We start from the raw sequence: 144,179 nt of genomic DNA, 5'->3' as shown, positions 1-144,179 counted from the left end.
AATTGATTATCAAAAGAATTAATATGATCAGCAACTCTATCCAGTAGGATTCTCTCCATAACTTTAGAGAGGATGCTGGCTATGGCTATCTAACTATATAAATGGCGAGCAACTTCCGCACCCTCGGTGGTGACACCCCACAGCTCTGTTATCGGATAAACAACGCACCGCCAGACCACATGTCGCCTACTGACTCGCCACGGCGGCCGCACTGAATTTACGCCTCGCGTAGGGGACATCTCACTGTTCACTACACCTTTTCCACCGCGCAACATAATTAATTCTACTCACCAAATGTCGGACAAAACGGAAGGGGAGGCAGCTTCGTACCGTTTACCGTGCGCACGACCTCATCACCACAACACCAGGCAGCCGCTGCGGGGGTTTTTTCCTTTTTTTCCAAACTTTTTTTTTGGTCACCATTTTCTCCAGGCACCATTTCTGGTGTAACGTCGGGTGTTTCTTTTCACCAGCCAATCACCTTTCACGTTGCCACGTCCGTTGCCACGTCGCGCTGACGTACGCTAAACAAGCGCTGCCGTGCGCACAATGCAAACGAGCCCAAAGGCGCGCAAAAATAAGCCGACCATTGCTTACACACAAAGTCAGACCTGGCAACGCAGCCTACGCCAATCATGTGTGAGAGATCTACAAGCTATGGGGCAGAGACGCCACCGTATCTTAGCAACAACTACAGCGCTCACTCTCATTGGTCGTGTCACGCTAAGAGCAGTCTCCAGACAATGGCATCGCAGACAGCTTGCTGTTACTGCTGTAGCCATCACAGGCAGTTGCAGCACGACGGACAGGGCGCTGTGATAGCTGCCATGTCGCTAACGCTAACCTGGTTGTCATGCCTGCAGCGGCTGTGCAATGACTTTGTCAACAATGCACGTTCGTGTGGTGAATGTCTATATTGCTGCTCAGTTCGTCCATTGTAGATGGTGTATGTTTGTGTGTGTCTTCTGGAGAACTATGTAGCCCCCCCCCCCCCCCCAAATACACGTACTCACAACAACACCAGGCGGCCGCCATCTTGCAGAAAGGGCTGCCATTCGCCAGCTTTCAGAAAAACAAGCAACCACCTTCATATTTTTTTTTTTTTTTTTTTTTTTTTTTCTTTTGGAAATTTTCATCCCACGATTTCCGCGCGGACCACCAGGGGGTCCGCGGACCCCCTGGTGGTCCGCGAAACATACAAAATATAATTTCTTCTACTTATTTTTCATCATTTTGTAACTTTTACTTTACACTTTCTTACAATTTTTTTTCTTTTTCCCTTTTTGCACATGTTACTTACACAATTTGTCTACCCCCATATACACACGCCCACGCGGGCCCCGTGCGCGTACATGCCTCTAACAGCCATAATCCCCATCTATACTGCCCACTCTGTGCTGCAGCTACACGGATACAGACACAGGGACACGGAGGGACCAACAAAGCAAAGCCCCGTGCGCGGCTGGGGTTGAGGGGGGCGTAGCCCCCCGAAACTCTAGTGGGTCTATAATTACCCAGGCTACTAACCTTACCTGCTTTGTCCTTAACAATTGGGACGAGCAATACTGAAAGCATTGAGTCAGGTAGAATGCCATGTATCATAAAACCAGTAAAACTCATAGATAAAAGAGGAGCTAGCCTTAGACCATAGTCAAGTATAAGTGCAAGATTACTGTAAGTGGCAGTAATGTGTACAGTGAGGGGTGAAGCGAGGGGTTAACAAGAACACCTCACAGGAGGGACCTGAAGCTGAGGTTCAGGGAGGTTGTTCAGCCATGTCCGTTACAGATACTGGTGTTACAGTGGGTCTCTCTCTCTCCCTCTCTCTCTCTCTCTCTCTCTCTCTGAGTCCACACCAGCTGTCCTTCCTATTCTCCGCACTATCCTGTGTTTGCCGATAGGCTCCTCAGCAGCTGTGCGTGGGACGGTGAATGACACCTGTCAGAGTTACACATGGGGGTCCCCAGCAGCTCTGCAAACAACCACACAACAGATGGATGGACCCAGCTGGAATACATGGGCTGGGTGTTTTATATGTACTGTATAGCCTATGTGTTTCATCCTGAGTCCTACACCTACATCAATCTCACAGTTTTTTTCTTTATGTATGGGGATGCAGGATTGGTACATGATAAAACATGTTTCTGGTCTATGAAGATAGATTATTGAACAGAATGAGCGACATCATTTCTCTTTGTCTATTTGCAATCTGGGAACCCATGGGCGGAAAAAAAGAGAGAGAAAATCCTTTGAATTTGCCTCTGGGTATAGTAATTGTCATATCTGTGGAGGTGGTGTTTTTTCTTGACCACAATTAAGTCTATTTTTAGATAGCATTGAGACAGATGCTAGGTTTGATGTCTACCTCGTTTCTACGTTTTCTAGGCACTACATTGTTCTCTTTCCACTCGGTTCACTTGGTTATGTGAGCATTTACCCTGTTGTTTGTTGACTAGGGTTCATGCTTACTCTGCTTACTGCAATCTTGCACTTGCAGCATAAGTTGCTCTGGATGAGAGTGCTAAATGCCTAATTCTCAATTGTTCATGTTTATATTCTCTTCCACGGCTCCATTAAGGCATCTACTTTGGGCTTCTTCTGAGTTGTAACTATTACTGTAAACATGATATATGGAGCCTTTGTTGTGATCTCATCTCGATGCTGGCCACCTCTCCTGTTGTTCAGCATTCTCATGTGAGTGATGCAGAATCATTGCAGCGCGTGTAAAGCCCTATTACAATGCCATTATCCCATTAAAAAGCCACTGAACTGGACTTGCACACTGCAAATGAAAGGGAAACATTAAAGCCCCCATGAATAGACGTGACACTATTTTAAGTGACTATGTGACAGCCAAAAGAAGGAAAAAGAAGACACATTCTGCATAAATAATAAGCAGGGGGATGAAGAAAACCTGCAAATAATGAGTCTATTGAATTTGTGTGGAATAATGAATCCGCTGAACTGGAGTGGAGTGGAGTGGAGTGGTTGGGGTGGGTGCTCTATCATTTGTTGTCAGGACAAAAGACCAGCCAAATCGTACGAGGGAGATCTATTGAAAAAGGTGAGATTACCACAAGGGGTGGATTCAAATTCTTGCTGCAAGGAAATGAGAGCCTGCACATTCAATGCTGAGTGTCCGTGCAAGGCAATCCAAATATGGACAAAATTGAAAGCTAGCGAGTGGCCAGTCGAATGAATATCGCATGGGAGAGATAACTTAGGCAAAGAAAGAATTGTTTTATGTGCGTAAAGCCTGTTGGATTTGTGAGGAACTAATCAAGTGTTGTGTTTGAATGAAATCTAATATACATAACTTTAATCAAAAATAAATCCCCTTTCATTAAAAGTCAATGGGATATTCTTACATAGAATAGTGGGACTTCTCATCAGAGCTCTGCATTGGTATAGCACACTGATGGCAAAAAAAAACTCCAAAAACTTTGTGTCCAAAATGTCAGCAATTCTGGAGTATTTTTAAGATGCACTGTGTAGCATTGTGCAGCTTGTCGCCAGTTAAAATTGAAAAGCTGTGTTCACAAGTAACACAAGTAATCCACAGGGATGGGCACATTGTAGACCTAATTGGGCTATTTTGTTGTCAACAAAAGCTAGGCTGGCGGAGGAGATATTGAAATCGGCACTGTCTATCTGTGTGTTTCTAACTGTCGGTCCACAGCTAATGTCGCAAACTACTGTGCGTCATATTTCTTGTACATGCAGGCAAAGGAACTCAATTCTCACACATTTTTTAAATCAGTCAAGTTGAACTATGTAATCTGACAAATGTATAATTGCAGAGTAATCATTCCTCCAGACTACGGAATAAAAAAAGTTGCAGACAACTTTTCCAACTCTTCGATACACAGCAGCTACACACACACACACACACACACACACACACACACACACACACACACACACACACACACACACACACACACACACACACACACACACACACACACACACACACACACACACACACACACACACACACACACACACACAGATAGGAGAGAGGGATAGAGTGCAAGCGTGAGAGACTCACTCGCAAGAAACTCATTACGCCACCAAACCACAACTATTGAGACATTTCCACTGTAGCAGCACATTTTCTCTGTGTAACAAAGGACAAAGTTTTCATTGCGTCACAACTTGGCCCACTGCATCCAAGATTTCCAAGCTTGCCGAATTAATCATCTGACATAATGTATTTAACCATTTAACCCCTATTTTATACTTACGTCATGACAATGGCTAAAATAGCCCATCTACAAGCTCACAACACATCATATTGCGACGCGTTGAGAGATTGTAGATCTGTTATTTTTGTAACTTTTTGAAGAGATACATTTTTCCATTAATGCCCAAAATAGGGACTTCATGTTGAAAGTGGTTAATGGCACATGTAGACCTGGGGTCTTCAACAGGGGCTCCGGGACCCCTAGGGGGTCCTCAGAGATACAGCAGGGGGGCCGCCAAATCTTAAGGGTGATAGGGACTTTATTTTTTTATTTTTACATGAACCACTTGAACCCTCGCATCCCTATTCTGGGGGGAACATTAGCTGAAAATAGCCGATCTACAAGCTGGTGCGTTGTGAGCTTGTAGATCAGCTATTTTCGGCGAAGAGGTTTGGTGTACAGGGAAAAAAGAGCAGACCATGTAGCCAAAGGTCAAGTTGACAAAGTATTGAGGGTTTATAAATGACTGAAAACCCACATTTGACATGAATCAAATGTAGTGGGGGGGGGGGGGGGTCCCTGCTTCATTCCTCTCTCAGCTAAGGTCCTTGGCCTGAAAAACGTTGGAAAACCCCTGATGTAGACTATTCCACAGACACCACATCAAAGCAGGTTGTTGGATGTGTTGGAGGGTTCTTGGTACAGGCGCTGCACACAAACATGAACCTATTTTCACACGTGCATGGACATTTGATTGGTTTTTGGAGGGAAAGCCAGCAGGCTTTGCATGCAGCAAACAATCCTTTCCTTGCCATTAATTCTCTCCCTCACCACAATTTGGCATTGGACCAGAACGGCGGCCCCATATTAAGAGTATTGTGAGAATGAGGCACTATTGAAATATACCATCATTTCCATTCAGCCTGATCTTTTGTTGTTCTGGAGACTCAGCTGGCGAAATGAGCAGTGCATGATGTGTGTGAGAGAATCAGCTGAAGCACCACCGTCTGCATTAAGCCCTTCAATCTGGGAACGCATCTGTGTCATTTTAAGATTTCTTTGGCTTTTCAAAAATAGCAGATATACAAGCTATGAGCTTGTAGATCTTGAAAATGTGTGCACATTTTTGAATATATATATATTTTAAGCGAACATTTGTAGTCAAATCTTTGCTTCATGGAACAAAACATTTTGAGATGGGGGTCCGCAGCCAAATCCATATCTAAAAATGTTTTCTAAATCCTAACAGTATGTTGCTATGCCAGTGGCTCAAACTTTTCCATGTCAAGGACCCCCAAAATTATATGTATTTGGCCGCGGACCTCCATTTCAAAATATGTTGTTCCAGGGACCCCCCAGAAGCACAGATCAGAGTTAAAAATGTTCACTTTAAAACCTATATTATATATATTCAAAGACTTGCACACATTTCCCACGATTAAAAAAAAGATAGCAGATCTACAAGCTCATAGCGCGGCACTCAGTGCCGTTCTATGGCCATGTATATCTGCTAATTTTTGAATAGCCAAAGAAATCTTAAAATGACACAGATGCGTTCCCGGTCTCAATGGATTAAGTAAATCAGTGGTTCTCCACCTTTTCCGGATCAGGGCTGCTAAGTTAAGCGGTCAGATGGGTGGGCAGCATGCATCTGACAGCATGTTTATTTTAATGATCAATCTATCGATTGTGTTTTGGCTTGGATCAATGGAAGTTCCTATTTATCGGTGTCACATTTAAAACACATTTTTCAAGGTTTGAAAAAAATACCATGTAATTTATTTACATTTTTTTTAGTTTTTTTTTTATATTAATGTTATATTAGCATTAAAATCTTAGTGTTTGCCAATTATTTGGGGGCCCACTTGCAATAGGTTGCAAAGGTTGGGAATAGCTGTAAATATTTCCCCAATTCAGTCTCTGTCAAATGATTCTATCAGAAAGTAATGAGATAGATTGGCAGTGCAATGAAGTTTTACGATACGACATACGATGCAATATTACTAGAAATAGAAAATGAATCCAAGGAGGCACTCTTCAAAAGGTTATAAACCTTAATAAAACGGCTGGCAATGGCAAACAATACCCTGTTGAAGGCCACTTGAGGCCGAACCGTGCTGGCATGTTTTTTTACCCGTTCAATTATGAACTAGCCATTGTATTAAAGTTTAACCTTGTGCCTTGGACTCATTTGCTTTTGATAACGGAAGGTTTTTTTCTTTGGACCAATGAGCACCTTTGTCTTCGCCAGACTTGAACGCCATAGCCCTCCCTTTTTCTAATTTATGTGCAAATGTACTTTTTGCTAATGCCCCAACAAAACCCAAAAGGGTACACATGTATTATTTATTTATTATATGCAGCTATGAGTGCCCTTAGTAAATATTATGGTAATATCCAATTCTTTGATATCAGCATCTATCGGATCTGTGCACCAGTCTTTTTTTTTGTTGGTATTGCGTCTGAGGAGCTTTATTTTATAAGCTCAGTGGTAAGCCTGTCTCAAGGAGCGCTGGTGATTCCACAGAGAGCCCCACAGATGGCCTGCTCCTCCCCATCTCTGTGAAGCCGGGACAAACACGAGTGGCTAATGAAAATTAATGGCCAGGTCCCCTCGGCATGATTGCCAAAGCTTCTCTCATCAATACTTCTAAATAAAGGATCCACACCTCCCAGTGGGCTACGCTAGTGTGCTGCCACACACACACACACACACACACACACACACACACACACACACACACACACACACACACACACACACACACACACACACACACATATATACTGCGGCAGAGAAGGAGTTTAATGGACTACCTTTGCATGGCGCCTAACTATCTTTAAACATTATCAGGTCAAGGACGTGACCGTGACCAAAATATAGAGATGATTGGTCACATCATACCCAGCTGGGTTTAAGGATCTGATATCATTGGGAATTTAGCATTTCACTGTTTACATTACAACCCACTCCAGCTTTTTATCAGGTTATATTTTAGTGTCTAGAATTATTTTTTACAAATGTTTTTAACTCACGTCGAAATCCTTAGTATTTTCCAAACGTGCCCTTATGTGCCAAAACCGGTCGACGAATACAAACTGGCCTTATAGATCCACTGAGCATTAGCGTTGAGTCTTTTGCAGAACACTTACACCTAACATTGAACAAAAGTCTGGTAACAAAGAAACCCACTGTCACTTCTGACATCTAAAACTTAATTTATACTCCATAGTATGACATGTCACTTACACACAAGATCAGTTCCTGTCAGCAAGCGACAACGTTGTGCGATGGAGTACAAATTAATCTTTTACTTTATAGCTGAAAAACGAAGTGGATGTTTCCCGGAGCACTTTCTGTTTCCGTGGCATAAATTAGCACCAAGTATCCGTCCACATGGCTTTGGACGGAATCACAATCTAAATGCAAATGGAACATTATTTGCAGAGCCCATCATACCTCTGTCCTTGGGCACTGAGTTGAACATAATAGGTTGAATGGTGTTATTAGGCTTTTGGAATGAGATTATGATGAGCCAAAATGTGTAAACTGCATTACAACTATAACTCCTGTGTCCACCACTTAAATACCGTCTGGGTGTGAGTGATCCTCCCTGGCATGTGATTCCGACATGCAGGCCAAGGCGCACATTGTGAGACTATACTTGTTTGATCTGACACATAGGAGCTGGAGGATGCAAGTGCTACCATGCGAGTCCAGTGTTTCTGAAAACTGACCGAGCATTTGTGTGTTGGATAAGCAAATAGAGTACAGAAGTCCTGACGTCACTCGTTCATCCCCTGGGTCGCGGAAGTAACTTCTCTATGGATCCAGTTTAAAACCCTGGTGCTAGCCTATAGGGCAGTGAAAGGAACAGCTCCTTCTTACCTCCAGGCTATGGTCAAGGCTTACACTCCTGCCCGACCACTTTGGTCTGCCGCCTCGGGGCGACTGATTGCCTCGTTGCTCAAGGGTCCTTCTGGCCGATCTACACGGTCACAGCTTTTTTTCTGTTCTGGCCCCACAGTGGTGGAATGAACTCCCCACTGATGTCAGGACAGCAGAGTCTCTGCCCATCTTTCGCCGCAGGCTGAAAACCCACCTCTTCAGGAAACACTACCCTTCCTCTTTGCCTGGCCTACTTGTTGTCAAATAGTTGTACGAGCTCTTGTCGTTTATTCAATACACTTATTTGTTTTAGCTCTTGCTCATTTGATTTTCCTATTTTGTCTCTGTTTATGAAAGTAGGTAGCTGATATATTGCACTTTTACCTTAGCGCTAGGTATACTCTTAGTTGCTTGTTTTAGAAGAGAATGCACTTAATACTTCTGGTTATTAGTAGTTTCGTTCCCTACCTATGTTGAATGTACTTATTGTATGTCGCTTTGGATAATTGACTGTAATGTAATGTAATATGGAGAATAACATTGGGTCATCGTAGAATTGTCTCATTAAGAATTGTGGTCCAAAAATAAACAAACTGTGATAGTTTGTTTTCTGCGATATTGTCAGGGAGGTGGCTCTGTATCATTTATGATAGTCAGTCACTCATATTTGATTGTCTGTTTCTGGTGAAAATGTAACTAATTTGGCGGAAGTAACATTAGCGTTTTCTCACCGTCAGTTTATGCTTCATATCCATAAGAGTCAAACCGCCGGGATCATTTGTTTATTTTTGGAACACAGTTCTTATTTGACGCGAAATTAAACATGTCTATGGGAATTCAGAATGGGGGGGAAAACACCACCCAGGTAGGATGCGTAAATTACGTCAGACTTCGGTGCTCTATAGACATGGTACGACTGCACCAAAGCTCACAAGTCACAATTACACTGTGACGCGCCAACATGTTCAAAGGAGTCTTGATTTGTCTTGCATTTCATTCATTTATGAATAGTGAGATTCACATTTTCCCTATCACATTGAAATGAACTTACCAGGTAACCCAGTGTTGACTTTATAGCTGAGCATGTAACTCAAATGAGTGAAAGTGGTTAATAAACGCTTGAGATATCAGACAGACGGGGGAGAAAAACTATGATTAAGCACACTTTTTCTCAGTACTTTACAACTGGAAATCAGGATCTCTCAAAAATATAATTTTAATGGCAATGCCCCTGTGTGGCAAATGACAGTTATCTTGACAGAGATTAATTAATTATGAAGCAATAAAGCACTTGTGAGAAGTTCTGGGAGATCATTTCTACTAAATTTTTCAAGAGGAGCTGCATGAATTACTTATCATCATTCATTGTAACCCAAAGATGTATTCATGACAGTTTACACTCATTAGCTTAATATTCCATGCTATTGTAGTATAAAGGTGTTAAAGCTGATGCTCAGGAATCTGTGCAGATGTCTATTTTTACACCCGCTCTTGCAATTCATTCAGTCAAATTGTGTATTATCTGTCAATGTGTCTTGTTATTTGTTTCCTTTTTTCTTTCTCTATTCTCTATTCTTCTTTTGAAACTGCAAAGCGCTGGGACTGGGGGATTTTTACACCTGTACACTTGTGATTTACCAATTTATAGTTCTTTATCTATCACTCGCTCCATATCTCGCTTACGGGAACAACGCCCCTCCCTTGTACTTTAATTCCATTTGATTGTGTCTGCAAGTTTTTCTGTTGAGACGAACGGTAGCCTTTTAAGCTCAGGTCAACAAAGTTAGATCCACAGTCGAAGCAAGAAATATCACACCTCCCTGGTGAGTTGGTGACAAAGGGATAAGTCGATGATCAAAAATGTTGTTTAACACAACAACAGAATGTGGATGTGGAGGAAATGTGTCTGGGAGATAACCCAGGAGTGCCTGGTAAGATGAAAGCAGGGTCTACCCTGGGAAATGCCTCGCAGCAGAATTTGTAGACGTCCAGGGGAATTGGAAAAGCCGCTTTGCAGGAGCTGCTGAGGTCAGGAAACGTTGGGTATTAATGTTGGATGAAAGAAACAGACCTCCTGCCAGCGAGAGGAGCTAGGGTCTGTGCTGAGGATGGGCTATAGGTAATAGGTAGGACTTGGCATCTGAGATGTAAACACTTCAAGCCACTTCCAGGAAGTCGTGTCAGTGAATTTGGAAGTTTTTCACCAGCCAGCGACAAGTTGTGTTATTATATCTTTGTACCTGAGATGTGCATACACATGCAGCTTCCTAACAAGCAGCTAATGCAAGAGGATGGTTTCGTCCATATATGGGGCCTCCAGGGGCCACATGCGAAAATCTGCATTGTTCTTTTGTGTCTGACATCAGTGCATGTTTGTGACGTCCACTGTTGACGTATAGCAGGGGTAGGCAACCATAGGCACGGGTGCCAACATTGGCACAGGGAGGATAATAACTGGCACGCTGGCATAAGTGTGAGAGAGAGGAATTCTTTTAAAATAATAAAATGTTGTCAATTAAATGAAGTCCACTCATATCTGTATGCAGACTACATCCTGCACATAAATCTACATTCATTCAAACTGAGCTCTGACTGGGAAGGGAGTCTAGGAGATAAGTGGGTTATTGCTCCGTCTGAGTCTAATGATCATTACATCCCGATGTGAAAGAGTATATTTCAAAAGCAGAAGAAATATCATAAAGGTTGTTACGTATATGGACGTCATGTTGATATGGCACACTGACTATCAAGAAAATAAAAACATGGCGCTTCATGTCAAAAAGGTTGCAGACTCCTGTCTCCATATACGAGCACTTTACATTGCTAGGGCTGGAAGCCATCAAATAAAACAAGATTTCAGTCCATTGAAGGAATTAATTGAATTTAAGGGTTAAGGATATGTAGACTATCTGCAGTGTAATAAATAAATGATGGTATTTACACTCGGATCCATACTCAGCCCTGCACCAATCAAAGTTATTGGATTGGTTTAAAGATGGGGACTCAGGGGAGTTTAAGAATTCAGAATCTCAATAAAAGACACCGGTGTCTACATGACAAGAAAGAGACAGAGGAGAAAGTGGTACAGTCAGCTGGGGCATTAAGGCCACCGTGGCCTCAGGGCATGACTCCTTTTGAGCCAAACTGAGGGGCAACGACGGCCATGGCCTTCGTGGCCTCCCTGAAATGCCCTGGTTGTGTCTCTACTAATTAGCAAAAAGCAAAGGTGGATTTCACTGTTTGGCCCTGGGTGATGATCACACAAGTAATCATGTGCCTGAAAATGTTGCCCACCCCTGGTTTAAGTGGCTAGGCAGACGAAACCACCATGTGACATAGTGCAACCCTTGAGCAAGACACTGACGCCCGATTCAGACTTCATCTCATGACGGTGTCACGCGTGGGAAACAGACGACCCACAAGCTCACAACATGGCACGGATGGGACGCGTTGTGAGCTTGTACGTCTGCTATTTTCGGCGTGCAACACCGTCGTGCGACAGAGCGTAAATTAGGCATGAGCCTCGAACATGCTCGCTCTATGTAAGTTGTACGAAATGCAAATGTTAAGCAGAGCTCTTATGAGCTTAGAAACTTAGGAGCATGTCTCTTACCAATTAAAACTTTCTTTTGAGACTCTTTGAGAAAAGTTAAATTACCTTTCAAAGTCAATTTGATACTTTAAGCTCTATTGACTTCTACATTATTGTGATTCCAAGTTGAACTCCTGGAAACAGCAGCGTATCTAAGGAAGAGTATCATTATTATTCTGTTAATATGGAGTAAATTGATTTCTGGTATTTTGATGTATTAATCAACATCATAGACAAAAGGCTAATATACTTTAAATGTGGTGTGCTTCTTAAGAAAATGTAAATGAAGCTTCCAATGTTCATGTTGATATCATCTAGCCAAAGATTGTTCGTAAACACACAGCGTGTAGAATCATTTTCACGAGCTTCACAACTCATTAGATTGTTACATAGAAAGGAGTCTTTTGATCATTTCTTTCTGATTGTTTATCTACAAAGTGTCGTTAATTCTATTCAGATTGAAAGCCAGAGGGCACATTACTAAGGATCCTCGTTAATCAATCTAGGCAGAGAAAATAAAGTGGAATTCTTTGGATGACCTAGTTTTTGAAAGCTTGACTTGAAAAATATCTTCTCTGATTACTGCTCCACTGCCTTCAAGAACAACTTTGGAGTCAATTGCATATCGTCGTTGTCGGGTGGAAACCTTGCATGTCCAAAACCGTTCCTTTTGTTATTATTATTTTAACCCATTCAATCCGGGAACACATCTGTGTCATTTTTAAATTTGAGCTATAACCATTATTTTATACTTTGGCTATTAAAAAATAGCAGATCTACAAGCTCATAGCGCGGCACCGAGTGCCACGCTACAAGCTTGTAGATCTTATATTTTTGAAAAATCTTGAAAATTTGGGCAAATCTTTTAGTGTTATATTTTTTTAAGCTAACATTTTGAACTCAAATCTTTGCTTCTGGAGGTCCCTGGAACAAAATATTTAAAATGTATTCAAAGATTTGCACCGATTTTCCAAGATTTTTCAAAAAATAGCAGATATATAGCGCGGCACCAAGTGCCGCGCTATATATCTGCTATTTATGAATAGCCAAAGAAATATTAAAATTACACAGATGCGTTCCCGGTCTTAATGGGTTAAAACATTTGAAAATAGTGAAAATAGTCCATCTACAAGCTCGCAACGCGTCGCATTGCAACTCGTTGTGAGCTTGTAGATCTGCTATTTTCACTACTTTAGTGTGACACTCTTGTGCGCAAGTATGGCATCAATTTACAGAAAAAACATAAAAAGTTGAAATATGGAGATAGGCCTACGAGGTTCCTGCCTGATGGCAACGATATGTATGTCGATTCAGAAGTGATTCATTGAAATCATGACACCCCCAAAACATGTCAAACACAGACCATACAGTAATTTATGCTGCTCTGTGACTGTGAACGAAAGCAGTTTGTATGATTTCATGCATTTTCAACCAGCTTTGCTTTTATGTGATTTATCCTGGCATTGCTAATGACGGTGGTTTCATAACTGGAAGCATTTGTTGCTTCTGTCCAGAGGTGGAAAGTAAGTACTTTTACTCAAGTACTGTACTTAAAGTGGCACTATGTAACTTGTCTTCCTTCTCTTCTATTGAGACATTTAGATACTGTATCTAGGTGAGACATTACCTTTGATGCAATCCTGTTTCTGGTTTGACATGAAGGTCAAGATTAAATGTATACCCTGAGCAAACAGGCAGGCTCTATTAGCTGAAACATCTCAGCACTTGGCAGGGGCCCGGGACCGGGTTCAAACCGGGCGTAGAAGAGGAAAGGTACATAGTGCAGCTTTAAGTAATAGTAAGTATAAGTATTACCAATACTTGTTCAATACTTTACACGTCTAATGCGCTACATCTCAGAGGCAAATATACTTTTTACTCCACTATTATTTGAAAACTTTAGTTACAAGTTACTTTGCAGGTTAAAATTAGTATTACGATTAACCACACATTGGGTGCCAAAAACGTATATATACGTTTTTTCAAAAAGTCGAGTGCCAAAACCGTATATATACGTTTTTTGAAAAAAACAGCACCAGGAGATATCATTTTCCGAAGATTTAGACTCCAATCCACTTCCTGGTTAACTTAAGACTTCAAAAGCCTGTATCTCGGCTCCTCAAAAATGGTTAAAAATCCTGGCACTCAGTGTACTCTGTTTTAAAAAAAACACCTGGCACCCAATGTGTTAGACTCTAACACATTGGGTGCCAGGTTTTTTTTTTTTTTTTAGACCTATTTTATACTTCGGCCATTTTTGAAAAGTTTACAAATTAAAAAAAATAATAATAATTGGATGGTCTGCATAGTGAGTACTTTTACCTTTAGTAAAAGTACAAAGTATATTTTGATGCCAATACTTTTGTACTTTTACTCAAGTAATTGTTTTAAATACAGGCCTTTTACTCAACTAACAGTAGTGTAGTAGAGTATATACATTGTGGTATTGCTACTTTAACTTAAGTAAAAACATTTAATCATCTTCCACCACTGCTTCTGTCAGAATTCTGTCATAATTCTCTGTTATTCATAAGTGTTTTTAATACACTGAGGCAGGCCTGCGTTCCACTGTCTGAACTTGGGGGTAATCAATCTAAAATGTGCCTGGTTTATGCAGCACTTTACTCTTAATTAGCCTCCACTCATGAAACTTGACAGGGGCTGGTAAATGCTTCACGGCTACAAAATGTTTATGGTGATCATTAAACTATACTGAGAAGAGGATGGCATTAACAAGCTTTCAGAAGTCATAGTCAAACCAGGCCACGAGAATGACGAAAGTCTCATTTGCGCATGTGAAGCATGATTTATACTTCACTGTACAATGGTGTTGGGCACCAATAAGTGCGAATCTACAAGCTCACGACACGTTGCATCCGAGATATGTTGTGAGCTTCTAGATCTGCTATTGACGGTGTGCAACACCGTTGTATGACGAAGCATTAATTGGGCCCTTTTTTCTAATTGCAATTATCCAAATAGTACATTTCATGTTGCAGACTTTGTAGCTAGGCTGTTCATTATAAAGAGGATGAAAATAATTCATAGGTCAGGTGCTGTGTGTTCCTTCTGTTCCTTTGCACTACGAGGAATCAGCCACTTCATTAGTGTGTTTAGCTGGGGGGAAATTGTGTCTTCAAACTACATTTTAATGCCACGAGTAGCAAATTGAAAGACTCTATGAAACATACACCATTTTACAGCTGTATTTTACAGAGTACAACAGTGTTCCTTTATCCTAATCAAATGTTCAAGCTATAGGCTATGACTTCTTAAATTTGTTTTCAGTTTAATTCATTTTCAGTATTGTGCCTTTCTAAAGGTTTGCGTTCTCATTCTCATATTGGCGTACTATGCATGAGGATAAGAATCCAGCATCAAAACAAAATACATGCCGTAGATATACAGAACCTTCATTCTGGATGATTATTTTACAGACACTCTCCCCTGATAAACTGCATAGCCTACATAACCAGCGCAGTGCAAGTTTCCGTCTTCAAAATGTTGGTTTTGTCTCCTGGTAAGACTTTAAATTCCTTCACCACGTTCCTATCCCCACTGGAGCATCAAAGTACAAACGATTTTCTCGCTGGGAGGCATTTGAACAAAGATAACTATTCACAATCTCTATTTCAAATGTCTGGAGCACTTGCTGGATAAGTTATGAGAGAGGGGAGATTTTTGAGGAATGGAAAGAAGCCTGCAAGCGATCATCTATTGATTAAGGTGAAGCCTAGTGTCCCTATTCTGGGCATGTCATAATAGGCAAACATTCGGCGAAAATTTCAGATCTAAAAGCTGAAAATGCATCGACTAACAGATTTAGTGTAGAGGGAAAAAAGGAGGGGGCCAAGTATAGACTCCTGGGGGACCCCTGTCAACATTCTTTTTTCTTTTCTTGTATTATCCTTGTTTAATTGTTTTGTTCTGATATATTGTTGCAGATGCATTTCAAACCAACATTTCACTGCACATACTTGAACGATTGTGTGACAAATAAACCCTCTTGAATCTTGATGGCTACCAACAACCGTATAAACTCTGTTAAAGGAAAAAATTATCTTGCTGCAAGATTTTGGCTACTTGAATACTGAGGTACAGAAATGCAAGCCTCTCCTGGCGAGATTGCCATTTAGCGCAAAGATCTCTCTTACGGGTAGGTTAAAATACTGTTAACATATTAAACGATAAAGCTACCAGTGCCAAAGATCTCTCTTACGGGTAGGTTAAAATACTGTTAACATATTAAACGATAAAGCTACCAGTGCCAAAGATCTCTCTTACGGGTAGGTTAAAATACTGTTAACATATTAAACGATAAAGCTACCAGTGCCAATAAGTGTGTGACAAAGTGAATTACAAAATTTGAGTAAGAACATGAATCAATAAAAACAAATAATAAACTACTCAAGCTGAGTCCAATAGCATAACTATCTTGACCACGCACCGTCCATGTTTGCAGCTTTTTTGAGGGTTTGGACATTTAAACCCGCCACATACAGTGCTTGCTAACTCTAATGCCATTGTGACACGGCAAAGCGAGCCCACCGTTTCTCTCTCCTGGTTGGCCCCCAGTGACGGTGAGAACAGGTCCTTTGATTTGGATCCAATACGTCCCTACAGATTTCTGCTGGATAGAGGGAAGAAAGCCAGAGAATGAAAGCCGAGAGAGACGTTTGAGCACAGTGTTCTTTGTTAGTCACTGTATGAGTGGGTGGCGAAGAACAGGAGATGTAAAAGCAGTTACAGAAGGATTTCTCCGGGGGATTGCTCCAACGTTCCAATAACAGTGAGATACATTGACAGCGGAGTAGAGGAGTAGTTTTGGTCAAATAACAACATGACATTGAAGAAAACAATGGTATTTTAAGGAGAGGGGATTATAGATGTGTTATTGTAGCAAGACTTAAATTCCCATGAGGCATAATGTCTACAAGAACCCACACAGGGATATACAGTAGGACACAGCTGCATTACGTATATACAGTAGGCTATTCAAAAGAATCCAATTTTATGTTGAGGTCTTCCACTCTGGTCTTCCACTCTGATCACTATACAAAACTGCTTCTCAAGAAAGAACAATGCTGGTGTAACTAAGAGACTTGCTGGAAAATATTGTTCCATATTCATAGATTATTAACCTACGATCCTGGTCGTATCCTGGCTATTTCACGATGTTGCGTGCTGCAACTTTCAATGATTCTATCAATTTCTTTTTCGATTAACTGAATAATCAAGAAGCACAGGTTTTGTTTTTTTTACCACTTGAACCCCGGAACACTATCCTGGGGGGAGCATTAGCGAAAAGAATTGCCTGGAATCCAGACTGATTCGCTACGTTCTGCATTTTCTTTTTCTCACTTCACTTCGAAGTGAAAAAAATGAACAAACGCTGAACGAGCGGATTCTAGGCTCGCCAGAAATAGCAGATCTAGCAACTTACAACAACATTTTTGTTGAAGAGATTTGGTGTAGAGTAGACGGAAAAACATGATCCATGTACATAGCCAACTTCGGTCCAGTTTACTAACGTTGCGTTTTAACAGCGGGCGATCAGGATAGTATTTTCCGGAAGTGCATTATATGTCTATGAGAGCCGGCAACTACTGGCGATAGGGCGAGGTGGGCGGGGGGGCGATGAAAGATGGATTTTCTTTATCTTTTGGACGATGTCGCCCGGCGATCGCCCGAGAGTCGCCCACTGTTAAAACGTACTGTAAGTCTAGACTAGAGGGTTCATCTCCACCAGGCAGACAGGTTTGGAGGCAGAGGTACTGTCTGTCTGTCTGTCTGTCTGTCTGTCTGTCTGTCTGTCTAGTCTAGCTGTGTGAGCTAATCTCAGACACCACTGGACCGATCTGCGTCAAACTTTGTAATAGGCAAAGGAAGAACCTCCTCCCCAATTATTTTTCAAATCGTCCTCATGGTGCCGCTATAATGCTTTATCTTTTGGCTTATAACTCTTGAATCTCCCCATATAGGCCAGCCCATTTACGGCTAACCAGATTTTCCACTATTTAGCGTTTTCATCAAAACATGTTGTTTGCTACAGTACTACTACAGATTTTAGTGTAAAACTCAGTACATCAGTACACATCATCTCTGGACTCAATTGGCGTCGATTACCAATATTTGCGGGGGAGTCCCGTTTCTGTATAAGCTCACAGTACTTTTCGATGTTGTGAGCTTGTAGATCTGCTATTCTGCTATTTTTGAAAATCGATTATTTTATTAAAATCAATGCAGTTAAATCAATTAGCTTGACTCACTTTTTGCACCCCTATTGTGCACATAGCAGCGTGAGCTGTGATTGTTCTACTTCTGTGGGGATATAGAAACATATGGTACATACAATACATACTCACCCTGTTCTAGATGGCTTTGCCTTCTGCCAAGCCCATAAGAAAAAAGAAAAAAAATATGAGATAGATCATTACTCTTAACTTGTATCACTGTTATCACTCGGAGTAAGGAACCTATCATAGCCATGTGCGGTGGAAGATTAAATGGGGCATTGCTCTTTCTAGCACACTCATATAAATGCCAGGCCATATAATTATGATTAGGAGGAAGAATCTCCCTAAAATGTTAATTGAATTAGAAATTTGGATATAATTCTGAATGGTGCGTGATGAAATGTGTGATGATTTAGGCCCGTGTGTACTATAAGGAGAGCACATGGTGAATTTAATTTGATCAAACGCATGGGGACATTAAGTAGATAGTCCCGTTGAGCAGCTTCTTCGTTGATTCCTTGCATTTGCACATTTTCTAATGAAATTAAGACTAAGAGCAGTGACATGAGAAGTTGTTCGAACTGGAAGCATAAAGCCAAATTATGCTTTTATGACTTTCTGCTCTGATGCTCACAATGTTCTGTTCATTAAGTATAGGGGCCTCTGGCTGAGTGGGAGCCTACTACGAGAGAAAGGGAGTTTTGAATTAAGTAGCTATCATGCATAATATAACGTCTCTGTATATAAACATTGAATCTACCACGTTGCAATACATCATTAGCCAATCCTGGCCTATACCTGGAATCCGACTGTATGTTTAATCTTGACTTTAATGAATGTGTAAACTTCCAGTCACGTCCGCCACATAATTGACCACTGACTCACGTGCACGCTTGATCTTTTCCCTGATTGCTTCATTATGTGAATGATCGCGTGGCTAAATAAGAATTTATTATGGTAGGCCGATGTTAGAGAGCGTTCACAGTCAAGGCAGATTAGATCAGTTGTTTACTCACCAACACCATAAAAACAGCATCTGCTGCCTCGTAATGATTCATATTTTCATTATGGCTAGTTGCTGACATTGTACCCTGAAATCAGCCTTACAATGAGGAACCAACACGGTTTGCTGTTTGAAAACCTACATTATTCAATCACGTATCCTATATCATAACATAACTACATGTCTGATATGTTTTACAAACCAAGCCGCATGAACCGCTGAGAATTCAGTGAGTTTTGATTATTTTAATTGTGGAGAGACCTCCTGCTTCAGTAGACATACATGTACCTGCACGTACATGAGGCATAAATGCATTAGCATTAGGAGGCACGGCTTTCCTCAAAAAATATGGCGGCCGCGATGACGCATCGCTCCAATGAACAGCAGCGGCCAATGTGGTAACCTATCTATGGGCAGGCCAGTATAGGGTACAACAGCCATGGCAATTGCTGTGGGAGGAATTAATTGGCATAACCACTAAATTAGAATACATTAAGATGGTAACACAATTAACGTGTACAGTACATTCCACCCACTCGGCACTGAATGTCTTGTCAAAATAGAATTGGTTCTCCCTCCCACAGAGCTATCACATCCCTATTACAACACACTTGCATGGCAACAGGTGTGACGTGTCTTTAAGGCTCTTCAAAAGATCCTGTCCCTCCGCTTTTCTTCGTTGAAGGTGACTCACAGATTCTGCTGTGTGTCCTCTGAGGATTGCTGTTGAAGCTCAAGACCTACTAGCTCTGTAATCGCTCAAGATAGATTCAATTTTTCTTTCTTTTTTTGCCGATGGGTTCCCAGATTGCTAGCTCTGTAAAAAGTGGGGATTTGGTGTCTCACATATCAAATAGCGGCAGGCAGCCAAGTTCCTCATTCAAGAGACACATCACATCTCCAGCGTATTAACTACTCACACCTGTCCTCCGTTGCCAATTAGACCTACTTTCCTTCTTTCCCCTTAGCCGAGACTTTCCTCTCACTTGTTACTCATTAGCTCTCCTTGCAATCATCATTCTGTCTTCACTACTTATATTAGGCAGTACTGATTTCACTTCATTAGTGTAGGTCTATATAGCCCTCCCCACTGAGCCATAGTCGGCTATTAGACCTCCGTCTAAAATCAGGTTATAATTGGTCTAACAGTGAAAGTTTTTTAGCGGTCTAGGCTTAGCCTAGACGTTGATTATCTATTTTTTAAGCGTCTGTATATAGACGTCTATATTATAGACGTCATTTCAACGTCTATAATATAGACGGTCTATAAATAGACGCTTAAAAAACAGATAATCAACGTCTAGGCTAAGCCTAGACCGCTAAAAAACTTTCACTGTTAGACCAAGTATAACCCCGTTTTAGCCTAGCCCTTAGACGTATTTTAGACGTCTAATAGCCCGACAAATGCTCAGTGGGTCCCCTCATGCATCTGTCGTTTTTTCTATTCGCTGACTTTTGTTGCTGAACTATTTTTACTGTGACTACTCTTTGGCTTGGAGATATTGTACCTTTGTCTGGATTTAAAATAATAGCTGTTTTGCCTGCTTACAGCAGCTTGCTATGTACGTATCCTGAGTATTGCATTGCAGTTCATTTTCATCACCTGTAGCTGAGATAACATCATTTCTCCCTGCAAGTTGTTGGAGTTTAAGACTTTGCTAGCTGAAACTTGGGATTACAACTTCAGCTGTCACAAGAGCACTATTCATAGAAACATTGAATAGTAATAAATGAGTGTGTGTCAATCTGTCTGTCCTCCAGCTGTCATTCACTGATTACTGATGATCTGTAAAAGTTATCAATGCTTGGTCTCAAATGGCAAAGTGTGTGTGTGTGTGTGTGTGTGTGTGTGTGTGTGTGTGTGTGTGTGTGTGTGTGTGTGTGTGTGTGTGTGTGTGTGTGTGCGTGTGTGTGTGTGTACTTTTTCACTAACTGCTTTATTAACTGTCCAAGATCACTGGACTAGCACAATGTAAATTGAGTTTTAGGGTGGATTCTCCCTTTCAGATAGAGAATACTTGTCTGGCCCTGACAGCATCACACTGGATCCTGAATATATTGCAGACCTATGTTATCACATGGAATCTCCCTAACAATTCATCCCATAGTGCCCTGATTGCAGGTTAGGAAGCTGTTTATAAAGCCATTGAATCATGAATCATGCATGACAGTATCACTATCACCTATTGGCAAAGGTATTGCAGTTGCTATGGCTGATAGGCTCTAGCAGTGAGGAAAATGTTCAGCAACGATTTTTTTGCTACTCATAAAATGTGGGTGGATATGGAGTATTGCTTTTTTATTTCCAGATTTAATGAAAGACAATTTTTATAATAAGAGCCTCTCATAAATACACAGCCGGTCATACATGCTATTGAAACAAATATTAGGACAATATTGAAAAGCAGCAATTCCAGTGGAGCTTCTGAAAATGAACAAAGAATTACAACGGTATAAAAAAAGTTAGACTACTTTTACTTTAACCGCTTACAGTAAGCCTATTTTATACTTCATCGTACGATGGTGTCATGTGGTGAAAATAGACGATTTACAAGTTCCCGACGCGGCACAGTTTGTAGATGTGCTATTAAAAATGTTTAGGACAGTTTGGATTTTTTTTTGGGGGGGGGGGGGGGCTTTTTATGCTTTTATTATAGGACAGTAGGCTGACAGGAAATGGGGAGAGAGAGATGTGGAGTAACACGCAGCAAAGGCCGTCGGAATCGGGACTGGAAACCTGCGACGTGCTGTCAGGCAACATTGTAGCCTAGGTGTCCGGACCGCTACGCCAGCGGTCCGGGCCATTTTGGAACATTTAAAATATAATGACATTCCCAGAATAGGGACGCCAGGTTGAATAGTTAAACACTGCCTATATCATCATGGCCGTGAAACAACCAGATTTCAATTAAAGGGAAGGGTTTTTATTCTCATGGGACCAAAAACAAACCACTGGTTGCCTAGAGGGCCCTGACACTCCATTTCATTATCTGTCTCCACCATGCATCATGGATTTTCTTTTACATGTGCCTAGCAGCCATTTTGCATTCAATTCACTCAATGCTCTGCCTATAGACGTGTTCAAAGGAAATCAATCTAACAGAATGATGTGGACTCAGGTGTAAATTGACACATTGAGTGAAACGTTTACGCTTGGTGCTCTAAGTTCTTAGATAGATTCCTTCCTTTGAGGAAATACCTTTTCGATTAGTTTGTCTGACAAAAGCATGCTTTCGCCTTTTGTGGCTTTGCAATGTTTTAGTGACATTTTATTACGGTTTGAATCTCTTTGGGTCATTGATCATTTAGATCAGTGGTTCTCAAACTTTTTCATGCCAAGGACCCCTAAATTGATATACATTTGGCCGCGGACCCCCAGCGGAAAATGTTGTGCCACTCCCAGAAGCAAAGATTTGAGTTAAAAATGTTCGCTTTAAAAAATATATATGTTCAAAGATTTGCACACATTTTCAAGATTTTTCAAAAATAGCAAATCTACAAGCTCATAGCGCGGCACTCGGTGCCGCGCTATGAGCTTGTATATCTGCTATTTTTGAATAGCCAAAGTATAAATGGTCATAATTATTCTGATGCTATATTTACACATTTTGCTGGGTACCCCCTGGAACCCCCTCAAGTACCCCTGGCGGTCCCCGGACCCCACTTTGAGAACCAATGATTTAGATGGTGAAATTGACCGTTTCCTCAGGTTTATTAAAAATGTAGTTGTGGCAAATTTACCGAAACCAAGTGTCATCTTCGGGGCATAAGAAAGACATGTGTTACTGTATGTCAAATCCTAAATGGTAAATCGCACAGCTCAAAGATAAATTGAACTGCAAATCTGGTGGTGCATGGATGCTTTATAATAATGCAAGATTGTTAAAACATGAACACAGGTGACATTTCCCTCCATGAGCTGGAAGCGAGATGCCATGAGAATTCAGTAAGAAGCAGACTCTATAATCCTCTTTGTAGATCCATGAGGTATGATCCGTGACAATGGACACATTTCTGCGATAGATTTTTAACCACTTAAACCGGACCCTACAGTACTTAGTTGACTGGGGTCCCACAATCTCTACACTAGGTCCGCTCCTTTTTTTCCCTCTACACCAGTGCTTCTCAACCTTTTTAGTTTCAAGGGCCCCCATAACTCTGAGAGTGTACACATGGAATCAAATGGACAGCTACGGGTCCATTTGGTTCCATTTGTACACTCTCTGAGTTACAGACCCGTAAGGGTCCTTTTGGAACCCCCTCAAGGAACTCTGAGGGTCCCTTGAACAACTGCTCTAAACCAAATCCGTAAGCCAAAAATAGGCCATCTACAAGCTCATCGCAAGTCGCAACACGTGAGCTTGCAGATCGGCTATTTTTGCCAAATTTTCGCCCCCCCCCCCAGAAAAGGGGACGCTGGGGTTTCATGTGATTAAAATGATCACTAATTATCTAGGCTAGCTCTGATTTCTAAGAGGTGGTGTCTCAGTTGTCTTTGTTCATGCGGCTACACCGGGAGCACAATGGCTTTGTGCAAAATGTGCCTCTCAAAACCGCGAATGTGTTGGATCGACTAATTCACACAGCGTTTGGTGCCAGAGTGACTGTGGGTCCTTTAAGGAGGGAGCCAAGTTGGCATTGAATCACAGCAGATGATTGGACTGTGGCGGTTCAGAGATAATGGGATTGGCCAAGGTACCCCATGTGCCTGTCTGAGATTGGTTACTTTAGGCCGTGGGGAAACGGTAAAGAGGTCATGCCACACTTTGCCTGTTTTCTGGAAGTAACTCAATGCCTAATGCATGTGTTTATTGTACAAGATGCTACCCGGCCGGCCCGGTACACACACACACACACACACAGACACACACACACACACACACACACACACACACACACACACACACACACACACACACACACACACACACACACACACATATAATTACAGCATGCTGATTATGCTACAAGTTCAAGAGGTCAGCTACAGAGCACAACAGGAGTTGCAATTAAATATCAAATGAATTCATCTTCTGCCATATAGGAATAGGAAAATGTAATAGGTATTGTAGTGGCTATGGCTGATAGAGTAGTACGCTCTAGCAGTAAGTAAAACATTCAGCCATGAATTTGTTGCTGTTCATAAAATGTGTCCATGGAAACATGCTTTTTTTTGCGGTCCAGATTTATTAAAAGCCTGGTTTTTAATAAGAGCCTCTCTTAAATACACAGTCAGTCATATATAATATTGAAACAAACACTAGTACAATATTGAAAAGCAGCAGTGGAGCCTCTGCAAGTATAACAGTGAATGAAAAAATAAATAAGTGTTAGATTAATCTTTACTTTTTCCACTTATGCCCCATTTTATAATTCATCTTACGATGGTGTTGTGCGGTGAAAATAATGACCTACTTACTTAGATCTGTTATTTTCGAAACATTTTGACAGATACTTTTTGAGTTGCTGTGAAATTCCTAATGTTTTCATCCTCTGCCATAAGAATAGGCACCCTGAAAGAGATGAATAGCCTTTCAACTTGAAGTGGCTCCGTTTAAAAAATGACACCTCTGCTTCAGTCAAAATACGGTTTGAGAAATATGCCATCAAATCCTCATGTAATTCACACTTACATACCTCCCATCAGTCATTTTACTGAGAAATTAGATTTTCTGTTCTTCCAAGCGTGCATAAATAATGATAATGACCTGGAGTTCTGATGAGGAACCGTCTCTGCGTTTCGGTGGTGAAAGTGCCCTTGAAAATAACAAGGATTCCTGGAAATGGCTTTCATGAAACAATCTGTGTTTAATTTTAATACCCAGGTTAAAGCATAACAGGCTCATTGTACATTTTGTAGCTTTTAAATTGGATGTGGGTGTCATTTGTCTGATTAATCCATTTCAGTTTTACGGCTGCAAAAAAAAAGGACTTAAAGCTGCAATCCGTAGTATACGTTTTTATGTGCTCTCCTGCCGTAGGGATGTACAGTAGGTGGCCAGTGACTTTGACCCGTTTCACTTTCAAAACCTTTGCATCATGCATGTCACACAAACAGAATGCGGCACACAACACCAATGGTTTTGATAATGTGGATTGTGGAAGTTAAATGGTGGGTGGATAGGACTCTATATGAACAAACTTGTTATAACAAAACGCATCGCATTCTGTTTGTGTGACATGCATGATGCAAAGGTTTTGAAAGCGAAACTGGTCAAAGTCACTAGCCACCTACTGTAATTGCAACTGTAACACCGGGGGTTCGAACCTGGGTGGGCCTCCCACATGGGGGAGACCAAACAGCTACCACTCAAACTAGAGGGAATCCCTGCTTGTCTTGGCCTGGCGAGATATTGGGCTTATGAGCTTCAGACAGGGTTACTTGCCATCCAGTAGGTTGTCCTACCCACTGTTGGGACTAACGCTTTACAAAGTAAGGTGTTACTGTTAAGTTAATACTACAAGTAACATAACTAATTACTCTTTCCAATTTGATAATGCCCTTACAACCCTCTGGCGTCTGGCATTTTGCTTTAAAATACAAAGTGACAATCCTTTTTTTGCACCAGTGCCATAGGCGACTCCAGTGTATTAAAGGTACTGAAATTTAAATGGCAGCGTTACTCGTTAAATAGCCGACAACTTCAGAGGATTAAAGGTTAATTCTACTCTCACACTAGCCCCGTCCGTGACCTCCCACTCCGCTTGATTCTGCTGCGGGACCCGGTCCCGTCACCGCGTTGTCGTTAAAATAGTGCTGAGGGGCGACAGGCTCCTCAAAAATGTAACGGTAGTCCTACAGATGTCTATAGGTTCCGACCTTCTGGAAAAAAAGTTATAGATGCATTGAAACAACATTTAAAATTCCTGATCGGGAACGCGCATGCGCCTTTAACATGGAGGTTCGTTCCTGATCAGGAACGTGAATCCATGTTGAGCAATCAGCTCCAGTCTAAAAAGACAGATTTTAAGGTACATTGTTGTTGAAGACATGCTTCCTTCCTATATGTACTAGTGAGCTACAATAGATGATATAATGAGTAAGAGTAACTAAGTTACTTTTTGAAAGCAGTCATTTGGAACAATAACTAGTTTAATTTAAAGTAACTAGCCCAACACTGGTCCTACCCGACACCAGAGATTAAATCTCTCAATGGAAGAGTAGGGAGTGTACATCCAACCACTGCTGATGTGCTAGTTATATTGTATTAACATACTGTCTACAATACACATTGCTTAAAATAACATTTCATTCATTCAAATAAGTTCCGGATTGCAGCTTTAAACATCAAATCAAGTCCATATAAAGGGTCTAACATCAATTTACAATTTAGGCATTTAGCAGACACTCTTAGTCCAGAGCGATTTACAGTAAGCAAGGACAACACAAGGTAATACATCAAATGCATAAAAATAGTCTACTAATAAACTAATACATAAGTAAACCAAGAACCTATCATCAGTCTAACCGTAGAATATCCCCCCCAAAAAATCAATAACATAAGGAGTGTGTCTACATTCCCCTGAAACCAACTCCTTCAACTTCAACCCCAGTTCACTTAACAGTTCCATCACAACAACAGTTCATGAAGTGCACAGAGACAGGCTTTGTGCAACACTCTGCAGTATGACCCCAGAGTGACACTTCTTCAATGTACACCCAAGCATAAAAATCCACATGGCTGGCTCCCGATGCCCGTTAAAGTGCCTTATAGTGTCTACACTGTAGCCATGCATTGCTGCGAGTCTCTTTTGACCGTGAAATATTTGTCAAGGTATTCAGGAAACCGTCCTCTCCCGTTGCGGAGATGAGCACCGCGGCCAATCCATCATGTGTCGTCAGCTGTCAGGCTTAGGGAAAAACAATTAAAGGTTCCCCACCACAGGTCGAGCTGCACCAATAGTCAATGAAGCAACCTCTGTATGCAGGTCTAGGAACAATAGATTCATTACAAAATGCCATGGTAGGTGGTGGGGAGTGTGGAGTGTGGAAGACAATTAAACGACCTGCGGTATTATGAGGTTGAGGACTCAAGGGGATAAAAAGACAAAAGGAGGGCAACTAGGGGATAAAAAGACAAAAGGGCATACAGTAAATATATACATATATATATACAGTATATATAGACACATATAGACATATATAGACATCGACTTGGCCAAATGCCAAGACGTTTTATATATATATATATATATATATAATGACATATAATGACATATAATGACATATGTGTATGGGGTACACCAAAATGTGGCTATGTAATATAATATACAGTATATACCCACTGCACACTAAAACGAGCTGCGAGAAAGTGCTGACATCCTCGTGTGAGTTAGGTCGTTTGCCAGGCCAAAAGGGAGTGTCTCCCACTATCACTAATTCAGGCTCTAACTCTGGCAGCCATTAGGCTGAGAACCCAGCTGCCACGATTCGCCGCTCTCTCTCTTAAGCAAACATAACGGGCATATGGGCCACGGCTAGGGCCAAGGCTTGGACAGCATTAGCCCAGACCAACAACAGACATGTACACAGACATAAACATGTCCATGTTTGCACAACACACATACCCAGACGGACCCCCAGATCCTATAAAAGCTTAAGTCTTGGCATTTGGCCAAGTCGATGTCAATTTACAGCTTCTGATGCTGCAGTCATGCTTGTGTATGAAAATGAATCTTTATAATAGGGCATACGATGAATCACTTAGCGTGAATCACATGGCTCTTCTATTAATGTTGTTTCTCAAGCAGTGCCTGCCTACAATGCAATCAAGAAAAGAGAGGGGTATTGAATTATGCTGCATATTGTTCACTAACAACACTTGGCATGCCATTGATTCCAGCCAATAGTCCTTAGCCCCTGGGCACTGGGATGTGGCTCATTGATGAGGCACTTTATCAAGGAAAAAAGGTCAATTGAAGTGATTGATACCCTCTTTTATGAGTGGTAATACAGAGAGCTTTACATGTGCTTTTTTGTATGATGAATCAGACTGACATTTGCTACGATTGAACCATAAAAAGCAAATGTGAGAGTGTGTGAGTATGAGTAATAACATCCTTATTTTTGTGTGTGAATGTTATGCCACTATAAAACATTCCTTTCTATCTTTGTGTTGGCGGTGGGGGGCCCTTAGGGGTCAATGCAATAGAGCGCTATCCGTTTGCAGTGTGAGGAGACTGGCTCCACTGCCCCCAGGTACCCTGGGAATGGATTATTTGTTGAAACATTGATTCACAAAGTGTAGTGCTTAGACAATGTGCCATTTAAATGATCTTGTTCTTTGACAAATACATTTAGAGATTTTTCTCACTGATAGAAATATATTGAAGGCAAGCAGTAGAGCGACCAAAGATGAGTGGGTAGCGAGGCCGTCTTGGAATTGGGAGGTAGGCTGTTCGACCCCCCAGTATACATGTTGAAGTGTCCCTTAGCAAGACACATAATACCTGACCGCTCCCTCTCCGTGTGCTCATCAAATCCATCTGAGCAGCCACCTGCTGGGTGAAGCTGTAAAAGCTTTAAACACTTTAACCCTAGCAGCCCTATTCTGGGCATGTTGGAAACTTTCAGTGACAATAGCAGATTTACAATCGGACAGCGCGTTGCGTTGCGGATCAGCTGTTTTCGGCCAAGAGTTTTGGTTTCGAGGGAAAAAATCAGGGGACCAAGTATAGATCCCTGGGGGACTTCGGTCAACAAAGTATGTATAGGATTTAAGTGATTAATTTCTGGCAACTTCTGTAAGCAGAGTGTGAGTCTCCAGGGCGGGAATGGAGACGTTTGATGAATCGTAGAGTGTGCCGATAAACGGAAAAGCAGGAAATGTATGGATGTACTATATTCATTACAGCATGTCATTAACAGTTGAGAAAATATACTATTACAGGCCATGGGCATGAGAAATTTCAAATCAACAGTGGAGCCAACATCCAAAAGAAAAAAAAGAATCATTAATCTATGCCCTTTAATTGAAATTCACCTCGTGACAAGATGAGACCCATGTTTCTTCACTCCCAGGCCGCGAACTGGCCATTTCATTTCATTTCCTCTACATATTTCTAATTTCCTCCTGTGCTTACAGTAGCAAACTCACTGCTCAAGATGATACAGAAGGATTCATGCATAGCTAATGTGCAACCGTAAATTACATTAATTGTCTTAAGCCCTGACATATCAGCACAATTATACCTGTCTCAGCAGCTCAGGCAAATGTATTATTGATCAAAACGCTCGCTCTTCAAATGATATCCTACCTCGCCCGCAGCGGGAAAATGAAAGGAACAGAGTGGGATGTACTGGGGGAGAAAACACATTTATTTTCCCTGGTCTGCTTGGCACTGACAAGCTTCCTACTGTGCCCTCATCTCCTCTCTAGTTTGTCACTTAGTTCGGTTTAGCAGTCTGAAAAGATACACGACTCGCTGCCAACTTCTTGTCACCGTTAACAAGACCCATCCTTCCCAGGAAATTGCTGGCTTTGCAATAAAATGAGTCTGACATCATTACTATTTAGACAAGTGCACTTGATGACGACTAAAGCTAGTTTCCTGTGTCAATAAATAATGATTAGTCATCAGTCGTAGTTTATACAGTCCTTTAATTAAGTTGTACTCATGATCTCTCCTAACCACTAAATGAAGATGAAGCTCTACAGTATGTGTGTATGAACTTGATGACTTCCTCTTTTAGGGAGTCAAGAAATTAAAGTATGTCTATGCATTAATAAAAAAGGGTGTGAATGCAAACCAGACAGTCTGGGTCTAACCAATTGGCACTTAAGGTTGCAATGTTACCTTTAGTCACCCTTTCTCAGTCCGTGTTGGGCCATTTGCCTCTAAGTAATGTAATTTATCTCTGGGTTTTAAAGTGCTATTGAACATAAAGCAGAGGCAAGTGGTGCAAGCAATAACATGAATAATCCATTGGCAGTTCCTGTCAGAATGAGGCTTCAATCACCATCAGTGCCTGGTTCACTCCAGGGGAGTGAACCAGGCACCGATAACAACAGCGTTCTTTACTCCGGAAAAAAGTTGTTGTAAGAAACTCTTTAGCTAGGGGTTGTGCGCTCGGAGGTGTTCAGATGATCTAGCTTCTGTCTGCAAATGTATAATCGCACCATGGGAGAAATGAATTGACCCCTGGCATTTTTTGTCTGCAAAGCAAACCACATTATACCGTACACTTGTGTATACCCCTAGGAGGCTCTTTGGTTAGTGGGAGGGGAAAAGTATACTCATTACACCCTGGCCTGAATCACGGAGGTCCCTACAATGAAAGAATATGAGCCATAGCTAATTTATAACCCTTCCTAATAGCCCGTGGCATTTCACCCCACCACAGAGGAGCAACACACGCCCTAAGGTTTTGGCATTATCAAAGGAGGGCTCTCCTTATTCCGTTGTGCCTTTTGGCAAGCACAGCCCATGAAATAAAACACTGCATCCCAAACCATGTTATTAGAAAGTTTGCTCATTAGATTATAATGAGAGAGAACCATATAGTAACCATTATTCAAATCCATTGGAATAATGTTCTCACCCTGAGGCTGTACTTCTCACTATGAAGCAAAAATGTTGCTCAATACTGTACAGTACATTAGCATTTTGTTGGAATGCCGTAGTATTGCCATCATAGTAGAACTTAAGAAGTAACAATGTACAATGCTTTTCTTACTCAGACTGCAGTGCCAATCGGTCCCTACACAGGAGAAGTGTTGAAATGTGATATTTCTAACAGCTTCCTGGCATAGAGAACCTACATGCAATTCAGTACTTCCGATTCGAATGGCACTTCCAGGCATGTCTTTCAATCTTCTCGTGAGGTGAAGCCCCCGGTGGCTACTAGCCCTGACATGCCAGCTCCTTTTTTGGCCATGTCTATCAGCAGTCTTCACACACATTGACTAATTTGACTTCTTAAGCCGGATTTTATACTTGGTCGTGTGACAGTGTATAAATTAAGCATCGTTTTTAAGTAGCTGATCTGGCATCGCTTTGTGTAAAGCACTTGAGCAACAAGTGAAGCACAGTGCCTGCAATTATCTATATTGTTGCTGTAGATCCATATTTCACCTTTTTATATATTTTTCCATACATGAAGGCCCTATTTTATACTTCATCGTATGACGGCGTCACACTATAGTAGCGTTAAAAGCTACTATAGTGTATATATTTATTTGTTGTTTTTGAAATAATTTCACCTATAACAAGCCCAAAATAGGGTCGCTATAGTTTGAAATGGTTGTCTATCTGGGATTTTTTATAAATATTTAAACAGTGAAATGTATTAACAAGAACTTAACAAGATCTTAGATAATCACATTACTAATACGATTTATTTTATTTTTTTTACTAATTATTGGATCCATTGGAAGATTCTTTTTTCCATTTAAAGGTAAAGGTTTCGGATATACAAGGTTTCCGGTTTCCACATCATCTTACCAACACTACCTATGACCAAACTAACTAATTTACGAACTTAAGAATGTACTGTAAATAACTCCATAACAAGGCAATACACAGGCCATATTTCATTTTAAATGTGCTTGCTTCATTAAGAACTTAAAATGCTTTTACATTTTTTCTTCATGGTACAATTTTACAGGTTATACATATTCACATATCCCTTACAAAAACGCTGAGACCATCACATATTTAAATCTTTATAAATATAATATCACATTTAAGAAGTAATATTAGCCCTAAAACATAAGATGTAACATTGTGTGGGTTGTGTGGGGTTTTCTGATTGAAAAACAAAAAAACACTTGGACATGGTTATGATATTAAGAAAACAATCCTTGATTTGATAAATCAATAGTGCATTTTGTTTTGCATTAGTTATGTATGGCATGGGTTTAATTAACTTGGCTCAAACGAGTTATGGTGCTAATTGGCTTAACAGGAAAATAATTGCATGGCATAACAACATTCCAGTTATGCTAAAACATTTTCAAATCAGCAAATACTTGCAGAGAAACATACAATGCATCTCTGCAAGAAATTGGAAAACCAAGCCGAAAAAGTAGAATTTCGTAAGACAAAACAACTTTGTTTTGGATGCCTTGGAAAAGGCCATATGAGTAAGAACTGTGATTAACACATGACTTGTCAAACATGGCAACAAAAACACCCCCAACGACGTCCTACACATCAATGCTAAGAAGTTCACCCAAATCTAGAGGTGCCCCGGCAGGGGGGCGGGCAAGGGAGCCGGTATGTTGGCTATTGTACCTGTACAAGTTGTAATGGTTAAAGGAACTAAAACTGTGAACATGTATGCCTTCTTGGACCCGGGTAGCTCTGCTACTTTTTGCACAGAAGCATTAATGGAAGAACTTAAAGCATAAGAATACAAAACAGAAATACTTCTGACAACCTTGGGACAGAAAAGGCCAGTTTACAGTTACTTCAGAAAGACTCTACATGTCTTTGGGGCTGTCTCTTCCAGCTGTGCAAGCTTTGCACTAAAACAGACAGCCAAGGACAACCAGCAGAAGTATCCTGACAAAGTCACCAGCACAGTAAACAATAACGTTTATGTGGCTGACCATGTTAAATCTGTAGTGTGGAGCAGGCAATCGGTCTGTATACAGACCTCAAGGACCTCTGTGAAAGGGGAGGATTTGGCTTGACCAAAATTTATCAGCAACAGAAGGTCTGTTCTTGCTTCCATCCCAGTGGAGGAAAGGGCCATGGGGGCTGAAAGTGTTGGATTTGGATAGAGGACATCTGCCTGTCAAAACAGCTCTTGGTGCTCCGTGGAGCATTGAGGAAGACATTTTCACCTTGGGGTGAAGGTTCAGCTGAAGAAGCCAGCAGTGAAAGAGCCCATAAAACCTGAGGGCTTTGATTTGCACATTGAGAACATGCTCCCGAGTAGTCAAGACGTCACACGGCCCTCGAGTATTAAGAAAACATCATCCTTGATTTGACAAATCAATAGCGCAATATTTTGGCATCAGGTATTTATAGGTTTAATTAACTAGACTCAAACCAGTTAAGGTGCTAATTGGCTTATATGCATAACAACATTCCAGTTATGGTAAAACAGTTTCATATCAGCAATTAAAGTCGATATTAATGGACTTCAAAGCAACGTATGTAAATAATGCTCTGAAGACTTTGTGGTCTGATGTTACATTCCACCAAGTGCTCATTCAGCCGAATCAAGAATAAAGATCATGCCATCATTGTAGAGCCCGACCGATATCAGCCATTATTTGACTTTTTTGGTATCTGTATCGGCAATTATTTTGCCGATGTGTCCCAATTTTTAACCAATTTCAACCTGATATATTATTATAGGTGAAAATCTTTAAACGTTTAAAAAACGAAATACTAAATATTTCAAAAACAGCCAATCTACAAGCTCACAATGTGTATGAGCTTGTAGATCGACTATTTCGGATTTTTTTTTAAATTGGGCTTATGTGGTGAAATAAAATAAAGTTTGATATATTACAGTATAGCATAACTGGATGATATACTTGTTTGCTTGTCATTGTATAATTAAGTTAAATGTTTTTTTCAGATATCATTAATAAAACATTTTATCTATCAAAACGTTTGTGTTTATTTTTTATTTGTTTGCTTAAGTTAAAAGTAATTAAAAAAAAGGTTTTTCAAATTGATCAGAACTTTTTGAAAACATCGCAAAAAATCAGGCATCGGTCAGGCTCTCCATGATTGACGTGAAAACAATCTTACCACTAATATCAGAAATGCTTGCCTGCAAGAGATACTGATCAATAAATACTGACACGTTCAGATTCTACATTCAAAATATTTTCCACTTTCATTCATCCCAGATTCCCAGCATTAAATAAAATTGAGAACAGCATTCGTACATCGCTGTAAGTAATATAAAACATACAGTACTACAGTGACCCAACACACAGTAAGACACCTTGTATGAAATACTTATATTAATATAACTAATAAAATAGTCAATCTTTGAATATAACAATAAAGAATAATGTACTAAAAGCACCCTAATATATTTTTCTTTCTTTAAGACAAACAGTGACAAGTGCTTGTCGGTTCTTCTACACCAGGGGTCTTCAACGTTTTCAGGCCAAGGACCCCCTAGCTGAGAGAGAGATAAAGCAGGGACCCCCTCTATATTGTATAAAATTGTGTTTCAGATACTTTTATTTTATTTTACTTAGTCTGCCCTTTTTTCCCTCTACACCTATAGCCTCTTTGCCAAAAATAGCCGAACTACAAGCTCTCAACGCCTCGCAGCGCGAGGCGTTGAGAGCTTGTAGAGCTGCTATTTTTGGCTAAAGTTCTCCTCAGAAAAGGGGATGCTAGGGTTATAGTGGTTAAGGTAAAGAAAATAAATATCACACAAAGATTTGGCGGACCCCCTGTAGTAGCTCTGAGGCCCCCCTAGGGGTCCCGGACCCCCTGTTGAAGACCCCTGTTCTACACAAAAAAAGAGACCTGATTGTCAGGACCAAAGTACCCTTGTTGTCGGACGGGAAGTTCCGATTCTCTGCAAGACAAAGTGTTTTCAGTGCTTTACCCCCCCATTATGAGGGGGCATTTGTCACCTGATTTTCAGTTCATGGACGTATACGTACCATACGTATCAAAATATATCTGTGTTTAGCGTTAGACGGATTGTTCTTTCCCTGGAGAACATTTAGCAAAACAATTCTGACGTTAAGTTGCAATGTCTTTGTAAACAAAATACAGATCAACGACGTAATGCTCAGCTGTCCTCCTCGGTGACACCTATATACTGTACTGAATGTCACCAAGCTTATCGTCCCTTTGGCGGGGTCTTAACATCCAGGTCTTCATTTCTGGAGTGATATATAAGTCATTGAAAATGGAGTGGTACTGATGTATTGGAGCGGTGGGTCCTCCACGGACCCCCTGGGTTCTTTGGGGTTGTTCCAAATGGACCCTATCAGGTCCGTAACTCTGAGAGTGTACAAATGGAACCTTCCATTGGTCAGTGGTGGAAAGTAACTAAGTACATTTACTTAAGTACTGTACTTAAGCGCAATTTTGAGGTATTTGTACTTTACTGGAGTATTTACAATTTCCGACACTTTGACTTCTACTCCACTACATTTCAGAGGCAAATATTGTACTTTTATCCACTACAATTATTTGAAAACTAGTTACTAATTACTTTTCAGGTATAAATTATGATATTATGAAACATACATGAACCACTTTAGCCCTATTTTATACATAGGCTATTTGAAAATAGCAGATCTACAAGCTCACAACGCGTCGCACCGCGACGCGTTGTGAGCTTGATATTAGAGGGATAATATCATCTCCGTGCAGCGTCTTGCTCGACAGACCTGACGCTGTGCTCTAACCTCTTGGTAAACAGGTGGCTGGCTCTCCCACAGTAGGTATGGGCCGTGTCCCGCAGCCTGGCTTCCAGCGGCAGAAGCAGGGAATTCATCATGTCCTCGCCAAATGGGTGCTGTGATAAGAAAATAAAATGGAAAGAAATCACACGAAAACCACAAACCGTTACCAAAGCGACATTTGTCATTGTCAGCCTCAGCACAATATCATTGTGCAGTGTTTGATTCGGATCAGTCGAGTTCTGGGTGTGTTCGGATAATGAATATCAATTACACATCAAAAGAGGAGAATGGACTTAATACGGCGTGACGGCTTTGCTGAAAAACTACAGCTGAAGCGTCGGAGATATGCTTGATGATGATGGCATGATTTGTTATGTAAATGTCACCCAAGTCAATGGCGAGGAATGAAATCCAACACAGATGCTTAATGTTACAGACAGAGGCACTTTAGACAAGTTCATGAATAAAGCAGCAAGCTTTTATTATTATTATTATTATTATTATCATTTTTACTTTCTAAAGGCTGCACCCCTACTTTTACTGCCCTCATAGTAAATAGGAGCAAATCACTGTTTTTTACGACGTCTCCTTTAATTCCTGATTGGCCGAGCATTAGGTCACCCAAAGCACACTTTTCTTTATTATGTTCCATACACAACAGCGGGGCAATAAAGCACCATTAACCGTCTCCCATCGATTTTTATGTGGATGCTGGGTGGTGCGTTGTCCGCAACGCCATGGCGTCTCAACATAGCATCAGCACTAAACATTTTACAACTCTGCTGTGGGCTTGGCTGGGTAATGATGGGAACCTTTATTGCGCGCTCCTCTTGCTTGCTGGGATAGCCGGTCCAGAGAGACTGACCGACTAAGGAGCTCTTAGTATAGGCGAGAAATTAGAGTTTCTCGTAATATTGCTTATTGCTCTAGGTTTCACGACCGCTGCCCTCAAAGGACTGATATGGGATATATGGGATTCACTCTTACTTCCTATATAGCAGGCCCACCGAGAATGAAGCAAGAGCAAAATGGCTGCCGTGTGAATATGGTCAATTCCCAGTCAGCTACTGGGTGTGGACATTTTAAAAGAATAAGTGCACAAAGCTGTATGTATAAAGGTAATATCTGTTTATTACAGTCGTTCTCAAAGTCGGGTACGGTAAACATCAAAATCAGTTCTAATTCTTTAACCCTATTTTAGACTTTGGCTATTCGAAAAGAGCGTTGCGATGCCATTTCGTAAAAATTAAGAATAATTTTGAAAACCTTTTAACAGCACAAATCTTCTCTTATGGGGGTCCCTGGCTCAAAACCTTTTCCGATGGGCTTCTGTGGCCAGATACATGAAATGTTTGTGAACCACTGGTTTACTAAAGGCAACAACAAACGGCGCTTTCACCTTGATTAGCCATGAATCTTGATGAAAGATTCGGAGAGACTGGACCGTTATGTATGGACCGCTTTGGACAGCGTACGAACGTGGGACTGTTTATCCTGTCTGAGAGACGGATGGCGGCGGGTGGGCCCAGGCCCCCATAATGAAGGCTGCTCGTTTACTTAATGGCAGAGAACATTGCCTGTGCTGATAGTGGCCAGTCTGGGGGCCCTGCCTGTGGCGGTAATGGATGGAGATCAGCTAATGAACCTCACTCTCTCCCTCTCTCTCTCGCCAACATGCCGACCGGAGTTCTGAAATCAACAGCGGTGGATCGAAGGTGGGCCGCCAGACAGTCCAGCAGTGCAGTCAGAGAGGGTGTTTCCCCACATGCCGCCGTCCTCCTCCTAGCCTCACGTTGATGGATAGGAGGCGTCGGCTAGAAGAGTAATGCTTTAAACATCACACACACACCGTCTGGACTCAGTACACTGGACAGAGTAGAGCGAGAGAGAGAGGCTTACAATCGACTTAAGGGGCGAGCCAAGGCAGAACGACAGGAAAGTTAACTGGACTATCGATTAAGCATTTTCAGTCAGGTGAGCTCCATAATATTGAAGCAGCGGCCTGGAGTGCCCCTGATGATGTAATTGAGTCCCACGATTCGGTCTAATCGGGGAATCGCAGCGCGAGGCGTTGTTGAACATTTGTAACTCAAATCTTTGCATCTGGGGGGGTCCCTGTAACAAAATATTTTGAGATGGGGGTCCGCCACCAAATACATATAATTTTGGGGGTACTTGACATGAAAAAGTTTGAGAACCACTGATATAGCAGCAACATACGGTTTTCAGAAAACTGTTTAGGATTTAGAAGGCATTTGTCGATGCGTTCCGCGATTGAATGGATTAATGTATTTTTGAAGCATACCCGTGAAAATACATAGAACAGGAGTACAGGGATTAAAGCAAAAACTAATCTCACAACTTAAAATGTGTTTGTTTGGCCAAGTCCTAATCTGTGCGTATGTGAAACAGCGTGAAAGCAGTCCTTCACACTAGCGCTGTGTTTCCTAAATAATTATCACAATATGTAGAATTATGTTTATTCTAAACCTATGTCCCTGCTGTTCTACATACAGCCAACCAGTTGAAGAAATGATAGATTGGGGCTTTAACATTTGCCTTTATGAAATACCCAAGACCATTAGGTGTTTATCCCATTGAGACCTGAAGCCGGTTATACATGTCTCCTAAATCTCAACAGTTTTCTGAAAAACATATGTTTCTATATCAGAGGTGCTCAATCTTTTTCATGTCAAGGACCCCCAAAATTATATGTATTTGGCCGTGGACCCCCATCAAAATATTTTGTTCCAGGGGGACCCCCAGAAGCAAAGATCTTAGTTAAAAATGTTCGCTTTAAAAATATATATATTCAAAGATTTGCACACATTTTCAAGATTTTTCAAAAATAGCAGATCTACAAGCTCGTAGTGCGGCACTCGGTGCCGCGCTATGAGCTTGTATATCTGCTATTTTTGAATAGCCCAAAGTGTAAAATAATGCTTTTTAGCTCAAATCTAAAAATGACACAGTTCCAGGTCTTAATGGGTTAACATACGTCTGAATCATTTTTTTTTTTGCCACAGCACTCGCTGGATCCAGGTTTGACACAAGCCACACAATTTGGACAGGTGTGATGTCACCCACCGGCCGCCAATCGGAGCCTCACTAAAGGCATGCATTGGTCAAATTCTGGGGAATAAAATGTGTAGCGAGGATTATTATTATTAATAATTACATGAATAGGACTGCAGGGGCATGCCACATTGGCATAATGGCATATTCATCGACCCTTGCATACTAAATTGGGGCAAAGACAGAGCTCAGCCCAGCAAAGACAATTTCTTTTGGGGGGGGACACTTGAATAATTGAACAGAGATTGTTTATTCATTGTTTATTCGTGTCGGGTGCTAGTACATCGGCTATTTTAACTAGCCTAAACTTTTTTAACTTTTTGCCTATAATGACTTGGATTTATATAGCGCCTTCCAAAAACCCAAGGAGGCTTTACATTAAAAAAATAAACAAACTAATTGCCAAAATCCTGAGTGTCTCTTCAGTGTGGACTTGAAAGAGTCCAATGTTGGCGCCTGGCGAATCTCCATGGGGAGAGAGTTCCAGAGGGTTGGGGCTGCCACACTAAAGCTCTATCGTCGAGGGTCCAATACGTAGATTTAATTAAATTATCAATTATTTTTTTTATAATCTATTAAATTGATTAGTTCGATTAACTGTTGCACATCCTATACCTTTTGAATGGCCTCGTAGACGGCCCGGAACGCTGGCTGCTTGTCGTCATGGTAAACACCTCTGTTACCGTGCAGAATGAACACGCCTTCTTGCTCCGCTTGGTGACAGTTGCTGCCATAGATGCAGTGGTCAGGACGGTAGTTCCACTGACAGGGGAACACATATAGGCTCTCTGCATGACAATGACAAGACAGGGAGGGTGGTTGAATGTTTATTTTAAAAAGAAACACAAAAAAAACACATCAGCAAGCATGTGTCAGCCAACACAACCCGTTATAGACTGGGACATTTTGACGAGTGAATGTACAAAAAAAAAAAAAACAGTGCAGTGCTGGATTCTAAACGATCGAAATAAAACCTCATTAAAGGGCTGCCAACACTGGAAGGAACTTAGGCGGCCTAACCTGAATCCTATTATTCTATTGTGAGGAGGACATTTGAAAATGTGACATAAAACTTCCCCTATGGGTTCCGTGTTTCCAAAAGACAAAAACTCTGCTAGCCTATATAAAGACGCGAATGCTCTCTGCCAGATAACACCTTTCACATACTGTAGGCTGGCAGAGTTTTCTTTTTTTCTTGAAGCACTGAACACATTGGGAAGATTTATGTCACCCTGTCAAATGTCCTCCTCACAAAAGAAACGTAGGATTCAAGTGCAAATGCACAAATCAGCGAACTGAGCCTTTAACCCTTTAAGAGCGGGAACGCATCTGTGTCATTTTAAGATTTCTTTGGATATTCAAAAATAGCAGATCTACAAGCTCATAGCGCGGCACCGAGTGCCGCGCTATGAGCTTGTAGATCTGCTATTTATGTATCTTTATCGTGAAAATTTGTGCAAATCTTTGAATGTACTACATTTTAACTCAAATCTTTGCTTCTGGGGGTCCCTGGACCTCAAAATACATATCATTTTGGGGGTCCTTGACATGATAAATGATTGAGAACCACTGATATTATAGCAACATAAGTAAAAAAAAAAGTTCACTTTAAAAAAGAAATACATATATTCAAAGGTTTGCACACTTTTTCAAAAAGAAATAGCAGATCTACAAGCTCATAGCGCGGCACCGAGTGCCGCGCTATGAGCTTGTATATCTGCTATTTTTGAATAGCCAAAGAAATCTAAAAATGACACAGATGCGTTCCCGTTCTTAATGGGTTAACATCAACCATCCACAATAACAAGGGTTGTCCAGGTAATACATACATACCCGGGTTATGGTGGAATATGATGTTGAGCAGGTCCTGGTCACCCCAGGTGATGTTGAGCTTATACTTCTGGAGCAGGGGCATCAGCATCTCCTCCCACCGTAGTGGAACTGATGTCATGTCGTTCTGAGAAGACCAGTAATAAGCAGAGAGCATTTGTTGTTATCTCAGGTTTTTTGTTTCTTTGTTTGTTTTGTAAATGTTCAGCCGGAGCTCGAAGTAGCCACATCATTGAGAGGACAGACACTTTTTTCACCCATTAAAACAATTGGCTTTTTTGCTGTCAAAATAAGAACGGTCGTTCACAGTATTCATAAAGGAATGACAACAGTGACCTCCATTGGTCAATGCTGGTGGTACAGGTAGTGAAATGATCCTTAACTGTTCAATACTCAACCATGTTGAATTGTAGATTAGCCAGCATGAAACACTACAATATAAACATTATCATTAAGGTCTAGTGCTACATTAAAAGGTAGGGTAAGTGATATATTTTTGTTAAAAAAGGTTGAAGTACTATATTCTGAGATTAATCATTGCTACAGAGCGTTTGTTCGGTCACAGGGGTCTCTCCAGCTCTTTAGTAAACAGAATATAGTACATTTTCAGGTAGGTGACAAAATGTAAGTCAATCAGGAGAGAGCACTGAAAATGCATTTTCTGTTAAATAAAGCGCTGGAGAGACATGGAGAATCCTTTTACTGAACAAACACTCTATAGCAATGAGTACTATCAGAATATAGAGCTATTTAACATTTATTTTAACCAAAGTAAATCACTTATTCTACCTTTAACCTTTGCACAAACTCAGTTTTTATTTTATTGCACCCACAATAACTACAATAACTACATAAGCCTCTCACTACACTTTCCTGTTACCTTAAAATGTTTGTCCCTGATACGCGTCATGTTCATCAGCATGACCCCTGAGTTGACGCCCGTCTTGCCATAGTAGGGGTGACGGGCGAAGCGGTTGTACCAGGCAATGCGTGGCTCCTCGTGTTCCGGAGCCATGGCGGCCAAGTGGGTGGAATTGAAGTGGTCGAGGAAGGCCCACATTCTGTCCACAGGCTGCAGGAAAAGAATGTCCGTGTCCACATACAGCAAAGAATCCACGTCCTTCAGGATCAGCTGGGAATCAGAGATAACATACAGTACTTAAAAAAGTAGTTTATCACGTGTATGAAGACTAAAGTGCTTCAGCAGGCATAGGATGTAGAAATTAAATCACTTGGGGGTGTTAAGACTAATTTATGCTTTGGCGGAAAAGTGTAGTGCGACAAAGTCACTTGACAATAATGATCCATTTATTGCGGTGACACTTTTTACATTGAAAATATGTTGTTTTTGTTGATGTATCATGATGACACTGATCGCATGATACTATTCTGCCGAAGCATAAATGAAACCTAACAGCATACCTGGTTGAATAGCTGTATAATGTTAACTGCTCAGTGTTCATTTATACGTTTGTAACTCCGAGAGAGTTTACATTTTGTACACTCAGCATGTTAAATTGACACTGAGGTCTTTACGGTGTAAGCATGGATGATGCAAACACACACTTACCGGTAAGAAGAGTCTCTGCGAGGCACACGGTTTGAAGAGCCTCTTCCACTCCTTGGCATTGTCGGTGGGGAAAGTGATGGGATAGGTTGTGAAGTTAAACCTGGGATGGACAAATGTTGGCCAGGAGACGAGCTTAAAGAAATGACAAAAAAAAGGGTCAGGTTTTAGTAACATAAAGTAAGTGTGTGTGTGCTGTATATCTAATTTCATTCTTTTAAATGCAGTGCTTGTTTCTTTGCCTGTGGGTGCCCCCAGCAGGCAATCATAAATCACTGTGACAAATGCCTGCAATTCTGGAAAACAAATCACCACACATAACATTACGTCCACACACTCACAGCATCCCTGAAGCTGGCATGCAGATGGTCCTCTGCAAAGATATGGAAGTGCAGTGGCTTTACGCTGAAAAGAACTGCAGACTTCAGCATGGTGAGGGTCTCCTCCAGCCTGGATCCACAGGCAACCACAGCCAGGTGCATGGTCTTATCTCTACTGGCCTCTGCAGCAGAGACCAGACTCTTTCTAAAGAGACAGCAAGAGACACATTATTCATTAGACTGTCTCAGTAACCCAATGCCTAGATTCTGTCAAGAGATGAATGAAGCAACCCAATGCCTAGATTCTGTCAAGAGATGAATGAAGACGAGTCAAGTTATGACGAATGTGTCAGCCGTTTCAGCCCACTGGTACTCAGACCCGCAGGATCAGAAGTAGGGCTATATCAAAACTATATTAAAAGCCCATATATAGAACCAATAATAATCTTGCTCATGTAGGTTCATTGAATAACCGAGAAGCAGGGTTATTATTATTTATTTTTTATTTTTTTATTAACGAATCGACATGAGAACATTCTAAGAAATTGTTTTTATAATAGACTAAATGGATTAGTCTGATTGACCACAATTTACAACAGCTCTGGGACTGGGTTCATTTTAACATCTACGTTGGCTTTTGTGTGTACCCAAGACAGTTTTTAAGTTGCTTGATTCAATATTTAGATATTTGATATTCATTTTATCAGGCACACACACCGCTCCTATATGAACCCATTAAACTTCATTTTAACCATGTTTGAAAACTCATTGAAAACACACTTCTGGTGACTGATATTGTCCTTCTAATGTGTGAGGGGTAAAATAAAATAAATGAAAAGAGTAATTGAAAATCAGCCCCACTCACACATCAGGACAATATCAGTCACCAGAAGCAGGGAATAGGGACGCGTGTTGTCACTTTCAATGGGTCTAACATGCTTAAAATGGAGTTTGAAGTTCAATGGGTTTACATAGTGGTTTATTTGGGAAGCGTGTCAATATCAAATATTTAAATACTGAATGAAGCAACTTAAAAAAACGGTCTGGGGTGCACCCGGTGCACACAAAAGCCTGAGTAGATGTTAAAAAATTACTCCAGAAGTGAATTAAAGTGAAATATCATTTTAACCCTGTATCCGGGTAGCTCAGTCGGTAGAGCACTCGCCACAAGGTCATGGGTTTGATCCTGGGCACTGCCAACATAGCGGTGTTATTATGGATCCCACGCCAGCTCCAGGCAAACCCCGCTGTGAGCCTGTGATTGGTAAGTAGTCGCTGTGATTGACAGTTCTCGTTTTTGCAACTATGCCTAAACTTAACCTTAACCTCAGTAAAACTATGCCTAAACCTAACCCTAACCTCAGTAAAACTATGCCTAAACCTAACCCTAACCTCAGTAAAACTATGCCTAAACCTAACCCTAACCTCAGTAAAACTATGCCTGCCAGGGACCAATCAGACAGGTAAGGCGGGTCTATATCCTGAAGCGTAGGTGGAATCCATAATCACGCAACACAGTGTGGGTGCAGCAAGTTATACGGTAACTACTGGGAGCTGATGGGAGGTGTTGCGCTCCACATCAGCAATCCATCTCCCAGCCGTGTAGTGTAGAGCATTGTAATGGGGATAGACGGCCACGTTCTCGGCTGACAGTGACAATAAGCCTCTACAACCCTACACCGTCACTTACTGTATTATTATTATTATTACAAAATACAAAAATGTCCAATCTACACGCTCACAACACGTGGGTTTGTAGATCTTGATTTGATTCGACTTGTAGATATTGATTTGAAGTCGTATCGCCCAGCCCTAATCAGAAGTGCCATTAGGCATTATATAACAATGTAATACCGGTATAATGCAGACAAAATGCTGTGTAATGTTGTTGTTATATGTTGAGTAACGCTTTATGACAGATCATAGTACTACTCTACTATCTGGACTGAACATAGGAAATAGGTGAGAGGTGTAATAGGCTTGTTGACCGTTACCATCATTAGTAGTTAGTAGAGGCCATTGGAACCATTAATCAGTCATACCTAAGCGATGATTCCAATAAGCAGTTCACTCCACAAACATCAGCAGGCAGTCTGAGTCTCCAATAGGGATTCCAGTAAGATACTGACACTGACTTACACCTGACAGGATGAGAGCATATGATCAGTGTTGCCATGTCCGCTTACGCGACTATGGGCTTGTTTTTCTGCAAAGTTGCTTGTAAATATTGGTGGTTGCGTTTTCTTTGGCTTCTTTCAAGTGCAGTTGCTTATTTGGGCTTTTTTTAGCTGTTTAATGTATTTGTCCGCGGCCCCTTATCTGAAAATATTTTGTGCCAGAGATCCCATATAAGATTTGTGTAAAATGTTCCAAAATATTTCACTTTTTTTCTCCAAGATAAAAAAAAAAAGAAGAAGAAAGATAATAGGTTTAAAGTGCTCTTGGTCTATGTCGCTTCTTTTGGGCTTGTTTTCATAAACCCAGGATGCTTATTTCTCTGGCAAAATCTGGCAACACTGCATATGATCTGCATGTAGCCGTGCGTCAGAAACTGCTTTGATGTTTTAAGATCTGTCTTGATGTTAATAACAGTTCACAGTTAACAGATGGTGGCGCTTCTTAATCCAGGGCAGGCATGAGGCTAATCTAGCCGAGAAATTAGTATGATTACCGTCCGTAACCAATTAGTTAACTGATTATCGCCACTAAAACTAAAGCATTTTGTCAGTGACAAATAGATGACATAGCAACCAAATACTTCAATTATAGCGTTAGCTTGTTAGCTAACATAGCTATGGCATATAAAGTAAGTAACTGATGCTTATCCCTGTCGTATTAGCCATGGATCACACAACGGTCGTCTGTCACGACAGTCATGGATGAACTTCAACGTGGTGTTTGCACTTTCTCCATTTACGGCCCGTACATCTACATAAACGTAGATATATAAAATATAAAATGCTTACCCCATGGCCACGGATGTTACTATTATGTACGGGCCCTCAGAAGTACCTATATGTACCGTATTCTTCAATAAAAGGTATTTTAATCCGATCGGTGGCCATTTTCTCATAGTTATAATGTATCAGAATGCAATACACCTCCCAACCGATAGTGTCGCGTAGTTGAAAGCATATGGCACAAATAAGGAGAAAATGGCCACCGATCGGATTAAAATGCTTTGTATTGAACAATAAGGAATGTACAGGTACTTCTGAGGACCCGTACATAATTGTAACATCCGTGGCCATGCGGTAAGCACTTTATATTTGAAATCTGAACGTTCATGTAGATGTACGGACCTTAAATGGAGAAAAAGCAAACACCAGGTTGAAGTTCATCCATGATTGTCATATGACTGTCATGTTAGTTTCAGGGCTAATAAGTAACTGATGCTTAGCCCTGTCGTGGATTAGACCTAACAGCAGGGGTGCACAAGTGCAGTAGTAATTACTGAAATATCAAAGTTTCAATCTAAACAAATTGCGAACGAACCAGAACTATAATCATCATGTTACCCTGTCTGTTGGTCCCCAACCAGGCCTGCCACAGCCACTCCACCGCCCTGTTTCCTGAGCTGGTGGCCGGCGCCAGGGTCGCTCCTCCTGGGTGTCCATTCCTCGGTTCCCTCCAAGCTGGAGGCCAGCTGACTGAACACATACAGCAGGGAGAAGAACGCGAGGACCATGCACAGCAGAAAGGCATGGAGGTAGCATCGCATTTTGCGTTAAACGCTTATGGAGCTAAAGTTCAACATGTTTTGACACTTTAGCTGTCACAGTCTAGCTTTCCTGAGTTTCCCCTCCCAAGCTCAGCTGCTCTGTTTACAATCCTCAGCCCCGCCCACTTCGTGCTTACTACAGTTGCGGGTAGAGTTGCAAGACAAGGTGGGTGCACTTGTTCAACCAGTTCGCAGAATGGATACACTATACAGGATAGGTGGGCACTAGGGGGGACATCTGGGCACCTCGATGCAAAATTGGCTATTTTGTCCAAAATGATTTTTATATCTGAAAAATGGCCATTGTCGAATGTTTAAGTATGTTCTCATCATGTATAGCAGGGGTCTTCAACCTTTTCAGGCCAAGGACCCCCTAGTTGAGAGAGAGATGAAGCAGGGACCCCCTCTATATTGTATTAAATTTTGTTTCAGATTAAACTTTTTTTGTTTACTTGGTACTGCTCTTTTTTCCCCTCTACACCTATACCTCTTTGCCAAAAATAGCCGATCTACAAGCTCACAACGCCTCGCGCTGATCTGCTATTTTTGGCTAAGGTTCTGCTCAGAAAAGGGATGCTAGGGTTCAAGTGGTTATTAAAGGTAAAAAAAAATCATATCACACAAAGATTTGGCGGACCCCCTGTAGTAACTCTGAGGACCCCCTAGGGGTCCCGGACCCCCTGTTGAAGACCCCTGAATTTACTTACTAATACATTTTCCAAATATTTTATTTTTCAACATTTTGGAAAAAATAGCCAATTTAACACGAGGTGCTCACCCATCCTGTAGTTACCCGCAGAATAGTCTTGCGTGGCCAGACTGTTGCCTCCGATAAATTTTAAATGTTTCCGGTCATAGATTATGGCGAGACTACCCGCAGAATAATGTAATGTAAAGCAGTGGTTCTTGAAAGAATGTCCATTCAGATCATAGTTTTCACTATCTCAATTGTTAAGTACCATTTTCATAATAATTCTGTACCAAAATGTAATCAAACTAAAATCCTCACTTTTGGGGGTCCCTGGCATAGAATCTGGGTCCTTAACATGACATTCAAGAACCATTTTGTCATGTGAAACTCAGCAAGGTATCATTTAATTGCTAATTATTAACCACTTAAGCCCTATATACTTATGACAAATGGAGAAAATAGCTGATGTACAAGCTCACAACGCATAATATTGCAACATGTTGTGAGCTTTTAGATCTGCTACTTTCACTATTTGTAAAAACATTTGTGATTTTTTAACAATCACCTATGACATGCCCAAAATATGGATGCCAGGCTTTAAGTAGTTAATGTCCTTTAACCATATTTTCAATAAAGCATCAAATTTGATACAATTGCAACACTATTTACAATGAACAGCAGGATGAAATCACATCTGTATCCATCGCTTGGTTTTTATTTCATATCATCTCGACATCTTACATTATAAACCACTATTGATCAAGTCATGCTTAACTCTACAAAGTGGAGAAGCATACAATAATTCTTCCATACATTTTACTCATATGTTAGGCGGTAAAACACAATAATTGAGATGCCCCAGTGGCATAGAATTAAAGGGCTGGATATGAGCCATAAAAGCAACATAATTCAGTAAAAGGATTGCAAGAGTGGAAATAATGCATATAATAATAATAATTCAATCATTCATTTGGACACCGTAAGGTCCAACAAGTGCAAATGTTAACAAAACCCAAAAGGAAACCTACAATTTCTAAGATGGGTGCTTCTTCACATTTTCTGCCATAATGCTTTAACTGAAATTCATTCTTTAGTAGACAACATTGTGAGTGACCTCGACAGTCCACAGTGGGAAAGACTGAAAACAAGAGCTATGAGTTGTGACATCAACATGACACTGACTGAGGTGTTATGACACATGCCACCATCCACATCATATGGACCCTTCCTCCGCTTGCACGTCCACGATTCACCGCTACTGTGACTTTTTTCAGTTCACTCATTGTGACAGCTCTGGCTGCAAAAAGTTTGTCGACTGAATGGAGGGTTCGTTCTCTCAACAGTCCCAACTCCTGAATCCTTGCTCATCGTGGGGAAGGCAGATTAGAATCCATCCCCACTAGAGCTGAATGTTATTACATCAGCAGGCATAGGATGTCGAAATTAATCACTTTGGGGTGTTGAGGGTGCAACAAGCCTATAGCTGAGTCGCGGGGGTTTGGCGGTTTGTTAGTTGAGTCTCTCCGTTGATCGAAGAAGCTTCCCCGCGCGGCGATGAAGACCTGGAGACCACTCGTTCGGTGTTGTCGGAACTGGAGCTACTTTGACTGTGCTGGTCCACCGAGGCAGCGCTTGCTGGCGTGGTGGGTGTGGGCTTGACTTTCTCCTTAAAGTCTGTTATTATAACGGTCAAGTCGCCAACGGTGACTTCTAGATGCTGGGCACTGCTCCTGTCCACATTTTTTAATCTGGGCCTAATGAAAGAGGTGGGCAGAAACAGGGGTGGTATTTACATAATGCTTGGGGAAATCCTGAATAGGAACCATAATAACAACAATAAGTGCTTTTCTAGGTACTCAAAGATGCTTTCCAAAACAATTAACTTTAAAAAAAGCAAAACAATTAATTAAAAAAGAATTAAAAGAAATAGGGAATACAAAAGAAGACTATCAACAGTTAAAAATAGAAAGGTTTCGGGCCAAAACATGGCAATGAAATCAGACGGCGCGGAATATTGTAAGCATGGATTACTGGATTGACTTTATTACCTAGTCTTTTTATGGCTGTTCTTCTTAAGTGTTGTGTCTTTGTCACTCTTGTCTTTCTCTGGCTTTTCTCGCTTCTCTTTTTTGGGTAGTGTGGGAGGTGCAAACTGCTGATTCACTTGCTGTGCCACCAGCTGTGAAACAGGCCGAGGTTTTCTGAAAGAGAGAAATAGACATCAGTGGATTCATGGTCAAATTTGCATTCATGACCCTGTCATTAAAATGGCCATGTGGGTTTGCACTGACGTGGGTTGAACCGAGTACCCACTAAGTGCCACGAGGTAAACACTCCGTAGGAAGACAATAAGAGGGCACTTTGTAGGGTATGTCCCCAAAGTGTGAGAGGCAGCTCTTTTTGCTTTCATCAATTCTGGAGATGTTCATGAATAATGGAGATGGATGTTTAATTTTTCGGTACGAGAGGATTTACCTGTACTTATCCTGTGTTTCATTCTTACTGCTGATGCTGCGATAATACCTGAATTTCCCCACAGGGGATCAATCTCCATTGATCGATAAATCTCCATTGATCTATCCAACCATCCATCTTTTAGAAGAGAAATTAGGGGCCATGTCCTGAGGTCTTGTATGTCTATATTCTGTACCACGTACATCATTTGTCATACATATTTGTAGGGAAATATATTATATATCATGTAAATTAGCATTCTCGCTAACTCCGGCATGTTTACATCATATATTCTTGTGACTTTATATGGGCTGCAAACGCTTACTTCCACAGCTGTCAAAGCCATTGTCTGTCTCTGATTGTATAGTGTCTCTTGTTCTGCACCAGGCAGGATGTTTGTATACTATAGGGTGTTCGTTACAGAGTGTATACATCTGTATACTTTATTGATATTTTTTGAAGGAGTATTTATTGTGATATTATTTTTCTGTACCTGTATTGTATTTCTTTATCCTTATCTGTAGCTTCTACTGCTGAACTGTATCCGGCGCCTGATCCCCCTGCGGGATCAATAAAAGGTATCTATCTATCCATTCTATCTATCTAAGTTTACGAATTTCGTTTATTATGAATATTACTTTTTTGATTGGTTTTACAGTCGTGGGCTACAAGAAATTTCTCATGAGAGAGACATACATGTAGAATACTGTCCCTGCTATGATATGACTACAGAATGTTTCACATAAGGAATGTCCCTCCCCCAGTCTCTTGGCTTCAACCAGCCTGTCAACATCAGGAACTAGTTTCTGAGAAGTTATTTTCATAATGTAATTTAGATGTCTATGTGTCACCTGCAAGAGATTAGATTTATTAACGTTAAATTACAGAGCAAGCCTGCTCACAGAGATATGTTGTCCCTGACATTTTGATCATCATGAGTCTCCTGACTTTAGATAAACGAGGATTGCTGTTTTTTTCAGCACTGCTCGTAAACTTTTGTGTTCTGTATCCTTCTATGAAGTTGTCATATGTTTTTCTCTGTGTGACATCTCATGTGTGGTGTAGTTTTATGTTGTATTCCTCTGCAACAGCCACTTGTTTTGAGCATGAGAGACAGCATTTTGCAGCAAACAGTATCAGCTTAGCTACAAGTGATAGATACTTACTACTCTGTGTGTGTATACTGTGTCTGATGGCGTAGTTTATACAAAGTGAAAGGTAACGGCCCTATTGTTATACTGTTTACACAACAAGCTCGCTGGTGAGCAGTGAGCACAGTGTTGGGAGACAGGTACAGACAGCGGGAGCGGCGAGGTAATTGCGCTCTATTGTTATGCTAAACACAACAAGCTCACCAAGCGAGGACGAGACAGTTACACGGGAGCGGCAAGTGGCAAGGGCGACATCAGAGCGACTACATAATTAAATGGCCGTTTTGGGTCGAAGGAAGCTGAAGATGGAGCTGCCAGGCAAGAGGAGAAGAGGAAGGCCTAAGAGGAGGTTTATGGAGAGAGAGGACATGAGCTTCTACATGTTCTATCTATATTAAGCTGATTGTGATGCTGAAAGAATCGCCCCTCTCTCAGGCATCATAATAACTATTCCAAAGCAGTTAAGAAAATGAAATGCTTCCCAAGGGAGCGCCTTCCCACAAGCCCAGCAGTGCCCTTTTATCCACTTGGGTCTGCACCGGTAAATGTACTAATGTCATGACGTTATTAGGTTTAAGGATTAAACATTTAATAGCATATTAAAGAAGCTCTTGGCGCAGGAAGTAATGCGTGTTTACAATATTCACACCGACTGAGGAAGTAAGTTATCCGTGAAACTAGGTAAAGGCAGTTAAAGAGAGAAAGGTTGGCTTGAGAAACATACTACTTTGCTGACAGCCACAGGAAATTACAGAGTTAATTAACTCTGGGAGCGTACAAATTGTAAATTGCACACTCTCAAGAGTTAAATTTAACCAATCTGTAATGCAGAGTATTATGTATAATACAATATAACTATAGCACGCCACATCTGCAATGGTTGGTCTCTCCCTACACTTCCACTGAGAAATGTTTAGACCCTAAAGGTGTCAGGAAGGACACCCCGTCCCCCGCTTGTACTGCCTGAAGCTCATAGGCTTAACATCTCCCCTGCATGGGTGACTGGGGAAGCCTCTTGCGTAAATGGTAAAACTTTGGTTCCTCATGCGCCATGCGGGGACAGAGGCCTGGGTTCGAATCCCGGGCAGGGAAGAACATGATAAAATGCATTGCACCTTTTTAACCCTTTCTACAGTTGCATCCCATTCCTTCCTTACCGGGTGGAGGTTCCCTTCCTGACGTCGCACATCATGCACTTGAACGCCTCTGCGCTGTTCCTGAAGGTGCACACGCTGCAGTCCCAGTACCCATCATCAGAGGACGGCTTCGGCTGTCGCTTTGGCCTTCACACGCACACGCACACGCACACACACACACCATTTATTTAAGTCCACATAAAGGAGAAACATACAGGGACACAAAAATGATAGGTGCCGTAAGGTTACATTCACAAAATCATGGCATATGTCTTCATGATACAATAAGCATATCACTCAGTACCCTATGGGTATAAGTAAGAGCGTCTCAGCAATATGTGGCGGCTGCCAACTATAGCAGAGACAGCACAATACTTTGCCAGCCTTTTTGGGCATCCCATGTTGTTGAAGCCCTCTAGCAACCAGTCTGTGGGCATGTCCTAGGCTGCCAAGTATAAAAACAAATAGTCTGCACCTACAGCCCAGCTCTGAGATGGTATGTAGGAGTGGTTGGAATTTAATGACCTTGGTCATAAAGACACACAAACACACAGAGGGAGGATGCAACTCTTTTTAAAACGAGACCAACACTCAAACTTGCACGTTTAAAAACGTCTAAAAACATGCATAAAGAAAGCAGCATCAACTTAAAAGAGTCACTTCAGGAGGAATAGGGGGTACGGGGGGCTGGTTGACTTGACACACGCACGCACGCGCACACACACACACACACACACACACACACACACACACACACACACGTACGTTTAAAAACGTCTAAAAGAATGCATAAAGAAAGCAGCATCAACTTAAAGAGTCACTTCATGAGGATTAAAGGGGTCAGGGGGGGCTGGTTGACACACAGACCCCATTAAACCACCACTTTCAACCTGGCGTTGAGCTGCATGACCATTTGGCATTCATAAAGGGGCGAAAATGCACAAAAAGCTCCAGAAATGTTCACAATTCTCCCAGAAAAGGCGAGATAATAGCGGACCTACAAGCTCACAAACGCGTCGCATCGCGACGCGTTGTGAGCTTGTAGATCTGCCATTTTCGCTGTTTGACATGATACGAAGTATATGAAGGCTTTTAAAGCAGCCAAACCGTAGCCTACTAGCCGCCATGAACACTTCACTAGACGAGAGAGTAGAGATCCATTCTCTTAGCAAGGTTTGCATCCGGGCCTAGAGCGGATACGGAAACGGGCTTGTGTGTGCACATGAATGTGTGAGTGTAAATGACCGGATACAGTAGGCGGGCCTTTAGACCGGATCAGCGCACTGAGCAGTAAATAGAAACCAAGGCTTTCCACAGGTACTGCGGAAAGCCTGGCGATGCGAGGTTAGAGATTATGAGTTCTGTGTGTAAACGAGCCCCCGAGAGCCTGTCCTCTGGTGAAATATTGATAAATTAAATGTATTTTTTACCTCGTGGGACTCTTCTTGTCTCCCATGTTTCATAAAGCCCTCCTCATGTGTCGTTAAGGTTGTATTTTTTAACGGACTAATATTAAAAGAAGAGAAGACGCTCGAGTCTCTCTCTCTCTCTCTCTCTCTCTCTCTCTCTCTCTCTCTCTCTCTCTCTCTCTCTCTCTCTCTCTCTCAGCTGTCGTGGAAACTCTTCCGAACTGGAGTCACGTGGGGTTGGGGTTTATCCAATCACAACCAAGGAAAATTGCTACTATATATATATTTTTTTTTTAAACATAAAAGACAGTGATATTCACAAGTAAAAGTATCAATACTGCAATTTAGAAATAGTCTGATACAAGTCCGGTATTCAAAATGTACTTAATAAAAGTACAAGTACAGGTATTGGTGTATCAAAATGTACTTAAAGTAAGGTTGAAAAAAAGTAAAAGTACAATATTTGCTAAAATAAAAACGATTTTATGAATGTGGTTACTTTGTATTGTTGAAAAGTTAAATAATTGTTTGATGTCATAATAGTTCAAGATCATGTTGTGCTTTATAAACAGATACATCGATGAATCAATCATTCTATTTATTTTATTTAATCAGCTCGCTGCATAGCTAGCCATTGATCACATGACGGTCGTCTTTCACGACCGTCATGGATGAACTTCAATTTTGTGTTTGCATTTTACCCTTTTTAGCCCGTACATCTACATAAACGTTTTGATTTCAAATATAAAGTAATTATCCAATGGATACAGATGTTAGAATTATGTACGGACTCTTGAAAGTACCTGTATCTCCCATATTATTCAATAAAAAGCATTTTAATCCGATTGGTGGCCATTTCTTTCCAGTTTCACTACTTGCTTTTAACTAGGCAACCCTATCGGTTGGGAGGTATATTGCACTCTGATACATTATAATTCTCTGAAAAAAATAACCACTAATCATAAGAAAATACTTTTTATTGAACAATACTGAAGATACAGGTACTTTTAATGACCCGTAAATAATAATGACATCCTTTGGCATGGGATAAAAACTTTATATTTGAAATTTAAACGTTTTGGTAGATGTATGGATTAAAAAGGGAAAAAGTGCAAACACTATTTTGAAGATCATCCAAGACGGTCATGACAGATGATCTTGTGATCCAAGGCTAGGGTGACCAGACGGTGGCAGCACACGTGTTGGAGGTCACCTGCCTTTTCCAGTGAAGAAGAAGTAAAAAGAAAACGAGGGAGGATATGATGGTGGTTTGTTTATATTGTTTGTTTACAGATATTAACATTAATGTGGCATTATGTAAACATGTGTAAACACGTGTAACGTGGCGTAAGACGAGGAACATCCAGAGCTCCCTCCGTTGCTTTGTTTTGGTACGTTTCTTTTTTCAAATTTGACTGAAGTTGTGTTACTGTATATTATCTACAATGTTAAATTAGTGTTACACAGCAACAACGTGGTCCAGGCGCTCGTGCTACGTTATAACGTTCATTGAACGATATGAATGAATGAAGTGAACATTTATTCAACCATTCTAAACTTGTGCAGTTTGAACCTTCCGAGCCAAAAAGTTCTTTACACGATGGCGTTAAAGGTAGCCCAATCGGAAGCCTACCTTATCCAGGGTATGTGATTTTCCAGCTCTATATTCTGATAGTACTCATCAAGAGTGCTTGTTCAGTAAAAGCAAAGCAAAGTTTGTTGTTTACCCAGGGTGTCGGACTAAGCACGAAGCTTGTTTCCAGCCGGACCCTGCATGGAAGCCTTGCTCAAGGGCTATTCAGCGGTGATTCATGATTGATGTGATGAATTGGGGAATCGAACTAGGGACCTTCCGGTATCAAGGCCGCCCCTCTAACCACTAGGCCACCGCTGCCACTAAAGTTAATTGGAGAATGCGGGCAGTAACAGGGGGTCTTCATGTTGTTGTCTTATTTATTAATGTATGTCTTTAAATGCAGTAGTGGAAAGTAACAAAGTACATTTACTCAAGTACTGTACTGAAGTACGTTGAGGTATTCTTTACTTTACTGGAGTATTTCAAACGTTCAGTACTTTTACTTCTACTCCACTACATCTCAAAGGCAAATATTGTACTTTTACTCCACTACAATTATTTGAAAACTTTAGTTACTTTGTAGATTTTAAACGATTCTGCTATTTTCAAAAGATTTTTATACATTTGAAATCTTGTGAAATGGGACATTCTGCATAAAGAATACTTTTACTTTTGGTACTTTAAGTATATTTTGATACCAATACTCTTGTACTTTTAATTCTGGACTTTTACTTGTAACAGAGTATTTCTAACATTGCAGTATTGATACTTTTACTTAAGTAAAGCATTTGAGTTCTTTTGCCACCACTGTTTAAATGTCTTAAAGGACGACTTCCATTTTCTCGGTCTGTGTCTCAGAGGAGGGCTGTGGACAGTCCAGAAACCCGTCTACCCGTATAATCGTTAAGCAGGATTTCAGATTTTTTATTTAGATTTTTATTAACGCGAGAACAATGGCTTCTATTATTGCATTGCAACTTTCCAGGAATAGAAAGCCTGCAGTTTCTATTAGCTTGGATTCCCCATCGATGATGTCACTGGCAGACGGGATTCTGAACTGTCCACTGCCCTCCTCTGAGACACAGACTGAATAGACCAAAAATTATCATTTTATCATGAGCATTAGAGAGGACCAAATGACCAATTATATGAAGTTAGGTTGAAAATGGGTGAAGTCGTCCTTTAATGAATTGAGTACACAGGACCACAATGGAAACAACAAGCCCTTTTAGGGCTTTTTCTGTTATCCCTTTAACGCTCGTTGTAAACCGTACAAGTGAAAATGAGCAGACACAATTGGAACTGGAACACTATATCCACCTGTTTCTGCGGGAATTTACTGGGGCACAGGCCCTATGCACAGGCCTGGTGGGGGACAGATCCGGCGGAGGCACTGCTGCATATGTATAGCCTACAACCGGAACTGACGCCCAGTCGCCCACCCTCCGCTTTAAACTTGTGGATAAATGAAGCTGATAAATGCGTACTCTCTCCTGATTGGCTGAAATGTTGTCACCTACCTGAAAATGTATTTTCTGTTTCTTAAAGATCTGGAGCAACAGGGAGACCCTCTGTGACTGAACAAACACTATATAAACGGCAATTAGAAGTTCAGAGTGGACTAATGTTGGTCCATTGAGCTCAGTAGCAATAGCAGTTGTTATCCATACCACTGATGTCTCTAAATTAACAGATCAATACTTGGTGTACAGTATTTCAATGGGGCCATTAACAGTCCCACCCACGACTAGACTAGTCTTTAGATTTAAATCGAAGTATGCCGTTAAGTTGCCCGCACGGGGACATTATTGTCAAAGAACATACAAATGAGTGGACAATAATATGACCAGAAACACATAAAGAGCTATAGCCGTAAATTACCTTTACAGGTCTGTAACTCTGAGAGTGCACAAATCCTAATTTGCCATAGTATCATACATATTCTGAAGAAAACCTGGAGACTGACATTCAGTAATTGGGTCTTATGATCAAAATAAGAACATTATAATATGTGAAAATCTAATATTTGCCACGGACAAAGCCAAGTCTTGTCACGGACACATTTGTCCATGTACGGTCGGACACATTGATGAACCCTGGTTGCCCGTCATAGTGGTGAAGAATCATTTGAAGAATAGATAACGTTACACAAGACTAATATTTATTCCTCCTCTTTGTAGGTACATCAACCCTGTCTGAAACATCTTGGAACGTACAAAAGAAGAGAAAGAGAACCAATTCCCCTCAAACAGTAAGTGTATTGCCAAATGCTCTATTTCCGCCCAATGCTTCATGTTTTCTTCTAACAACCATCTGCCACTGTCTTATAAACTGTCACAGAGGAGAGACAATGTTTTGTGTTGAATACGTAAAGGGATTGTAGGCAAGTTCAGAGATAAAAAAAGAAAAAAACTGTTGTCAAACACCGCCCCTCCAGCAGTTTGTTTCCCCGAAGGACTGTGTTTCAATGCAGGAAAACACCCCAGCATCATTATATAGTGGCTGATAGAGGGGAAAAATGCTAAATATATATATATATAAATATTTTTTAAATTTAGGCTTAATGTTGCCTACAATCCCTTTAAAACAGAAAAAAACAGAAGATCCGAGCACTCAGAACGTTAATAGGAGAACGGGCTGGTCATTCTGCTTTTATCGACTTGTTGTCATTTCACAGCTCATCAAATGTGCTGAAGTTAATTGAAGTTAATTGGGCAGTGTGCAAAAAGACATTGTCCTCCTTTTGTTTTGTTCTCTTTCATAGGGACCTCAACAGAAGCTCCAATTGCAAGCATGTATGCTATTCCCAAGCCACGTTAGCTGCTGCTGCTAGGTTAGCGTAGCCCCAGTCCAGGCTAGTGCTGCTTAGCTTAGCGCCTAGCTAGCCTCGCTTAAAACAACACCGTCTTTGTTAGCCTCCTCACCATGAGTAGCAAGCGAACCGTCTCCACGTTCGGTGGCCCTCTGCCACCGCGACGGTGTGGACTCCTGGACTGCAAGGCCATGATCTCCGCTGACGACCCCCACACCGTCTGCATCTCCTGCCTCGGGGTAGCGCATGCTTTCAATGCGCTGAAGTACCCCGACGCCCCAGACCGCTGCGACACATGCTCTCACTATTCTGAGAGGTTTCTCAGATCCCGCTACGAAGCGGCCAGAGCCTTTGCAGGCCTTTCTCCCGAGCCACACCGTGGAGACGGCGGGGCCTACGAAGCTAGCGGTGCTATCGGTAGGCCTGTCACAATTATTACATAATCGTCTAATCGCAATTATTTTATATAATCGCAATACTTTTTGCATAATCGTCTGTTAAAAAATGTCATATTTTCAAAGAATGTCAAAAATAGTGTAAATAGCAGATCTATAAGCTCAAAACGCTTCACGATGCGACGCGTTTTGAGCTTATAGATCGGCTAATTCCACTATTAATGTTTATTTTTAAGTATAAAGTAATTAAATATGTGTTATTTGTCATATCTGCCCTGTGCAACTGTTTCCCAAAGCAAAAAGCCAAACAGAAATGTAATTTTCATTCATAATGTTCTATTAATTTTCAACGACAGAAACACAATTAAATCGTTAATTGCAATTATTTGAGTGATAATTAATCGTCAACTAAAATTTGTAATAGTGACAGCCCTAGCTAGCGGTTCTCGCTATGTACCGCTGCAGCATTCCCGACCCCCATCTTCGGCCTCACTCCAGAAGTTCAAGAACCGGGGTTACATATGTAACCTCTAGTTCACGCGATAATCAACCTTTGACGTCAACGCGCAAGTATTAAAAAAGTATTCAAAGTCATGAATTTGTTGTAAAACCTTGTGCATATTCAAGACGTTGTGTGAACCAAAGCAAGCGCAAAAAAACTAAACATTGGCTTGGGAAAAGTGGCTGTTAGTGAGCGACAAACTCCTTCCAATATATTGAGCTGACCCTGCAGCAGTGATCATTCCAAAACGTCTTCTCGCTTCGCACAGAAGCCTGAAATAACTATACAAGAAGAAGCAACTGCTAACTTGCCCATAGAATCGAGCACATACTCTGTATTATACAGTTACGCTAGTCAAAAGTAGCAATATTTTTTGATCACATCTAGAAAACATAAAAATGCTTATCCACAAAGTAAAGCTCCTTACACACCGGAGGCGTTTTTTTCATGCGAATAATACGTTTTTTTAAAAACCTTATAAAGTCAATGCAAGCTTCCATGGAGTGAAAAAGCGAAAAAGCGAAGCGAAAAAGCGTCTTTTAATTATTCGGAACGAGTCCGAATTTTGCGTATATTCGCATAATCGCCGGTGTGTAATGACCTTAACAATACTTTTATTTTCAGCTAAAACGAGATTGCAAAGTTGTTGTTCACTCATTCAGCTTAGCTAGCCAATAGCCATGGCTATGGCTAATAGAAAAATAAAAATGGCCAAAGAGGATGAACCCCAGCAGAAACTCTGCCCCTGTGTCAATATAGTGTTCGGTAGGGACCCTCACCCGGTGTGTACACATTGTCTGGGTCTGATGCGCAAGGGAAGACGAAAGGCTATTTTGGTGAAGAGGGAAAAAGTGTGGGGGCCTAATATTGATCCCGGGGGGACTGCAGTCAAGTCAAAGTATGTAGGGTTTGAATGGTTAATGATACGGGAAGAGCCTGGAGAAAGTGGAAGGAGTTTGATTGCTAACGACTGATGAGCTGGCTGTGGTGGGAGCAGCAAAACCATGTTTATGATGTAGTAGTGAGAACCAGCCTGTTGAAATGGCCCGCTTAGTTGTTCAGCTGATTTGGCTGCACTCTGATTGGATCGTATATGGACATGTGACCACTGACCAGTCTCACATGTCCGACTTCCGACTGCCTGAACTATTGTGATACTTCATTTGTGTTTTGAAATCATTATACATAATTGGTACCATATGATCGGTATCTTGATTGTCTTGCAGTGGCATATCGACGAGACCGAAGACAAATCCGGGAGGCGTTTGATGACCACCTTTCCAACCAAAGAGAAGTAAGAAGGAACATGTTCTTAAATTGCCTGAGGCTCTCATTGTTCACCTTTCTTTGAGCCCATGCATTTGTTTTGTGATGCTAGTGTCCAAAGGCCATGTAAGCAGTAATACATTTATATGTATTCTCTGTTCTATATCTGTATTCACTCCATGTCTCACTATGGGAGAGCGCCCCCTGGTGTTCTCAGAAAGTTGAGCATGCTGAGAAGGTCTCACCAGGACAGTATAATATTCTGGACTGCGAGGCGCTGTCGACCGTAGGTAACAAGACGATTACAACAAAACCGTTAAGTAACAGATTACACAGTCTTCCGAGAGCAACTTCGTAAGTTCTCTCCAACTAGCTTACAAGGCTACCACCAGCATAGTCTGCTACCAGTTAGCCTAGCCAGGGGCTGCTGAATAGTACACTAGCTGCACGCTTCCGCCAACGGTGGTTAGCCACAAGCTACATATCGGACAAACACACCTGCATAGTCTGCTCAACGTGTGGTTTTGTCTCCGGTACAAACTTCATAAGTTTCCACGCATCTCAGCGGCTCATCTCCATCGCCATATCACGCTTTGTAAGCACGGTATGAGCATGGCCCCTGCACCTTCAAGACACCGGACCAGGACCAGGAAGGCCCCAGTACCACAGAAGGATTGTGAGAACTGTGGCAACAAAATGACAAAACAACGCCCTCTGCTTTTTTTCACTTGTTCATTTGACTCTGGGCGTAGCTGTACGTAGGACCCGTGCTCAGGGAAACCGGGGTTTTGGTCTGCCTTCAGCCGTCCACTTCCGGTGGTGCGACTATGTTTTCATTCCCACTAACAATATTTCTCCACGGAACACTAACACCATTTCTCCCAAAGAACATGGATCGTTTTGGTTATAAGCCCACTTGTTTCTATGATGAAAGATTCAAGCACAGCGCTGAATCTGTTCTTGAGAGATTAGGGTTACGGTTACACAATATGTGTAACCGTAACCACAAGTTGTTTTGTGAGCTTGTAGATCGGCTATTTTTGCCACGCTTCACCGTAGTTTAGTATGAATTGAATTGTCATTGCAATACAATTGTCAATATCCAGGTTATTCCCTGTCAGCGCCCTGTGTGAACGGCACGTTATTTAAGCCAAGGGCAGAGCTGAAATGGTTGGATGACAGCACTGCCGTTTTGTCATCAAGTCATAATAACTCATAACTCTGATATAGTGGAAAAAACTGTTAAAGTATATTATTTACAAAACATGTTTATATTTACATGTTTTCAGCCATGACTTCTATAATGAGACGTAATTGTATATGTAATGTGTTTAGAAAATCATAACATTTCCTTTACAGGTTCTTTAAGTATAGCATCTTGAAGTTCAGGCTTAATCAATGTAAAAAAAAAAGTAAAACAATCGATAGGTTAATAAAATGATCTAATTATAATCGATCCCTATTTTGGGCATGTCATAGGCGAAAAGCTTCGAAACATTTAAAAGAAAATGATAGGTGAAATAGCAGACCTGCTGTTTTTGCATGACACCGTTAAATACAAATAAAATAACGCTTAAGTGGTTCATCGATTCGTTCAAAAATGAAATAAAACGCTTCTCGACTAATTGATTAATTGAGAAAGTAATCAGTAGAATAATTATCGCTAATAGAAAGTTGCAGCCCTACAATATAACAATAAAAATGAAATGATCAATTAACCCAAACAAATACATTTTCATAAACACCAATTGAATATGACATTGCAAATGAGTAGTAAGAAGGGTACACTTATTATTTTTTCTTACCCCTTCTCACCTACACATCATCAAATTATACTCATACTGTATATACATGTATATCTTATCTCAATGTAGGCTTAATTATCCAGTGAAATGGTGGCAGTGTATCTATTGAGAAATATTCCTCCTATTCTTGATTGCACAGTTGGGAAGGCATTTGTTGTTCCTAATAATGTACATAACGATGAAATATCAGATATTGCCGGCTTGTTTCAGTTTCACTTTATGTTAAAATGGTGTCCTTTCAGGTGACTTACCAGCGAGTTGTCAATGTTGTTGAGCGGAGGACCACCACGAATCGCTCAGAAGTGTCATACGATAGAGGCTATGATGATGACCAACGGTACTACAGCTCTCGAAATGCACCAGACCAAAGAAGCTACCGTGGAGAAAACACGTACCCACCCGATGACCGTAGCTACATGGACGAACACCTCAAGCAATACCCCAGTGCACGCCCCATACCACAGTTGGTAAGATGGAGCTGTGCAGTGACTTTGTTAACTATTCTCTGCAGTGGTGTCATTTAAGCACATGTGAAGTTAATGTTATTTTATCTATTTTACCGCCAATTTGGGAACGATGCAAGTTGGGATTGCATGCCCCACCCAGTTACGCAATACATGTTTGTACCCATTGTCAGCGTACCTGTTGTACCTGTTTGGCTGTCTGTCAGATCCCTCCTGAGGTTCCTTCCATTTGTTTTCCTTTTTTAATTGAGTGTCCAAGCTTTTTGTGTTCCTTTGTTAAATGTGGGCCTATAAAGCCCTTTGGGACTGTAACCGTGATTACGGGCTATACAAATAAACTTGACATGCGGTGCCCCGGTGGATCACTGAGTAAGAGTGCATACCATATAAATAAGGCTATAGTCCGTCCCACAGCTGACCCCGGTTTGAATCCGACCCAAGGCTCTTTACTGAATGTTATCAGATTTGGTATATGGTTACAGTACATTAAGGGACGGTGGTGTCTGCCAGAAGTAGGAGTAAATCAAATAGGGTGTCTCAAATACAGCCAGCCATATTGACCACATGAACCCTAGCGTCCCTATTCTGACTGTGCATGATATAATAGGCGTACATTCAGCGAAAATACGTGAACATTTTGTGTATACAAGCTCACAACTTGGAGCTCACTTATTGCGAGAGCTTTGGCGAAGAGGGAAAAATGGAGTGGACCAAGTACAGACCCCTGGGGGAACCCTGTCAGCGAAGTGTGGTTAAATGACTTAAAACGGAACACTGTTGTGGCAAAACATACCACACAACTACAATATCTTTGCTGTTTTAATCCATCTCACCAAGACACTCTTGTCAGGTTACTGTACAGGTTACTTGAAAGTGAGGAAATAGCCAGCACACAATGAATGTCCTTTTCACATGGTTTTATTTACCTCTCATGGACGGAAACAACGGGCGCGTTTCAACCAAACAGGTCTTCCTCAGCGTTGTTTCAAGACAACAGGAAGTGAGGTATAAATTGTATATGATGCAATCAAGTCCGAATGAATAGAGGTGTCAACTGTCATCACCTTGAAAGCTAACAATGAAGACTCGATATTATTCAAATGGAACCAGGAAAGGACAGATGCCATGTGAAATACTAGTGCAATAGTAATAAAGTACATATACAATTCATAAGATCACACAGAGCCCACTCTGTAAACATAATACAGGCCACTACAGGGCACTACAAGGTGCCTGAAAGGTTAGTCAACCTGACAAAGAAGTCACTTGTGAGATTCAACAGTACATACTATGACGGATACAAAAATGATTTTTTGGACTTGATTGCATCATATACTATTTATAGCTCACTTCCTGTTGTCTTGGTATAACTCTGAGGAAGACCTGTTTGGTTGAAACGTGTTCGTAGATTCATTGTGTGCTGGCTATTTCCTCACTTTCATGACATTGAGCCGTGCGGCGTAAGACTTCACAGGCCTTCTGCTTTGCAGTCATTTCTCTCAGGTCACTGTACTTGACAATTAAAACAATTGTAATTTTAATATTCTTTCCAGGAGGAACCCCCCTATGGTTCACCCAGAGAGGACTTTCTTATAAGGCGACAAGTGGAGATAAGTTCTGGGAGGTAAGAATGGTGTCTTCCTGTGATGTTTCCACAGTTTACCAACTTGATATACTGAGGTGTGTATTATCAGCTTCTTTCTGGGGTCATTGTAAGGATGCTGAATTGAGAACTTTGTCAGGTGTTGCGCTATTTCTGTGTGGCTGCAACAAAATTGGAAAAGTGCAATGCAAATGCAATGTTTGAAACGACCACTTGGAGGCAGCATATGCTCTATTTTACAAGCATTATGATGAGTTGAAAATGGTTCGTCTGATATAATGTGCGTTTCTTTTGTTGTATGACTGTTCTCTAGTAAAGTAGTAGTTTGTGTCAAGGTCAGATAATGTCATTCTGCTCCAGTAAAGTTTGGATTAGCTTTGTTCATTTCTGTCGCTAGTACTGTATACACACACACACACAGTATTTCAAGGCAACTTCTACATGAAGACTGTGGTCAAGTGGCTGTAAATTAGGTCTGGACGATATGGACAAAATCAATTATCACAATACTTTTGATACAAACCGCTATCAATATTGTGAGTATTGTGATGATGTCAATTTTCTTTAACATTTTTCAGAACATTTAAAACATAGTGATAAAAAAAATAGTAGTATAAAATGAGGCTTAAAGTGATAACAACCAAGAAAAGACAACTTATGCCATATCACGATATTATGATATCCAATCTAGTCTCACATCACAATCTCTATAATATTGAAATATTGCCCAACCCTACTGTAAATCTTAGAAATGGTTGCCTTGGGAAAAAATTTCGGAGGTTCATTCACTTTTGCAGCGCTCTACTAGAGGTTGTTTGCTGCAGGAAGCTCGGCACCACACACAACACGGCTAAATCCAGGGGTCTGTCCCATAAAATAAATGCCCAGAAAGCTGTCTTGCCCCAGCCATTACAGCATGCCAACAGCTCCTGCAGGCCAAGGCCCCCGCCCCTCCTCCCCAGGAGTCACACAAGGCTAGAGACGGGGGGGGGGGGGACAAAGGGCACAAAGGGCACCAGTGTCTACTCCCTGGGCCAAGGAGCCAAACCCCCGCACCAATACCAGCTGGGCCACTCCCTCTCAAATACCTACACACACACCTCTTAGACTTAGACACCCTGAACTATCTATGCCCTCCTCTGTCTGTCTTCTCTGACCAATTTACTGTATATCAGGGAGTCTTCAACAGGGGGTCCTCAGAGGTACTACAGGGGGTCCGACAACATTTTTGAGCGATGGGGAACATTACCCGAAAATAGCTGCGAGGCGTTGTGAGCTTGTAGATCTGCTATTTTCGGGGAGTTGGTGTAGAGGGAAAAAAATTACAGAGCCAACGGTCAAGTTGATTAAATCTTGAGGGTTTAAAAGGTTAACTATCTGAACAAGTTTAATCTGCAATATGTAGGGTCCCTGCTTCATCTCTCTCTCAGCTAAGGGGTCCTTGGCCTGAAAAATGTTGAAGACCCCTGCTGTATACTGTATATATCATGTTGTGAAATTGGCCTTATGACGATCGTTGCAGATGTTCAGCATTGTACTGCAATGCAGGGGCTTTGGCATGGAAGTCTTACTCCAGAGAAGGCATTCTGCAGAGAGCTTTGTATCCGAATGTCAAAGTTGCTGTTGGACAGACGGGGCACTCATGATGATACATGTGTGTGAACATGACCGTTACTGTGTCTGTGCATCAGGAATAGCAACTTGTTAACATCGCTGGAGCCCAAAGGAGGCCCCATCATGCTTTAGTTTGGGGAAGTCTTATGCTCAGGTTTCAGCGCTTGTGGTCAAGACGCCGCAGACGGCCTCATCGTCGCCTTAAGTGACAGACAGGAATCATTAGGCAGGAAGTCTTTGGAGGGTGTCCTCTTGCACAAGGTGTCTGTAAGCCATGTGCAAAAGAGTCCCAACATCTTTCCGCATGCACTCATTCGCGCCACCAGGCTTTCCCACCATGGAGGAAAGTCTGGTTTTCATTCTAAAACTGGGCCGTGTGATCCGGTTTAGAAAAAAATTGGTTCCTGACGGTGGTGGGTTCCAGTTGGCATCGCATTGTTTTTGTTCCCCACATAATGTGAATCAATTAGTTTAGTCTCGCTAGTCGCGCTACAAGTTAGAATAAAAGATGCATGTACCATCTTTACCACCTATGCCAGAGTTCATGTTGATAAAGACTAGAAGAACTTGTGTGTGTGTGTGTGTGGGTGGGTGGGTGTGTGTGTCAACAACGGAGGCGAGAAATGGATTGTTCAGTCTGCTCCGTTGTGGAACTATTGACCTCTGATGACAAATGCCAGATAAGATGTAAAATGGGAGCCTTATTAAGTTGGTGCTACTATTGTACAAGATAGTCACTTAGATGTCCCTCAAAAGTGTCTTTGCTGAACTAAGCCTTTTCTGGGTTGAACATTTCTTTTGTAAACCATCTTTTTGCTCAAATGACCTCAGGCAAACTTGAAGCATGGTCACAATATTTTGTTATTGGGACTTTATCAACAAAAGCAAGGAAGTATGCAGTGACAGGTTTTCTGCAGTTTTCTTAGGTTTTGCTTTACTTTAGCTCCATCTGGGGCCCAGGGATAATTTTGAGCTTCAGGTGATTTTCCAAGTAATTGCTCGGGGCTTAAAGTTAATGTGCCATTTTGTTTTTAGTGCTCAGAAGATCTACTGCATAAATCTCTGCTGTATTTAGAAACTATCCCTTTGTCTTGTGGTGTTTTTTTGTGTCAGATGTTTAACCTCTAAAGTGCTTGATTTGTGCTCCCATCATGTCAACCGCCTGTATGTACAATGTATAGCAACTCCTTTTCTTTCCATAGCCGTGTGATGTTAGTTTAGCAGGGCCACTGAAGTATTACGATGGCAGTTAAGTTTATTTGGCAAAAGGCAAGCTGAGCCTTGGCTACTTCAAACAGGCCATGCGTCGTAAAAGCTGTAGGCCTTGTTAGGCCTGCTCTTTGTTTTGGATGTGACTTAAGTTCAGGACGAGGTCAGGACAACCAGGTGTCTATTCATTTATACCTCTGCTTGGCACTAAAGCATGTTGTTCAGGCTCAGGCATTCAGTCAACAAACAAACAATTACCTTGCTAAATACTGTACAGAGATGACAATTAAAACAGCGTATCATCGCTGTCGGGCAGAAACCTTGCATCTACAGCTCTTTATATATATTTTTTTCGTTTTTTCATAATGCTAATGGTCATCTTTTAACCACTTAAGCCATTGGTTCTCAAAGTGGAGTACGGGGACCCCCAGGGGTACTTGAGGCGGTTCCAGGGGTCCCCAGCTAAATGATGGATAGGAACCAAATGGACCCTGGTTCTGTAACTCTGAGAGTGTACAAATGGAACCAAATGGACCCGTTAGGGTCCATTTGGTTCCCACTTAAGCCATTTAACTCTGTACACTCTCAGAGTTAAATTAACATTGATTTTATAATATAAATTTGGGTCCCAGAGGTATAAATGCCATTAAATGGGGGTCCGTAGCCTAATGCATGTCAAACTAGGGGTCCTTGACGTTAAAATGGTTGAGAATCACTGCTAGAAAGCCGTATAAATCTTCTCTTATTGGGGTCCCTGGCTTATCTTTTCAAATGGGGGTCCACGGGCTAATAAGTGTCAATTTGGGGGTCCTTGACATGAAAAAGTTTGAGAACCACTGACTTAAGCCATCTTCTATACTTCGTAGTACATTTTTTGAAAGCTTTTTCTATAATGCTATGCCCAAACTAGGGATTCAGTCTGTCTGCGGGTTTTTATAAATACTTAACCAATGAAAAGTTTTAACAAGAGCTTGTCACTAAATAACGATTGGAACAATTTATTTCCTGAAAAGTAAATACGCTTTGAGATACAAGGGATTCTGACCGACAGTGACAATACATATGCCAGGATTTGAGTTGACACAATGACAAGTGAGTGTTATATGCACTGGCGTCGTAAAGACTAAGGTTCAGCCCAGGCTCTAGATTAAGTATTTTCATAACAAGACTGAATACACTCAGCTAGGCCAACCCTTTGACAGCGAAGGCTAAGTGAAATGAACGATGGTGCGGAGTGCAGTTACCTTTTTTGCTCCCCCATACATCACAACGTTTTAATATTTATAGCAGGCCTTTCACAAAAAATAGCATTACATGATGCCAAGGGTACATGTCACTAGGAAATAAAGTGTGGCTTTCATGAATATGACTTACATTTAGTTGAGTAGCTTTTGGACGAAATATACAGTTTGCTGCTGCTGCTGCTGTCGGATACAAAAACTAATGTATCATTGCTTTTCTTTATTAAACTTCCTCCTCAAAATGAACGCTTTTCGTTGCCCTTTGTCTGCAGAGCAAAGGCCCATTCAGAAACCATTTTATAATTGTTGGGGAAAAGATAATAATAATACAAATTTATATTTATTTATTTATACTCGTACAATGTGAGCATAATGGGCCCATAAAGAGATTATGATTCTGAAAGCGCTCAAATCGTCATGCAGTTGAGACATTAACCCATTAAGACCTGAGGCCGATTCTAAAAATCTTTTGGAAAAAAAGATATAAAAGACATACAAAATATTTAGTTTCAGGGATCCCCAGAAGCAAAGATTTGAGTTACAAATGTTGGCTTTAAAAAAAATGTGTTCAAAGATTTGCACACATTTTCACAATTCTTCAAAAATAGCAGATAGCCAAAGAAATCTAAAGTGACACAGATGCGTTCCCGGTCTTAACGGGTTAAATTGTGTTATTAACATTATTGTTATCATGGTTAGAATTGAAAAGGTAATGAAAATCATCGACCCGAAAGACAGTGAAATTTGTTCTCAGTCTCTGTGTTGTTTCTATGATGTTTGGCAGGGACAGAGCCGGTCCGTATGTCAGCAGCAGAGGTCAAGGGTTAAGCCCTCTCATGACAGTGACACGCATGTCAGACAGAGGAGACAACAAGCTGATGTCATCGCATTCACACGCAGCCCGGGGGTATGTATGCTTTTCTGTTACGCTGGCCGATCAAACTAATTGATTTAAAAAAAAATATATATATATATTGATAATCAATACGTACATTCATTAATCAATTAACACATTGGGTGCCAGAATTTTTTCATAACAACTTACGTTGGGTGCCAGCATTCTCCCCATTGACTGCGCTTTGCCGTTTAAAGCTCTAGACTCCACGACGAGCAAATCCACGTAAAAAAAAGCATCCATTCATATAGCGCGAGGACCCTGGCTACAGCCTGGAACGATAACATTTCACTCACAAGTTACAACAGGGGAGGATCGCGGATGACCGGTTTTCCCCACCGGAAACAGATTTGGAGATATAGGCGTTTTAAAGAAGGAAATAGACAGGAAGCGGATGGGAGCCATGTTTTTGTTTCCGGTGATCCATTTGGCCTATCCTTCTCAGGATCACAATGGGTACTCCCAGAGCTGCTCCAGCCCCGTCTGTGTGGAGAAAAACGAAAAAAACAAAAAGACAGCAAAACCGAATACCCTTCGGTTTTGGCACTCCGTGTAATTATTTGCAAAACCGAATACCCTTCGGTTTTGGCACCCCATGTGTTAATAATCAATCCCTGTTTTGGGTATGTCATTATAGGCTATTGCTTGTATATCACTATACAAGCTCACAATGCATGTAGATGGGCTATTTCCACTATTTGCATGAAACGGATGGTAATGTTGGTCGGTCAGTACGTCCCGTCCAACATTTAGCTCGCAGTGAGGTATGAGGTATGAGCTTGTATATCTCTGCTATTTTTGAATAGGCAGCGTATAAAATATGGATGAAGTGGTTAAAATGATTGTGATGCTGCAAATTTAGCTGGGGACCCCCTGGTTTTGAGAACCGCTGCGCTATAGCAGTAGCAGATCTACAAGCTCACAAGGTGTCAAACGTTGCACAGTTTATCTCATAAATAATAGCCAGATTCAGATTGCGTGATGAACTCGTTTTGTTGGCACCATAAGAGAGAGAGAGAGAGAGTCTTCTGTCTTTTTTTTGGTCTTTTTTCTTTTTACCAACTACACAGAATTGTCTCCCGAATTTTGTTCTTGCAATGTATACAGTGTATAAGCCAGTGAAACAAAAATAAATAATGTATGTGTAATGCAAGTGTTTGGAACTGGATATCTATAGGAGTTAGGTAGGCATACGGTACACACGTTTTTGACAAATTATGCATCCCTGAATTCATTTTCAGTGATGGCAGTGATACTGAGAACCACAGGCATTCATTATATTTCATGGGAAATGTAACATACAAGCTGTACTATAATAGTACAAATTGTTTTGCTAGAAGGATATTCTCAACTGGCAATTTGACCAGTTTGTCAATTCCATCAGCATTTTTTTGCACAAGGCAATTTTTACAGTCACTTTTTTATTTTCCCATTGTTCACAAGCTTTCATAACAGATGGAGCATAAGGAGCCGGGAACTAAATACCGTGGCCAGGACTGGATTTGATTATAGGCCTGTCACAATCATTACATAATTATTTGAGATCGTCACAATATTTTTTTGCATAATCGTCATAATCATTTGCATGTTAAAAAATGTCATGTATTTTCAAACATTTTCAAATATAGTGGAAATAGCAGATCATATCTGCTCTGTGCAACTTTTTTTTTTACAAAGCCTAAGTTTACAAAGCCTAAAAAGCCAAACAGAAATGTAATTTATATCCATAACGTTCCAATGTTCAGCGAAAGAAACACAACTCAATTGTTAATCGCAGTTATTTGAGTGACAATTAAATCGGTGAGTAAGATTTCATAATCGTGACAGCGCTAGATTTGAATTAACCCATTGCAGCCAGGAACGCATCTGTGTCATTTCGATTCAATTCGATTGCTTTGGCTATTCAAGAATAGCAGATATACAAGCTCGTAGCGCGAGTGCCGCGCTACGAGCTTGTAAATCTCCTATTTTTGAAAAATCGTGAAAACTTGTGCAAATCTTTGAATATATATACTTTTTCAAAGGGAACATTTGTAAGTTTGTGCTTCTGAGGGGGTCCCTGGAACACAATATTTTGAGATGAGGGGGGTCCCCGGCCAAATACATATAATTGTGCGGATCCTTGACATGAAAAAGTTTGAGAACCACTGATTATAGAAACATATTTTTTTCAGGAAACTGTTAGGATTTAGAAGACATTTGTAGAATCGAACTCGGGTCTAAATGGGTTTTTAATTATTGTGTGTTTGTGTTCCCCAGGGACGACTATGACGACTACCCGCCATGGAGAGAGTCCTCATTAAATACGTCACGCGATCGCTCTCCTCCTCCTCCCAGGAGGGAAGTCCAGACGTCTGTGGTACCCAGTGCCCAGGGTTCGGGGTCCAGCAGTAGGAGCTACACCCCTGAGAGGGACACGGGTTACACCTACCAGCAGCTCCAGCAAAGGCGTAAGGAGCTCATCTTCATCTAAGCGAGAAGCGTCGCATTATCAGCCCGTAGATCAGTGGTTCCCAAACTGGCAGTGGTGGAAAAAGTACTCAAATGTTTTACTTAAGTAGAAGCAACCCTGGGCACCGCTCAGTTGTGATTGGATTTCACTCCCTTCGAAGTAGTCAGGGACCAATCAGGGTTTATCACCAGACCAGAGGCATTTTTTGAATTCGCCCCTTAGAAATGCAGGTTCCACACAGAGATTCCAGACTAATATCTACGCAGTGATATTAGTCTGGCCATGCCAGGCTAATCGCATGTAGCTTGTGGATCTGTTTTTGTCGCACGAATAAATGGCGTATAAATTAGGCTTTACGAGTTTAAAAAAACAAATCATAAATTATATTTATGTATTAGCTGTCATTGTTTGACTATTGATTATTGACTATTGACTATTATATATTTATTTATTTATCTTCCAGGTTATGAAGATCCTTTAGGCCATAAAATAGACCGGGGTAAGTTTATAAAGGGAACTATCCCTTGGCTTTCAGGTTAGCCAATTTGTCCCCTTCTCCTTGTATAATTAGATAATTGAATTACTAATATTATTATTATTACAAGTATAACATAATTGCAATATTTTATGCATGCCTTTTTAACACACTAAGAAATGTCATCATGAGCCAAATGGATTTCCAATTCCAAATCCATTGTTTTCATGCTGGAAAACCCTGAACTCTCTGAACTCTGTGACTCCATGTGATTGGCTGCGACCCGCGAGAAAGCTGAGAAAGCATGTCTAAGTGTGGAATTGCTACAGTAGCACTATGCATTTCATCTGGTCTAAGCAGAAAATGGCATCAGTGAAAAGGGGGGGTATACATGAATGTGTACGCATTATGCGGAATAGGAGGACGAAGGGAGACAATAGGCTCTATGCACTGCAGCCATATTGGGAAGAAAGTTGGCCTCTTCCTTACTTCCTTCACAGGTGTTGCCAATGATGCTAATTAAGGCTCTGTTCCATTCTGGCCCAACAGAGTCAGGGTGCTGATATTGTGCATGTTGGCTTGGCTCACTGGAAAGACTCTGCTACACCAGACGTGGGTCTCAATTGTGGTCCACTCCAGGGACCCTCGTGGTTCCTTGAGGGGGTTCCAAATGGCCCCTTCACGGGTGTGTAACTCTGAGAGTGGCCCAGTTCATGTCCTCAACTGTAAGAGCTTGTGCCAAAACAATGCCAAACAGTCATCAGTTTTCCCTTTCTTACTAAAGGGTGACTTCGTTGCACAATGAAAATAACGCTGTGACACGTTGTGAGCTTGTACATCGGATATTTCCCGTACGTGAAACCAGTGTGCAACTTAAAGGGATAGTTCACCCCCAAAATGACTATCGACTATCCAATAATTTGATGACCGGCAGCAGTTCCAGTAGAAGACACAAAGAGTCTCCTTTGTATCTACCTACCGGAACCGCTGCCTACCGGGTCCGGTCCGCTGGTCTTCAAGTTATTGGCTTAGGAATGCGACAAAAACAAAAAAATATCCATGAATACAAGTCTCCATGGGGTGACTAATCGCTAGGATTTTTGTTTTGTTTTGGGTGAACTATCCATTCAAGTATAAAATATGCATTATGCAGTAAGTATGCCTCAGAGTCTGAAAGACAATGTCAGTAAAGTTTCAAAAGAATCCGACAGGGACCCGTCCTTTTTAAGCAAAGCATCTGCTGTGAGACTCGTGCACCGTGAGAGCCCAGGATGTGCTGGAACATGTTAAGATGCTAATTACACTCAAGCAGAACACTTGCTGGGAAAACGATAGCCTTGGTTTTTTTATTGTTGGTGCTTTGGCTTTGGATTCAAGGTCTGACCTTTCCTTGGTGTGAAAGTAGCGTGCACAACTGACGGAACAGATGTCTTCACAATCACACACCACGCCAGTCCAGTTCTGTAAGTCCTCAGATGTTCTATCTAGAAGCAGAGGTTCACAAAGTGTGCCATGCCAAGGACCCCCAAATAGCCATAGCCTCTGGCTGCGACCTTCTCCAAAAAAAAAAACTAAGACTGTGTGTGTACTACAACAAAAAACAAAAGAAGCACAGTAAAATTATAAATGAGATTTTAATTGAAATTTTTATTACCCTATATCATGTCTATGTCCTAATCTAGTAGACCAGTGGTGCTCAACCTAAAATTGTCAAAAATAATTGAAAATAGCCGATCTACAACCTCACAACGCCTCGCAACTGAGCTTGTAGATCGGCAATTTTCACAATATTTATCTGTGGAACAGAGTCAACTTCAGGCATTAAAACTAAATTTAATGCCTGAACTACTACATTCCAAGTGCTTCTCAGGGTGGGGGGGGGTCCCCAGTTTAAATATGATTATTTTGGAGAGTCACGGCCTGAAAAGGTTCTGTTCTAGCTAACCACTGCTAGTTAATTAGTCAAATTGGTGGATTGCGTGCCTGCATCTCCGCATTAGCTCTTTTAGTGGGGACTGATCCGAGTCTGATCCTCTATTAATAGGTTGAATTGTACATGTTGTGACATGTTTCTGTGTTAAAGTGGCTTATTTTCTAAGTTGCATAAACATGTTTATGTTTTGTAAACTAACTCCCTGTGAAGACGCAATTAAATGTTGAGAAAGCGGAGTCCCGCTACTCCATCTGGGACACGAATTAGTCCAACACAAACTACACAGAACTGGTAATGATGATGATAAAGAATACACACTACACTTACACATGGGATTGCCCCCCCCCCCCCCCAGAATGTTTATAACCATAAATTTACAATATCTTATCTAAAAACCTAGATGTACTATTGACATGAACCAAACCGTCCCTATTCTGAGCATGTCATAATAGGTGAAAATAGCAGATCTGCAGGCTTGCGACGCATTGTGAGCTTGTAGATTGGTTATTTTCTGCAAAGAGATGTGGTTATTTTCTGCAAAGAGATGTGGTGCCCTATCTTTAGCCTCATGCCTGAACTATTTTGATAATTTTTACTATTTTGAAAAAAATAGTGAAAAAATAGTGAAAATAGCCGATAAATCGGCTATTTGAACTATTAAAAAAAGTAAAAAATAAAGTTTAGGCATAAGGGGTAAGGCAAGATAGGGCATGTGGTGTAGAGGGAAAAAGGAGAGAAGTATAGACCCCTGAGGGGTCTATACTAAACTACGGTGGACAACGTATAATAGGGTTTGGATAGTATATGGGTTTTTTCAACAGGATGAAATGTTATCTAATTAATAATCGTTCATGGCTGCCATATGTCCTTTTTAAAACCCCTGTTAAGAAACCTGACAATTGTGGAAGTACAGGAGGCATTTGGAGCAGTCCATCCGTCATGGCTCAGTGGCAAACAAACTGGCAGCACAGCATGCCCCATGTGCCCGATAAGAAAAGAATGCAGACTGTGTTTGTCCTATTGAACAGCTGTCTGTTTGCAGTTCTACCTCAGATTGACTAGCCTCAGATGTATGTGTGTGTATGTGTGTGACTAGCCTCAGATGTGTGTGTGTGTGTGTGTGTGTGTGTGTGTGTGTGTGTGTGTGTGTGTGTGTGTGTGTGTGTGTGTGTGTGTGTGTGTGTGTGTGTGTGTGTGTGTGTGTGTGTGTGTGTGTGTGTGTGTGTGTGTGTGTGTGTGTGTGTGTGTGTGCGCGTGCGCGTGCAAGCATGTTGCCAATGCCAACTTGCCCACATGCTGTATTATGTGTTAGGAAGCACTTGAATCATAAAATATTCGTTTAATAGAACAAAGCCCATAAACTAAAATAGACAATTGTCTTCTTAAAGCTATCAGCAGTCAGGCAGATCTCCATTTTTCTAGCTTCATTACACATTGGGTTTTAATATGGACCCCTGTATCGCATGAGCTATAAATGTCTGTTCGTTATAATCTTTCATGGGTTTTCACGGTTCTCTGCTCATCATTGATTTGCAATTCATGACCATCTGCTGCAGCAAATTTTCCATTAATCATTTGAATTACGCATCTTGGTATTTCGCCACAGATTCGGTGCGTTTAGTTGGCAGCCTGGCAAGCATTGTAGTGAATATACCGTGCATGTATATTTGATCAGATTTTCTTTACCAGGCAAACAAACAAACAGCTTTTCTTCATGTTAATAATAAGAGAAAAGTTTGCGCTCTTGACTCAAGGCCTGCCAATGAGCAGTGGTGGAAAAAGTACTCAAATGTTTTACTTAAATAAAAGTATCAATACTGCAGTGTAGAAGTACTCTGTTACAAGTAAAAGTCCGGAATTCTAAATTTACTTGAGTAAAAGTACAAAAGTATTGGTATCAAAATGTACTTCAAGGACCAAAAGTCAGAAAAAATTGAAAATAGCAGATCTACAAGCTGCGACGTGTTGTGAGCTTGTAGATCGGCTATTTTAAAATAGCCAAGGTATAAAATAGAGCTAAAGTGGTAAGTGTATGTTTTATAATGTAAATAAAATGTATATCTGCAAAGTAACTAGTAACAAAAACCTTCAAATAATTGTAGTGGAGTAAAAGTACAATATTTGCCTCTAAGATGTAGTGGAGTAAAAGTGTGGACAATTGGAAATACTCCAGTAAAGTAAAAGTACCTCAACATTGTCCTTTAGTACAGTACTTGAGTAAATGTACTTAGTTACTTTACACCACTGCCAGTGAGTGGGCCAGGTGTGAGGTGCCAAGTGTTCACGATGTTCAAGTTGATGTCTTCATCTGGCCTGGATTTGAATTATGTGTTTTAATCTAAGATTGTATACAATTGTACCACACATTTTGGCTGTGGAAAGTTCCACTGGGGTGTCTCTCACAACCTGACAGCACTATTATTGGTTAAAAAACAAAATCACAACTCCACAAGTGTTTTTAATTCCACCTTGGCTCAGTTCAGGCTCATCACCATGGGAGATCCCCTTTAAATAAAAACAAACATCTGCAGCCTTGCAATATTTGTTTTTTTTTTATAGACATATCGGAGCCAGCAGAGTACAGTACTTCAATTTAGTCACAGCTGAACGTCTCGACCACCATTGTGCGGTAGGGAAGACTCCAGTGAACGAGTAAACTTAAAAAAAAAGCAATTTATACTCTTCAACAACAGCCTCATATAGCATCTTGTCCTCTTCCATTGTTCACTGTACAAGCGGGCAAGTAAATAATTGCTTGGTGGCTCCCAGCAGATAATAACTGATTGTTCCTTAATGTGTTTTTCCTATAGGACACACTAAAATAAAACAATGCCGTGGGCGAGCGGCACTGATGTGTTCTTTATTAGGATTGCACTCTCTTTAACCCATTAAAACCGGGAAAGCGTCTTGTGTCATTTTAGATTTTAGCTATGTATATAGCAACATAAGTTAGTTTTCCAGAAATCTCTTAGGATTTAGAACAGGGGTCTTCAACGTTTGTCAGGCCAAGGACCCCCTAGCTGAGAGATGAAGCAGGGACCCCCCCCCTTTCATTTCAGATGAAACTCTTTTTGCTGTTTTTTCCCTCTACACCTATACCTCTTTGCCAAAAATAGCTATTTTTGGCTAAAGTTCTCCTCAGAAAAGGGATGTTTGGGTTCAAGTGGTTAATGTAAAAAAAAAAAATAATAATAATCATATCACACAAAGATTTGGCGACCCCCCTGTAGTAACTCTGAGGACCCCCTAGGGATCCTGGACCCCCTGTTGAAGACCCGTGGTTTAGAACAGTGGTTCTCAAAAATAACAGATCTACCAGCTCACAGCGTGTCACTTCGTGCCGCTCCGCGAGCTTGTACATCTGCTATTTTTGAACATTTAGGAAAAATCTTGAAAGTGTTTTGAATAATTTAGAATTGTTTAACGCAAATCTTGTTTAACACAAAACATTTTCAGATGGGGGGGTCCGCTGGCTAATATGTATCCATTTTGGGGGTCCTCCTTGGCATGAAAAAGTATGAGAACCACTGATTTATAAGGGTATTTATTTGTGGAATCGGCCTCAGGTCTTAATGGGTTAAAAAAAAAAGAAAAAAAGAAGAAGTTTCCCCTTGTTCAAAATGCCTCTGTTCACCATAAACATCTGTGAGTGATTGTTCTGTTGGTTTTACTAAATGTTGTGTGTGACTCTCTCTCTCTGTACAGAAAACCCCAGAGTGTCAGCTAGTCATACTCCTCCTCCCAGTGGTTCAGCTGCCGGGTCTCCACCTCGCAGCTCAATGGCCGTTCAGGTGAGAACCAGGTTCTTCTTTCTGAACCCGTTCAATCCGGCCGGAACGCATCTGTGTCATTTTAAGATTTAAGATTCATAAATGGCAGATATAGCATAAACTCCCCGTCCCTGTCAGGTGCTAAGAAGCGGCCTGCTCACTCCTCATGCATTGAAGGAAGGATGAGCTCAGTTCGGGACTCTCCCCAGGCTGGCAGAGGGAGAGTAGGGCCCAGGATTACAGCTTAGGCATTGGCACTGAGTGAAAAGATGGGTTACAAAATATTTTTAAAAACATTTTATGCAAATCTTTGAATATATATATATTTTTTAAAGCAAACATTTGTAACTCAAATCTTTGCTTCTTGGGGGGTGTCCCTGGAACAAAACATTTTCAGATGGGGGGCCAAATACATATAAAAAAATGCTTTCTAAACCCTAACAGTATGTTGCTATATCAGCGGTGCTCCAACTTTTTCATGTCAAGGACCACCCAAAATGTGCTTGGCCGCGGACCCCCATCTCAAAATATGTTGTTCCAGGGACCCCCCAGAAGCACAGATCAGAGTTCGCTTAAAACATCTATATATATATTCAAAGATTTGCACACATTTTCCACAATGAAAAAAAATCAAGCTCATAGTGCGGCACTCGGTGCCACACTATGAGCTTTATATCTACTATTTTTGAATAGCCAAAGAAATCTTAAAATGACACAGATGCATTCCCGGTCTTAATGGTAGCGAAAATAGCTGATCTACAAGCTCACAACACTTTGGAGTACGCCATGTTGTGAGCTTGTACAGTAGTAGATCGGCTATTTCCGCTTAGTATCGCAACTGTGAGTTCATAAAAGCAACCCTTACTGATTATGACGTATTTCCTAGACATGGCAAATGGAATTCATCATAAATAATTGTTCATGATTTTATTGCCTAGAAAGAAATAGAGCCCACACACTATACCTCCTATTAGTACTTTAAATGGCAACGGACCCCCTGTAGTGACTCTGAGGACCCCCTAAGGGTCCCGGACTCCCTGTTGAAGACCCCTGCCATACCGTATAAGCACCGGTTGTTCTCGAGTCTTTTATTTTCTACCCGAAACACATACAGTGTGTTTAGATCTTTATGTGCATTGACTTACTTAATCCTCTTTACTCCGTTGAGGGGCATAGGGCGTTCACCAGAGCTCTCCGTCTCCGTCTCTCAAGTGGGAACGGTTACTTCTGCTTTCAGATTCTGTAATCTTTGTTCTTACGCCTGGGTGGGTGATTGGCCCAAGCAGTCGCACTTTATGTGCATTACAGCCCACTTAATTCATATTGACCAAGTGTGACTGAAATATTAGCCATTTTTTACTATCTTTAAAAAACATTTCAAAATAGTTAAACTAGCCAATCTACATCGACACGTTGTGAGCTTGTAGATCGGCTATTCGAACAATTTTAAAATATTTTTCAAAATAGTAAAAAATGGAAAAAATGTTTAGCGATAAGTGGTACGGCGGCGCGCAAGATAGGGCCCATAGTGTTTGTACTGTATTTGTTGATGACATTTTATTGTGTAATTTCGATTTTGATGCCAATACATTTGTACTTTTACTCAAGTCAACTTTTCAATACAGGACTTTTACTTGTAACAGAGTACTTGTTGCACCATTGCTCAGCTTTGATGTGAAATTCAGTGGTGGAAAAAATACTTGCATGTTTTACTTAAAGTATCAATACTGCAATGTAGAAATACTCTGTTACAGTAAATGTCCGGAATTCAAAATTGACTTGAGTAAAAGTACAAAAGTATTGGTATCAAAATATATTTAAAGCAAAAAGTAGAAAGTACTCATTATGCAGAATGTCCCATTTCACAAGTTTTCAAATGTATAAAATGCGTCGGCGATCTACAAGCTCACAATGCGTCGCATCCGACGCATTGTGAGCTTGTAGATCGGCTCATTTCAAATGGCAGAAATGTATATAGGGCTGATGTGGTTAATGTATGTTTTGTAGTAATAGTCAAAAACGAAAGAGTAATTAGTAGTCAAATAATCAAGTCAAATAATTGTAGTGGAGTAAAAGTACAATATTTGCCTCTGAGATGTAATGGAGTAGAAGTAAAAGTATTGAAAATTGGAATACTCCAGCAAAGTACAAATAACTGAAAAAAAGTATAGTTCTTAAGTAAATGTACTTAGTTACTTTCCACCACTGGTGAAATGTATACAGGTCAGAGCTTTAATGTTTACTGTCTGCTGCAGACTTTGAAATCAGAGCCCATTTCTAAACCAAGTGACCTGAGCTCTCTTGACCCTTGAACTTTAACCTTTTGGCCCGTCTAGGAGGAACTCCCCGCATCTGTAAAAGAACCAGAGAACGACGTGGTGATGGTGGTGGGCAGCACGGAGCCCAAGCTGACACCCGAGGAAGACTTAAAGGCCCGCAGAGCCAAGGCCATAACGGCTAAAGCTTTTGAAATCGAGAAGGTAATTAGTTTTGCGACCGTCTTGACTGTACACTTTTTGCAGTGAGTGTTTTTATGACTGTGCCATATTGCAACTCGTCTCGTTTTGGCTTTCCTACTGTTTATCTCAATCTTTCTTTCTTTCAATTTTTTCTTTTTTTTATCCCACGATTTTGCAACCATTTTTCACCCAGTGCCAATTGTCTAAGTAATCCTGGTCGCTACACTCCCTCTGCCAGCCTAGGGAGCCCAGATGCCTCCTTCAATGCATGAGAGCCAACTGACCTTCTTATCACCTGACAGGGGGGAGTTTCCCCGGTTGGACGTAGCGCGTGGAAGGAACATGTTATTCCGATCAGTTCCTTTCCCCTCCATCAGGCGCCCCGGCTGACCAGGGGGAGAGGATTACTGCATGTTTTTGTGAGAAATAGCTGATGGAGATAGGGCCTTGGGGGGTCCCCGGACCCCACTTTGAGAACCCCTGTATTAGATCACGGACCACCATAACTCTCAGAGTTACAACCACATAAGGGTCCATTTGGTCCCTATTACTATCCATCATTTGTCTGGGGACCCCCTGGAAGCCCCTCGAGGACCCCTGGTGGTTCCCGGACCCCACTTTGACCCCACATGCCTGAGAGATAGGCAAATAGAGATTTAGCGAGTGTGTGTGTGAGAGAGAGAGTGAGAGGGAGCTACTTACACAGGCACTTAACGAATGCACATTTCAAAGCCCACCAGCATTTCTTTCATACATGGTCCAGCAAGCCACATATATACTAGGTTTAGATTCAGTCTAGTTTCTTTATTGGGTGGTGAGAAAGGAGGATGAGTCTGCAGAAAAAAAAAGCCCTATAAGCACCTCAGGTCGTGACGAGCCACACGGCCGCCTAGCATTTTGGGTCCTGCCCTCCTCTTCTCTTCCCTTCCCTTCCCTTCCCTTCCCTCCCTCCTTCTACTGCAGTATGCCACAGTACCACTTATCTGTTCCCGTTAAAGCAGGGCAGGAATTGCCCTGCAGGATGCGAGACGGCCCACCCACAGTGTGGTACGTCTCTTGGCATTAGCACACGCATGCTTACCCCGCTGCCATTCCTAACCAGATTACAGCCGCGGTTGGAGGCACCAGCCTGTAGTGTACTGCATTTTTTTTTTACTGTAACATCTGCCCCAGGCTCGGCTAAATACGCACTGATCCATCACTGTGCAGTGGAGGAGAGGGCCAGGCTGGCTGACAGGGGCCGAGGCAGTGGGGTTGATGATGGTTGGGGCAAAGGAGCTGGCACAGGGTCTGCAATCCTACCAAGGCTGCTGATGAGCGATGGCTCAGATCCCACTGCCGTTACTCAGCTCCATGCTGAAGGGGCAAGCCTGCCTCTCCCACACACTGGAACCTCGATGCACTTTCACTCCGTTCTCTGCTGGATCTCACTTTAACTCATTCAATCCGGGAACGCGTCTACAAATGTCTTTTAAATCCTTTCTCAAAAAACGTTTTAACACGTTTTTTTCACCCAGTGCCAATTGCCTATGTAATCCTAGGCGCTACTCTCCCTCTGCCAGCCTAGGGAGAGCCCAGAACTGAGCTCATGCCTCCTTCAATGCATGAGGAGCTAGCAAGCCGCTTCTTAACACCTGACATGTCTTCTAAATCCTAACAGTTTTCTGAAAACCGTATGTTTCTATAATATCAGTGGTTCTCTAACTTTTTCATGTCAAAATTATATGTTTTTGGTCGCGGACTCCCACCGCTAAATATTTTGTTCCAGGCACCCCCAGAAGCAAAGATTTGAGTTACAAATGTTCGTTTTAAAAATATATATATTCAAAGATTTGCACAACTTTTCATGATAAAAAAAAAATAGCAGATCTACAGGCTTGTATATCTGCTATTTTTGAATAGTCAAAGTATAAAATAATGGCTATAGCTAAAATCTAAAATGACTCCGATGCGTTCCCGGATTGAATGGGTTAAATGAGCGTTTTAGCGCTAAGAGAACGTCAAGGGCCAGATACACACCACTCGTTAGTTAGGATTTTGGCACTCCTCGAGTGTGTGTGGGAGTGTTTTCAACAACAGTTGAGTTCACTCTGTCACTAGGCTTGCCGTATAACACATAATATCTGTCTGTGTTTTCAGTGTTATAAAAGAGAATAAGGAACCAAAACAGAAATTATGCTTTGACACAGTAAATTTGGCTTACTTGACATACTGCCGTAATTGCACAAGTGATGACAAACTTGGTTTGGTTTATATTCCTTCTTTGTCATCAAAAAATCCTCCCTCTCGTGTCTGTTTGGCGCCACATGTTTACCATTTTAACATTTGATTTGTTATAAAATTTTAAGTAGGTCGAGAAATATAGAAAATGCAAACCAGTTGCACGCCGTATAATCGCGATGTCATGGGTTTGATTCCAACTCGAGATTTGTGTCGCATGTCATTCCGTCTCTCTGCCCTCTTTCCCTCTCTCCCTTCATTGTGTGTGTGCTATCGTAAGATCATCTTTATATATATATATATATATATATATATATATATATATATATATATATATATATATATATATATATTTTTTTTTTTTTTTTTTTTTTTTTTTAAAGATACATGTACATTATGTTATTACCTAAAACAAGCTATTGAACATGGCTACGGCTAATGCCTGGGAGTGATTTTAGAGAGAAGTCCATTCATCATCTCAATCAGTGCAAATGAAACATATCCATTTCGGCTATTAGCCCCCCCCCCCGCCCCCCTCTCACAGAGAGGTCCGGTTTGCAGCCTGAGTGATTAAAATGGCTCTTTTAATATCCTCTAATGTGTACCAGCCCTCAAGTCATTACCGCACTTCCCTTATTACGCAGGACCCCTGCCTGCATCAGCGCTCATTTGAACAGAGCCCCACTAAATGATCATGTTAGAGAGCTGTATGTATAATCTCCCCCCCCCCTGCCTCCACCCTATCCCAACACACACAAAGCACACTCCCTGCATCGAGCCCTTATAACCTAGAACCTCCACAAACATCCGATCTGGGCAGCAGCCGACTCTTTAACCCATTAAGACCGGGAACGCATCTGTGTCATTTTTTTTTCTTCTTTGGGCTATTAAAAAAAAGCAGATATACAAGCTCATAGCGCGGCACCGAGTGCCGCGCTACGAGCTTGTAGATCTGCAATTTTATTTGAAAACCCTTGGAAAATGTGTGCAAATCTTTGAATATATGTTTTTTTAAGCGAACATATGTAACATGTGTCAAATGTCTCAACAAATGTCTTAATTTTTCTGAAAAACTATTGTTGCTATATCAGTGGTGCTCAAACCTTTTCAAGGACCCACAAAATTATTTGTTTTTGGCCGCCGATCCCCATCAAAATATGTTGTTCCAGGGACCCCCCAGAAGCAAAGATTCGAGTTACAAATGTTCACTAAACGTAAACGTTTTTAACCCAAACGTAAGTTGGAAAAAAAAATATATATATATAAGATTTGCACACATTTTCATGATTATTCATGAATAGCAGATCTACAAGCTCATAGATCTGCTTTTTTTGAATAGCCAAAGTATAGAATAATGGCTATAACTAAAATCTAAAAATGACACAGACACGTTCCCGTTCTTAATGGCTTAAGGCCCTCTGTGATGCTGTCTCTCCAGGGCCCGGTCCCCGTCATGTGTGGCCCTCTCTAGTATCAGGCTTTGGGATCGGACCCTCCTGCTGCTGAGAGGTGAACTTAGGCAGAACCCTTCCCACAACCTCGCCTCACAACATACAGAGCTCACTCAGGGTCAAATGCGTCCCTTCCTGTTTAAGTAACAAGGGAGGAGTTCTCTGAGAATAGCAGCCTGTTAGGACACACTCCTTCCTAGATTCCTTGGTATTATTATAATACATGTGGAGTGATGCTCTTCCTCTTTAAAAAAAATACAAATAAACGTTGCACACATACTCCTGTGCATATACAGTACATGCACGCCCATGATAGCTTGCAGTCTTTCAACTAACAGTCGAGGGAAATCACTTAATTTGAGTTCATTGTTCGTTACAACAAGTCCTTTTTTCCTCTCTCCCTTTGAAGCTTCAAAGTGTATAAACCAGTGTATATGGGACATAATGAGGTGAAAATGTAATCAGTGTCAGCACAGCCCTGTAGCCTGGAAAAAGCTTAGACGAGGTTTTGTTTTGAAAGATGGCAAACATAATCAATTGTAAGTGATTGGAGGGGTGCTTGGGTTATGGGACATGCACCGCATACTTTTGTCTCGTTTAGAACCATGTTTCCTCTCACATCTTCAAACCTGGAACCAATTTTCCTTCCACCACAATTATGCTCAGAGTTGGGCGAAATGTTTTCCGACGGACGGAGTTTACGCTCACAAGAAGGCATGGAGAGTCACCCACAGCCCAATGTTAAACTGAGGCGAGAAACACATCCAATATAGCCTTTAAAAAAAAAGACCTGACATGCGTGTGCACAGCAAAAATCCTGAGTGTTAAAAGGCAGGGCAACAGATCATTCTAAATGCTGGATATTCAAATAATGTGGGGAAAACTAGAATTAGTCATAAACGAGAAATTTGTTTTATAAATGTTGGAAAAGGGTGTTTATCTGCTACATCTGCCCTACATTCAGTTGAGCAGTTTTGTGATGGGTCAGGACTGGAGTGGAGGAAGTGAAAACATGGTAAACTAAACTCCCTATCAACAAATACAAGGATACTTACATCATCAATACACATTTAATTGAACCTTTTACAAAGGCTTCCACTCACAGCATTGCAAATACCGGTATATTTTAAATGCCAATTTACAATGTTCATTTACAGGCCAATATTGTACCATGTTCTGGCAGAACATGGTGCTTTTAGGGTCACTTTTTAAATGATCTTATTTTTTTCCATTATCTGTTGCCCTACCTTTATCAACTTAACCCATTAAGACCTGGAACGCGTCTGTGTCACTTTTTGATTTGAGCTAAAAAGCATTATTTTACACCTTTGCTATTCAGAAATAGCAGATATACAAGCTAGAGATCTGCTATTTTTGAAAAATCTTAAAAATGTGTGCAAATCTTTGAATATATATATTATTCTAAAGCAACATTCTTTTACTCAAATCTTTGCTTCTGGGGGTCCCTGGAACAAAATATTTTGAGACGGGGGTCGACGGCCAAATACATATAATTTTGGGGGTCCTTGACATGAAAAGGTTTGAGCACCACTGAACATACGTTTTTCAGAAAACTGTTGGGATTTAGAAGAAATAGAATCGGCTTCAGGTCTTGCATACTTGCACAATGTAACACGTGAGCTTGTAGACCAGCTATTTTCACAATTTTAGGGATGCCAGGTTGAAGAAAGTGGTTCATTTAACTCTTGAGAGTGTAAAGATTGACCCTTTTGTGTCCATCTTCACACTCTGGGGGGGGGGGGGGCTAAATTACTCAGGTTGTTTTTGTGTGAGCACAAAAGACAGACTGTGTTGTTGGAAGAAACTGACCCTGGGCTCACTCACACACACACGAGTCATGAGTCTGGAGCTTCCTTGCGGTCCGTGTTGAACACTATGATTATGTGGGGCCGTGGATTTGCTTGACATGACATCTGCAGACATTAAAGCATCAGGCTGAGTCCAGACATCTCCCACAGTCGGAGATATTTCTGTCAAGGTTCTCGTCACTCGATCGTGTTTTTCGTCTCCCTTTTCTCCCGCGTGTTACAGTGGGTCTTTTTGCATTATTTTTCTGCGGTGCAGTTTGTCCAGGCAGAAATATCACGCAAGTTGATCTTCGTAAGTTGGAATGAATAGTTAGATATTTAGTTGTATAGGCTCTGTATGTATACAGTAACTGTAGTCCTGGCTTTCCTGAGGGTGGCATAGTACCCCGTTTCTGGTTCTGGTTCAGTTTCCCATAGCTTTGCTTGATTGGCGCGGAAACGGATGTCCTTCCGGATTAAATCTGTTGCCGAGCCAATCGAGCGCAGCGCTGGGAAACTGACCCGGAAACAGGTATGCCACCAGGAAACCCAGGACTACAGGTATGCACAGAGCCTATTGCCGGTTTCTCATTGTAGCCCAGTATCGTCGGGCAACACATGAAGGCATTTATTAGTGTTTGTCACCGGGGCAAACTGACCTACTGAATAGAGCAGTGGTTCTCAACCTGTGGGTCGGGATCCCCAGGGAGGTCCCCACATGATTTGGGGGGGGGGGGGGGGGGGGGGGGGTCACAGGGGTAATATGATTATTTTAGGAGGTCACAGCCTGAAAAGGTTGAGAACCCCTGGTATAGAGTGCAGAATGTGGGCCAGGGATGCAGGGATGAACCTGTGTACTACTGTATGTGTGTGTGGTGGTAACTATCTGAACATGCTGTAGCTAGCTCAGCAAGGGTATTGTTTGGGAAGATGGAGAAGACCGGTAAAGTGTGTGAGACAAGGTTATTATAGTTTTTAATTGTATTATTATTTCGTTTTGACATAATGTCATATCTTGTCATATGTGTCAGTTTCGGTTAGTTTTAATTACCTTTTAAAGCGGGTTTGCCAGTTTAGTTTATTTTGTGAAAATGCTTTGTTTTAGTTTCATTTGTATTAGTTTTAGTGTTAACTATAATAACCCTGGTGTGAGAGAGACATGAGATAGAAAGGGAAGGTGGGCGATCTTCAGACGTCTGAGGGCTTAGAGGCACTACGGTTCTTCTAATTTACTTTTAAGTAGCAGGTAGAGCAGAAAATGGAGACCCCCTCATTTTCTCCCTCGGGGCAGGTATAGTGGAGTGTGGAGTTTCACTTCACCTTACCGATCCCACCCAGCCCCAGTCACACACACTCACGGTGCCTGTAGGATTTGATCAGATAGTACGCACGAGAACGGCCAGATGCAACCACCCACCCATCACCCCTACTACTACTAATTTCACACAGACACTTACTTACTGTATATGTGCAAACACAATCTCTGCATATACATTCAATGCAAAGATCGATTTAGACTCCCACATAAAATGTAAATTAACATTGAAAGGTGCTTAATTGTAACATGCCGGACAATCAGCCTACCACCATTATTCAGTCAGTAGGCTTATAAAGAACAAGCAGGGCACGACAGCATTCATGTTATGTTTACAAAACTGTGCTGCATCTGCTGATTCCAGTCCACTATTTAGTGCAAAGGCAAGACCAATTAATTCCTTTATCTCAGCCGCATTATATACTAGACTGGTGCACAGCCTACTTTGGGACCATGTAAGTTAAGAATGTACTGTACTAGAAGTTCGGGCCGCTACGCCGCCCGAACGTCTAGCGTGACGCGTCGTTCACTTTGCAGTGCCACCTTACAGGCACCTCACAGTGTGAGAGAGAGTTTTGTGCTCTCCTAAATCCACGGCAGGCTTTGAAAGTACCCACTTCAGAAAGAGGTGACGTGGATCACCTCTCCAATGACCAAAACCCACTATGGAAGCCGTCGAACTGGTGCGATCTGACGGCATCCTAGAATTTATAGGTAGGATGTGATGTCATGCGTGATGTCATGCTGTCGTGAGATTACGTCACACTGGCGTGATGTCAGATTACGTCACACTGGCTACATACAACGTTACAACGTACATACTGACAACCGACATGGCGCAGGATTCAAATTGTATATATAGATACCTGCCCAGTTATGCGATAGCTGTTGTACCTGTCTGTCTCTCTGTGTCCCATTTATGCCCATATATGGAGATTTCTGTATCTGTCTGTCTGTGTCCCTTATGTGCCCATATATGGAGTTCCGTGTCAGACTTGCCCAATTATGTCTAGACTATTGTCTATTGTCATATTATGACATCAGCATACTCCATATATGGGGAGTGTGGTTTTATTGATATTTTTGGGAGATCCGCTAAATCGGACTGACTTCTTGCTTGGTGCGTCACAGCCTCGGGTCCTCTGTGATATGCACACAGTTTGAAGTCGGTCGGTCCCATATATGGGCATACGTATCTGTCGGATCGGCGGTTCTGGGCAGCCGCCTATTCGACCGACTGACGCCAAGTTTAATGCTGGCAGGTCGGACACGGACAGTTCTCGAGATGCGTGAACTACAGACGCACACACACAGAGTTTTTGTGTGTGTGTGTGTCAATATGCCCAAAATATGGAGCTGACTGACATCATAGTACTGACATCATACAGTAGATGACTGACTTCATAGACTGGCTTCTGTTCTAAGTACTCTGACAACCGGTACCGCCCTAGTCAAATTTAGAACCAGAAGAGAATAAGTTATGTGATTGCACGGTGTGGGTCATGGTCCCATATCGCATTCTGTTTCCACCCTCATTGTTCCAAGTTGAATGTCAAATGATTGTCCCTCTAACCTTTTCCCATTCATTTGGACTGAGTCTTGGCACCACCCCCGTTGTGCTACCTCCCTGAGTTTGGCCTTACATTGCACCTTGATAGTTGTCCTGGCTAGTTTCATATTAGGATACTGGGGAATAGGTTCCGTGCTAAACTAGTCAGCAAAGTTACAGCTACATTACGTAAACATCCCCTTTTCTTTAAATATTGTACCAGTCTTGTGTTGTTCCTCTCCTCTCCTCTGTCATTTTCTGTTTCCACATTCTCAACACTCACACACTTTGCCTTAACAAATCTGATTTATTACATTATTGCAGAAACACCATTTTATGAACACCCATTATGCATTAGAAAATCATCAACAAGTAGTCAATTTAAGAGTTTGGCTATAACCATAAATTAATAGGCTTTTAAATGGTCCTGTGATTTGTACACATAACCATGGGTACACGATCGTGTGTTAGCCTGAATACACATGATGTCGAGGTAACAAATTTTGTGGTTTTTAAAGTTGCCCATTACACTGACAGGCTGCTGGAATTTAGCCTGTTTTAGTGGTATGGTTAACCTCACATCCTGCCCCAGCCCAGACACTGATGTGAGCCGACAGGCAGCAGGGTTCTTAAGGTCTTCAAACATAGGAAAGCTGCTAACTCCTCTTGTTAATGTCCGACGGAATGAAATGGGATCATGTGCCACTTCTCTTGATTGTAGAGGAAAAGAGCATCTCCAGCCCACATTCCTAAAGTAGCTATGGGGTCATCATAACATGACACTATTATTACCTCTAAAGAAGCTCAGTACAATTTGTTTAAATCACACCGTTGCAGAAGTACTGTAAGTCTCATCTCTCGCTGCTATAGTAAAATTTAAATAAAGACTTTGTGACTAGTCTTTTCTACCTGTTATTTAAATTTAAAAAAAGAAGCTTTTTACAGCATGGCTCTGCAAGGAGTCTAGCCATCTATAAGCGGTTCGGTCTGTGTCTGTCTCTGTCTCGTCTGTCTGTGTGTGTGTATCTGGACCTAATCTCGCAAACTGCTGGACCGATCAGTGCCAAATGTCTCGTGCACACTGCCAGTAGGCCACAGAAGTACCTACATATCTTTTATATAAAAAAAAATGTAATAACATTTTATAATGGAAGTCAATGGGCCTCGAATCGGGCTGAACATTTTCCCAAATTGGAGTCATTATGTCGTAGATACCATGTCATAGTCCAGACGACTGACCTTATAGGCTGGCCACATGAAGTACGAGATCCACATTCAAGCCACGCCGTTCCCATGTGGATCCCGATTACCCACGTGATTCGTTTTTTCACTTCTGAAACAATTAAATAGCTTTTTTTCTCCTTTCTTTTTCAAAAAGTTTAAAAAATGGCGACTCGTGTTGAGCTTGTAAATCGGCTATTTTTTTGTGACACCATGTATGACAAAGTATAAAATAGTGGTTAGTCATACTAACAGATTTAGCCGATTATACAAATAAATAAGAATTGTTGTTGATATATACAAATTATAATAAATGTAAATACACCTGATTATTCAATTAATTTAAAAAGTAATCGCTAGAATGATCGCTAGTTGCAGCCCTAATAGTGTCAGGATCAAATGAACCCTGGAGAACCCTGCTGTCCCAGACTGCTCTTTGACTATATGGCCATTTGATAGGGTGGTGTGAAAGCCGGGCCAGACGACCGTGCCCTCTAGGGGGGGATCAGATCACGGGCCCACATTGGGCCTTGCTGGCCCCAGGTGATAAAGCCCTAGTGAGCTTGCACCTGGGACACTAATAAAGGGGTTAACAGCCGTTTCTGCCAAGCAGTAAAACCTAAGCGGGACCTCAGAGCTTGTTACATTACGGTGTGAAAGAACTTTGCAGTCCCTGCTAACATACTCTGACACCTTGGCTCCCTTTTTTTCTCCACTGTTCTTTTCAGACAAACGCACACTTGCATGGGCTCGCACACACACTCACACCTGTTTAATGGAAATACACCTACTTGCCAGGAGTGAGTTCGCAAAGTTCACATTTAAGTGTTGGAATGAGAGTGAGTCTTGAAGGGCGTTTGCTGCCTGTGTTTGGAAAAGAAATGATCACTTTAGTATTGTCAGACCTCTTTGGGCTCTTGATGATAACATGCTTTTTGTAGGGCTGAACAATATATTCATATTCTTATTGGGTTATAAGAGAGAGGCATGTGTGTATTTCAAAGTTTGCAATATGTACTGTAGTCGTGGTGCTGTATGGAAGCTTTTGGGGACTGATATATTAAAATGATGTAAATTTGAAAAGCATTATCATTTTCCACGTGTTATTTGAGTAAAGACAAACATGCAATAATCCATTGTGCATTGTATGACCATATTCAAATTGAAATGGAAAACCTGTTTGACATTTAATTTTCAAAGCCATAACCCGTTGTACGGTGCATAATATTCAGCATATGACACATTTTAATTCAAATTTGGAATAATATTAAAATTAATTGAAAAATAAATGAATATTTTCCCATTCATGCAAGCCACAACTCACCAGCATTTTTGTTGGACAACCTTTTTCTTCAAAAAGCCCTCCCCTTCCAACAGGTATCAGCCTAGTTCTGTGTTAAAGTTGAAGTTGTCTGTCTGTCTGTTTGTTTGTCGTGAACGTATTTGCCCAAATAAAGAGATAAGCACTGACGTCATAGATGACTGACATCACTGACTGGCCTCCAAGTACTTTGAGCTTTTCCACGTCAGTTTGTACACCAATCCCAGATTCACAGCTCAGCTGGTTGATGTATTGAATATGCTCTCACATTTTTGGATAATTTCTTGAGTTATTGAATCAACAGTGTTTGAAGCCAGTGGTTTCCATGAACTGGGATGTCTGAGAACTAATCTATCATTGTGAATTGAACTTTGCCTTTATTCGCCTGTTGGTCGGCTAGTTGCTAGCTGTCAAGCTTGCTTAGCATTAGCTGCCGCCATCTTGGAAATGGTACTCACAACATGCACAGGAAGCAGCATGGTGGAAAAGAACATCTACATTGTCAAAGGTGAGATTAGTGCAGTAGTTGGTGCCATCAAGAGAAACTCTAGATGGAATACCCACACTCCATTGGATGAAGAACAGGACCCATTACTTAATAGCTTCAGGCAACTCAAAGAGATACTCAACAACATAAAAGTGCTGTCTGATGTGGAGCCCAACGTGTTCCTGAGACCCTTCCTGGAAGTGTTGCGGTCGGCGGATACCACTGGACCCATCGCAGGCCTCGCCCTCACCTCTGTCAACAAGTTTATGTCCTACGGCCTTATAGATGCCAACCATGAGGCAGCGGCAGAGGCCATTGAGAACATGGCGGACGCTGTCACACGTGCCAGATTTCATGGAACAGATTCAGCCAGCGATGAAGTAGTCCTTATGAAAATCCTACAGGTCCTCGGGACATTGCTACTGACACCAGTTGGAGCCCACCTGTCCAATGAGTCAGTTTGTGGGATCATGCAATCTTGTTTACGCATCTGTTTTGAGATGCGTCTCAGCGGGCTCTTGAGGAAGTCCGCCGAGCACACACTGGTGGCCATGGTCCAGCTACTATTCTCCAGACTACCCCAGTTCAAAGAGGAGACCAAGAGTTTTGTGGGTGCCAACATGAAGAAGTTCCGTGCCGCTTGGATGAGTGAGTCATCCAAGGGGAAGAAGATCAGGCGCTTACTGTGGCTTCCTCAACACACAGTGAAGTACCCCTCTTGTCAGATGGAGCAAACTCAACCCACATTGCTCCGCAACAACAACCTCTCTGATGGGGTCCCCTCCCCCTCCTCCACGCCCACCTGGAGACGACGCTCAGACAGCGCTGGGTCCTCTATCTCCTGTCCCTCCACTACAGAGAGTGACCTGGACACATGCTCCAGGGACACCTCCAGGGAAGACCTGTTGGACCTGGAGCTGAGCAGCTCGACCGCCAGGCTGAAGGCACAGTCTAAGGGCAAGCAGATAGAACATGTCCATTCAGCATCAGTAGAATCTATCCCAGAAGTCCTGGAGGACAGAGAGTCTGTCGCAGAGCAGTCGGACGGAAGTTCTGTACATGACATGGACTACATGAATCCTAGGGAGGTTCCGTTCACACAGAGGGATGGAGCATCCCTCATCCCATACAGCTTACCGTGCCTGTGGGAGGTCTTCCGCTTCCTCATTTCACTGACTAACCCCCACGACCGACACAACACGCCCACCATGATAGATATAAGCCTACAGCTGCTGACTGTGGCCTTGGAGTCTGCACACATCGCCAACTACCAGTCATTCCTGGGACTGGTCAAAGATAAGCTCTGCAAACACCTCTTCCAGATGCTGAGCGTGGAGCACATGAATTTCTATCCAGCCTCATTGCGCGTTTGCTTCCTGCTTTTTGAGGGCATGAGAGTACATCTAAAATTTCAGCTTGAGATGTACCTGAAGAAGCTGATGGACATTATAACATCAGAGGACATGAAGACGCCTTATGAGATGAAGGAGATGGCACTGGAGGCCCTGTTGCAGCTGTGGAGGATCCCCAACTTTGTGACGGAGCTCTACGTTAACTATGACTGTGACTTCTACTGTTCCAACCTGTTTGAGGACCTCATCAATCTGTTGTCTAAGAATGCCTTTCCAGTGTCTGGACAGCTCTATACCACGCATCTCCTCTCTCTAGATGCTCTGATGATTGTGACTGACAGCATTGAAGCCCATTGCCAAGCCACAGTGCTCAACAGTGCCATTCTGCGGGACCAATCAGAAGTAGCACTAGCAGAATGGGAGGGTTTAACTCATAACACCAAAGATACAGCAACAGACACTACTATATTGGGGTACCATGCCATCTGGCAGAATGTTACAGAAGTTGAGAGTGCTGTATTATGTCCGCAAACCAGTAGACACTTGATGGTTGAAAAGATGACACTGGGCAGACAGGATCATGATGAGACTGATATTGCTAGGAAGAAAGCACTGATAACACCTCAAAGATTCTCTTCATGTCTCCCAGATTCCCAAGAGTTGAACAACATTAAAATCAAGAAGAATTTGCTGATCTCTGGCACGGAGCAGTTTAACCAGAAACCCAAAATGGGGATCCAGTTTTTGCAGGAGAAAGGCCTCCTCAATAATCCCATGGACAACAACCAGGTGGCCCTGTGGCTTCGAGAGAACCTGCGACTCGACAAGAAGATGATCGGGGAGTTCATCAGTGACCGCAAGAACATGGAGCTTCTGGACAGCTTTGTCAGCACATTCGCCTTCCAAGGGCTGCGTATTGACGAGGCCCTGCGTCTCTACTTGGAAGCGTTCAGGCTGCCGGGAGAGGCTCCAGTCATCGACAGGCTCCTGGAAACCTTCACTGACAACTGGCATAAAGTGAATGGTTCTCCCCTCATGACAAACAACGCTGTTTTCGTCCTGGCATATGCTGTTATCATGCTGAACACTGATCAGCACAACCACAACGTCCCCAAGCAGTACATTCCCATGACTGCAGAGCAATTTAAGAACAATCTGAAGGGAGTGAATGGGAACAAGGATTTTGACCAGGACATGTTGGAAGACATCTACTATGCTATCAAGAATGAAGAGATTGTGATGCCGGATGAGCAGACCGGCCTGGTGAAGGACAACTATGTGTGGCGTGTGCTCCTCCACCGCAGTGCCACACCAGAGGGCGTCTTCCTCCATGTCCCAGTCGGCAGCTATGACCATGACCTGTTCACTGTGACCTGGGGCCCCACCATCGCTGCCCTCTACCATGTCTTTGACAAGAGCTTGGAGGAAACCATTATCCAGAAGTCTGTCGATGGTTTCAGGAAATGTGCCTTGATATCTGCTCACTATGGCCTCAGCGACGTGTTTGACAGTCTGCTCATCTCCCTCTGCAAGTTCACTACTCTCAGCGGTGAGTCTGTGGAGAACCTACCTTCAGTGTTTGGAAGTAATGGAAAGGCCCAGGTAGCGGCGAAGACTGTGTTCCACCTGGTCCATCGCCACGGTGACGTTCTCAGGCGTGGATGGAAAAACATCATTGACTGCATGTTGCAGCTCTTCAGAGCTGATCTGCTGCCCAAAGCCATGGTTGAGGCGGAAGACTTTGTGGCACCAAATGGAAAGATTTCTCTTAAGAGAAAGGAAATGCCCTCACATCACAGTCAGTCAGCGGTGCTGAGTTTTGTCAACTGGCTGACCCTGAGTGGAGCAGAGCAGTCTGGTCGGACAGGACCCTCCACAGAGGACCTGGAAGCCGCGCAAGCCGCCATCCTCTGCATCAGGCAATGTGACCCGGAGAAGTTGATCACAGAAAGTAAATTCCTACAGGTGGAGTCACTACAGGAACTGATGAAGGCTCTGACCTCTGTCAGCCCCGATGAACACTATGATGAAGAGGATGCTGCCTTCTGCCTGGAGATGCTGCTACGCATCGTTCTGGAGAACAGGGACCGCGTGTTTTGTGTATGGAAGACCGTGCAGGATCACCTCTGCCACCTCTGCGTCCGTGCCCATGAGAGCTGTTTCCTGGTGGAGAGGGCTGTGGTGGGACTGCTCAGACTGGCCACTTGTCTGCTACGACAAGAAGACATCAGGTCTCAGGTGCTCCTCTCACTGCGTCTCCTGCTGACGATGAAGCCCCATATCCTGTCACGGGTGAGACGGGAGGTGGCCTATGGCCTTCACGAGCTTCTCAAGACCAATGCTGCCAGCATCCACTGTAAAGATGACTGGGACACTCTGTTTTCTCTGCTGGAGTGCATCGGAGCTGGGGTCAAACCTCTAGCCTCCTCCCAGCTGACCTCCACTACTACAGACAATTATGTATGTGCTCGTTCAGATAGTGAGTTGTCATCCCACCACTCCTGTGAAGTGAGTCTGGAGACTCTGAACCGGGGCTGTACCTCTGATTCTGAAGTAAACACCGAGCACGGCAAGTCCACGATCCCTCGCTCTACTACTGACGTGGATGTCGAACGCAGTGGTTGTCTGGTTGTTTCTAAAGATGTCCTGTACGTCGCTAAGGGCCAAGGCCAAGTGGCGTGCACCAAGGCTCCCATGAACCACCAACTAGTCAACCAGTACAGTCTAACACTAGGTCAGGAGCTGGGCCAGCGCGACATAAAATCCTTCATGAAGTGTGTGGAGACGCTGTCCTTTATTGTCCATGATGCTGCCCACATCACCCCTGATAACTTCGAGCTTTGTGTCAAGGCTGTTCGCATGTTTGTGGAAGCCAGCCGTAATGGCGGTTATCATGACAGTGACAAGAACTCTTCCAAACCTCCCAGGAAAAAGGAAGGTTGGTGGGAGAAGGAATGTGGAGTCACGCGGTGGGGTGGCAGTCGTGCCCCCAGCCGGTGTTCTTCACGCTCTGACAGCGACGATGAGGAGCCAGCCAGCTACCACACGGTATCATCACAACTGCTAGACCTGATGCACACATTGCACACTCGTGCCACTAGTATCTACAGCTCCTGGGCAGAGAAACATTGCCACCTTGAATCTGCAGGCAGAAGGATCGAGCCAGACTCCCAAACCTTATGGACCAGCTGCTGGTGTCCACTGCTGCAGGGCATCGTCTGGCTTTGCTGTGATTCTAGACGTCAGGTCCGTATGCAGGCTCTCAACTACCTCCAGAGAGCCCTGCTGGTGCATGATCTGCAGATGCTAGACGCTACCGAATGGGAATCCTGCTTCAACGAGGTGCTGTTCCCCCTGCTGACCAAGCTCCTTGACAACATCAGCCCAGCGGACGTTGGCGGTATGGAGGAGACCAGAATGAGAGCGTGTACCCTCCTGTCAAAGGTGTTCCTGCAGCACCTGTCACCCTTGTTGTCCCTGCCCAACTTTGCTACCCTGTGGCTCACCATCCTGGACTTTATGGTGAAATATATGCATCCTAGTTCCAGCGACCTACTCTTAGAGTCCATTCCAGAGTCACTGAAGAACATGTTGCTGGTAATGGACACAGCAGGGATATTCCACAGCGCACCACCGGACAGACTACTCTCATAGTTGCCACTTATTATACGCAACTTTGGGCTTGTTTTTTCTGTAAGGTCAGAAGTAGTAACTATTAGTCGCCCCTCCCCGGACTGTCACTCAATGATGGGAGACATTTCAAATACAAAAGACTTAATAACAGTGTCGCTTCATGTTGGCCAGTCTATGACTAGGGGATGTGAACGACTCAGTATTTTGCTGGTCGACGTGTCAGAAGCCAAGCCGATCTACTTTACTGTGCTTTTTTTTGTTGTTGATGAACTGCCACCATCATATTCAGACTTAGCATTTGCGTTTACTTGGCAATTCCTAATCATGTCTGTTTATACGGTAGTTATAATTAGCTGTTATAATTAATTACAGTGTTGCTGCCTGAAACAACAATGAGAAGGGATAGCACAGCTTCACTTTAATCATGTGCTGAAATCCTTCATGACTGCATAGGGCTACATATTGTATGTGTAGCTATTTAAGCCCCTCAATACTTTAGTTATGGAGTTTGTGCTGTCTGAACTCTGAATCTGAATGGGTGCTTTGTTTTAACTGCTGCGGGGAGAAGAATGTGTTCTCGCCTATCTGACGCTCTTCTCCTTGGCGCTGACATCAGACACACTGGGGTGATGTCTTCATAATTGGGGTCATATTGGAAGCATTGCCAGCAGGCGCTTTCAGAATCTGTACGTGCTGCACACATTGACCATTTTATCCAACGCTTTTTTGTCGCTGTCTTAGGTAACGCTACATCCGTAAAGCTTGATTTATATGTGCCGAAAATTGCATCACATGATTTAACATCACAGACGTGGACGTGTGTATACAAATTTTACACTGCATATTTTGTAATGCACCATTTTTTCTTTAACATCTTTTAATCTAGTTTTGTCAAAATCGTCCCACACCAGTACACTTTACTGTACTGTACCTTCCTTTTTATTTGGGATTGTTTTGAATTGGCTATTGTAAACTTTTAGAATGTTTTTGAATAGGCCATAAACATTTTATAATAATAATAATGATAATAATAATACACAAATTGAAGAGAATAACGTTTTTTGTGTTATCCGTTAATAGACAACAAAGAAAAATATATTATACTTAAACACTAACATTCTATTCAATTAAACAATCCCCATATATAGAGTACCCTTTTGTCATTAATATGATGTCATAGTACTGGCTCTGGAGTCCAACTTTTTTGCACACCTGACACGGAACAACATGGGCAATTGGGCATTAAAAGAAACAGACAGAATCTCCATATGGTATAAAAGGGAAACAGACAGCCCTGGTATAATGGACATAACCAGGTGGGGCATGCGTTCCCAACTTGCATTGTCCCCAAAAGGCTGGCACAAGTCTAGTACTCAAAATAGAAATGTTTGAAATGTAATGGGGGTTGTCTCTGTAAACAACATGCCAGATAAAAACACCTACAGTATAAAAACAAGTAAGTAACAATTACGATATAATATCCTCTGCGTCACAATAAAAATGTCAACGAACACCTACGTTGCACAGCCGATCCTGATATGGCCATATATGGAGATCTCTATCTGTCAGTCTTTGTCCCTTTTATGGGCATACATCGAGATCCCTGATGTCATTCGTATATGGCCATATATGGGCATGGCCCCCTTTGTGGCGATACATGGAGCTGAGTGATTGCATATGTGGGCGTAGCTGCTCTGGGAACTCCCTAGTATATGGTTTTGGCTGAGTCATGTTGACATGAGTGTGATGGCGTGGTCCAACCGCCTGCCTGTCCTCCCTTAAGCCAATTTTAATGTATGATTAGTGTATTTTATTATTAGTAGTAGTAACCTTTTTTAGGTTAGGACCCACCCTTGGTGAAAGTTTTTCTTTCCGTCGTGAAAATGTGTCTTTCGCTGTGACACCATGCTGTGGAAAACACGCCCATAGGCTAAGCTTTGCAGGACGTGCTGTGATTGGCTAGCGAGACACATGATGAGATTAACTTCAAACTTCGCAGACGCGCTGTGATTGGCTAGCGAGACGCATGATGAAATTAATAATAATGTAAAAAATGTAAGCGCGTCACTTCGCAGGACGTGCTGTGATTGGCTACCGAGATGCATGATGAAATTAATAAATCATAAATTCATTAATAGCACCGCTCACTTCACACTGGGTGTGATTTTTTTAATAATGGTTATCAACAAATGAGAATGTAGACTAATAAAACGTTAAACATATTAATAATAATAAACTTTAGGTTTTATCAACTGTCATTGACACTTTCAGATTCTGCTTTAAGAAGATTACTTAACACATCGGGTGCCGATCACGGTCTGAACCGTGTTTTCACATAGTAGCGCTCTGGTGCCGATCACGGTCCGAACCGTGTTTTTGGTCTTTTTGTTTTTTTAGTTTTTTCCCATACGGGAGGGGCTGGTGCAGCTTTGGGATCACCCACGGTGAATCTGACAAGGATAGGCAGATGCATCATCGTGTCAAAAAACATGGCACACATCCGCTTCCGCTCTATTTCCTTCTCTAAAACCCCTATAACTCCGAAACTTTTTACGCTGGGGAAAACGACTCATTTTGTGTGCACGATCGCTCCGCCATTGTTACTCGCGTGCGCGATGTTATCGTTCCAGGCGTTAGCCATCGGCTAAAATGGAGACATGCTTTTTTTCTCATGGAATGCACGTCGTGGGGTCTACAGTGTAAACAGCGCTGCGCAGCTCAACGGTGAGATTTCGGCACCGAACGTAATCTGTTATTATAAAATGCTGGCACCCAATGTGTTAACATTCTGTGAAAAGTTCAGATTTTTTCCCATTCCAAATGGCTATGACTGCCTTCCAAATTTGCGGGCCCTGGGTAGACAACCCGGCCTGGCGGAGATCTGCGCTCTGAGGAGGATCGTTCTAGTTAAGGCAATCAATTCTACATGATTCACACCTTCAGTAACTGTTGTCTTTCTTCGTTTGTCATACATTGCAGGCAACACACTTGTGCTCAAATACGATTGTCTTCTGCTTGGCAATTTGTAACGTGGTTCTAGAACGCTGTTTGAATATTTAATTCCAGCGTTCTCCGCCACTGAAAAGGCGAGTCGCATGTCACCCCGACTAGTGTGGAGGCTTTTGCAGTACTGATTTGCTAGTAGTAGGCGGCCGGATAAACAAAGTATGCCTTCCTCTATTAGGGTGGTCTTGATTAGAAAACTTAAATGGTATACTTGTGCCATCAAAGCTAATATGAAGCTAATATGTAAGCTTATATGAGAGAACTAAAACAAATAGCCAACTGTACTCATGCCTGCAGCCTAAACAGCTAAACAAAGTCAACTTGGTTGTCTGTGTTTCTGAGTAAGTTAAGGGTGACATGTACTTAGTTGTGCGCCAGTGTCAACACACCAAAAATAGCCGATCTGCAAGCCCACTGCTTGTAACGCGTTGTGAGCTTGCAGCAGTTATTTGCAGTTGGCTCTGTACTTGGACTGCTTTTTTCCGTCTACACAAAATCTCTTTAAAAAATAGCAAATCTACAGGATTGTTAATGTGAGAGATCTGATATTTTGGGTTCAAGTTGGTTAACAAAAAGTGTCGTACCCATATCCAGTCAGAAAAGACCATTTCAAGAAGCCACTGCTCATTTGACAGCTTTGTTTTTAACCTGTTGTTGAGCTCTTCTGCCATAAACATTTTTAAATAGCATAATTGGATTAGAATATGTATAGTAACTATTCTAATGACCCTTGGCAACCAATTGTTAAAACATATTACAGTTTAAATATGAATTTAACCAGACTACGCCCAATAACTGCATTGGCTTCATGTGTGCAGTGACAGATCGGCTACTTTAGCTATTTTGTAAGAGAAATATTGGATACTGACAAAGACTAAAACAAATGTTTTAATTTTTCAATTCTAGTTTTCATTATTTTGTTAGTTTTAGTTTACTACAGTAACCTGCTCTGAAAGAGTCCAGCCGATTGTGTCCAGATTTGGACAATCCGAAACCCACTGATTTGTGAATAGAAGTGAGTGGGCTACTACGTTAGCCTTGTGACAGTGTGCAGTGAGATTAGCTCTAGACTGACACACAGACACACACACACAGAAGACCCTCTTACAGACGGTTACCTCTTTCAAAAGCCATGCTGTAAAAAGAAAATTGCAATATACATTTATTTTCATATTTCTTCGTGTGATACGTGTGCTTCATTTCATCTTGATTAATTTTCTTACGAATTCTGGGGTAACCGTGTATTTATTTATGTTCCTTTTGCATTGCAGCTGTACAGGCAGGACTGCGAGACGTTTGGCACGGTGGTGAAGATGTTGGCAGACAAGGAGCCGGCGTTGGAGCCGATGCTGAAGGCCCCGCTGACAGAGAACCTGTTGGAGATAAAGCAGCGATGTCTAGATGACCTCAGTCACTTCATCAAGGAGCTGGACCAGGCTATGGAGCTTGACCAGGCCATACAGCCGTCTGAGGTCATCTCTGTGTAAAGAAGCAGAGACTGGACCAGGCCACACAACCATCTGAGATCATCTCGGTATAAAGCAGAGACTGGCTCATAAAAGCCTAGTTTACTATACCGTCTTGTTCTGTTCTCTCAGTGATTATTACCGTCGTACGATGGAGTATAAATTAAGGCAGAGACTGCGATGCCAAAAAGAATAAGGAATTTCTTGCTGTACTGTTTGAGTTACAGCAGTAACGGCATTTAGTGTTGAAACTTCTTCCTTTTTAAGAAATAGAACAACGTCTAAAGGGCTGTTCACACAAAGCATTATAACTATAACGGTAATTACGTCAGCGTCCAAACTGATGAGCGATAACGTTCTGTAAACAGTGGCACCTGATTGCATCCCAGATGACCAAACAAAGGAAACATCCAAACAATGACATGCGTATAGTTACCGTCATACTGTAGAAGTTATTGTGCTTGTTGTGAACAGCCCTTTAGGGTTGAAATGTTTTCCAATATCATTTTTAAGGAATTCTCTTGTAAATAACAGACATTTCGCATGTCTTTTCACTTTATTTCCCCTGAATTAATTGATTTATTGATTCGATGATATTAACAGTGTTTTGGAAGGAGAGTTACAAGAATTACTGAATTAAATAAGCTCAGACATTTCAACAGCTCAAATGTAAAGCTGTAAGCAACATTTTTGACAATGGCATGATATTGCTAAATGGGTGTTGTTTTTTTGTTTTTATCATTCTAAAGTCACAGAAGGAAATTCGTAGCCACATGATCAGGGATGGTTTGAGAAGCTTGGTGGTACAAAGAGAAGAGAACACACTTCAGCCAGTTAAAAGGTAGAAGGGCTAGGTGCTCAACAGGGACAACTTGAAAGAGAGACTACCCAATTAAAATACTGGAGCACTATACTGGTCTGCACGTATCTATCATTTTGCAGTGGTGAATAATAAATGCGTGCCCCTGCAAATTAAGAAATACGTGCAGACCGGTCGAGTGCTCCAGTATTTTATTTGGGTAGTCTTTCCTAAAGTGCCCAGGTATTATTCTTTCTTATTCGGTTTGAGAATCATGTTGGTGATGAGACTCTGTGGTAGGTTAACCCATTTACCAGATATCGTTTTTAAAAAAAGGATAAAATAAAATAGACGTTCTTTATGGCAATATCACGATATTGCCCAAGCCTTGACTTCATGTCTGTTAACGTTGCAATGTTTCACCCATAACTGGGTTTGAATTATTCTAATCCTTGCCAATTTAGGGACAGATCTATAGGAAACGGAGGACTTTCAGTTGTAGTTATGGTGAATGGTAATGTACCTCCAGTATCCAAGGACCAGGCTTTAGACCTAGTACAGTATCTGTATAATTATGTATCTTATAAGCACCAGTGATATCGTCTCTAACACAAGGGTTTTGAATGCTACCGGTTATGTCTATTTTATATATAAATGTTTGTTGGTTTTATTTTTGTCGGTTTAAATGTTCTTACAATTTTGTTGCAAATAAAAAAACGATTTATTGAAATAAGTGAAATTCCTTAAAGTACTTCAGAAAGAAACAGACGTCAAATCATTATATATTTTTTATTACAATTATCAATCTGAGCCTTATATTCCAGTTTGTACATTTATACAGATTACAATGATTAGTTTACAATAAAACATGACCTATATAAATAGCCCGCTCAACCAGGTGCTGTAATAATGCTTAATTTATTCTCCGCCGTACGCCGACGGCGTGGCAAACCTCAAACGGATCTATAAGCTCACAACTGTGACATGTTGTGAATTTGTAGATTTGCCGTTCTCGGCCCGCGACACCGTAGTAACGACGGAAGTATAAATGGGGCTTAATGCATACACTGTTCCTCTTCTGTTAGGACTGCAGAAACCTTTACACAAAGAAACACATAAAAAGCCCAGGTCAAACTATAATCATCTCATTTTTAGCACCCTGGTGGAATTAAAGGTTATGTAAACAACTCGCCGACAGTTTCGTGTCCACGGCGTTCCTCGGGAGGGGTATAAAAATAACCATTTGTTTTTTTGAACTCTACAATATATACAGTAATATCTGCAAATGTTAAATAACTATCTAAAGTATGCTTTATAAATATGTTTTACTCTGAATTATGGTATTTGCTACTACAGTACATTGGCATTTTGTGACATTACAGAAGCACATACATTATGCAGAATCGGAAAAGGCATTTTGCTTCTCCTGACAATGAGTTGTTAACCACTTAAGCCCCTGTATACTTCACCGAAAATAGTGTATCTACAAGCTATTGTGAAGCTTGTGGATGTTCTATTTTCAGCTATTTTTTGAAAACTTTGAACATTTTTGAAAACATTTCTACAATTTTCAAAAAGAATTATAGTCTATAATGACATGCCCAAACTAGGGAGGCACAGGGTTTATGTGGTTAAATTGAGTGCTGTGTTGACATGTACACTACAGTACTTCCAACTGGCAGGAGTTGATGCATTTATTAGCAAGCGGGGTGTTTTGGTAATACAAACAGGCTTCGAGAATCGGAGAAGATGTCCCAGAGCATTATACAAAACGGATTTAAGCTTAATTCATACTCGCGTGCCGAAAAGAACCGATCTTCCGAGCCAGCAAGCTTGTCGATCGGTTCTTTTTCGGTAAGTGTCACCGTCGTATACGACAGAGTATAAATTATTAAGGCTTTAAAAAAAGAAAGGGCTTGAGTTTTTTATGAAATGATGCAGTTCTTCCCCTTGTGACCTTTCTTCTTTTTGGATTTAGTCCGTGGGCCGTAGGCAGAGGGGATTCCCGCCACGGGGCTGGGCAGGTCATCCGTATAGTAGTGTCTGTGGGACCTGGGCTGGGGGATGGGCTGACCCAGGAAGAAGCCTTCCTCCTCTGAGTCGGAAGAGGAGGAGGAACAAGTGGAGCACCAGTCGTCGTCGTCATCGCACAGCTCAAGAAACCTGTCCATGGCAGGGCCCTGCTGGAGACCGTAGCCTGCGGCCGTGCGGGAGTTAGGGTTGGGGGGAGGATGGGGGAGCGGTTGGCCGTAGAAGGCCTGCTGCTGCTGCTGCTGCTGCGGTCCCTTGGCACCAAGGGCGTGGCCGTGGTGGCCTCTGTGGTGGTCCTCTCCTCTGTTGTACATGCGGGCCGCCCTCTCTTTGGGCACGAGGTGAAGAGCGTTATCCGAGCGAGACTTGCGGCTGCGGCGCCTCCGGTGGTGGTGGTGGTGGTTGTGGTGGTGTTGGCGTCCGGAGTTAACGTCCTGCTCTTGGTCATCGAAATGATACACCCTCCGCCGAGTCCGTTCGCTCATCGGGGGCTGGCGCACCAGCAGATCGCCGTAGCCACCACCGCTACTGTTGTCCACCACGTCGTCAGAGAACTTGACCTGCTGTGGCCTGGACTGCGAGCGGGTCCTCCTGAGCGCTGGGAGATGAGGGGGTTTGGCTCTCTCCTCGGGGAGAGGAACCTCTTCCTCCTCTGGAACATTCTCCTCCGCTTCCTCTTCCTGCTCAGATATGAGGCTCTTCAGGGAGTTGGCACTTCTGTGTAGCATGGAGGAGTTGAGGGTTCCCATGTTGCTGGTCTTCTCACAGTCCTCCGTCTCCAGCTCCTGGAGGTTTTGCAGGGAGTACATGAACGGCCGGTCTCTGCTGTCCCCGTCGACCGAGGCCCCTGAGAAAAGAATGACAACGAGGGAAAGTTAGCACCACGACTTCTATGAAAAATATATCATAGCTCTACGGTAGATCTCTAATTGAAATAAGTATGTGTTGTGTGTTAATAAAGCGTTTCATGGCTGGAGCATTAGCGTCAGACCATTTTCATCTACCCCGTTTTTTTTATTATTAATAATATTATATTATTATTAGTTATTTTTGGGCTTTTATGCTTTTATTGACAGGACAGTAGGCTGACAGGAAATGGGGGGGAGAGAGATGGGGAGTGACATGCAGCAAAGGCCGTCGGGATCGGGACTCGAACCCGCGACACGCTGTCTCACTACACTGAGTCTAGGTGCCTGGCCGCTACGCCAACTCTCCAGGCCATCTACCACTTTTTTTTTTACTTCTGAAATCACTTGTTTTCTAATGTCATTGTTTTGTTACCCACCGGTGATATTGGAGAGAGCCAGGGAATCCATGGAATCTCTGACGCTCTGGTCCGTCTTCTTGAGCTCGCCCGCGATGCACTCCAGGGAGTCGCTGTACCACTGCTGCTCCCCCCCCTGGAAGCCCACTCCCCCCGCCCCGTGCTCCAGCTCCAGCTCCTGGATCTTCCTGCTGCTGGCGGGCCCCGGGTGGCTGCCGTACGCCGAGTCCCCGAGCCCGTCCTGAGACTGAGCCCAGTACATGTCCGCCTGATACTTCTTACTGGCCAGACTCTGGCTGCCCCTCCCTTGTCCTTGTCCTTGTCCTCGTCCTCCCCCTCCTCCTCCTCCACCTCCTCCACTCCCACCGCTACCCCCGGCCTTGGAAGAATCCTGCTTCATCTTGACGTCCGTCTCGGATATCCACAGGTCGGCGGGCCGGGTTTCGTCGGCCTGCTGGAAGACGCCGTGCTCGCCGAACTTGAGCAGGAGCTGGGTCATGTAGTCCTCGTGCTCGGCCCACTCCTCCTCCCGGTCCTCGGGGGCCTCCGTCTCCTCGCCGCGGCCCCCCTCCCTCCAGAAGCGCTCGTCGGACAGGCCCATGTGGGCCAGCTTGTTGGTCAGCGTGTCGTCGGCGTTGCCGCCGCTGAAGCCGAGGGACTTGTAGTTGACGGAGGGCGAGAAGAGCAGCGACTGGCGGCACTGGTCGGCCGAGCGGCTGCTCTTGCCCATGCGCACGCTGCGGCGGGACTCGCGGGAGCGCGCCGACTGGAAGGCGGAGTCGGACGAGTCGGAGGCGGCGTGGACGTCCTCGCCCAGGCTGCAGGTCTTGGAGCAGTAGATGCGGCCCTGGCGCGGCAGGAAGGGACAGCCCAGCAGGGAGGTCTTGCACTGGGCACAGCTGAAGCAGCCCTCTGTGGCGTGCCAGTGGAGGCCGTCGTAGGTCATCTGGGCGTGGTCCACACCTGAAGCGAAACACACAGGAGGAAATATGGTGTAAATACATAGGTAAATAACAACAACGACAAATTGACAATGATCTAATTGGGGAGAAAATGATAAAAACGTTTTAAAGCTACAATCCAGGACATAATCTAATTTATACAATGTTATTTAAACCTATTTGTATGGTAAAGTATGTTAACTCAATATAAGGTCAATACAGTAATTTGAAGCAGATTGGACACTAGATGAGACAATGGACATAAAACTTATAAAAGACTAAAAATAGCCAATCTTCAAGCTCACAGCGCATCGCGTTGTGAACTTGTAGATGTGGCAAATAATGTCAATTTGGGAGGTCCTTAACATGAAAAAAATGTTGAGAGCCACTGGTCTTTACCTATGTGTTCTCCACAGGCCTCACAGTACTCTGCGTAGAGCGACTCGAAGCAGCCGCAGCAGTACGGCCGGCCGTCCTTCATGATGTACCGCTGGCCTCCCAGGATGGTCTCGCACTCGAAACAGGCAAAGTGCTTCATGTGCCAGTGGCGCCCCTCGGCCTCCGTGCACTCGTCGGCAAAGATGATCTGCAAACAATTAACACACACAGACAGTCACACACTCATTCAGATGCTTTTCATCTGTCTTTATCTAATTATGGTCGTTCATTGACTTATTATCAGGGAGTAACGTACTGTACACAGCTGTGGTTCTCAAACTTTTTATGTGCTCTGGACCACACACTGATGATAGGTTCTTGGTTTACCTATGATCCTAGATGACTATTTCTATGCATTTGATTTATTACCTTGTGTTGTCCTTGCTTACTGTAAATCACTCTGGATTAAGAGCGCAGACCTGCTAAATGCCTAAATTGGAATCTTACTAGCATATCGTTGCTGTCGGGCAGAAACCTCTCATCTCCAAATGTGTCCTGGGCATGACGTTAAACTGCCCCGTTGTAACTACAATCGTCAATGTAGTCGGTGCAGTGGATGCATTTGCAATTTCTGTGGACTATGTAGCTTGCATACAAGAAGACACTTCTCACCGGTGGAATCTACCAACAGCCGATGCTACCTAACGGCCCCTCCCTCCCATGAACAGCTACCGGGAAGAGAGGCAACAGACCCGGTGGCCTTCCAGTGGTATGTCAGTCCGCTGTCGGAATAGCAATGGGTGGACTTCCAGGCCCATGAGAACAACTACAGAGAGCGCTTTAACACCAAGCAGCAGTGCAAGACTAAGAAGTTTGTTTCCTCTGGTGATCCAGCCAAGGACTGCCACATGTGGCGGAGCCGCCGCTACTTGGAGTGCTGAATGACATGCGTGTTGTATCATGAGGACATATCCATGAGTTTGTGAATGTAACCTTTACTGCACCTAAAACATTTGTGTATGCTTTCCCTGTGTGTGGACATAAATAAATTGTTAAACTGTGTGTGTGTGTGTCTGTGCGTGTGTGTTTTTTACATTTTAAAACATTTTCCCATGGACCGCCTGTGATTATGTCAATTGACCACTGGGGGTTCCATACAGTAAGTAGATGGTTTACGTTCTCACCTCATCGCAGGCGGAGCAGCGTGGCTTGAGGAGCTCGGCGTGGTGTCTTCCACAGTGGATCTTCCCCTCCTGGAAGAAGTAGATCAGATCCACCAGGAGCTCGCTGCAGGTGGAGCAGGCGAAGCACGCCGGGTGCCAGCAGAGCCTGCTGGCGCCGGCCCTGGATGCGAACACCGCCATTTCTCCCCCGTTGATGTTCTCGCCGCACTGCAATATGCAAATGTGACATGGCCACAGGTGATGAGAACGTAGCACGCAGAATTTGCATAAAAAATTACAACATACCATGAAAGTAAAAGGTCAATCGGCTATGGCTGCTAAGATGCTTATCCCTATAATCCTTATTTGTGATCAGGCCCATATACAGCTGTGTTGGCAGCATCGGTATGTGGTAGATAGAGTATGTGGCATCTGTTCCCGAGGGGAATTATGGTCAACATCCATCCATCAACCACAGTCCTCAATCTGGCCAATGTGTTATGCTTTATTGTCCATTTAACTTAACCACTTTCAACCTGGCGTCCCTCCCTATTTTGGGCATGTCATTCTACGAGAAAATCTTTGCCCCCAAAAAATCATAACTTTTCAAATATTTTCCAAGATAGCTAAATATAGTGGCGCGTTATGAGCTTCGTGGATTGCCTATTTTCGCCATCGACACCATTGTACGACTTAGTATTAAATTGCGGCTTAAATTATTAAAGCTGTCCATTCACAGAGAGAGGAACAAAAACAGCTTTATCTGCTGGACAAAGACGACGGAGGCGTAGTGGAGAGCTGCAGATGTGCAGCTATGTTTAGAGAAGGTTTAATGACCACTCCTGTGGCTGCTGAATGATAATATTGTAATCATAATATTAAATGGGAACAGAGGCCCTGTCCAAAGCCAATCTAAACGACAGTAAGAGAGAGAGAGAGAGGCCTGCCTGCATGCATGAATGCATTGGCTGCAAGTCTGTTGTATTTGCATGACTGATACTGAAATCTGTAGTAGAGTACATGTTTTACATGTTTTATCTGTAGTACAGGTGATGTTTTACATACTGTGTAAGCTGACCTCTGGCCTCTGAATTCAGCTTAATTCATACTCCATTGCACGATGACGTCTCTTGCCGACAAAACACTTTATTTCAAGCTTTAGCCTGATATCAGCTCTTGTCGGCAAGCAACAACGTCATACTCAGTGGTGGACTCACTCTACATGTTTTTTATTATTATGTTATTTCTTAATATTAGTCATAACAGTCCTAACAGCATTTTGTTGCTTGTACTTTAGTGACAACTACGTTAGTGACAACTAAAACCTTATTGATTCTTGATTCTTGGACAGTAACTAAGTACTTTTACTTGAGTACTATACTTATGTTTTGAGTATCTGTACCTTTCTTGTGTATTTGTATTTTTGGATACTTGTGACTTTCACTCCACTTACATTTCTATGAAGGGAAAACGTACATTATGAATTAACCTCTTTTTCAAGTAGCTAAGATTTCTGGAAATGTATACTTTATCCATACTTTGACTGGGGTTGAGTACTTTGTCCACCACTGGTCGTACTAAGGAGTCTAAATTAAGCCTAATACTTTCTGTGTTGCAGTGTAATGATGAGTAAAGACCGGGGTCTTACATGCTCGCAGACGCTGTGGAGGAGATTGCGGGGCAGCAGTTTGAGCGTTCCCCTCCCCAGGGCCTCCTTCTTCCTCTGGACGCTGAACATGTGCAGCTCTTTCTTCTCCTCCTCGCTGAGGGACTGGCAGTAACGCACCTAAGGTACGGAGAGAAGTACAGAGGGTTAGTCACGAAAAGGTCACTTTAATTCACACACCAATAAATGAGAGCTTCTCGTGTTTTAAAAGGGGGCCTTACGGCTGACACAGATGTTTTTTTTTATGGCCGTTGTCCATTGAAGATGACATTTTGGTTTGGAATATCCCTTTGACTTTTACCCTAATGCAAATATCAGGCAGTGGATCTAATAGCCATGACTGTCACTCATCAAAAGAGGTTATAAAGTGAGTTAAGTATGGGAGAGGGCAGAGTGCATACCAGAACATTTTGGAACAAAGGTAACATGTTTGACCCCCGCGTGGCCTTCCTACCCCCTGCCTCCACACCCCCGCCCACAGTCTCTAGATTGAGAACCTCATCTTTTACAACGGCCCTCTTTTTTTTCCCCCTGACGTCTCCCAAAACCCTTAACAAGGAGGAAAGCAGACGTTTACACAAACAAGGCCTTGTGTTTGGAGTGAAATCAAGGGGACGGGGCATACAAAGGAAGCTGAGGCATGCGGCTTTCGGTACCATCGCGGTGGTGGTGGCATCACATAAAGACCCTTTCAACCTGCGTCCCTCTCTCCCGCGGAGCTGTCCTCCATAAAAACCACCGCTATGACAGGAATCCTGCTGGTGGGCGCCCCTCTCCCCCCCCCCCCCCTCCCCCAGCAAACATCATAAAATCATCAAGTCAAAAGTCACATTGTAGCCCCCGCGCTACAAGGCTGCAAAATTGCCCGAACAAAAATCCCCTGTTGTGACGTCAACGTGAATGCCAAGTGCTCACGAGGGTGCGATGGATGGCGGCCGGGCGAAATGTATGGCGAGGTTGTTTAACAACTCTGTGGGCTTTTAGCAGGCAGAGGACGGACACAGCTACTCAAACAACATGAAGGAGGGAGGGAGCAGCAGGGGTCGTGGTGGGAAAATGGGCACTGGCCGGTGGGATGCTTTGCTCTAACGATGGCTTTAATTAGACGGCCCGCTGGGTGGAATTTTATGATACTCAGACGTTGCATTACGCACACAAACACAAATACAGCAATAATTACGCAGGCGTACACACACACACACACACACACACACACACACCCACACACATGCACGGCCATGCACTTATAATATTAATGCATGGACACGCATTTATGTTTAGATCATGTGAAGGCAGAAACTGTGAAACACACTCAATTGCAATGACGTACGTACCTCATTATCATGCGGCGGCAGTTGATAAAGAAGCTGTTTGATTCTGTACTTCTCTCCTGGACTGTTGACGTAGGGAACCTTGTCCTCGGGCAGACACGAGAAATATAACTGGACCTGGAGGAGGCACAAGATGGAGCAAAAAATAACATTAGGCATTGGAACACAGAGATCTAAATGATAAGCTTGAGTTTGGGGGTGTTTCTTAAGCCTGTAGACAAAATCATATTGCTGCTGATGATACATAAACTGGAGTTTTAGTGATGCTTTTGTTTTTACTTAAACAGAAGGTTGAAGGTCTTGTATACTGTAGGTATGTTTCATGTTTCATGACCCTATACGCTCTGGGGTCTACAGTCAAAACAGTTGTCATGGGCCCTAGGCCATAAAGGCCATAAAGTTTCACTGTTTATAAATTCCTCTAAAGTTTTTGTTTTGAGAAACAAGGTTTGCTTGTGGCAACAGCAGTTCTTATTCTTATGATAGTCAGCAATCCAACCAGGATTTGCGAACCTGTCTTTCCCAGGAGAGGAGGGCGATGAAGCCACTTTCTGGATCAGCTCTGCTCACAATGTACAGTGAGAACTAGATCGACTAGTGGAATCACGTTATACGTTTGTTTGAGCTTTTAACCCCCCAATGAGCTTTGTTTCATGGTGAAATTATTGCTACCAGAAATGTACACATATCCCCAGAAAATCCCTCGGATAGACTGTTGTAGATACCTGTTCTCTTTTTTATTAAATCAAGATTGATCCATCCAAAATGAGTATGTGAATACCTATACTTATTATAGGTCATAATGGGATATGTGGGATGTGTCATATTCTACGGACCAGACAAAGCTGGGTGTCTTGAAGTATCTCTGTGGCACTTTGACCCCTGAGGGCTAACTGAGATTTGAGGGCTCACTTTACGAGGGAGGGGTCATTACAGTGTAGCTGGATAAGAGAGGTGGGATGTGCTTCTTCTGTATAAGGGAAGACTTCCTGCTGCTCAGGCCTGTTTTGGGGTCTTGTGGGTGGGGGGGGGGGGGCAACCTCAATTTACCCTGACAATCAAACTAACTTTTGTCACCACCGTAAATTATGCACATTTCCATGTCGCTATTGCCCCCTCATCCAGCTTCCCTGGGGGGTTGGGGGGGGGGGGCAGTCAGCTCTCACCCACAGCCCTGAGTGTTTCTCCACTGTAATGATCACCCATAACGCATTGCCCATTCAGGGCAACGGCTGCAGTAAAAAGCACTACAGTTTACCCACACCTTTTCACACAAAAGGCCACGACGTATTTGGGGACTTTTTAGGGCTCTCTGTTGCTGTGACCCCCTTCTTGTACCCATCACCCACTCATTGCTTCCATGTGTTAAAAAAAAAGTTGTTGGACCATGGTAAAGAGAGAGAGAGAGAGAGAGAGAGAGAGAGAGAGAGAGAGAGAGAGAGAGAGAGAGAGAGAGAGAGAGAGAGAGAGAGAGAGAGAGAGAGAGAGAGAGAGAGAGAGAGAGAGAGAGAGAGAGAGAGAGAGAGAGAGAGAGAGAGAGAGAGAGAGAGAGAGAGAGAGAGAGAGAGAGAGAGAGAGAGAGAGAGAGAGAGAGAGAGAGAGAGAGAGGGGGAGAGAAAGAGTCAGGGACAGAGAGATAAGGAGTGAAAACTGAAGGGCAGAATGAGAGAGAGAGAAGAATACTAAAGAGAGAGAAAGTGATGCACAACAACATGTCCTTGCGAGGTGCAGACCCAGGAGAAACAACATGAAAACAAAAAAGATGCAAAGTTCCAGATGCAATCTTTATTGGACTCACGTTTCAGTCCGAGCCTTCGCCGGGGTCTCGAGGGTTTTTAAGACCCTGGCGAAGGCTACGGTAAAAATGTTGTCAACTCTTCCTTCTCGTTTTCAGATAAAGAGGGGGGGGGGGGGTGCATGAGAGGACCTGTTAACCCTGTGGTTTCTATTTTGGGTATGTCCATAATAGGCGAAAATAGGTGACGATTCAGAGAAAACTTGTGATTATTAAGTGAAAATAGCCGATCTGCAAGCTCACAACTCTTTGCATCGCGGTGCGTACTATTTTTGTCGCTATTTGTCACACTTAAGTGGTTAAAAACTGCGTTCTATCCTGCCGGCAACAGCAGGCTCCATCCACTGAGAGATCTCATCTGGCATCTGCCAGGTTTCTGATAATCACGAACAGACTTCACCACACCGCAGTGTGTAAATAAAAGATACACACATCCTGCCTTTAAGTGGCTGTTGGAGAAAGCCCGACAAATCTGCCCTCAAAAGAGAAAGAAAAGAAAAAAAGAGCTAGACTCATGAAGTACGCTGGCCACCTCCGCCATACGTTCTACTATCCAGAGGCTTGTAGTTCGGGATGTTATTCATGAACGTGCTAAATAGCCTTTATCTGGGCCAGGGAAGTGGGGAGTTAGAACCAGGTCATGGCTGTTTTTATCCTCAATCAGGAGTAGTATACACCATAGCTTCATTGTAGTTCATCCAATTAATTGCAGCAATGTGTGGTTGTTTAAAAAAAAAAAAAAAGAACAGACACCAAATATCGACAGTCTAATACAGTGGTTCTCAATCTCAACCTTTTGTGGAGATTGAGAACCGAGTGCCGTGCTATGAGCTTGTAGATCTGCTATTTTTGAAAGAATCTTGAATCTTGAATCTTGAATCTTGAATCTTGAATCTTGTTCCATGTCTTTGAATATATATTTTTAAAGTGAACATTTGTAAAATATTTTGTTCCATGGACCTCCAGAAGCAAAGAGTTAAATGTTCGCTTTAGAAATATATATATTCAAGGATTTGCATACATTTTCAAATTTTTTTTAAATGTTTTAAAACACTTTTAATTTAGATTGCTTTGTACTTTTCTGAAAATTCTCATAAACATTTGTTAGAGAAACGGGATATTTACTCGTACCCCATAAAAAAACAGGTTCTGCGACTCAAAACGGGGTCACGCCCCCATGTTCGGGAAAACGCTGACCTAGATCATAGGACCGTGTCACGTGTCGTCTGACTCACCTGTTCAGGTCTGAGTCCAGGTGGGACCCAGGCGTACTCCTCCAGGGCGCAGCCCGAGTCATCGTCGGAGGTGGAGCTGCGCTGGAAACCAAAGGTCAGCTTGCTGACTTTCTGCTCCATCGCCACGTCACGCTGGCGCGCCCCACCTTGGTAACCTGCTGCCGCCACGGTCACACCCTCCAGGCTCATCAGATGCTCCTTTTACTGGAGAGAGAGAGGGAGACAGAGGGGGAAAAGAGAATGAACAAATGCATCGTGGCGAGGGGAGGGAGGGCAGATATGCGATGGGAAAGGCAGGGCGAGAATTAATGGACAGAGACCGGAGGAGAAGTCGAGGAGGAATAGCATACAGGGGAAGGGAGGGAAAAAAGAGCTAACGAATGATTACACAAGACTAATCTCTCGCACAGTGCTATCGTCACGCTGTCTCATGCATTTCTACTGGCTGCCTTCCCATCACCACCAGCTGAATCACACCACAAGCTCTGCCCCATATTTCATGTGGGCAGAACACCCCCCCCCCCCCTGTGCGCCCGCCCGTCCCGTTACGGTATCCGAGCAAGCCTCTCTGGGGTCCCCAGTGATGACTCTGCCATTTAAAGACACTCATAATGGGAACTGTAACCCTTTCCCTGCCGCTGTGGCGAGATGTCACCCATCTGTCCCTTTTCAAGTGGCTTTCCTGAGGGGTTTTAAGGGCCATTAGGAAATTCCAGAAGCTTTCTCGAGGTGAAGTCTGGACTTGTTTTAGTGACAAATAACAAGCAGCTTACCACTCATGATTATACAGTAAATGCAGAAACGCACAGATTTATGTGCAACGTCTCGGGCTATGATGGAATAGACGCCGCATTCTTTCCGCATGCTGTAATTTGGTTTCCCCCCCCGACACGCGAGAGAGCAACGCCAGACGTTGGCCAGTCATCGTTTCAAGGTTTCACCTTTTCTGCGCAGCACATGTCCGGGTGAGCAATATTTTTTTTTATTCCACCGAGGCGCTGTGCAAGGGGTCTCCCTGGAGGGGACTTGGAACACGTGGGAAATGATGATGACGGCTTGATCATCGGAGCCGGGGAGATCTGTGTAAACACGGGCCAGGCCGTTAGGGAAAACATACACCCTGTGGATAAGACGGCCATATGGGGAATGTCCACAAGCCTGCTCCCTCCCTTCATCTCCCTTCTCTTCTCCTCTTTCCCTTGGAGCTGTTTGTTTTCCAACCTGCCGCGGCCGAATGTCTGATCATCCTTTCATCTTCTGGACAGATAGACCAATGCCAAACAGGTGAAAGGAGGGAGGGAGGGAGGGAGGGATGGATTTGAGGGATGAACGGAACGGGTGGACGGATGGGGTCGATCCACACTCTGCTGGACACTGACAGCAGAATGTGGGGGGTGAAAATACGGCAGAGAGAGATCAAAGCCCGGCGGTCTGGCACAGTGCTGACCTACGTTAGATCGGAGCCCACACACCAACAGCATGTTTTTTGTGCAACATTCACACACTGACTGAAGATTACAGGGAGCAATTAGGCTGTGCAAAATGAAAAGGCAGTGTGACATGCCTGTCACATCGTCAGATCACCATCCAAGAGCTAGGACACATACAGTAGGTTTGGGTATCTCATTTTAATCTACTGTATGTGTAACCTCGTCTGCAACGTGGCTTCACTGGCTTGGGTACAAACAAAAAAGGGACGCAATTGGTTGAGTTCAGGTGCTTGTGTAATCTGAAATAAAGTTCTATCCCTGAGGGACAGTCATCCAAAAACAGACTGTGTTTTCTATAAGCCTCTTGCCATTCAAATATAGGTGGCAAGTGTTTGGTTCAAAAAGTCACCATCAAAGTGTGTCCAGTTGTGGTCATCTCTCATGGACCAGGGGCTCTGACGACTGAGATCAAATGGGAGCCCGGCTAGTGACCGACCAGGAGCCTGGCCTTTGCACCCTACCCCCACCCCCCCAATGGCCAGTGAGGGCGCACGGGGCTGCAGGGAGACAGCTGAGAAAACCCACCACACTTGACTGCAAGCCTTTGAAGAACGCAAGACAGTAGAGGCTCCTGAAAAGCTGCGCTCTCCCCTGGAATGTCATATATGCACGGCTCCCCGGGAAGCGTACGACTCCCATGCGCGCATAAAGAGGGAATGTGCGCATTTACACTTAAGGACACATGGACACGCATAATATGCATGCAGCACACACTATTGTGTGAACAACACAATACTGTGGGGCTACATTTACAGTATATGTGTAGCTAAAACTATGCATACCTATTCATACATACATGCCCCCAAACGTTTGGCTACATTTAACCACTTAAAGGGATAGTTCACCCCCAAAATGACTTTTTCAAGTCTCCATGGGGTGCCAATATTTTTTTTGGGTGAACTATCCCTTTAAACTCTAGAGAGTATAGACTTCATTGCCAGGGATCTCTGCTTGGTCCCCTCCTTTTTTATCCCTGAAAGTAGCTGATCTACAAGCTCAAAAAGTGTTGTATCGCATTGCAATGCTTGTAGATCGGCTATTTTCGTCGAATGTCCGCCTATTTCCCGCAGAACGTTCGCCGTATTATGACATGCCTGGAATAGGGACATGCTACGGCTCAATAAATACACTAAGGAGTACACACACACACACACACACAGTGTGGGGTGTCAGCTGTACGTTTCTGCACCCTGTTCCTCATTAAGCGACAACTCTTTCCCAGACACTGTAGTGTGTAGTAGCAGCATGCATGCCAGTGCACCCTGTGGAATGATTAACTACCCCACACACACAACATGGCACGGCTAGGCCAGCCACCAGCTATTCATACCAACTCATATCCCTCAAGGACGAGGCAGGCAGCACACCCCCGGCACCATATCTCATGACAACAACTGGTGTCCGCTCAAGCGGAGCCTGCCAACTCTCTGAGTTCCTCGTGGAACGACCAGCGTGATGGATAGCGGCGGAGGCAAATCTTGGGGGGGACGCTCAGTTGACTCATGAATGCGTCGCTGCCCACAAAGCGTTAAGTCAGGCGCGTTGGCTTATGACACCTCCCATTAAAAGGCCTGTGATGCCCCGAAACAAAGGCACCTTTGTGTGTGAATCAACTGAGGGCTTGTTCCATCAGGAGCCTGTTTATCTCTCTCTCTCTCTGGGTCTTCTTCCTCCTTGAAGATGCGGTCTGTTATCTCCCACATTCATGACACTTAAAAAGCCCGCAAAGCCAGATAACCTGTCTTCAGATGAGCGAGAGGGGCGAGACATAAGACACCGTTCTATTCACATCCATTGACTTGCAAATGGGGAAACCGAAATAACCCAAGCAAAAATGTGGCCTTGTTTTGAGGGCGGTTTCACATGGGAGAGATAGCTATAGATAACTATAGGCAGGTTCAGTCTGGAGGAGCCAAGAGAGACTCTCCACTGACTTCTCCACCTAACAGTATTATCAGGCCAGGTACACACACACACACACACACACACACACACATGCTGCACTTGTGCGCTACATTTGCTATAAAGATGTGCACTTTCACGTGTCGGCCAAGTCTCCTCGATGATGTCACACACCCGCCGAACCTGACACAGAGGAATGTCTTGGCTTGATTTGGAGCCAAATCTACAAAGTGGAATACAGGATGTACACCACTACTCAACGTCTCTTTCTCTCGCTCTCTCTCTCTCTCTCTCTCTCTCTCTCTCTCTCTCTCTCTCTCTCTCTCTATCTATATCTCTCTCTGTCTCTCTCTCTCTCTCTCTCTCTCTCACTCTCTCTCTCTCTCTCTCTCTCTCTCATACACACACACACACACACACAACCACATCTGCTAGTATGCTAATTTTCCCCCTCCACCGGGTCATTTCCTCAAAGTCAACTTCCTTAACGTCCTGGGTGCCAGAACCATTCATACAACTAACTTAACCAATGGAATGTATTGACTCACCGACCACACTGTGACTCGTCACGTTTGTGCTTTTTTGTGCTCTGGCCTTTTAAAAAAAGTTCTGCTTCTGCAACAAGGGACCAATGTTTTAGTTTAGCGTTTTAACTGCCTCTGTCGCATAACCCCCCCCCCCCCCCCCCCCCCACCACCACCTCCCCCAACCCCCACCCTGCCCTCCTCCACCCACACTGGCCTAACCCCTGCGGTACTGAATGTTTAACAACCCCTCTCTCTTTTGTAAAGGTGCTTGTTAACATGGCTTTGGGAGCTCTCTGTAGCTTGCATATCTGACTGATCTGCCCACAGACAGCCAGAGGGATGGGGGGGGGAGAGAGGGGGGAGGGGGGGGCAGAGAGTTTAAGAGGAGTGGAGCAGCAGAGATGATGGGGGTTGATATCAGATCAAGACCATAATAATGAGATAACTGGCGTGCATGAAAATGTTCATATGGCTCTACAAAAGAGAGGAAATTGTACGTCAAGTATCGATGGATCAAAGATCCACGAGGCAGCATGTGGATCTGCTTTAAAAAAGAAAAACCTGTATACTTAGTTGGCCAGAGCCACCCAGGGGTCTGTACTAGCCCAGGCCCCCTCCTGTTATCAATCTACACTACATTTCTCCACCCCAAAATAGCCAAACCTACAAGTAGATCTGCTTTTGTTGCTGAATGTTCACCTATTGTCGGTGGTTAAATGGCTTCTTGTTAGATGGACTGATATAAATTGATTCACCAGTTTATATGTGCAACATGAAGAGGCCATGTATTTTCCCTAAATAAATAGTAAACATATAGTTCGGAAAGACATGCTCAAATAGTTTTCCTTAAACAAGCTTGTTAAGGATGGGAATAGTATGTTTTGTCTTTCTGTCTCTCTATCTATAATGTATATCTTAGTATCTATTTTGTAGTGTTTGTTTCTGTTGTAAAAGAAAAATGGGTAACTGTGGTTTGATGCTTGATCGGAGAGTCTTGTCTCTGTTGCCCTGTATTTTAAAAATGTAATGTGTAAACAAGCTTGTTACCCACTTAAGCCCCTTTTTTATCCTTGTTTAGAAATAGCCGATGAGCTTGTAGATAGTTTAGCTTTTTCTGAACACTTTTGAAAAAATCTTGAAACGAATGAACAAAACCATTTTGCATTTACTGTCAATAAAATGTGATGTTTACAGATTTCTTCCTGCCTGTCAGGTCATTCAACACCGTGCCAGGCCTCATACTGGGCCTCGCATTCAGACAAGAAAATACAGTGACATTTTTAAAGAGTATTTGACCAGACTTATAACCAGAGCCCTCTTACAAATCCAGACATTGGAGCCATGGATTAACAGCCCTTGAGAAGTGAACAGGAAAAATAAGCAGCTCCTGGTCTGAATTACTGTCTCTATTCCACTAGGAAATGGTTGATGGACATGCACGCAGGCCAACACAGTGCTCTCTGTCAGTCGGGACCAGCCCAACATGTTTTACTTGGCTCACGATGGCCTAGCCGTGTAGGATAGGCTCTACTTGAAGAGAAAACAAGATATTCTGTTCAAAGTCTGCACTTTTCAGAGCTCTGTCGAGAATGTTTTTCACCAAAAAAAGATATTTCTCAGCTTAAGAAATAAACTGTAACTTTCCCACTCGTTTGCCCTTAATACAGTATGTTTATACCCCGTGCGAATAATTATTCTAAAGTGCATTCTAGATACGTCATCATGTGACAAAGCAGATTAGATCTGAACGACACTTGTGTGACTAAACTGCCTCACGTGACGTAACCACAGTAAATCAGTATTTATTACACCTTGAACTTGTTATTGATTTAATCCAGAAGCCTGGCGAAATGTGATATCCTAAAACTATATACAGAACATTTTCCACATTCATTCATGGTATTCCTTTCCATGACAAATGGTTTGACAGCATGATGACAACAATGCCAGTGCAATTTAACACGGCTGACAACAGAAACATACGAGAGCTTATGCAGTGTTGAGGTGCTATATGGGGAGGGTGTTTATCCAAGACCAAATGGATGGGAGAGTGACACTGAGAGAGAGAGAGAGAGAGAGAGAGAGAGAGAGAGAGAGATTTCCTATATATGGATGTATCTTTAACTATTTTTGACAGAAAATTAAAAATGTATAGTTAAGATATAGTCTTCCCTCAAAGTTGCAATGTAACACAGCTCTGTTTACACTTTTAATCTATTCCCATTCATATCAATATTAATTTGTACATACATTGTTTTGTTTCGCTTTAGCTTTGGCAGTGTAAACGTATGTTTTCTCATGCCAATAAAGCACCTTTTAACTTAATCTAATTGAGAGAGAGAGAGAGAGAGAGAGAGAGAGAGCGGGACCACCTCCATGCACTCACTGTCCTAACCTGCACCCCGACACATGTTGCCGGCCTGTCACATAGCTGACATCAAATAGTATATGTATCCCACCACATTCAAAGCACACACACACACACACACACACACACACACACACACACACACACACACACACACACACACACACACACACACACACACACACACACACACACACACAGCACATCTGTGGTCAGGCTGTAGAGATAGAGGTGATCTTAAATCAGCTCGTTTGTAGTTAGTGGCACCCTTCAGACCATCTCAGACATGGCTACAAGAAAAAAGCTTTTGAAGAGCTGGGTTTGAGCCAAGCCTGGTTCAGAAGCTGAACTGCAGTGGCAGAGTTCCATCTAATGCCTTACTTTAATGAAATGGCAGGCTGGCTCAGCATCATGGGTCTTTACTTGTATCACGCGACAACTCCTGATTAATATTACTACTCGTACCCCTGTTAGAAACCTCTAGACGTGGGGTAAACTACATTATCAAAGATGTATTTAAAAAAAGAAAATCTGCATTATACATGCTAATTCATTTAGTATCAAAGAACAGTTCACTGTCAGTTAATTGACAACACGTCCAGTGGAATGTCCATCCAGTGACATTCCACTGGAAACCAGACTACAGTACATTTTCCTTATAACCAGCTCCCCTCTCAGCAGATCGCTCGGTGGTCTTACCTCCGTGCAGGGGGGGGGGGGGGGGAGATCTCCTGAGGCGATCTGGAAAACGGGGTCTTATCACAACGATAGCCAGTCCCTAGATTCTGTTCCAGGCTCCTGGCTCCATGTCTCTCTCTCTCAGCCTTGCCTTATCCTTTGCTCTAAGTCCAGAATGGCAGCAGCACACAGGCTCCTCTAGCAGATCTCTCGGCACAGCTACAACCCATATCAAAGCTCAGACTGTAACAACCTAAGGAGGTGTGTGTGTCAGTCTGAGTGCGTGGGAGAGTGTCTGAGAGGGTGTGTGTGTGAGTGTGTGTGTGTGAGGACTGTGTGTGGAGGAGCCCACAACAAACCAGATGGCTGGTTATTCCACCCCTCTCTCTCTCTCACCCTCCTACACCCCCCCCCCTCCCCCACCCCAAACTCCCAGTCCAGCCCATTAACCTCAGCCCAGCCAGTCAGGGCAGGGCATGGCAAGGGCAAGGCGTCTCCTCTCTCTGGAGATCCTCCCTCCTCGTACTTCAAACACAATCCCAAAATGAGAACCATCAGTAAAAGACTGCGAGCAATGCAGGAACTGCGCTTTAAGTGCTTTAAGGACCACATGAGCGATGCCACATCTTGCTTTACCACATCGACCACCTCTGTATCCACAACAGCCTTCGTATGACATTCCTCTCTTTCCCTACCTATCCACTGCTCAACGATGTGACCGACAACTTTGGCTGTTGAGTGTGCAAATTAGTGTTTGTTCCTATCATGCTGTGAACAGCTCTCAACAGCCTCAAAACAGCCCCCCAGGTCTGTTCCAACGACACCGGCTATCTGTGCAATCTACAGGCCCGGTTTGCATACAGGAATCAAATCAAACAACATCTCTATGCAAAGCGGTCACTTCCACTACTAGGAAACAGTGTCGGCAGCTGCCTGACAGAATGATGGGTAAAAGCTTTGAACTCTGATCTCAACTGATCTCAATTCCAAGTGCCTCTGACACGGTGCATGTACAGCGTCCAACCCCACTTGCAAATAATAGCCTGAACATCTGTGCAAATGTCTTGGAAACATGCAACAACATCCTACAATACATAATAATCGCTGACACGCCAGAATGCCACCACTACCATTACCTGATGATCATCAGTATGCAGTCAAATTCTCAGTGTTAATTTGACTCTGGGTTAAATGAACACTCTGGATTTCACAGTGTAGTCACCCCAACCAGTGGTCGGTGAGTTGACCTTTCCCTCTCCTTCACCTCCAGAGGAATGTCAGAAGGTGAGGCCCTTCTTGTTGCCTCAGAAAACAAAAACGTGACCAGTTCGGGTCAAACTCTGGACAGGCCTTTTAGCTTGTTTTGTGGTGGGGCTAGTTACAATGTCAAAGTGTTACTTTCTCCCCGTTAGTCCCCAAGGGACCTGTTTATGGAGTATGGTGACCAGACGTCCCGGCTTTGGCCGGAAATGTCTCGGTTTCAAGCCGGGTGTCATGAGTCCCGACAAATATCTGTAAAACACAAAAATGTCCCGGTTTTCAACATTCACTGCCAAACTATCCCAGTTTTCACCATAATTAAAATAATAACACTTGTTTCGAGTGCTTACAGTACATAGTTTATTATGGTATGTTCTGTTGAAAGGTGCAGTCAGAATCGAGCCAGCCTGGAAGCAAATTCAAGGCTGATCAGCACGGTTCAGTGCGGTTAAGTTCGATTCACAACCGAACCGGGCTGGGGTGGAAAGACCAGCAGAACAGCACCGAACCGAACCGTATCTCGCTTAAAACCCTAATGGAAAGGCCCTATTGGTGTGATAACTGCTAAAAGAATTGTCCCTCCTCCTGATGAAAACACCAGGAGAAAATTAAAAAAGTTAAAAGTGGCAAAAATAGCTGATCTACAAGCTCACGTATCACATTGTGACCCGTTGTGAGATTTAAGTGATTATGGGTCCAGGTTGGGTGTTTGAAAATATGGTCGCCCTAAGTTTGGGTCAAACTCTGGACAGTTGCGTGGTGGGCTAGTTACAATGACAAAGTGTTACTTTCTCCCCATCCCCAAGGGACCTGCTTATAGAGTGCCTGAGAATGTGTCTCGGAGAAAAGTCAAGCTTGACCTTTTTCAGTTCTAAGTTTGGCTGCGTAGTCGAGGGTTTATGCACATCACGTCTGTTGAGGAAAGTACAACATTTTACTAGGAAACCAGGAATCTATTAAATGGTTAGAACAGCTTCCTTTATTAACACTTCAGCAGATGTTTAATTTAGTGGAAATGACCTCAGTGGGTTCTATGATCCATGTGCTTGTGCGTGCGTGCGTTTGCGTGGACAAAGACTAACTACTTTGCAGCAACCAAGGCCAGAGCAGGAAAGGCCCATTCACAACAGATCCCAGTACAAACCACAAGCCTTTTGTGCTGGTCCAAAAGACTGAGTGCCCCCCACTTCATTAGCAAGTCTTAAAGGGGAGGAACAACTGGGCATCCTGCCTGGGGGGCATACAACAAATATAATGTGACAATGAAAAATTAACTTACTATCAAAAGTTAGAGAGCCAATCTGGCAAAGCCGGCATGACTGTAGCCAACCGGTACCCATAATGATGCCTTGTTGTGTCCCTGCTTAATTCGGACACATTTGTAGCTCCCAATTGAATTGGGACTGAATGGAAGGGAAATTGAATTCACCCTCCATTCACAGTTAAGTTGACTGGATAAGAGTTGACTAGCAGGTTGTGTAAGTTCAAAGAGACAATATGCATTGTGACCAAAGAACTTTTGAATAACCAGCGGTCACACAGGAAACGTTCATGTTCCAAACGGAATCAACAACTTCCACCTCCATCTGTGAAAGCCACAGACAGACAAATCCACATCTGAGGCAGCCTTTGGCAAGGGCCTATTGTTTGCTAAACTTCAACTACATGAATGAAAACATTCTTGCGTCACCCAAGCATCCAACCATTTACTTAGTCTTGGCATAATTTGCTCTAGCTACACCCAGAAAGAACACATGAATGTCCATATGGAGAGAACAATGACTAACATCCTGTAACTCTTCTTTTGACACTGTACCACTCTATTGTTAGTAGCCGGGGAGCCTCTCTGGTTTCACAGTTCAAGGTGCACCTCAGATAGTTGGGAAATATAAAGTTGGACAAGCCGTGCATCCCTGACCCCTTGGCCCTAGAGAGCACCAGATGAGCCATAAATATCTGGCCCTTACGGAGCTTTATGGCCCATTCCCCCTGTCATAGCTACAACGACCTGAACAGCACCTCACACCTGGTCTACACCTTCTCTCCGCTATAAAAAAAAAACACACCCAGCAGCAGCGCGCTCGCCGCTAGGTACTCTGTGGGCCAGCATGCCCTGACAATGACAGGACAGGGATGGTCCTCATCTGAGCAAACAGCAGACGATCAAGCTGCATTCCTCTCTGGTTCAAACTCGTCCTTGAAAGCGTAAACGAAACCATGACCAAGCAAGCCATGATATTGCATGGTCAGCAGGTCAGGAAATACTCTGCTGTGCAGATTACTGGCATGAATACATGAGGATTGATTATTTATTTTTAGAAATAGCCAATATACAAGCTCGCACATCGCATTGCAACATGTGAGCTTGTAGAGTGGCTATTTCTTTGTCATTTTTGACATTTTGAAAAGTTTTGAAGATTTAAAAAAATGTTTTATTTAAAATACAAATTAAAAACTCTTAATGACATGCCCAAAATAGGGGTGCAAAAGTGAAAGTGGTTAATGAACCTCTGCATGCATCAGTCAAATCTTGGCCCTGAGACATGCTGTAAATAGTGGCAGCAAAGGGCGCTCGGGGAAGGTCAGCCTCTCCTAAACAGCCCCTGCAGTCTGTAGCAATTTACTGTCATTGAGGGCCATTGTTGAGAATATAGCACCCACTGGTGTGTGAGCTACCTTATCATAAAAAGGAGGCCTGTCTCAAGGCTTAAATGACCTGACAGCGGGTATTAGCAGAACACAGGCCAAACAAAAGCCCCAGTTATAATGGCCAATAAAAGCCTATCACTCTACTGTAATAACAATCCCTTTTACGCCTTTGAAAGAAGGAGTAAAAGGTCAACTGGTGGAGCAGTCAGTGCATTGATATTGACTTAGCTAGATTGGCGCTGAAAAAAACCTCCAGGTCAGACCATGGGCTTGTTAGCCTTATAACCCTCACATAACCCCCTTTTACTGTTTCACACTGACACACCGGAGACAGCTGAGGGCAGAGCGCAGACCCATGCCCAGTTTCTGACAAAACACATTCAACAGTGTTTTGTCAGAAACTATGAAAATTAAGGGGAACTTATTTACACTTGGCACTAGACGTCGCTTGGAGATTACATGTTTCTCCAAGCCCTGTAAAATTCATATGGACTGATTCAATTATTTTGATCATATTGAATGGTTAACCACTTAAACTCTATATTATACTTCATTGGCCGGGGTCCCCCAGGGGTCTGTCCTTGGCCGCCCTCCTTTTTCCCCCCTCCACGTCAAATCTCTTCGGTAAAAATAGCCGATCTACCAGCTCACAACGCAGCGCGATACGACGCGTGTGTGAGCTTGTACATCATCATTTTTAATAGAATATTTTCACATTTTCACCTTCGCTGGATGTCTACCAGAATAGGGACGCTAGGGTTCATATGGTAAACTAGATTTTGGCTACATCAGAAGTTCAGAAGTTTTCAACCGAGACGGAAATTCATACTTACTTCCTACACAATGGCAGCAATAACAACGGAATACTTCCAAAACAAACCTTATAACACACTATAGGGTCATTCAAAAGTATCTCGCCACGGGTCATTCAAAGTGCAAACAATTATCTAATTCTCTGGGCTTTACTATTGGATTACAACCTCTAATTGTGTTATGTTATACAAATAAATAGGACTTTGTTCGGAAGGTGACGTCAGCATGGGAATTCCCAATCGTGCGAAATTGAGATATGAAAAGAGTCTACTCTACTTACTGTTCTACCACTCTTATGCGATCTGCTCTATTTGACTTGATTGGAGTCCATTGTGTCCCGTGTAATGTAATTTAAGACACATGCGTCAGTTTCCAAGCAAGCGGCCGCCCACCGGCCGTAACACATTGCATAAATCAGTCATACATAACGCATCTCAGTTAAACAAAGACAAAGTGTCAGCAAGCCCACTGGATGTTTCTTCAGTACACAGACAAACACAAGAAGAAGCACTGCTTCCCCAAACGTGGCTGAGATGTCGGATGGGGGGACAGGTCATCGTATTTCACCCTCAATTTGACACCCTCTCACCCACTTGTAAAAGCAGGGACCTCATTGGGGAACAATGGGAAGTGGAGCGACACAGCTCCTGGGGCTGTTACAGGGAGGAAGCCCCTTTATTTGAGGACACTATAACTCCCACAAAAGCCTTGTGGCAGTCCACACACAGACAGGACCCAGGATGGATGTGCTGCCTCATTACACTACACACTCGCACTCGGTGGTGTAAAGTAACTAAGTACATTTACTCAAGTACTGTACTTAACTACAGTTTTGAGGTATTGTTTTTACTTTATTGGAGTATTTCCAATTTTCAGTACTTTTACTTCTACTCCACTACATCTTAGAGGCAAATATTGTACTTTTACTCCACTTTTTCCACCACTGCTCACACTGACCAAATAAGTGCTTGGATTGACAAACGTGTGGTCTCCTTTTCTACAAACTGGGAAGGCTCAAGAAAGATTAGACTAAAAGTTACTATCTTTTAACGATTAAAATTATATTTGAACTAGTCTGTATGTTAAGATTTTGTTAATACAATATAACTAGCACATGATGTGCAGTCAGTGGTTGGGGGTGCGGTCTCTCTACTCTTCCACTGAGAAATTTAGACCCTGGTGTTGGGCAGGACACCTACTGGGTTGATGACGTCCATAAAGTTATTTGAAGCAGACCGCGCACCAGATTGGACACGAGATGCAGTTCGGACATCGTTGCTATTACAAAAGGACATAAAACGTTTGGCTTGTAAACGTAATTGCAGTTGCATAAGAAGCCCTTACTAACAACCCGACAAACATGCTGCTTTCTCTGTAACGTATTATGCATTTTGACCCTTTTCTTCTTTTCTTTCACATTGCATCTGGATGCTAAATGATTTTTTCAAAAGACCAAAGAAACTGGATGAACATCAATGAAGAAATGTTGATTAAAACAGCAATGGTTCTCAAAGTGAGGTTCCAAATGCACCCTCAGGTCTGTAACTCTGATAGTGTACAAATGGGACCAAATGGACCCGTATTTGTACACTATCAGAGTTATGGGGGTCCTTGGAATGGAAAAAAGTGTGGGAACAGGCCCAGACCGCTGGCGTAGCGGTCGGGCAACCTAGGCTCCAAAGTAGCCTGTTGCGGGCTCGAGTCCCGGTCCCGACGGCCTTGGCTACATGTCACTCCCCATCTCTCTCCCCATTTCCTGTCAACCAACTATCCTATCAATAGGCATATAAAAGCCCAAAAATAAATCTTTAAAAAAGGGGGGGAAGAGTGTGAGAACCGCTGGATTGGAGCATGTGCCTGTTGCGCTCCTGCTGAAACACCACATTGCCACAGCATCCCAGTTCACAAGGTGAAGCATCCTACAACGCTAGTAACCTTTGACACCCATGCCGAACTTCAGTTCAGGGTATGACCTCCGCTTCGCAAAAAAGTCTGACACGCCAAACCCCTTCGCAACCCCACACATCTGCGCCTTCCTCTGAAAGTTTCCTTCGAGTTCAACAGTTTAGCCCCCTCTCAGAATGGTTTTCCTGTGCATTTCTATAGCCCCGAGCAAAAAAAAACGAGGCATGGAGCGGGAACCCGCCCCCCATTTTGCAACGCGGGCGCTGTGCTCGGGCGTGAGTGCTCGGAGGCAAAGTCGTTGCAGAAGAGAAGAGGAGGATGCAGTAAAACAAAAAGAGTGAGAGAGAGAGAGACTGGCCACACATGGAAGTGTTTTGCTCAAGTTGAGGGGCTTCAAAAGGCAAACCGTGGAATCTGACAATACTCTTGGAACAGTTATGGAGCTGCTCAGTCAGGATCCCACTAATGATTAACATTCCTGGAGAAGCACTTCGTTACAGTTCTTCTTTAGAGCACTCTAATTAAGCACATGCTCTCCAGCGCCCGCCGCACAGAGTGAACCCTGGCGACCGTGGAAGTGGGGATGCTTCTTTCCAGCCTTTCTTAATTAGACACAATTTAGCCTCGGTCATTAAGGTGGCAGTAAAACGAAACCGTAGAAAGAAAAGGAATTGAAAAACAGACCCAAGCACGGTCCTGGCAGCTACCAAAGATACGGTGACCAGACGTCCCGGGCTTGGCCGGGATCGTCCCGGGCTTGGCCGGTATTGTCCCGGTTTCAAGCAGAGTCCTGACATATGTCTCTAAAATACTAACAATGTCCCAGTTTTCAACCTTCCCTACAGAATTATCCTGGTTTTCACCACAGTTGGTTTGAGTGCTTTACATAGATGTTTATCATGTTCTGTTCTGGTGAAAGGTACAGTCACTTGGTGTATTAAGAGCTCAAATAATTGTCCCCCAAGAAATTGTCAATAGTAGCGAAAATAGCAGATATATAAGCACACAATGAGTATCAATGCAACGCTGTTTTTCTTTTTTTTTACATGGTCCCCCTAACCAAAGAGTCCCCTTTAACTCGGATGCCGTTGACCCTTTCACCTCTTCACATGGTTAGCAGGCAGGCACAGAACAGTGAGGTCTACACTACAGGGCAGGAGGAACTGCCTTCCTTTTATTTAACCCAGGGCTGACTGAGACGTCTTACACTGGACACTTAGTGCTGGCTGGCTGAGCAGAGCTGGACACTTGTTTGACCGTGGCCGTGGGGCTGGGGTTCACTCTCTTGTTGCCCCGGAGACTATACACCAAACTGGGAGGCCCATTGTAATGTGTGGACAACGTTAAAGGGACTGGCTAATGTTGACAGAGAGACAGGCAGACAGACAGACAGACAGACAGACAGAGAGACAGAGAGACAGAGAGACAGAGCGAGAGAGAGACAGAGCGAGAGAGTGACAGAGCAAGAGAGAGAGAGTGACAGAGAGAGAGAGAGAGTGACAGAGAGAGAGAGAGAGAGAGAGAGAGGTGGTCTATTGTGTGCATATGAGTGTTGTTGACAGTATCTCTACACTGGTAAAGCAACAGCAGTGCTTGAACATACTACTAGGTCTATGATCTTTATGAATGACAACCCTGAAGTTCATCCATTCATGTGAATTGAAAGAGGCCTGCCACCAAAAGGGCAAGGGTGGATTTCTAACTCAGGCCTGTGGTGGGGGAGGTGTGTGCGTGCGTGTGCGTGCGTGTCTTTCTATGTTTGCTGTGTGTGTGTGTGTGTGTGTGTGTGTGTGGCTGCTCAGGTCTGGTTGTTGGGGGCCTGGTTAGATTCCACTGAAGCGCATGGAGGCGTCAGCCAGGATACGAGACCCAGGCGCACACACAGACCAGGCTTGCCTCATTAGTACCCTGGGACCTACGTGTGTGTGTGCTGTGTGTGTGTGTGTGTGTGTGTGTGTGTGTGTGTGTGAGAGAGAGAGTGTGTGTAGGGCACACGTATGTGTGGAATGGAAAGCAGAACACCCCTCGTTGTCTTATCACCCTGCAGATTAAGGAAACAAATGTCCAGAACAAGGTTTATTCTTAGCAGCCAGACCAGACCCTCTAATGTGTCCACCTCAGTCAGCATCTCTGTTGGTGCTAATGACAGCTAAATGATTTCATCTGACTTCCTGAGCTGGCATGGAATGGGAGAGAGCATGTGACAAAAGCTGGGAATACAAGCTGTGTGTGTGTGTGTGTGTGTGTGTGTGTGTGTGTGTGTGTGTGTGTGTGTGTGTGTGTGTGTGTGTGTGTGTGTGTGTGTGTGTGTGTGTGTGTGTGTGTGTGTGCGTGTGCGTGTGCGTGCATGTGTGTGTGCTTAAGAGTTTTAATCCTTTCCATGACTCCTTTTAAATGGAAAATAGTTGCATTTCCTTCCATCTGGTACGGCTGTCCTGTTTCATTCCCCACATCATGAAACATCTGCAGATCTCCCTGATTGGCCGAGGTTGTGTTTGCCTGCGGACGGGTGTACAGACAAACACAAACACACGATCACACATGCACACAGACACATACATACAGTGTATATACACACATCTGGTGGGCCTGCCTTCTCTTGTTTTCCTTTGGAACCCAGTTCCTAACAGGAAGAGGAGCGCGAGCACAGCAAACAAAACGTGTGCCTCCCCTTGAACTGTCCCTCTCGCTAGGAGCCGCCGTGGAGGTCGTCCTGGCCAAACGGTCCCCTTTGTCAGCTTAGCGGGGGGTGCCATGATCGCGGGGCCTGGGCCTCGCTGGCTGCTCTACTAGAGCTTGTCCTCAGTTAACCTCTGTCAATATTGACCCACCTGCAGCGTACCTTCATTCACTCTAATGTACAGAGTCACTTCCAATGATCAATGACGCAGCGTATATCCTGTGCACGGGGAGGCCGCACCAGATGGAAAAACATTGTAAGGAAATCTAAACACAAGTCTGCCGGTATCTCGTGCTGTTATCTCCCCAGCCCCAGGCAGGGAAGGTGAGCGAATACCGCCCAACTCACTCCAAATCCAACTCACTCCATGAAGACTTAAGAAATATTTGCCCAACTCACTCCAGGGCTCGCCCAACTCACTCCAGGGCTGGGACAACTCCCTCCAGGACCAAAGACCAACTCCCTCCAGGACCATAGCCAACTCACTCCAGGACCATAGCCAACTCACTCCAGGACCAAACCCAACTCACTCCATGCAATGTCACCAGTGTAATATTGGTTCAATGTGTCAGTGGTGTAAAGTAACTAAGTACATTAACTTAAGTACTGTACTTATGTACAATGTTGGGTATTTGTGCGTTATTTGAGTATTCCCAACTTCCAATGGTTTTACCTCTACTCCACTACATATTGGATCCACATATTGTTTTTTTACTCCACTAAATGTATTTGTTTTACTAGTTACTTTGCAGCTATAAATTATAATATTATTGTGTGTGTGTGTGTGTGTGTGTGTGTGTGTGTGTGTGTGTGTGTGTGTGTGTGTGTGTGTGTGTGTGTGTGTGTGTGTGTGTGTGTGTGTGTGTGTGTGTGTGTGTGGGTTGAATCGGTGGAGACTCTTACATTCTAAGCCTAACCCTAACCCTAAACCCTAACCCTAACCTGGGTGGAGGGTGATTATGCGGGTGAACTCAGTGGAGGAGGGCCAAAACCTTAACGAGGAATATAACAACACCTCTTGATTTGACCAACAATAGAATAAGACATCTAACAAACCCCAGAACCATTAAGTTGTTTTGTAGAGACAGTATTTAAAACTTTAACCAAGCCTAAAACAGAATAGAGTTAAAAGTAACAAATTCCTCAATATTGTACTTAATTCCTCAATATTGTACTCAATAATAATTTTTGGAGTGAGTTGGGCAAGTGTGTGGAGTGAGTTGGGCAAGTGTGTGGAGTGAGTTGGGCAAGTGTGTGGAGTGAGTTGGGCAAGTGTGTGGAGTGAGTTGGGCAAGTGTGTGGAGTGAGATGTCTGGAGTGAGTTGGGCGCGATTTGGAGTGAGTTGGATTTGGAGTGAGTTGGGCGGTTACCAGGTGAGCAGCATGGACAGATGGTCTGTTTCATTGATGACAGAAACACAGGATATTTTTGAGTGAAGTTAGCCATGTGATTCTAACTAATTTAGGCAAAAAGGCTGACTTAACTTTTCAGCGATTGGAAGGCTTGCACTAGGCATGGAGAGCCGAGGAAACCTGATGTGACAGCTAGTAGAGGCATGCGAATTCCAGATTTAATCACAGAGGGAGGTAAAGATAGGGGGAGAGAGAGAGAATGAGAGAGAGAGAGAGAATGCAGATCCCGCTGGTCAAACATACAGCATCATCTGAAATCCAGTTCACCTCAGTTTACCCATACTGAGTCTCTCCTCTCCTGCACTCTTTATCTCCCTGGTCCTTGTGGACCAAACGTTATAATGAACCATGTAATGAGGAGTCGGTTAGCGGCACCTGAACACCACCAGAGCAAATCAGACTTTGCTCTCGTATTTAAGTGTAACCAGTGGTGCTTGGAATGCTGTGATGAAAAATCAACTGAAGAATGTGTCTTTTATCTTCCCAACAGAAACAGGACAGAACAGAACAGGAAGAACAGTTGTTCAGACTTCTGCCAGCAGAGGTAGAATCACTATTTTAGTTCTATTTTAATGACTTTCAACCTGGAGTTCTTATTTGGGCATATCATAAAACTTTACGTTACAAATGTTCCTCTATTAAATAAAGGATATATGTTTGCAAAGTATATAGGGCTTAAGTAGGTTGTTAAGTTACTTTTAGATTCGTTATTATAATGACGTAGGTACAGTAGCAGCCTGCACTTTCAAATGGGATTTTGAGAAAACCTGAAGTGTGATTGGATCAAAGAAGCTATATGAAGACCAGTTCTAGCAGCAGACATTCAACAGCAGCAGGCCCTCGCCCCCGGTGACCTTGTTGTCAGTACAAAACCCTGTGTCCAGCAGCAGAGGCCATTTTTAAATCCCTCTGACCCTTTTTTCACATCATCCATTTTGGCTGACTCCACTCCTCTGACAATGCCATCGTGGCTCGGGGAACAAGAACCACAGGAAGGGTTTGGGTGCGGGTGGGGTGGGTTTGGGGTGGAGGAGGGGTGTTTTGCATACTTCCAGCCGGGGGTCCGGAAAGCTCTAACCGAATCCCCTGTTGTGGGCCGGGGAAATGAGCTGCGCTCTTTAATGACTATCTGGGGGTAATGTGTTTTCTTTTGCTCGTCGCTCCGGTGATGCTGTGATTGCTTTTAGGTGGATCCCTGTGTAGCGGCGGGGGGGGGGAGGACACGGTGAAAAACAGACCTGCTCGCCGTCGGCACGCCTGTCTGTGTCAGGCTGGGTCAGAACAACTTTCCAGAACACTCCATCACCCAGGGTTGACCACATTAACCCTATAGCGTCAGACGTCCATCCTTATGTTGGTGTTTAATTTTTTTTTTAAATAGAACGGGAAAAAAGTGGAAATAGGCAAATAGCAGATTTACAAGCTCACAAAGGGTTGCAGACAGTGCGACGCGTTATGAGCTTGTAGATCGGCTAAGTTCGCTATTCGTTGTAATGTACGGCGAAGTATACTAGGGACTATAAGTGGTTAACACATGGCACGTTCATATCTGTTATACCCTTCTATCAAAGGCAGGCATGTTGATAATGACCGGTTTCACAGCTCTGCGCCGTGGTTGTTATTATACAGTATTCCTTGAGAGAGCTGATTCTCGCTGGAGTGATAATGAAACATGTGCGCTGCATGAATATGACTTTTATCATCGTGGAGGTCTTGATGGTGGTGATGTGTGGTTAGCAGAGATTCTGCTGGGGAATTCAAACTCCGGGCTTGTGTGCCAAGTCTTGTTTTTTCCTCCTCTAACATCATCCTGCAACTCCTAATAAACAGAGTTGTGCCTGGAAGCGCTAAATCACTAACTACCTTTAATCACTTTAGAATAATGCTTAGCATGTGGATTCAATGTGCGCTCGAGGCAGAGCCCCACTGACTTGCAGGCATTGCAGTTTGGAAGTTACAGAGGAAGATGTTGGGGGGGTGGGGGGTGGGTTATTCTTTTACTGCACAGCAAACATAAAGTTATGCTCTCTACCACATAGGCTACAGTACGTCAGCGGCGGCCACGCTTCTCCCACTCTCGACAAACCGCAAAACGTATAGTCAGTCACCTAAGAATGACCGAGGCAGGCCACCGTCCATTTACACAGGGCCCGAATGACCGCGGAACGCGAGGACCACCGGCGTTTAAACAAGCCACATTTCATACAACCGGCCTGCCAACCTACCACAAACAGTTTACAGTCAAATGGGTTCTGCTCTCTGGAGTTTGTCTATGGCAGGCCTTACTCCATGCCACATCTCCCCCGTCCAGAGCCATGAAAGACTGGTTTATCCTGACAGCTCCTTACAACACAGGGCCCTGTCCCGCGCCGCTTTTAGCCCTGCTGCGGCTAGGCTGGACCACGTCTGGTGGATAAAAGGCTGCCAGAGTGTTTGGCTTGCAGGCGATTTACGCGGACGCGAGGGTGATTCATTCTGGGCCCTGCACAAACACGGCCTCTGTGGGACATTTCACCGGGACAGGCAGGAAACATATACACACACACACACACTGGGCACTATAGGACTTATATTCTACTCATTTACACTCTGTGGTAGACACGCACGCGTGTGCGCACACGCGCACACACACACACACACACACACACGCACACGCACACGCACACACACACACACACACACACACACACACACACACACACACACACACACACACACACACACGCACTATGACATGTCCTACTGTTAAAAGTGTGAGACTGCATGGCTTCATGTCTGTGATTTGTCTCCAGATCCAGGTCTTGCTGTGTAGGGGACCCTCTAATGCACTGTTTCCCAAACAGTGGGTCGAGACCCAAATGTGGCTGGCGGACCAACTTTTATGGGTCGCCCACAAACTTCTCTACAAAAATCCATTAATTAGAGGTAAAAACACACACACACACACACACACACACACACACACACACACACACACACACACACACACACACACACACACACACACACACACACACACACACACGCTCAAACGGGTGCTAATGTTATTATGAGGGGGTTGTCACTGGAGCTGAGCAGTACATTATGAGGTGCTCATAAGAATAAGCAGACACATCTGCCACTCAGCCCCAAATCCTACCGAGACTTGAACAATGCAGCTTTGGTACTATAATAAACCATCAACATTCTTCTTATTTATTGAACTGGCACCGGTTAGAAGAAGCCTTACGGGTTCACTTTTACACCCTTAGATCTTTATGTACATTGGCCAAAGAGCAAACAATATATATTATTTCCAGTGCTGTGTCCAAGGGAATGGGTTTTGTTTCCTTCTTGGACCCATGTGAGACTGTAACAAAATATATACGAAAAGCTTTGGATTCTATTCATTGCAACGTTTGATTTGCTATTAATGCCTCTTGGACACAAGACAGAAGGCACAAACACTGTGTGACATTTGGCGCTGCTCCAGAAGACTTCTTTGGGCCAGTTGTAAATCATTTCGTCTATAAATAACTTAATATTCACAACAGGGGGATTTACCCTGCTCTCTCACAGCAGAGCATTGAACGTAAGCCCAGCTCGTATCTCCCCCCACAGCATGCCTCGCCTTCTAGATCATCCAAAAAAACATTTAAATAAGCACAGATGTTGAATATGTTTTTGGAGGAAATGTTACATACAATAACACGTTCAATGAAAGCCACATTTGCTATTATTCAAACACATATGAGATAAGAGATCAGACCCAAGAAATGACTTCATTCAGCCTACTCGTGTGTTGATACAGCAGCCCTTTTGAACGGGAAAAGTGCTTATGCTGTGCTATTACTGTCCTTGGCCAAACCTATCACATGGAATCTGTGGAGTGTAGCTTACATTGTTTTTGGATGAACATTTAGTACAAGTCAATCATTGTTGCAGCCAAATGCCACCATTGAGACCTCAGCTGTAGCAGTTCTCCACTCCGTCCACTAGGGGACACCAACTCCTTAATTTCCGCACCCTCCCCTTCCTCTCATTATTTACCTAAAAAAAAAAAAAAACACTCACGCCGAAGCAGAGTTCAACACATTTCTCCTGGCATGGAAATATACAACTTGCATCAAAAAAAGAGTATCAAAAGTTGTAGCTCTAACCGTGGAAATCTGTGCTAAACCGTCGTTAAGTCGTCATCACCCCCAGGTTTGTACAAATGTCCTCACTAGGCTATTTTAAATTAGAGTTGTTGTTGTTGTTGTTGTTGTTGTTGTTGTTGTTGTTGTTGGGGGGCGGGAATCGCAATGAGCTAGTCGTGCAATTTAAAACCCTTGTTACAATTGCAATTCCCCAGGAACTGCTTTTATTTGGATTAATTAGGCAGAAACATGTTTGATTTGACTTCCACACACACGCTGGCACCTTCACTCAGCTGCCAATCATTAGACGCTCATGTCCAAATTAAGGCCCCATTAGGATGATAACAAAACCCCTGATAACAATAAACCCCTCCAACTAAGAATAAGACTTTTCTCACTCCAGTGGTTCTCAAATCTTTTTATCTTTACCCCATAACTCTCAGAGTGCGTACAAATGGAACCAATTAATGATTCCATTTGGTTCCTTTTGTGCACTCTCAGAATTACAGACCTGTAGCCATGGGGTCCATTTGGAAGCCCTTAAAATCAATGAACCCTGACAGAGGAGGGTCCCGGCCTGGACCCCTGCACTGAGGACCCCCTACCCCTCCCTCCCTCCCCGCCGTGCTGACTGATAGAGTTAAGGGCTGAACTGGGATCAGCCCCCCAGCTGTGGCTACAGTGACACATTTCAAGTCTGGTGCCATATTGCTCCCTTCTAATGCCAAGTGGCTACTCTAATATACTCTGACACACTTTAAAGCACACCAGAAAGAGTTTTCTGTCCTGTGTTGCGGGAAAACATTGTCCAACATTATTTATTTAATACGCCAAAAACTCAAAAAGTGCAAAGCGCTGCGTCAGAACGAATTCATAGCAAAAAGACTCGCCCAAAACACAGTCGCCCCGGGGTAAATCCGACGGTCGCCACCTGGTATTCCTAACCGTAACCACAGTGAAGCTATGTCTGAATATAACTTTATTCCTAAACGTAACCTCAGTCAAACTATGCCTAACCCTAACCTTATTCTTAATCTTTAACCTCAGTAAAATGGTGCCTAGCCCTAATTATTATTTCTAAGCTTATCCTCAGTAAAACAAATACAAGAATACAAGAACCGCTGGGGGCGAGCGTGTTTTAGGGCGAGTGTTCCGGTTGCCGTCCGAACGAACAGTTTTGACTGAAGCACAGGCTGCAGTCAGTCCACCCCGCACAATAATATTATCCATCCATCACGGATAAACTCTGGAGAAAGTGTGAAACTGCACATGGATGGACTGACTTCTCACACATTCTTCGCTCGCTCAATGCTCACTCAACGCGACTCTTGTGTCTCTCCTCACCCCCCCCCCTGAGTGAGACAGACAGAATGGGATGGTGTGGACACACACACGGACAGACAGACAGAGCGCCGACCAGTTGTCACCAAAGTGACAGGCGACAGCTGAGTCCATACATCTGTGAGCCCAGGGGGCTACACACACACACACACACACACACACACACACACACACACACACACACACACACACACACACACACACACACACACACACACACACACACACACACGCGTCCCACCACGTCTCAGGCAGACAGACCACGTTGCTTCAAACACTTTAAATCGTTATTTTTTGGGCTGTTTCAGCCACGAAAGTGAAAGTTTCAGCTGTCTATGGATAATGTTACCTAATCTTGCGTAAAAGCGCAGTGAGCGCTTGATATCCTTATAGATATAAACGGGTCACCTAGTTGAGGACATTGCGCAGCATAACGCCACTTTCATAGCCTATACTGGAAACAGGGTCGTCGGGACCCATTTGTAGCTCGCGGACCCATTTTCGTGGGTTGCGAGTGACCCACGAAAATGAAAAATAATGTCATGAATAAGAGAGAGAAATTCCAAAAGAAATTCCCTAAATTAGAATAGAAATGTTTAAGAAGTAGTGAAAATAGTCGATCTACAAAGCTTGTAGATCTACTATTTTGTGATCTGATTTATCTTTTGGGTCTTGAGCTAAAAACTTTGGAAACCAGTGCAACGAACTCCCAACAGCTCCTCCGCCATAAAAATCCAACATCAAATCATGCGGGCACTTCTTTACGTGGTAACTTGGAAGCTGTCACAGACACAGTCCCAACATAAACGTAATGCCATAAAAAAGAAAGAAAGCCATTAAACGAGCACTTGAAAACCACACAATGACATTTAAACAAATACAATAAAATAAACATGACGACGTTATAATAAACTCACCCTAAAAGTATTCAGGCGTGGTGCTGCTGCAATGCACGGGATTATCCAGATTCTCCAGACCCAATATTCCTGAACTGAGGGGAACGGTTGACGCTGCGTCTCATTGGCGTAGAGAGGAAAAAGTCCAACACAAACAGAATGTGCGCATGTATTATTATAAATAATAATACACAGATTGCCTTAAAGCGTCGGTTTTGGCCGCATTTGGAGATGGACGCCCCCCCCCTGAACACACTATAGTTTGAGTCAGTTCACCTACAAAATGTCACAGAAACTGCAGCAGCATCTCAGAGTAATTCTTCATGGGCGCCCTGTCCTGTGCGCAATAGAGGCTCCACTCGCCTCGCCACAGTGAAATGACATTAGCGCTGCTCCCTGCCCATTGGCTTAAACCGAGGGGTCTTCAAAGTGGGGGTCGGGACCCCCAGGAGGGTCCCCAAATGATTTTGGGGGGTCTCCAGATGATTAGCAACATTGTTTTCTCACTGAACAGTAAACAAACCAACATACAGTATAACTTATACTGTATAATGGTATACTTGTACTGTATAAGTCTTACACGGTATCGGCACATTTCTAAAGTGACAATTGAATGACTTTTAAGACCTTTTTTAATACCAAATTGGCCAAATATTACCTAAGAAAGAGACAAACATTGTCAATATAGCCAATCTACAAGCTCACAACACTTTGTGAGCTTGTAGATCAGCTATTTTCACTATTTTCTCTGGAACCGAGTCAAACTAAATGTAATGCCTACAATTTCAAGTGCTTGTCAGTTCAAATATGATTATTTTGGGGCTTGGAAAGTTTGGGAACCCTTGGCTTAAACAACCAACCCCCACCAATCCTGCACAGACAGTCGAGTCTCCAAAACATTGGAGAAAATGCTGTCTTTAACTCTTGTTTTTCAGAGGGGATTTTTTTTAAGGACAAGGGGGTGTAATGTCACCACTTATGTCAGTGAATAATAGGCCTTAACACAAATCAACAGGAATCTCCCCACATAACCCCAGCAAGAGAGGGTGCATTTTAACCAAATTTCAACCTGGCATATCCCTATTTTGGGCATGTCAAAAGATTACAACGATTAGAATTTTTTTTCTTCTTATAACAGATCTACAAGCGCACACATGACACCGCACATTTTGATGCAAGTAGCTTGATTTCCCCTGTCCCTCCTTTATATCCCCCAGCTGCAATTTGTCACTAGCTACATGTATAGAAACATGATCAGTCTTTTTACAGCCTTACTTGTCCCCCTTACAGCCAAGGTGAAATTGTGACAATATGCTTTATGTTCCCTCATACAGGCGCTGTAACAGTACTCCTATTTACAGTGGGCCATGAAAGGTAAGTCTATACACTCACACTGAAAAGGAGGCTATTGCTCCGCTATCTATTGGTGAAGACAAATGTAGTGGGGATGACTGAAGGTTTTAGAAAGAATGGCAACAACCACCACACATCAGTATTATCTTAACATCATACAGTATAATACAAAGGGTAAAAGGAAGTCAAACTGGTCTGTGGTGGGTTTCTCTTTAGAAGTCAGCCTTTAAAGCTGCAATCCGGGAACTTATTTGAATGAATAAAGCATTATTTTAAGAGAGAGTGTGTTACTACAATAACTAGTACATCTGCAGCGGTTGGAAGTGTTCTCCCTACTCTTCCATGGAGAAATGTAGATCCCGGTGAAGATTCATGATGGAAAAACAACTGTATAAATGCACCAACAAGCTCATATATGCAGTATCTCCCCTGGCCAGGTCGGCTGGGATTCCTTCTCGAAAGAGCGGAAGAAGTTTGATCTCCCACGCTTGAGACAGCGGTTCGAATCCCAGGTAGGACATGAAGCTTTACAGATTGAAGCTTAAGATTTGATCTTGACACATTTAACTATGTTTGCGGTTTGGATATACCGTGCAATAGTATCTACAGTAATGTGATATTTGTTTTGGCCCTTATAGTGACAACTAGAATTCATTACAATTTGTTTTGGGTTGCATATTAACCTCTGAAATGGGCATCAAAGCTGGGTTCCAACTTGGATACAAGATAATCTTTCAGTCGTTGCAGAGCCTTTTGAAAAACGTTTTGAGCTGTTGTGACCCGGTGACACACTTTCATGACATCATGACGTCAAGTGTGTGTCTGACGCCCTGCCCCAAAACATCAACCTTGAAACTTTTTATTTTTATAAAGTTAAAATCATTAAAGGGTCTTTGAAATTCCATAGCCTTTGGACCAAATGCGACATCATAGAATCAAAAAACATGCAACGTAAATGTGACAAATGTGTCAGTTTAATTGCACGACCTCTGACCCATATCCCTCGGCCCTCGATGGAACAGACACTACATATCTGGCTGACCCGGGTTACGACCCAGTGACCATCGCATAGATCTGTCAATGTGAATGCATCTTAAGTGGAACCAGGCTTAGCGGGCGAGGGCCTGTCAATCAGTGTCTGCGTAGTCATATAGAGTTCAGCAGGGGAACGCGCTCCTCTTGCACATTTCATATGGACCAGATGGATGTGAGCTTTTCCTTGGCATCGCACTTCAATGAAACCACTTACTGTTTCTATTTCTATCAGACGTTGTTGGCTAAGTAGTGTTCGCAAATAATTTGTGCAGTTTTTTTTGTTGTTGGCCTCCCCTATTTTGGGCATGTGATGTCATTAGAGGCAAAATCTTATCAAAAAGTAAAAAATAGCAGATCTACAGGCTCAAAACATGTTGCTTTGCGATGTGTTGGGAGCTTGTAGATTGGCTATTTTGGCTATTAGTTGTGCGAAGAAGTATATTGGGCGTAAGTGGTTAAACTGCATTGAGTATTAGATGATGAGTGAAGTTTATTACATCAGGGGCAATATAGATTTATGTCACAGAATAGTACAATAATTTCACTTTAAAATACTTTTCTGTTGTTTTTCATACTTTATTTAACCTGGGCCTGCTTTATTTGTCAAATAGATACAGTACTGTACATGTAGATAGATGGAAATGGGCCGAAAAGGCACTCTGTCAATGTTATCTCTAGTTTGCTCAGTGCACTACACAACATCTGAGAAGAGGAGTGTTTTACAGTTGAATGGAGTGGAGTGTTTTCTGGGCTTCAACTTGGTCAGATATAATGCTCAAACGGATAGATATCATGTCGGGTTGGACCAGAGATTATTTACTGGGACCACAATGCTTTACAGCAGGCTCAACCAGAATGTTAAACTGTTATCTTGTGTCTCTCTAATGCTTATCTCCGGCTTATCTAATGGGATATTTATGACGGCGTTGTAAAAAAGCTTTCACCGGCATCACTTACATTGCTCTGGACCATAAAGATGCTCGGCATACTTTCCAGCTTTCCAGAGTAACTTTGCCTCATGCCCATGTGGTGTGTAATTTTTCCACGATTAAAAGTCCTGTGACTTAATTCTGACCACTAACTACATATCCAATGTGATCTCAATCAATTGAAACTGCTGGGTGCTCGGTATGAGGCCATGGGTCGGTCAGTAAACGGGTCTCATTTGCATTCATTCATGTCGTTCCCCGTGGTGCTGCGCTCTGCTCGTCGGTTATTGTGGCAGAGCGGTGGTGAATGTGTTGGTTAAATCTTTAATCCCTCTAACCAGACTGGGAAGCTTAGGGCGACCCCCGCAGTGGGAGCTCTTTAGAAAATCTTCTCTAATTATTGGAGGAACTTTGCAACTTTGTAAGTCTCAGTGGATAAGACCATCTGCTAAATGCCTAAATTGTAATTTGTAAGACGTTTTTGTCTTTCCTAATGTTTACGACTGAATAGGGCCCATGTACAGGACACTACAGTTCCCGGTGTAGGTACTGTATAGGGCCTGCTAAGTACTGATGACGCTGAAACCAAGTCCGTCTTCAACCTTCCCAAAGCCAAATTTATACCTTGTTGTATTCTTGATGAAAACTGATTAAGAATTGGTCCCCTGACTCTTTCATTCCATTCCTCTGCCAGCTGATCCCCCAAATAGAAATTGCATTAATTATTACTTGAGAACTTATCTTCATTAGATGAAAATTCAAGGAATGCATGGATCATATGTGTCATGCCTAAGAAGTTAAGCTAAATTTAAGCCAGGGCTTTACAAACTTGTTCATGTCATGAATCCCCTAAATTACTTTCATTGGATTATACCCTGATTCTGTCTTATGTAGAAACCCTGATATAAAAATATAAAATATGTGTGCTTTAAATTAAATGAAATAATTAGTATTTTACATAAATAGATTCATAGTGGCAATATTGAAACCTATTAGAATAATCACAGTAATCATTTCAAGTGAATTGAATTACAGCAAAATTGAACAACTCTTCATTTGGCTAGGGACCCCCTGGGACCCCCTCAAGGACCCCTGGGGTATGGTCCTGGACCCCACTTTGAGACCCACTGGTATAAGCTACCGGTCTACTCTGGTCAGGACAGGAGTGTCAGCTAAATGACCAAATTGTAATGTGAACATTCTCCTTCTGAGTGAAGCTCTTGAGCTATCTCAGTATTTGTATTATTAATAAAGGTCTGGTGGTGTGTGCCTATTCAGCTGTGTGGATACAATTTATGAGCGCCCTCCAAAGGCAATGCTTTGGACTCATATAGACCCAGTTTTAAGACCTAATGGGAATTCTTTCCTCGGCAGAAGTGAGTGCCCTACTGCTACACCTACTAATACTTTATAGTGTACATTTCAGCTGAGCAGAGAACACTGGTAAAGTGTTGATTGAATTAAGCCTTGTGGTATTGTGGTAACTTGATCAGGAGGCAGTGGGTGTGAATAGTTGGTGTCTATATGAATGACACCATTTGTTGAAGAGTCATTTGGCCCTGGTCCTATACATCGGATTGACCAATATTTCAAGCAGATATTTGCATTCTGTGCCATATCGGGATGGGTGGATCGTATTTTTATGCCGTGGTTCCTATCCACAAGTTTCCTAGGGCATTATGGGCATCACTTCCTGTCGATTTGATCAGGTATCGCTGATCAAATCGACAGGAAGTGATGCCCATAATGCCCTAGGAAACTTGTGGATAGGAGGTAAGCTGTCTAGAATAGGGTCTGTCTGTCTGGCTGGCTGGCTGGCTGGCTGTCTGAGGCTAATCTCGCAAACTACTTGACCAATCAGCGCCAAATTTCTTGCCAACAGGCCAAGGAAGTAAATACCTGAATATTTGTTCTGGCCTTCTTGTTGTCCAAATGATCGGAGTCGGTGTTGCCCTTGAGAAACCCATATCGGACGAGCTCTAATTAAGCCATCAACATGGATATAGTTATGGAGTGGGGTGCATTTCGCCTTTCCGACATGTCGCCTTTCCGACGTTAACGAACCCTATACCTAACCCTAACCCTAACCTTAACCGCACGCGGAAGCCACTAGTTGGAGTGGCGAGATGTCGGAATGGAAGGAGCACCCCTATGGAGTGAGAATTGGGTGAGAATAATAGCTGTTAGCATGTGTTAGCATGTTCATTAACACAGCCTTCTCTGCCTCCAAGTATTGTGTTTGCTCTGCTTTTTACATGTGGCTGTATGTTTGCTTTGGTCCATGAATGAACACGAGGTTACAGAGCCAATGTAAACACATGTTGTTCAAATGCTCTAGCTTATTTGTATTATTGTAGTACATATGATATGCTAGTCTAAACCACTTGGGGATATGTTCATAGCCTATGGAAGGTAGAAGCTTAGATTTGTACTTGTCTCTGGGGAAATTGTTGTTTTTCAGCAATTAAGACCTCAACCTCTTCTTAAACGCATAATGACCGGCAATTCTACTGGCCTACAGTTCCATTTGGGGACGCTGTAAACAGCTGTGTTCATGGTACACTGCTCACCTGCAAAACAAAACACGGAAGAGAGAAGAGAGAAAATAAATCCATGTTGAGACACATTCAAACATAATTGAGAGGGATTCTTGTACCACACAGAGGATCTCATTGCGTTGAGTGTGCACAGGAAATCTCTAGTCCAAACAGAGGCAGGAAGACAAACAAACAACAGGCTAGCTGAAGGCAGAGGCGGGGATACATCGCAACCGAGCATTTGGGCCTCTCTCCGCTCTCCATACTCAAACACTGGCCACCAATTAGAGCCTGCTGACTGGGCTTTGAGCCCCACAAGGCCTGGGCCATTCAGCCCAGTTGACTCATTTTGTTCTCGTCACAGACAGAATGACAAATGGGATCGCATTACTAAAACAAACAAGCTAATGCAACAGGCGAGATACAGTGAGCCAGTTTAGTTCCCAATAGCGGAGCAGATAAGTGCTACGATCTTTCAATTTATGATAAAAGCGTGAAAATTGGCATGAGCAGTCTCCATGGGTCACTTGACAAGAAAATTGTCCGAGGCAGTTGTAATTTCAAGATGGCGGCCATTTTTCAAGATGGCCGACACCTTAGTGGGCAGTTAAGTGATATGATGGTTTATTTGGTGATACAAGCATGAAAATTGGCATGAGCAGTGTCTGTGGGTCACTGGACAATAGGCCACCCACAGCTACTTGAAATTCCAAGATGGCGGCCATTTTTCAAGATGGCCAACACTTTAGTGGAGCAATTAAGTTATATAATGGTTTATTTGGTGATACAAGCATGAAAATTGGCATGAGCAGTCTCTGTGGGTCACTTGACAATAGGCCACCCACAGCTACTTGAAATTCCAAGATGGCGGCCATTTTTCAAGATGGCCAACACTTTAGTGGAGCAATTAAGTTATATAAATGGTTTATTTGGTGATACAAGCATGGAAATTGGCATGAGCAGTCTCTGTGGGTCACTTGACAATAGGCCACCCACAGCTACTTGAAATTTCAAGATGGCGGCCATTTTTCAAGATGGCCAACACTTTAGTGGAGCAATTAAGTTATATAATGGTTTATTTGGTGATAAAGGCATTAAAATTGGCATGAGCAGTCTCTAAGGGTTGCTTGACAAGAAAACACTCACATCCACTTGAAATTTCTATTTTCAAGATGGCCGCCCCTGGATCCTCAAAAGATACATTTTCCCATAGAAATGTATGTTTTTTTTTCATTAAGGACAATTATACGATTATTGTTATTATGCTAAAGAACAACTTTTAACACATCACAATACAGTTGCGTTTATTTGTTGATCATAGATAGATTAGATAAGAGTGAATATCCGCACTACCAGGGCACACTGGTGATATATCACTGCTGTTAAACTCAGAGTGGGGTTCAATGTCAGATAATTGAAAGTTAGTACCCCAAATGCTGTCTAATTTACCCCAAAACAATTAGATAGCCGCACCTGAATTGACAGGTTGTGCCAGCGCGGGAGAGCCGAGCCAAGGTTAATGGGGTTTTAGTTAACCGGATGGTGTACAGATCACACGGGATTTAAATGGCATTGGATGAACGATCGGACTAAGTGTAGGGTTAAGGCACAAACTTAGTTGTATCCCATACATCAAAGTGCTTGGTAAAAGGTGGTAAAAGGATAAACCCTCGGCCTCTGCCTATGCTGCAGACATGGCAGAAGCCATCATAACAGTTGAGAAAACTAACTGGGACCGATGTTTCATTTGTCAGCAGGTCACCAAGGAAAAACTCATT

At 42.9% G+C, this 144,179-nt stretch overlaps 5 protein-coding genes across 9 annotated transcripts; 2 read left to right on the top strand and 3 right to left on the bottom strand.

The window, feature by feature from the left end:
- Positions 1-35,193: 35,193 nt before the first annotated feature.
- gxylt1a (glucoside xylosyltransferase 1a) lies at positions 35,194-45,839 on the bottom strand. 2 transcript variants are annotated; one of them, XM_084060138.1, is made up of 8 exons: positions 45,561-45,839; positions 44,085-44,183; positions 42,064-42,247; positions 41,726-41,857; positions 41,036-41,287; positions 40,159-40,282; positions 38,941-39,113; positions 35,194-35,363 (listed from the first exon to the last, which is right to left on the bottom strand). In XM_084060138.1, exons 1-8 carry the CDS (start codon positions 45,761-45,763, stop codon positions 35,205-35,207), a joined length of 1,326 nt encoding a protein of 441 aa, XP_083916264.1. In that variant the 5' UTR covers positions 45,764-45,839; the 3' UTR covers positions 35,194-35,204. The 2 variants fall into 2 exon arrangements, with proteins under 2 accessions (XP_083916264.1, XP_083916265.1); XM_084060139.1 differs by lacking the exon at positions 44,085-44,183.
- A 1,308-nt stretch (positions 45,840-47,147) lies between these two features.
- On the bottom strand, positions 47,148-52,762 carry LOC311047187 (YY1-associated factor 2-like). The gene is made up of 4 exons (XM_084059827.1): positions 52,626-52,762; positions 51,217-51,342; positions 48,503-48,655; positions 47,148-48,208 (listed from the first exon to the last, which is right to left on the bottom strand). Exons 1-4 carry the CDS (start codon positions 52,649-52,651, stop codon positions 47,932-47,934), a joined length of 582 nt encoding a protein of 193 aa, XP_083915953.1. The 5' UTR covers positions 52,652-52,762; the 3' UTR covers positions 47,148-47,931.
- Positions 52,763-53,851: 1,089 nt separating this feature from the next.
- Positions 53,852-101,427, top strand: LOC311047426 (uncharacterized protein). 3 transcript variants are annotated; one of them, XM_084060135.1, is made up of 12 exons: positions 53,852-53,995; positions 56,361-56,431; positions 56,945-57,409; positions 59,116-59,183; positions 61,203-61,427; positions 62,978-63,048; positions 67,876-67,998; positions 70,246-70,436; positions 70,902-70,937; positions 76,552-76,637; positions 78,953-79,096; positions 99,710-101,427. In XM_084060135.1, the coding sequence occupies exons 3-12, from the start codon at positions 57,106-57,108 to the stop codon at positions 99,923-99,925; spliced, it is 1,464 nt and encodes a 487-aa protein (XP_083916261.1). In that variant the 5' UTR covers positions 53,852-53,995; positions 56,361-56,431; positions 56,945-57,105; the 3' UTR covers positions 99,926-101,427. The 3 variants fall into 3 exon arrangements, with proteins under 3 accessions (XP_083916261.1, XP_083916263.1, XP_083916262.1); XM_084060137.1 differs by lacking the exon at positions 56,945-57,409; XM_084060136.1 differs by lacking the exon at positions 70,902-70,937.
- Positions 90,438-95,453, top strand: LOC311047862 (Golgi-specific brefeldin A-resistance guanine nucleotide exchange factor 1-like; the record flags this gene model as incomplete). The annotated part of the gene is made up of 2 exons (XM_084060811.1): positions 90,438-92,272; positions 92,402-95,453. The coding sequence occupies 2 exons, from the start codon at positions 90,438-90,440 to the stop codon at positions 95,451-95,453; spliced, it is 4,887 nt and encodes a 1,628-aa protein (XP_083916937.1).
- An 86-nt stretch (positions 101,428-101,513) lies between the features above and the next one.
- Positions 101,514-136,878, bottom strand: prickle1a (prickle homolog 1a). 2 transcript variants are annotated; one of them, XM_084059870.1, is made up of 8 exons: positions 136,569-136,878; positions 112,508-112,711; positions 109,481-109,594; positions 108,129-108,266; positions 106,502-106,708; positions 105,339-105,525; positions 104,020-104,961; positions 101,514-103,581 (listed from the first exon to the last, which is right to left on the bottom strand). In XM_084059870.1, the coding sequence occupies exons 2-8, from the start codon at positions 112,694-112,696 to the stop codon at positions 102,629-102,631; spliced, it is 2,730 nt and encodes a 909-aa protein (XP_083915996.1). In that variant the 5' UTR covers positions 112,697-112,711; positions 136,569-136,878; the 3' UTR covers positions 101,514-102,628. The 2 variants fall into 2 exon arrangements, with proteins under 2 accessions (XP_083915996.1, XP_083915997.1); XM_084059871.1 differs by lacking the exon at positions 136,569-136,878 and adding an exon at positions 119,494-119,669.
- Between the last annotated feature and the right edge of the window lie 7,301 nt (positions 136,879-144,179).

This window comes from Gymnoscopelus microlampas (genome assembly GCF_963454915.1).
Source record: "Gymnoscopelus microlampas genome assembly, chromosome: 6".
NCBI classification, from domain to species: domain Eukaryota; kingdom Metazoa; phylum Chordata; class Actinopteri; order Myctophiformes; family Myctophidae; genus Gymnoscopelus; species Gymnoscopelus microlampas.
This window is presented reverse-complemented; position numbering and strand designations above follow the sequence as displayed.

Coding starts and splice junctions, on each gene's coding strand:
- prickle1a (XM_084059870.1), bottom strand. CDS start 112,696: ATGAGCCTGGAGGGTGTGACCGTGGCGGCAGCAGGTTACCAAGGTGGG. Junction 109,595..112,507: donor CTGGACTCAGACCTGAACAG/GTGAGTCAGACG, acceptor TGCCTCCTCCAG/GTCCAGTTATATTTCTCGTG. Junction 108,267..109,480: donor TGCCGCCGCATGATAATGAG/GTACGTACGTCA, acceptor TCCGTACCTTAG/GTGCGTTACTGCCAGTCCCT.
- gxylt1a (XM_084060138.1), bottom strand. CDS start 45,763: ATGCGATGCTACCTCCATGCCTTTCTGCTGTGCATGGTCCTCGCGTTC. Junction 44,184..45,560: donor GTTGGGGACCAACAGACAGG/GTAACATGATGA, acceptor TCATCCTGTCAG/GTGTAAGTCAGTGTCAGTAT. Junction 35,364..38,940: donor TCTACGAGGCCATTCAAAAG/GTATAGGATGTG, acceptor TTCTTATCACAG/CACCCATTTGGCGAGGACAT.
- LOC311047187 (XM_084059827.1), bottom strand. CDS start 52,651: ATGGGAGACAAGAAGAGTCCCACGAG. Junction 51,343..52,625: donor GACAAGAAGAGTCCCACGAG/GTAAAAAATACA, acceptor GTGCGTGTGAAG/GCCAAAGCGACAGCCGAAGC. Junction 48,209..48,502: donor AACAGCCATAAAAAGACTAG/GTAATAAAGTCA, acceptor CTCTTTCATTAG/GCCCAGATTAAAAAATGTGG.
- LOC311047426 (XM_084060135.1), top strand. CDS start 57,106: ATGAGTAGCAAGCGAACCGTCTCCACGTTCGGTGGCCCTCTGCCACCG. Junction 63,049..67,875: donor GTGGAGATAAGTTCTGGGAG/GTAAGAATGGTG, acceptor GATGTTTGGCAG/GGACAGAGCCGGTCCGTATG. Junction 79,097..99,709: donor AAGCTTTTGAAATCGAGAAG/GTAATTAGTTTT, acceptor TTTGCATTGCAG/CTGTACAGGCAGGACTGCGA.